The sequence below is a fragment of the Tachysurus fulvidraco genome, chromosome 12 (assembly GCF_022655615.1).
Source record: "Tachysurus fulvidraco isolate hzauxx_2018 chromosome 12, HZAU_PFXX_2.0, whole genome shotgun sequence".
Classification (NCBI taxonomy): domain Eukaryota; kingdom Metazoa; phylum Chordata; class Actinopteri; order Siluriformes; family Bagridae; genus Tachysurus; species Tachysurus fulvidraco.
The window spans coordinates 16,855,787-16,982,069 of NC_062529.1; the positions used below are offsets into that span (position 1 = coordinate 16,855,787).

Sequence of the window (126,283 nt, forward strand, 5' to 3'; positions counted from 1 at the left end):
AAAGATTTCAAATGTTTATTAGTCCTCAAAGCCTCATACTTACCATAGAATTGCTTTGTTACAGGCAGCTGCTATGCTATAAATATTCAGCCATCTCCTAAATGGTTAGAGAACTAAACATTTAGATCACATCCAATTCCATTTCTTTTATGGATTGCTTGAATTGGACAGAACCATGATTGGAGAATGTATTAACAGTAAGTCACAGTGGTCTTTTGACACAATGAACATTTCACTACGAAAATGCTTCAATGGAAATAAATGGCTGTGCTAAATTAATACATTGGAAAGAAGTATTTGATTATAGATTCATGCGGCTTCAGTGACAGCCGTGAAACTCCTCCCTTTTTAAATCAAGATTTGGTTCAGTATTTTCCAGTAAACTATGCTGACACATCAGAATTATGTCATAAACAGGAAGCACAGATGAGCTGTAAAGTATATGAGATGCATGAGATCATCTGGTTATTTTTCACCAAAACAATCTTTCATAATAGTATCTATGATATAATGGATGAAATAACATGATCTAATCCATGATACAACCCATGTTGTGAATCATAGGTTATTCTTTACATCAGCTCTCGCTAATATGTCAGACTTACCTAGAGATCTGGGTCTGGTTATCTTGTTTTAGAGATTGGTGTCTAAAACTGGGTGTCAGACTTTAATATACTTCTAAACAATATTTTGTAATTGCATGTATAATGTCTGTGTAATTTATTTTCTGTTTAGCACAGTTCATGTATTACTTTAAGAGGTATTTAATTACAAGAAAATTGAATCCTCCTTATGAGAAACCTGCAACTCTGAGTACAATGGAAAAAAAACAACAACTAAGCAATAGTTTGCCAAGTGTAAAGATATAATTTGTTCTAATATATTTGTAGCAAAAATTGATTCTGACATGTTTTCCTTCACTAGGTGAAACTAGGGTGAATTCTTGATTATTTCTAGAATTAAACGTGACATCTATGAACAATGATTAGTCTGTTGTGAAGATAGAGTTGTTGTGTGTATATTTTTTGAACAAGAGAAGACAGTTGTAGCCTACAGACCCCCAGGGCCCTATGTTGATTTTCTTAAAGAGTTTGTTCATTTTCTTTCAGACCTATTGGTTAATTTTGATAAAGTGTTGATTGTAGGAGAGTTTAACATGCACATAGAGGATGCAAATAATTCTTTAGGACTCATATTTATGGACCTACTAAACTCTTTTGGGTTTGAACGAAATATCACTAGACTAACTCATCGTTTTTATTATACATTAGATTTAGTTATATCACACGGAGCAGATGTCACTACCTGTAGAACTAATTGCCCGTGTCTCACTGTGTTATTGATTTGGTAGAACTATTATCCTGAAAACTAAAGAGTCACAAGTAACCTGCTAAAAATCATCTACACCATTGCACAATAGTCATACTCATGCTTTCACTCATGCGTCCAGCAGTACACCGAGCACCTGAGCAAACTCGTAGAAACTAACCAAAACAATCCCAGGTTCTTATTTCACACAGTGGCTAATTTCACTCAGTGGCTAAAACAGTATTTCATCACAGTTTAGTAGTGAGTTTTATGAAATACTTCACTGAAAAAATTTAAAGTATCAGGAAAAAACTGTGGAGGTTTGACTTTTTACAGCATTTCATGATCCAGTCTCACCTATAGTTCCTACAGCACAAATACAAGGATTTACAAGTATAGGACAGGAAGATCTATATAAACACATTACATCTAAATTAGCAACATGTTTTTTAGATCCCATAACGACCAAAATACTGAAAGTAGTCTTATATACAGCTGAAGAGCCTCTTCATCTCTTCATGTCCTTAAACCTTTCAAGTTGGAGGTTATTAAGCCTTTGATCTAGAAAACTAAACTAGACCCCAATGAATGATCAAATTATACACAATCCTTCTGTTGTCACAACCAGGGTAGGAAGGAGACGGACACGTACACAGGATAGCTTCAAATGAAAGGGGTTTAATAAATAATGAAGACAAGACAGTAAAAGACGAGAACTAAAGCAATACAGATGACGACACTTAACAACGACTGACAGTAACTAATGATTCCGTTGGCAACGCGGCTCACTTCTATACAAACGATAATGAGATACAATTAGGATCAGGTGTGGAGGCAGGGAGGAGCAGACGAAGGCAGGGCAGACACGTGACAACAACAATAACGGTAGAACATGGCCAAAAGTCTGGGCTGATCCCTGACATCTGTTGATTTATAAAATTTTAGAAAATGTTTTGTGTGCTAAATTATGCTCCTTTTTACAGGAGTACAATATCTTTGAAAAGTTTCAGTCAAGTTTCAGGTCCCATCATAACACGGAAACTGCACTAGTTAAAATAAAAAATGACTTGTTTTTAATGTTGGGCCAAGGATACACTCATTATTATTTGAATTTGATCTTACTGCTTTTTAGATCCTACCTGTATAGCGATACCATTTTTATTAGATTTAAATGGAGAACTATTCAGTTTAATATCAGTGAAATATGGGGTCCCTCAGGGATCAATTTTAGGACCTCTGCTTTTCTCAATATACATGCTTCCCCTGGGAAACAACATCAGAAGGCATGTGAGTAGTTTCCATTTTTATGCTGAAATACCCAGATATATCTAATCAAAACCAGATGAAATATCTAAATTGTCTAAGTTAACTGAATGTGTTAATGATATAAAATATTGGATGACCAATAACTTTATTTAACCAATTATTACATTTTGATAAGACAGAGATATTACTTATCGGTCCAAAAACCAGTACAGAGAATCTCTTGCAACTCAACTTGTATTTAGAAGAATGTACTGTTACTACTAACTCAACAGTGAAAGACTTGGGTGTTATCTTAGACAGCAATTTGTCTTTTCACCTATGTTACAAAAAAAGCCTTCCACCTTAGAAATATTGTATCTGATGCTGAGATGTTAGTTCATGTATTTATGACCTCCAGACTAGACTAGTTGTCCCACACACATGTAACCAGAGTTCCCAGTATATCAAAGTCTACTAAAGTTCATGTTATGGTATTTAGCTCCTAAACTTTGGAATAGCCTTCCTGACAGTGTTTGGGGCTAAGACAAAATCTCCCAGTTTAAATGTAGTTTAAAGAGATATCCTTGTGCTCCATTACAGCTGATCAAATCTATTTTATCATTTAGTGCTTGCTAATATTATGAATAGCAGCTACACTAATTCTTCTCCACTTGCTTCTCTTTTTCTGCCCATTCTGAGGCAAATAATGATTGTGCCAACTCCAGTGGTGTTCCACTTCATGAATATTTCAGACCTCAAACAGAAGAGGCCAACCCCATGAGGATCCCGAGGCATTTAGAGTTTTACCAGTTCTAGTTGTGTTCTGCTTTATAAAGATGTCAGACACATTCGAAGAGTAGTTGTCAACCCTATGAGGACTTTGAGGAGAACATCCTCTTTATCAATAAACAAAATAACATTCTACATATGCTGTGTCTCCATCATTGAGTATATGAAGGCTTTGGCACAGATAGAGTTGGTGTTGAATTTATAAGGAACTCAGATGATGATTTGTGAGTTGATCAGGAGCTCCTAGTTACACAACTTCAATTGACTGTATAGGACTGTAGCAAGGGCATTATTTATAATCACACTCTTCAGTGTTTATGGTTATTCACACTCTCCAGTGTTTATAATAATTTATATTAATACCCTCTGGTGTCACCCAAATGAGGATGGGTTCCCTTTTGAGTCTGGTTCCTCTTATGGGAGTTTTTCCTTGCCAGTCTCCTAAGGCTTGCTCATTAGGGTTAAATAGGGATAAATACAAATAAATGCAAATATAAGTCTAATATTAATCCAAAACTTTTTTCCCCCTATATTTCTTATGTTCTTCAACGCTGCTTTGAGTCAGTGTCCACTGTTAAAAGAATTATACAAATAAATTGAATTGAATTGAATACAGAATCCATCAGCATTAGGCAATTGATTCATTTTGTCAGTTATCTGTCAGTTAAGAACCATGCAGAAATGTTAGACATTTTGGTCGTTAAGTTTTACGGGTAACTAGACCTAACCTAGACTACTTACACCAACAAGTAACGTGCTAGTATACAAATCTAGCTATTTAGCTACCATTCCTGCTTAGCTAACAGAGAGATTTTATTAAAAGAATCTGTTTACAAGAGGATCTCATATAGAATAACAAATGTGGATGGGTTTTTGTTGTTGTTGTTGTTGTTGTTGTTGTTGTTGTTTTGACCGATTTAATCTTTTGGGGCAATTTTATCTGTTATTTCTATCATACACTTTAGGGTCCTCATGTTATGCAACATCCAATATCCTTGTTTATCTATTTCATTTTGTATAAAAAATATATATATAACAAAACATTTTTACTAATAACATTACTTTTCTGTTTAGAATAGGACATTTTGCTTTAAGCATTAACATTTTTTAAGTATCTGATTATAATAGACCTTTTGACTTTGCAAAATATGATTATGTTTATTAACTGAGCAAGCAATCTGTTATCTATCTGCCAGTAATATTCTGGGGTAATTTTGTTATTAGTTGTTATTATATTGGAATATGTTGCACCATGGCTGTACAGTCAGTCTAGACACAATGTTTAATACCGTGGATTACTCTAGCTGCCTTTTGTAAGTTTTGTGTACTTTCCATGGAATTTGATTTCTTTCATCACCACTTTGCTTTCCAGGTAGATTACTTTAGAGGTTAGATTCCATCATGGTGCAGTTCTTTTTCATTTTCCTACACAGATATGTAACAATATTAAGTGTGGTAGGTAAGAGTAATACCTATGTGTTTAATCAGTTCATCTAATTCTATATGACCTAATGGTGCATTGAGTATAAACATATGAGAATAAAGAATAGAATATGTGATTAATGTCCACTATTACAGTAATAATATATAGTTAATATCAGACAAAACAAATGAATTCCAGATGGCTAAATGTCGAATCTCCTGCAGTGTGATAAACATTATGCGAGTATATAAAGTGACGTGACATACGGCTAAGTTCGGTGACCCATACTCTGAATTCATTCTCTGCATTTTGACCCATCCAAAGTGCACACACACAGCAGTGAACACACACACAGCAGTGGGCAGCCATTTATGCTGCAGCACCCAGGGAGCAGTTGGGGGGTTCGGTGCCTTGCTCAAGGGCACCTCAGTCGTGGCCAGCCCGAGACTCTAACCCACAACCTTCGGATTACGAGTCAGACTCTCTAACCATTAGGCCACGACTTGCCCCAATGTAGATTCTGTTACAGTTTACTGAAGATGAATGTGCTTTTATACTGTGAATTCACTGCAGTAAAAATCTGTACATGTTATATGTTTGTTGTAGTTACTGTCTTACTGTTAATTGGAATTCATGAAGAGAAAATTGACTTAATGAGCAGGTATAAACCTAATCACAGTATCCTGGAGTCAGACCATCACAACTCCCCTATTCGACCCTGTAGGGAAGCTCATTCTTTAATGTTTACTTAATTGACGATACAGAAACGCACATGAACTCGAGAGCACAGTTAATTGAGCATGTGACCTTTAATAGGAAAAATGAACCACAGGCTGGATCAGCTAATCGGGAAAATCTGTGCCAAATATTGTCGATGCCTGAGAGTGCGGCTGATTTCCTGCATAAGCTGTAGAAATTAAAGTTTGTTGCTCTCTGCTCTTTACAGGGCAAAGACTGTTTCCAGATGCCCTATGGTGGTTAAATGGGAGCCATTATCTTAGTATCTGCATGAGGTCATAAAATCTGGCAAATAATGCTATTTGTGTGGTATTTGTAGTAGCATTTCTTACAACATGCTCATGTTTTTATTATTATACCCATATTTTAGTTTGTTTCTTTTCTTATTTCTATTATTAATGTGAAAGTACAGTAGAAGGATCTATACTGTATGCTTCATTGTAATACTGTACATTGTTGAAATCTTTTTCTCTGGGTAAATGATTTGTGTGGGATCAGTGGTTTTCTTTTTGGTGAACATCTGTCACTTTGTCCAGATTATCCACATCAGATTATTAGCAAATATGATTCTGAGATTCTGGGGTGAGTTAGATGAGGTGGGAGAGAGTATTCCCAGATGGGAGAGAGATTAGAGCAGACTTTAGTGAAAGGAACAGAAGTGATGAGGAGGTGATGGGCAGGTTTGATGTTAAGGAAAGGAACTTACAGGTCAGAATTCAGTGGAAGAGGCTGGCTAAAAAGAAGTGGGATGTAGAACGAACTAAAGAAAGTAGGAAGCAGAGGGACGTGGCCAATGCCAAATAGAAAGCATACAAGGAGTTGTATGCCAGGTTAGACTCAAGGGAAGGCGAGAAGGACTTGTACAGATTAGCAAGACAGAGAGATAGAGATGGGAAGGATGTGCAAAAGATAAGGGTGATCAAAGACTGAGAATGAAGGTGCTAACAGGCGAGGAGAGTGTTCAGAGAAGATGGAAGGAATATTTTGAGGAGCTGATGAATGAGGACAATGAGAGGGAAAGAGGGGGAGAAGGAGGTGAATATTGTAGAGCAGGAAATAGCAAAGATTAGAAAGGATGAGGTAAGGCTCTGAGGAGAATCAAGAGTGGAAAGGCTGTTGGTGCAGATGACATACCTCTGGAGGTGTAGAAGTGTCTTGGAGAGACAGCAGTGAAATTTCTATCTAGATTGTTCAATAGGATTTTAGAGCATAAGAAGATGCCTGAGGAATGAAGAGTAGTGTTCTAGTGGCAAACTTTAAGAACAAGGGTGATGTGCAGAATTGTAGCAACTACAGAGGTATAAAATTGATGAGCCACACAATGAAGCTATGGGAAAGAGTAGTGGAAGCTAGGCTAAGAAAGGAAGTGGATATTTGTAGGCAGCAGTATGGCTTCATGCCCAGAAAGAGCACGAATGATGTAATTCTTGCTCTGAGATTGTTAATGGAGAAGTACAGAGATGGTCAGAAGGAGCTGCACTACGTCTTTGTGGATTTAGAGAAAGCGTATGACAGGGTACCGAAAAAGGAACTATGGAACTGTATGAGGATGTCAGAAGTGGCAGAGAAGTACATCAGAGTAGTTCAGGGTATGTATGAGAGGAGTATGACAGCAGTGAGATGTGGTGTAGGTCAGACAGAGGAGTTCAAGGTGGAGATGCGGCTACATCAAGGATCGGCTTTGAGTCCCTTATTGTTTGCTATGGTGATGGACAGGTTGATCAATGAAGTCAGACAGGAATCTCTGTGGACAACGATGTTGGCAGATGACATTGTGATCTGTAGTGACAGTGGACAGAGTGGTCTGCTCTGGAAAGAACTGGAATGAAAGGAATATATAGTAAGACAGAATACATGTGTTTGAATGAGAAGTAGGGAAACAGAACAGTGAGGTTACAGGGGGATGAGGTCCAGAAGGTGCAGGAGTTTAAGTATTTGGGGTCAACCGACCAGTGCAATGGGGAGTGTGGAAAAGAGATAGAAAGAGATAGAAGAGAATCAAAAGAAAAGTGTACAAAGCGGTAGTGAGACCAGCTACTCTGTATGGGTTAGAGACTGTAGCAGTGAGGAAAAGACATGAGGCAGAGATGTAGGTAGTAGAGATGAGGATGTTGAGGTTATCTTTAGGAGTGATGAAGATGGACAGGATTAGAAACGAGCACATCAGAGGGACAGCTCAGGTTGGCTGTTTTGGGGACAAGGTCAGAGAGGATAGATTAAGATGATCTGGACATGTACAGAGGAGGGAGATGGTTATATTTTTAGAAGTATGTTGGAGATGGAGTTGGAGTTGTCAGGTAAGAAGTCAAGAGGAAGGCCAAAGAGGAGCTATATGGATGTATTGAAAGAGGACATGAAGTTAATTGGTGTGAGAACAGAGGATGAGGATAGAGTTAGTTGGAAACAGATGATTCGCTGTGGCGACTGCTAACTTCAAAAGCCTAAAAGTAGAAGAACAAGCAAAAGTTTTAAGGTGGATTATTATGGTCTGTTATAAAATCAAGAAGAACAGGCACAATATATGGAATATATTTCCTATATGGAAAATACATAGAACAGTATGAGTAAGAAAGGCTGGGACTGATTTCTTTCTAACTCATACTTTTTCTAGCTCAGATTCAAGCAGTTTTATTAACGGCTTCATTTTCAGCCCACATTGCTGACACTTCTAACAAATCATCAGCAGTGATCGAGAAGCATTCATGTGATTCATGTACAGTTGTGTAAAAAAGTGAGCAAATTGGTTCATTTATTTCATCATAACCTGAAAAATAATATCTGTTTTGTAACTTTTTATAAATATTTCATCTGTTTTGAAGTTTGTCTAGCACCTTTCTTATCATAGTATCAATAAGTCCACATGATATAATGCATTGCTCAATTCTAACAATTTTGCGGTTGATAGATATTTTAAGATATTAGATATTTTAACCCTCCCACCTAATATCATGTCTGGCTATTACTGATTAAAGCCAGGACAAACATGTCTTGATTTGATGTCTTGATTGACATCCAGTGCTGTAACAGTTGCGGATTTATGGTAATGTCAGACAGGAACATTGACTATAAATGGCTAAATCAAACAACATCCAAGTAAACACATACATGATAGAGGCAGCACTTTTGTCATCACTGACAAATACTCTCATTTACAGTAACTGAATTCTAATGAGCCAATTTATTCTTTGACAGATTAAGTCTCCTGGTCATTAATATTACAAGTTACAAATAGTAACTAGATGATTAATGATTTAGCATTAAGTTCAGATTATCTGAATTGCAATTACTGTAGGGAATGTTCACTGCATGACATCACAACATACTTTTCTAAACCATAGTTTTTTTCTTTACTTTTTTTCTGTCTGTAAGGCAGTCCGACAGCAGAATTATGTGTTTGTTCAAGAATGACCCTAAATAACAGTTACAGGCCCAAATAAATATACAGGTCTGCCTTGTTCTCTTTGGGATGATTAAATCTGACACATCATTGTGCAAAAAATATTTGGAATTTTACATTTTTTTTGCTAAACAACAAGAGAAATTATGTATCAACAAGGGATGAATTGAAATGTAAATGTAAACGATTTCATGCCAAGACATGAAATGAGCTTGGATAGAGTTCAAGGTTCTGCTCTTCTGACTTCTTCCAGTTAGGTGAAGAGAAATCGGGTCTCTTAGGCACTGATGATTGTTTAGTGAACAAGTTCTTTAACAGTTTCCCAGTCTTTAAACGTTATAATTTTAGCATCATGGATATTTCACAAGTTCATTCTCACTAATGTCTCCTAATGCAAGATTCACTCCGAGCCCTGATTATTATTAATATGAATTTGGTCTCTATGGCATATATACTAACTTTCCATCAGAATCTCAAAGCTTCTGTGTCACATGTACCGCTATTAACAAGGTTCAAATTACAAATGTCTATTTCTATCCTCTCAGGCAGTAAAGTGGCTAATATGGAAAATGTTGGACCTTAATTTTCCATGCAGTGTTGGTGGAGCCACTGTGGAGCAGAGCCGAATGCCGGGCATGGCCAAAGTTCATCTGTATCAGGAAGAGGAGTGTTGAAACATGAGTGGTAAGTGGAAGCAGAAGTTCAGATAGGCCGAGGGCGAGCAGCTGGGGGAAATGCAAAATCTGTCTCAAGGGTCCCACAGAATGCCATGAAGAATAGGAAGTTTCCTTCATATAGCCATAAACTGTATACAATACTGTCAATTTTATAAAGTTTTATGCTGAGTGTGCTGATCAGTCTACACATTCTGGTTTGTATACATTTAGTATTAAAATTTGCATTATTCGTTCAGTAGAGGTGTATTTATCTATTTTAGTGTGTTCAATATACATTCTGTATTTGTATTTAAACCTAAAGTGGGTGTAGACTAAACCAGAAAGTTTTTATTTGGTAGTTCAAGTTCTTACTGTGACAGTTCCTCAATCTCAGCTATATCACTCAAGTCTATTTGTCTCAACTAGATACAGTATATGCAGTCAAATGTTTTTTTAATCCCACACAGGCATGTAATCAGTTTGGTCTGCACCTGGCTGCAATATGTTCTAATAAATTTAGTTGGTTTCACAAAATACTGCATAGCATTTAGTACTAAAAAACATGACCTTGTCCAATCAGTTACTAAGGATGACCGGACGAATACTGTATGTTATATACAGTAGTAAATATTGTCCTTCTTTGAGATTTATATCTGGATGCTCTCTCACACCTGCAAGAAAGACAAAAATACACAAAAAATGTTGCTCACATTTGACTTTTTTGTCTTGTCTCATGGGATCCTGGGTCTGATTCACACATCTGTCCTTAACAAGATGTCCTGGTGACCCTTTCTAAAAAAAAAAAAGGGTGTACATCCTATTCTTATTTGTATTTGTGTCTGTTTAGAACACATAAACTGTTCAGTCTAAATAATTGTATTCGTATTTGGTTACTTTCATTCATTCAGCATAATTTAATACCTTTCATACAGGCTACAATCTGTGCGGATAACAAATACATGCCCTGATTCCCCTACTCCGTCTTTAATGTGAATTAAGAAGCATGCTTTTCATAGCCTCATTATTCACCAATTTGGGTAAACACTGTTTAAACCCAAAGCAGTGAGTTGCAAAGCCTCTCATGTTAGCAATATGAGTGCTTACTGGAAACTCATGGCAGCCTTCCCCTTATTGGCAGTCTGCATTTTTTGCCCTTTGATGCTGGCCAAGTAGTAAGGCCTGACATCATGCAGTGCATTTTCCACAAAGACTACTTCCTAATCATAGTGGCTGGGAAGTCAGCGCATGGACAAAATTTGGGTGGCGACTTAGGAAATAGCGATAAAGTTACATGAATGAGGTTTCTGTCTTGAAGCCAGATGCAAACACAAGACAGCGGGTTGCTGAGCAGTACTGACTTGGTACAAACTCTGTTGCAGTGATTACGAATTCTGTGTTAGAAGCTATAAACTTGATTAAAGCGGTTTTCTAATGGATAGCAAAAGACCTAAATGAGAAAAATTTATAGACAAAGAGAAAGATGAGGAGGGCAAGGACTCCAATTAAATCCTAGGCACCTTATCATTGTGATTTATGCTAATGCAAGGCAGCTGGGTAACTCATGCTCTATGTCATTAGATGCTTTCTATTGATTGTTAATGTGAAAGTGAAATTTAATCATGCTATAATACAACACCTGTTTCTATACAGTACATTAAATCTAGTTGTTTTGTGCTTGTTAAAGGTTTGAGATCAATGTTTGTATATTAAATATCAGGAACGATAAGAGAAGGAGTCAGGGAGCAACAGGGAGCGCTGTTGATACCACGGCCTTAGAATTCCAGAGCATTTCCTTCTCAGCAGGTTTCCCCTGGAGGACGCTTTCATTCCCTTGTGATCTACATTCACCCCGTCCAATAAGAAACACCTTTTTTCTGTCCTCCAAACAGACATGCCAACAACAGCAAACTTAAGAAGGAGAACCATGTGATAGAATAATATAGCAATATTCAATATTTATCTCAAGAATGTACTATTTATAAAGGAAAAGGACCATAAGAGACACATAAAAGCTATCAGGCTTCGACTAAACAACCTCGAACTGTGTGGAGCAGCTCAGAGCAGCAAGTCCAAGGAGAAAAAAGTTAATATAATAAACACACACACAGATAGAAACCTCCAATGTCTAAACTGTGGACTTCCATCACCACACAACTCACTGTGTATATGCACATGAGTCTGAGCATGTCTTAGATAATTAATGTCCTAAAACAAGACAAATAAAGGTCATTGGAAACTGGTTTGATCAGAAAAGCTCTTTTGTGTGGATGTGCATCCATGCAAAATATGTTAAACAGGACATGTCTAAGATAAAAACCACACATGCATGAAACACTGGTATTTTATGTACATCCAAAAAAACAGGCAGAAAAGAAAACATTTTTCAATGTTAAAAGACACGACCCACCACGATGCAATTTTCACATTCAGGTTGAAAGATCTACACATTGGCGTTACATAACGCAGATAAAGCTATTATATCATAATGGTGAATCATGGAAAGATTGTTTTAGTGCCAGAGAATAAACATCAGATAACATGAGTCCCTAAAGGCTGTGGAATGTTTCCCTTATTTGACCTCTGCCAGTTCAAAAAGCTCATTTTGCTGGTTAATAGTCAACATAATAGTATTCAGTAAATTTAGCTTACACGTCTGCTAGAAAATCTGCTGAAAAGTCAGCTAAAAACAAGCTTGGTCAAACAGAATTTTGACTTTGACACTCCTGTGGCAAACCATGTTTGCCAGCTGGTAATTTATTTTCCAGCTTCCTTATTGCTTGTCTAAACTAACTAATAAATGTTTGAGATTTTCTGGAAACTGTTTTCCTTTCTACCAGCACTTACCAACTGGCAAACATTGCGTATCTCAGGAGCGTCAGAGAGCCTATTAACATTTTTGTGTGCCCATAATGGCTCATAATCCAGAATATAACTATTTTATTTAATATATCATCATATTATTATTTTATCAATAATCAGCACTATTTTAGGCTTTAAAATATAATAGAATTTTTCCAGGAAAACAACAGGCTGACAGAAACGTTTTAACTGTATGACTAACTGATGTACAGTTGTTTTAGATATAATCACTATTATTTTAAGAATGAGATTCATTAGGAACTCACAAACGGTTTTCCATTTATGACACATTTTTGGTCTATATATGATTGGGACATGGTGACTTTTGCCTCACACCCAAGGGTTGGGGTTTGATTCGTGGAGCTTCCCTGTGTGTGGAGTTTGCATGTTCTACCAGTGTGTTAGGAGTTTCTTCCAGGTACTATGGTTGTCTCACCAAATCCAAAGACAGAGTTGTAGACTGATTGACATCTCTAAATTTTTCATAGTGCGTGATGAATATGTGAGTTTGTGCACAGCTGTGTGCCCTGAAATTGGGCTGGCACCTCATCCACCATGTGCCCTGTGTCCCTTATGAAAGGTTCCCTGTGACCTTATGTAGGATGAGCAATTAAGAAAATGAATGAATGAATGAATGAATGAATGAATACTGATTACAGCAATATTTTGTATTTTGTATGTTGTCCAGTATTATTCTGTGTTGTCTGTTTGCACTGTCTTTTGTCTCGCACCAGGTTGCACATATGCACTTTATGTGGCTAGGACAACCTCTTTTAGGTCATTAGCTCTGTGCTGTTTAATGTAGCTTTATGTCATTTTATGGTCTTGGATAAGCGTTGTTTCATTTCACCATGTACTGCATCAGCTATACATGCTTGAAATGACAATAAAAGCTTCTTGACTTGACTTGCATCATGTTAAGATTTTAACCAGAGTTTCAGTCCTGTGAGATGATTGTTGTAGATTTGTGCTGGCACTTGATATACTACAGCTCTGCTGTGAATTGTAGAAAATGCGTGTAATGTTGTAATACTCCAGGATATTTCAATACTATTCTTCGCAACCATGTGCAAGCCAGAAGAAATGAGGCAGCATGCCATGTTTGTCCCACTGGTCTTGAGTGTGATACCTGTATGCTACCACCTTGACCAGCGACCTTGGTTTTGGCAAGATTGTCTGATTGAGCTGGATTTTTCAGCAGGGGATAAATAAGACATTTGATATTTGTCTGAAGAATATATCTATCCTTACTCAAATCAATCATGGGAAATGAAGCTGTGTGTAGAAAGTAGTGGATGATAATCTGAATTATACCATACTGAAGACTTTTTTCATCACGTTCTTAAGGAATGATGAACAGAAATGTTAGAACCCTTCGTTAACCACAAACAAATCATGTGATTAAATGAATAAAGCAATCATTTAGCTAGACTGTAATGCAGTCCGTAAACACCGCCAATGCTTAATGATAAGTTCAACTAAGGAAAGAAAACACTTTTCAGTTTTTCATATTGCATGTATTTTTTTTACATTTTGTTTCTTAATTTCTACAGACAGAAGATTTCCACATAAATCACACGCAGACAAATCTTGTTAGCAATACTTGAAGTAAACGCATGTATTGCATCATTCCAAAGTGAGGATGAAGACTGTGAGAATGTGAAGGTATAATTAACAACATCCTATCGTAGTGAAAAGTTTCCGGCCTCCTCTGTTGACAGCTCTAGCTTACTGTATAATGAGCCAGCTTTCACAGGGTTAGTGCTAGTTTAGTCTCTAAAGTCTACAGTCTAGATCAGCTCAGTGCATGTCTGCTTTATGTACAACTGTCCTTTAATGCACATTGAGTACAATGGGACTCTTTCCTAATATCCTCCAGCAGTCATATCCAGAAAGAGAAAATATTAATAGAATAGAAAGAAAACATCCTCTGCTACCCAAGAGTGAATTTGAGTGATGGGTCTGAAGTCCCATTTCCTCTCAGCTAATATGTTTTATATTCCTTCCTATTCAGTCCCAGGTTGATAGCTGCTGCCTCAGCCGGTACAATATCCATATTATGCATGCTGTTGAACACAGGAAAGGAGAAGCAGCTAAGGATATAAATTAAAAAAAGGCAAAAGGTAAGAAAACATTTTAGTCAACTGATTCGACTTCAGCAGAAAAAAAGAGGGTTTGGTTCAATAGAACACTTAAGATTCTGTGGCCATTGCTTTCGTCTGTACCGCTGATACTTCATCTCAATGAAGGGCCTACATTCACAGTGCAATGATCCTGTTTGGGTTTCTAATGGGTACACATGAAGTTTGACCCCTCAGTCCACTCTCTTGTGGGGGCTGGGCATTCAATCATTGTACATGTGACGAAATGAATGCAAATGAGACCCTCCTGGGAAATGTAGCGTTGGCTACGCCATCCATTGATATTTGTAACCCAATTAAATCTGACTACAAAGTGACTGAAAAAGAGAATGTAGTGACTGAAGGCTGAACAATGCTGTCCATTTGCATGAATGTTGTTTAAATCGTTGGAAGGAAATCAGAAACAGGTCCTTTAACACACACACACACACACACACACACACACACACACACACACACACACACACACACACACACACACACACACACACACACACACACACACGCACACAAAATGAGCTGAGAAAATTCATAGTATCCATGGCAATGAATCAACATTTTTCCTACTTTACAAAATATGGTAATATATGTAAAATATCAATTTACATATATAAGAAAAAATGCAAATGTTATTCAAGGACTTTAATCAAAAACTGAATCTTTGGGAAAGGGTAAAGGGGTGAAATGGGAGACTAAGTACTGATGGAGTGATGAGGTGCAGTCTAGCATGTAGCATAGTTACTGTCACCACCCTAAAGTTAATTCCTTTCTATTAACAGTAAAAGTGTTTTAATCCTTTTATACTATAACAATGTGTAAATTATTATCAGACATATATTCAGTTTGGTTCCATTTAATGTATTGGACAGCCAAGAGTAAAGTTTATACCTTTATATCATTAACATTATAGCCATTAATTCCTCACCAGCATCACTTTTCCTCTGTTAAAATCACTTGAAATTGGAAAGTCCACTGTCTTGAAGACCATCCCAAGTCAGGACCGAACTGAAACAGGAGACTCCTAACACAAAGGTTCATATCAATGACTATGCTTGTTATTTGCTTGGTAACAAGATGCTTGTTAATCTGTTTATTATCAGAATGATATTATTCGCTCACCATCCAAGTCCCTGTGAATTAGCTGATACTATAGAAATGATAATATATTAGAATGAGGGCATTAATATAAATCTGTCTTGAATATTTTCACTCAAGACAGAACTACTTTTATCAAAAATGAATCGATATCTTCCGTATCAGATACCAGATACGGAAGATATCGATTAATATCCTATAAATATCTTCTAGCCAATCAGATCCAAGCATTCAACCACACTGTATTGTCGTTGTCGCTGTTTTGGTTTGCATACAAGAAAAAATTTGAACACAGTTTAACCCCTGCAAATTAATGATATCACTTTACTTTGATTTGTTCACAATATTAAAAAACAGTCCTTTTTAATGGCTTGTTAAGACATGGTCAGTCTTCAAACAATAATCTGAGTTTACTGTAAATGACACCAAAATTAAGTGACCAAAATGAAAGTGAGTCATTGACGTCAGAAAGCGAAGGGGACGACCCACCTTCACACATACATCAAAGGGGATGCTGTGGAGAAGGTCAGCTGCTTTACATTCCTGGATGTCACTCTTATTAATAAGCTCAAGTGGGAACCAGAAGGTTAGCCAGAAGGCTTTCTTTTTTCAGCTGACTGCTAGCTATAACCTACATGTCACTTTAACCTACAGTTAGGCTCCCTGATTGCAGTAAGAGGTGGGATGGTGGTTCAGAAGGTAGTGTTAGTGTCTCATAACTACAATGTTTGAGGTTTGACCTTAAGCTCTTGTTAATGTTTCACATCTTCTCCTATAGGGTCTGTCTTTGCCCAACCCCCAGAAACCTGTGGAAAGGAGATGTGTATATATGTGTGTGTATACATGGTGTCCTACAATCAACTCCCCACGAGGTTCAGATTTGACCTTGTACCATTATCTACTCCAGTGATTATACTGATATCCTTATGACCAACAATGAACTAATATTCCAAATATAAATATATGTTAGTTGTTTTGATATTAAAATAATCTTATGATTATATATATATACTCTCAAGGTTTCCTTTTACTTCAGCTTCTGAATTTTTGTTTGCTCAGTTATGTCTGTAAAACGGCTTGAAACAATTCTCTATTGTAAGAAATGATATAAATATAAAACTATAAAAAAAGGAAGGAAGAGAAGCTATGAACATCTCATCAGTTCCAACAAGTGGATTTTGTCCATCCTTACAGGATGTAGGGCACTGTGGGACTGCAGCTGTTCAACATAAGACCAAAAGAACACTGTAGAGAGTAAAACCGCTGGCTCAGAACATCATTTTATTTATATGCTAAACAGAAAACCACTGGCTTTCTACTGGTTTTAAATGAGTACCCTTTTCTGAAATGGACATACTGTATAGGGTTTGACATAGAACCACTAACCAAAGAGACATATCAAAGTTTTATACATATTAGCTTGTTTGTGGATAAGTTCAATAACTCAAAATCAGCAAGGAACTGCATAATAATTATGCATAATAATTGCAATAATACATTTGCATAATAACAGTTTAATAAATCTGTACTGAGGGTGTTCATGGATTTTTTGACATTTCTGGCTACACAATATTTGAGAACTCTCACACTAAAGGACAAAGTGAAGATTTGGATTACAATGCTTTCTACCTTCTTCTTTAAGTAAGTAACACAAGATTTCTGAGTTTTCTAATTCTACAATTCTATAAAAAGCCATCAATACAATACAGCAGTCTTTATTTTAAAATTCTTTTTTTTTTTCTTTCTTTTTTTTTTTACAAATGTACTGGTCCTGGTTTTGCATTTTGTTCTGTTACAGTGTTCATTTACTCAAAAACAAATGCTCTGGTATGAACATACAACACTATGTGATATACATATTTCACAGTTAATGATGGCAATCACTGCAACATGTGCTCCGTTTAATAAACTCTGGTAAAAGTAAAAGTGTTTTACAAATCTGGAGGAATAAACTGAGCATACAAGGAAACAAGTGAACAAGAGAAAGGAAGTGATTCATTTCTACGACCGCTGAACACTGAGAAAAATACATACCCCAGGGTCTACACATAGCTTACGAGTTAAAGTCCTAGTCAAATTCCCAGCATCTTGATCTCATTTTTAATGACTACAGAGGGACTACTGTCTACAGGATAGAGTATCCTGATCAGCTGTAAACCTCTGCGTTTGCAAAACTACCAGCGTTGTGCTCGACACCTCAACAGCTACATGCAGCCTCCCAGTGCTCATCTTGGTTAGTCAAACCTCTAACCCAGTACACCTCAGTGTAGTATATGCACTTTACAATACTACATTAGATACCTTCTAATTATAAAGAGCTTCTGCTACATTGCTGCCAACATTTCTGCTATATTCATTATTATTACACTACTCAGTAGTTTACATCCCATTGTTACAATAAATTTCCACACTAAACTGCTTTATTGTTACTGCATGTGTATCTGTGGTCTTGTGTATTGACTGTTCTGAGTATTCGTTGTTTCACACTTGTCTCACACTGTTGTGGATAATCACTTTATGTAGTCTTGTACTTCTATACTGTTATTTGTTAAACCATTGTTCTGGAGAAAGGACTTTTCTTTCCAGTATATACTACAGTAAGTATATAGAAGAATGACAATAAATCCCCACTTGACTTGATTTTACACATAAATCGTAGCAAGAGGAGTTCATTGCCAGCAACACAACGACACCCACCATAACCAAAATTACTATAACATATAGTATGCATGTTTGAGTGTTCCATGACACCCCTGATTGCTTAACACTAAGTATGTAATTTACAGTATTTCATTATTATACACTGTATCAGATCAACAAGCACCAAAATGCATGCAATCTGTCTGAAAAAAATGAGTTCTGATGCACCCCTAACACTAACTATACTTATGTCTGAATCCTGTATAATGATTATTGTTGTACAGTCTGTCTGTGGGAAATGAACAAGTATTTCATTCGATGCTGCACACAAGACTTGGCTTGAAAAATAAAGCTATCTTGGGAGTTATATTTCATCCTCCCGTAGACTTCCTGTTGTTTATCCACTTAAATGCTTTTGATTTTGTTGTCTGTGTGAATATGCAGGAGTGGCCTTGTTGTCAGGCGAGGGTATTCTAAGGACTCTTTGTGTGTAGTGTGTAGTGTCAGCCAAAACGATTCTCCTGATACTCAGTTTGTGTTGTTGCAGATGCTGCAATTTGTGCGAAACTAGACCAGAATAAAGCATTGTTGCCATAAATTATCATGCTGCTGCTAAAAAATATCTTCAACAGAAGTCTGCTGGTAGACAAAAGTACAGACATGTCCCTCAGCCTAATAAACAAACAACAATAAGCCATAACATACACACGAATACGGCTGCATAGACAACAGATAATACTGTTAGGAATGTACACTAATCTAGCATCAACACACTTTCCAGTTTTCAGCAGTGTGTTATAATGTGGCTCTAATTACCCCATCACATTTCACAATACAAATGACTTTTATGATGGCTGTGTCTAACTTTGTGTAATTCTGTTTCCCATGAGAGGGAAGGACTGATAATCAGTGTGAGCATGTCATATTTGTGTGTGTGTGTGTGTGTGTGTGTGTGTGTGTGTGTGTGTGTGTGTGTGTGTGTGTGTGTGTGTGTGTGTGTGTGTGTGTGTGTGTGTGTGTGTGGTACATACAGAATGCAGAAAAGGAAATCAAGTACAAGTGTACGCATTATAGAAAGGGAAATGTCAAACCTGTTATGGTAAGTATGCTAAGTCCATCACATGGTATTAGCTTGACGGATAGGTTTGTGGACTGTAATGAGTAAAGGCTTGTGCACTATAATGACATTAAATCTTTGCGGTGAATATGCACTGAAGTATTTTTACATTTATATGTGAAAGACAAGTTGTCTATTTAAAATGGATGTAGTTGACCGACTCTGTGTTTTAATTACAGTGAGCAATTTGGTGCAACGTAATGAATGTACGGTTAACTATAAAAACAAAAGCATGTCCTGTAAACTTTTTACCTCTGCATGGGTTGTATGTAACACAGGTCTACTCTCTGAAGACTCAGGACTCGTAAAAAATTGACTAGCTCAGACATCTCCTTTGAAAGAAAACACAGTTGAGAAGAGTATGTTGGACTTAGCCAGTCACTTCATTTCCAGAGATTCTGCACTTCTGAACTGAAGACATGCCGACTCTATGAACATACCTTTTTTCATTCTGTCTCCATTAGTGGTTTGGAACTGATAAACTGCCTGCAGTTCTGCTGGTTACTGTAATAAATACTCTGTTTAGCCCATGTGGATCTGAACTGTTAGTCCCGTCAAACATCTGATCAGCCTCCACTTTCCCTGAAGGTACAAAGATCTATTTCACTTCTAGTGATTATTAGCGGCTGGGACAATCTGCAGTTCAATGCAAAGGCAATTGTGTTGTGTGTTTGGAGAGAGTTTAATGGAACTGGACCCGAACTTCTGAACAGTACTAGAGAACCATGGGATAAGAAGTACAAATGTCTCATTGCGGCTAGAGAGGGATAAGGTTGCCAATTCTCTTTGGAGCGTTTAAACTCTTGAGGGAAAGTGGGAAAGGTTTTTCTTCCAGTCAGCGGAAGAAAACTGATGATATGGTAAAGAGGGATGAGGAAAGATGGATGTGATCTATTATATATATTGCATGTTTTCCCAGAACTATATTATGCTAAGCAAGAATGTGTTGTAATTTCTAAATCACATGCAACATTAACGAGCAGCTGATTTATTGTGTTTTGCCTTCAGTGTCTCAAGATAGTTGTTTTAGTGAGCACATTGCTGCAGTAGGTGTGCATGTGTAAGCTAGGGGGTTTTATGGGTTTGTAATAAATAGCTTCCACTAGTATCATCTTTCTTGCTCATGTCTCATACCCAGACATTTTGCAGTACCAATTCCAAGTGTTATGGGGCCAATATGTACAGTATAGTATGAGTAACATTTTCAGAATATCTCATTTGTCCAATGGTGCAAAATTAATGTCCATGAACAGGATAATGACATGACTATAATAGTTTTATCATCTTAATAGCTCTTATATCCTTTATAGTGACCTTGATTTGTTCAAAACGTACAACGCTTAATCATCATCAACAATGAATTAAATAACTGACCTCTGAATATTTTGATCAGAGTTTGTAGTTAAGATTCAAATTTGGGTGACAACTTCTATTGTAATAGTAACAGCTGAATATCGGTGCCACTTACATGCCCATGCTCTGATCTTCTGCAACATTTTAGGATGACCCCGGTATCACTGATGCCTCACAACTGCCCACGGTATCCAGTTTGATTGTGAGCATGTGTTGATGTCTGTGTGGTATTTTGCATGTTCTCCCTGTGTTCATGTGGGTTTTGCATTATTTCCTGACATGTACATGTTATCTTGCCATTTCTTGCAATGACATCCCATTTATAATGTACCTCTGGGATTGGCTCCAGATTCACACAATCCTGTCAAGGATAAACTAGGTACTAAAGATAAAAGATTGAATGAATGGATAAAATTCCAAGAGGATTAAAACAGAAATGTGCTTATAAGCGTGACTCAAGTGCCCTTATAACACACTTTAGTCCTGTGTAAGGACCTCTAAATGATCTTAATGACATGAAACGAGGGTTCTATTAGAAATCATTCACAAAGCAATTTAAATGGTTTAACCTGTGAGATAATTAAAAGAATCCCTAAAAAAAAAAAAAAAAAAAACTTCTGTTAACACAATACACTAGGCGTATATATTACATGCTCAGAAATGACAGGTTCCATTCAACATTTCAGTAAGTTTTTTTTTTATTTTATTCAATTCAGTTCAAATTTATTTGCATAGAGCTTTTTTCCCCAATGGACATTGTCTCAAAACAGCTTTACAGAAAATATACGCAGAACAAAAGGTTATTATATAGAATAATATACAGATTCATAGAATAAAAATTTTAACTAAATAAAAAATAAAATTAAAATACAAATTCAAGATTAATATCAGATATATTTAAATGTGTTTGTATTTATCCCCAATGGGAAAGTCTGAGGTGACTCAGGTGACTGTGGGGAGGAAAAACTCCCCTGAATGGTAAAGGAAGAAACCTTGAGAGGAACCAGACCCAAAGAAGAACCTCATCCTCACGTGGGTTGATTTACAGTATTTACTTCAAATTGCGTATAGACTTTTGCACTCAACTATGTATGTCAAGTCAGCATGATTATAAATGCACGTATTGTGCGTGCAGTGTTCAGAGTTGAGCACGCAGAGGAGGAGTTCCCCAGCCTCCTAAACCCTCCCGATAACTCGGAGCTGTGAAGGAGCAGGAGAAAGCAGAAGAGCGCCATTCAAACTCCACACCACAGCAAAGGGAGCAGCAGCGGCGCCTCCGCCACGCACATCAGCACCATGAGGGGTGAACGCGCGCGTGCACAAAGACAACCCGCTTCTCTGAGCGCGTATCATCAGCGTCACGCACGCGCGTAGTGGATGACTTTATGTCATTATTATTTAAAAAAAAAAATCTTTGTTCAGACGTATGAACTATGGCGCGCGGTATTTAGATCGGGGTGAAATACGTTTTTTTTTTTTTTTTTTTTACAGCGTTTAAGTGTTTTAAGCACCGAACTTCAAACTCTGGACAGCGACCGCGAACTTTTCCGCTTCATTTTATATTCCAATTGAAGTTTAAAAACATGGACCGCACGTGGATTTTGCTCGTTATGTCGATCGGCATCTCGCTCGGGCACATGTGTGACTGCTGGAAGGCTCGCGCAGGTGGCCGAGACCGGAGAGACGCAGCCGCCGCCTCCGCACGCGCCGTTTTCGAGCAGCTGCAAGGAGCAAGGAGCTTGAACCGAGCTCCTTTAGATCCGGGGCCCGTAAGATACCACCCACACGACTCTGACACCGGGCCGGTGGCTCGTGCTTCTTTACAGGATGAAGACACCGTAGAAGCACGGGAGAAATCCGGGAGAATCCCGAGACAAGCTGGAAACAGAGCGCGAAGCATCAGCACAGCCAACACACCTGAGCGCGCGGACAACAAACCTTCTCATCCAAAGCGCCTGGTTGGGTAAGATTGAGTCCCAGACCGCTTTACACACACAAGGGTAACTTCTGTAAGTTCTCTAACAGTGAGCATTTCTATCCAGAAAGCTCTCGTTAGACCCTACAACAGACTGTTTACTTTACTATTACTAATAAGTGGGATGTGGTAGCTCAGTGTTCTACTACTCATCAGAAGGTCATTGGTTCGAGGCCCTTGCTCAGGTGTATAAACTGAAATAAAAATGTAAGTCACTCTGGATAATGTTTCTGCTGTGAATGTGTTTTTGCTCAATCTTTCAGAGTCTTGGACCCTTTGGGTGATCATACTGAAAATAAGGACAGGGGAAAAGCTTCTCTCTTTCCATCCTAAAGCCCTGTAGAAAGCTAGAATTACTACTTATCTTTTTTAAAAAAATCCTGTATGACCATTTAACAACCTCGTAAAATGTTCTAGTTAATGAAACACTATGTGCATTAAGGTTAATAAGGTGTCATCTAGCAACATGATTTTTTTTTTTTTGAAGAGTCGACAGTTCTTAAAACCTACAATAAAGGATTTGCCTTTCAGAAAGCATTCCCAGTAAAACCCATTTGGAAAGTTAGAAATCATTTCCCATCCAAATTATTCTTACTTTTATTCTAAGGGTGTTGAAACTTTGGGATACTTTTTATTGATTTTTTTTTTTTTTTTTTTTTTAATTATGGCTCTTTTAGAACTCACTCGTGTTTCACAGATTGCTGGACGCATCTTTAAGGTTTCCACCACTTAAGACAGCTTAAAGACCCCCAAAAATGTTGTATGTCTGTTTAAGCATAGCTATTTTAACATACAGCACACTTAATTGTTGTATATAGACCCCTACAACAGAGGATTTCCCTGTCAGGGAAGGTTCCAAATTGAACCACTATAAGAAAGCTAGACGCATTCACCATCCGGAGAACCCTCGAAGAACCATTTTTGTAAGAGTGAATAGTCTACGAGCTGTTTTTAACACTGTTGGTGTTCATTCAAATGCTGTAGGTGCAAATTCAATGGTGTAGAGAATTCAAGATCATTTAGCACTTAGTTTACTGTTCGTTTAAACACTTAATTCAGTTCTCTAGGTGTTAAACTGCTCATGTGGGCTTTGCTGTTTAGATACAGAAGAACTTCCATCTATAAATGGCTATAAACTCTAAGAATGAATGGTATGAATGAAATTCTCATCAGAAGATTAGCAATAGCTATAATAATGCTTAAACCTATCAGTGCTGATAAACGTCTATAATTCCCTCTCACAGCAAATCCCTGTTGTTCGATTCAACAGCAAATCCTTATTGTCAACTTATTACAGTGCTCACAGTGTCCAACTTGACTTATATAAACACCATAAGCGTTAATTCAACACTGGGGATTATGCTGTGCTCAGAGGAGGAACGACAAGAATGTGATTCTCACCACAGCGGTAGTACAGAATGGCTCTGAATGAAGCCTGGTGTATTATGAAATTCCCAAACTTATCTTCCCTTGATGGATTTTGCTGGTCTTTTCAGTAAAACACAGGTGCTAGAAAATGTGTACCTAAAACTAATCTCTTGTTACTTACTGTAGGCTGTTTGCCATCTGCACATGACATTACATGCTAAGTGGACATTGGGTGATGAATGAGGAGTCTGATAAAGCAGCCATCTAATGAACCTCTGAAGAATAGAGTAGTGAGTAGTGGTGAAAAACATCTACACTGACATTAGATGACTCATTTTAGGTAGATGTTAGAGAGGTAAACGTGGTGGACCTGACTAATGTCTGAGTGGGTTCTGTTTGTGCTGATCACTTGATGTCCTTCTCCTGTCTCTATAAAAGACATCGCTTTCAGGGTAATTGCTGCAAAATGAGTATAGACATATTCTTCTTCTTTTCTAATTTTTATTATTATTATCATTGCTTTACAGGCTTTTTTCGTTTTTCAGAACTTAAGCTTGTTCTTGGACAAAATGAGAACACGCATACTCATTTGGGCTTGTTTCTGTTTTTCATTATTAAATCTGGTAATGAGTATAAAAATACATTTTTTTGTATGATACAAACATGATGGCAGCTACTGCTGGTGTCATTTGGTTTTAACCTTTTGGTATTTCATGTGTCTACTATTTTATTCACATTGAAGCCATTGTGCCTGGCTGTAGAGTACTGCTGGTGAAGCTTGTGCACATGTGGGAATAGGTGTGTGGTGTGTGTGTGTGTGTGTGTGTGTGTGTGTGTGTGTGTGTGTGTGTGTGTGTGTGTGTGTGTGTGTGTGTGTTGCAGTTGATGCACAGGTCGTACAGATGTCCTACATGTGGTTCTCCCTTAGAGCCCTGGCACCTTTTTGTAGCTGCGGCTTGTGATCAGAAACACCTGTTTCTCTGACGACCATCCCTCAGTGATGAAAAGATTTTTTTTTACGTTAAACAGACCTAGCATTAGATTGCATGAAAGTCCTATTTACATTTTTTTTTTTTAGCTAAGCCTCAGATTTTGACTCCATGTGCTTTGTTGCACAAATAAAGCATTGTACATTGGAGAAGTGACAGGAACTTGTGTTTATAAGAATTATGGTGTTCTTTATAAATACAGCTTTTGTACCAAAGTCAGATTCTTTGCGTGCCATATCAGGACTCGGCAAGAACGCTTAAGGGCATCATATATATTATATGTCTAATTTCTATGAGCCCGTTTATGAAAACTAGCGCTTGTACTGTATGTGTAATTGGGCCTCTGATGTATGTTTGAAGGTTGTGGTTAGAAAATAGACTTGTTCAACTTTCTAAGAGTTCTACTGATATTGTAATGTCACAAGCAAGGAATAAAACACAAAATGTTGTGCTGTTATGGGAAAATAATTGGTGTAATCTTGGTGTTGTGATTTAGCCCGATGTAATAGTTCCTGTTACCACAGTGAAGTTGATTGTTTTCCAATAACAGCATGTCCTGATGGGTTTTTTATCCATTATATGACAGCAATTTTCCAACATTTGTTTAAAGGACATGAAACATCCTATACAGTAATAGTTATATATACAGTCTCTCCCTCACCATTATCTTTTTTTTCTCTGAAAAAAAAAAAAAAAAGTAGCGTGTCATGTTACCCAGAAGCCGCAAAGCCGTCCTCCCTGGTATTACTGTTGGAACTTAAAGTTACAGCTATACCTCTAACTGTAAAAAAGAACTGACACAAGAGACTCCATTCAAAATGCTATCGAAATGACTCCCCAGAAAAACAAAAAAAAAAGCAAAAATTTTTTTTCTGGGATGTCTGTTTGAGCTAGTGAGCACAATCACTTAACAAACCAATGACAGGACATGAGACAGGTGGTGAGAATACTAGGACAAAAAACAAACAAACAAACACGTTGCGTATAAGATTACTATTGAATGTTTTACAGCAGTATCATTAGACGCAACCAGAACTGTTGCCAGAGCTGCTGTTAGACTACTGAACACTTTCAGACCAATCAGAATGGAGCTTTCAGCAGGGCTGAGGTGTGAAAGTCAACTGACATCGTAAAGAAAATCTGACACTTTATCTGTGATTGAGCTAAGAACTGATTTAATAAGCTCATGAACTCATATGTAAAACTGTGAATAGTTAGGGGTTGTGGTGATGGGTGTGGTCCAGGGATGTGGCTTTTCTCACACATCTTGCAAGAATCCATATGACTTTTGTGTGACATCATGTTGGTATACATCATGTTCACTTTCTCGTGTTCGATATCATGTTCATTGAAGCTTTATATTTGGTGTCAGCTAACTGCTGATCCCGACAACCCACACATCACTGAGTGTGATGAAAATGCCTCACACACTGATGTCATCTTTTCATTCATATCTTTATCTTTTTATGTCTCAGTTTTCATATGCACAAAAGACAAGACAGCTTTATACTTTTTTTAAAGCATGCCATTGATACTTTATCCAGAGACAAATTTGGTGTGTTTCTCCAAATAACACTAAAAGTCTGTTCAAAGATTTTTTCCCCAGAGCATTAAAGTTCCCTTTGTGTAATTCCAAGATTGAATTTCAGTCTGTGGTATGAAAAAAATAAAGAGGCCATAATGAAACCAGTGTCAAACATTATTGCTTAATTTTATTAACCCTTTGCCTTTGCTTATTCAATTATCTATCGTCGTATTATTCATCTTCAGTAACTAGTGTGAGTGTCTTGATGACACATTTACTGTAAGGCTATTCACTGTTTCTGACTCATTCTTGTTGGTTGGTACAGTATGTTACGTTATTGCTTAATTGGACATGATGTTATTTCTGTCTGTCTCCAGAACCATGTAAACCATTACCTATAGGTCAAATGTGTAAAATGATCTTGCATCGTCATATCAGGATCTATAGAAACTGACAGAACTGAAACACCAGCAATGAAAAAAAGAAGACGAAAATGAACAATTTGTAATCTGTGTCAGAAAAGTAAAAAAGTCGACAGTGGTCCAAAAAACAGAGTCAACATGAAAACAAGAAGATATACCAATACACAAATATGCAGAAAACATTAGAACTAAAAAGATTGATTAAAAGCACATACATAGACAAATGAATTGAGGAGTAACACAGAACTGGTGAGCACAATCACTTAACAAACCAATGACAGGACATGAGACAGGTGGTGAGAATACTAGGACAAAAAACAAACAAACAAACAGGAGTGTGTAAACGTAGAGACAGAAAGGGGGCATTCATAATATAACAAATTTCATGAAAAGTATGTTATTAATGAAAATACTGTCGAATCTTTGAAATATTGAAATGAATTTCAGAGTTCCTTTTTATTTGGTTCGTCTCATGTTTTGCTTTAACTACAGTCTGAAGTCGAGCTGGCATGGACTCCACAAGTTTGTGCGGAACCTTATGATAGTTTTAGATCAAATTTATCTGAGTGACATCTGAACGCGCTTCAGTGTTCACTGCAGGACATAGAAATATTGCAGAATCATGGATATTACAGTTATGGAATATGAACTTTTTTTTTGCAAATTAAAAAAATAAAATAAATAAATAATATCAATTCAATTCCGACACATTTAAAAAGATATTTTCCTAAAAGTTAACAGGTTGCTTTGTCTGTTAAATGTGAAAAACTCTTTTGTCTCACATTATAGCAGCGCACGTGTCTTTCTAACATTACGCCATGACTGGACTTAATATTGAATACTCTATGTTTGAGAAGAAAGCTAACATTGTAGTGAAAACTTCACAGTATCTCTATAAGCACTGGGTGATTTTCAGACCCTGTGGTTGTTATCTTCTGCCAAAATTTTAGATACCCTCAGTATTTATTTTCACACTGATCCCAGTATATAACAGGCAGTGTGGAACCACAGTGTTGGCTAGAGTTACAGAACCAGCTTGAACTTGTTACTGAATCACTCACAATTTAAGTGTAATTATTTGACATATTTCTGTAGGGGTTTTTGCCACATTAGAGCATGATGAAATGATAGTGGCTTGCTTAATGAAAATCTCTGGAAATTGAAAGTCTTTGCATGGGTCTTGAAGGAGCATTAAAGGAATGGCAAGAGCTATGAGTACTTTTTTCTATCTGAAGTGGAGCATACTGCTAACACACTGCATGGTGCTAATAGAGATGATGTTTTTGCTCCTGCAGGCCACATGTGTGTGGGGGTCAGCAGTGCTGTTCAGGATGGGCTGTTGCACCTGGAACAAACCGCTGCATCAAACGTAAGTCAAACACTTTTTTTCATGTTCTGCCCTGTAGCAGCAATCAGCAAAGCACATGACAACATGTGAGATACTCACGGTCCTTCATGGCCTTCACTGTAAACAACAGTAAAAACCAAGCCAACGTGGTGCGAGTGTTTCGGTGAATCTCTCTGTCTTGTGCGGAATCTTTTCAGGCTCCATATCCAGCAAGCAATGAGCAAACATGTTTGTGGATAATTATAAATACACAAAGGGGCAGATAAAGCAGCAACGCATGGAGAAAATTCACTTGGAAGAAAAGGCAGTTCACTGAAGGGGAAAGGACATCAGATCAGAAAGATGTATATTTGGTAGTGGATACTAGTACTTTGTTTTGTGTTGTCATTATCTATGAATACTTTGACTTGTGATTTCACAATTGTTGGTCAGAAATACAAAACAAGAAGGCAGGAATTTTGGTGCCCACCATAACCACCAACAGCCCCCCCCACCCACCCCCAACACAGCAAACACAGACACACCCCAAAGAAAAACTAAATAAAACAACTTCTTGTTTACTCACATATGTTAGGGTTTATTCTGTCTTCTCTGAATATTTTAGCTAGCAATCCTGCTACTTTTAAATATAGATGAATGTTATATATGTTATATAAGGTTAAACATGTTTCTCATAAATGTTATGAGGTAACCACACATCACTTCATGAGAACCCACATATCTGTTGGTCTGTCTAACGTCCTGTAAGTTCCACCCTATAGGTCAGATTCATGTAAATCAGGTTTAAGAGAGACACTCGGCAGAACAACCAACAATCCAGCCTTCATGATGATAGATCATTATGTTTATAGCTATAGTGCTGATGGTGTTGTGGAATGCCATACAATTGCATATGTGATCTTGTAAACCGTGGTCTTGCCACTGCAGACTGGTGAGCATGCAAACATCCTGCTGGATTATGGTACAAAAGAAGTATTTTTTTTCCCCCACTTCCATAATGTTCGTCTTAGGGCACAAATTTCCAGCTCTCAGCATCTGGTTCACACAGTACTCCTGACAGAGGTGCTTAATTATGGGTGTAACTCCACTTTTATTTGGCCACAGTGATACTGGATACTGAAATTGCCACATAATTAAAAACAAAATGGCAAATAATGCAGCAGGACTAAAAAATAGTGGTGCGCTTTGAAAAAAGAGATGCAGCTGCAACTCCATTATTGCATTCTTTTTGTTTGTTGCTTAAAAAAAAAAAACCCTTTCCAGGAAGATGATCCACGTACATTAGAACATCTGCTTCAGGTTCTTTTCAGAATTACTGTATCTGATACTCAACAATACTTTATTGTGACTACGTTATAAAGCAGGACATGTCAAATCTAAGACAGATTGTTGTATAGTAATTACTGTTAAAAACTAGATGAAATTCTGGGTGTGGCATAATCGCAATGAATCTTTTGAGCTATTAGATTTCTCAATGACATTTTTATGTTTCTCCAGATCTGAACCCCAAAATGAAAGGTTTCAGAAAACTTTTGCTAGGGTTATCTTTAAGTTTTACAAGCACAGACATTGAGGAAAGCCTCAATTATAACTGCCCCGTGTGCAGGGCTGGTGTGGTAGAGAAGGTGTTTTTTTCATTTTGCTGTGACTTAACTTTAGCTTTTTACACACATACAGGGTTCTACATTAACATTTTAATTTGTAGTATAAATCATGTTTCATTTAATTCTAAACTCTGATTGTTAAACAGTAGAAATGGTTTCATTTCATAAAGCTTGAGCCTATAGCTATAGCTATAGAGAGAGAGAGAGAGAGAGAGAGAGAGAGAGAGAGAGAGAGAGAGAGAGAGAGAGAGAGAATAGGAGATAAGGAGATAATATATAGATAAATATCATATATCTTTCAGTTATTATTGGACAGGCATAACATCTGTTATATAAATGCATAACAGTTATAAAGCATTGTGATTCTGGTGTTATGATTGAAGGGTTTGTATTTTGTTAAGATGCAAATAAAATGCCTATACAAAATACACATGCTTTTAGGAAGCATATAAACTTCTAATCGGACTCACAGAGATGGTAGCGTGGCCGCAATGACTATCAGGATTGGCCTGCAAGCTCATTCTTCTCTCTACATGTGGCCTCTCTTTAGTACCTGGCTTTGACCCAGGTGGGAGCATAACACACCATGACTGACTAAATCAGTAAAACAAGTGCCACTGTGCCTGGCCTCAAACATGTCGGAGACCCTAATTCAGAGTGACATACACACACCACAGATTGGCAGTGAGGACAACTCTGGGGGGTTCGATTTGGAAGTAAATCTACTAAAGAAAATATTCACAGTGGGGGATGCATATTTTGTGTGTTACACATTTATGTGTTGCTCCAAAACTATACCGATGTATGCTATAGATGTATGCAGGATCAAGCATTTCATATGTTTATATGCACGCACACTACAGGACGTGGGGGAGAGAAAACACACTCACAGTGGGGGAAAGAAAAAGAACAGGCTGACATTTGTAAAAACATTTAATACAACCTGCCTCCCAGAACCCTCTATTCCTCTATGACGGAGTTGTGATTTTAAAGCTGTCAGTGGCAAGCTTTTCTCATTAGGGAGGAACTGATGCCTAGGGCTATGGTTGAGTAACAGTGTCATACCTCAGTGATTCATGTTGTGACTAAGCTCAGATTAATCACACACACACACACACACACACACACACACACACACACACACACACACACACACACACACACACACACACACACACACACACACACACACACACACACACACAGGTATGTAATAGTTTTACAACAGGAAGAATTTACATGCAGATGTTATGGGGCTCGACTTTGGATGGGATCACTGAAAGTTTTTTAGAGATCAGGTTCAAGAACCGATGCATGACAGGCACAATCATTCAGGAAAACATAATACATCCCTCGATTCAATGTTGGATTTGTCCCAGATGAACGCAGGTGTGAGAATGATCATAATTACCCTACTTTTCCAACCCCCCCTCCATGTGTACAGAGAACATTCTCTTAAACTGTTTTTCTTTCAGTAAGGATTGCTTCTTCTTTGTAATAGTGAGAAATTCCTTTTCATTTTACACTCTACCATAAACAGAAAACTTCAATACAATTGCATACAAGAACCTCCTGATTTGATTTATTTGTTTGTTTACTTCTAGCCTGGTTTAATCCAATCTGGTATTTATATCGAACGTCTCTCTCTTACGTCTCATGTGAAGCACTTCCTTATAGTTGTTTCTGTCCAATTAAAAACAGACCACACTCTTGGCTTTACTTATGCTCAATAAACTGTTTATCTTCATGCTTAATTTTAAGGAACACTGAATGGTGTTGGATTAATTTGGAAAATTCAGGCCTTTTCGTGATCATGAGAGAGAAGCTGCAAGGTTTTCTCGTTCTGCTGTATACACTGAGATTGGCGCCCGTGTGTCTCAGAAGTTTGTGATGACACACAGTCAGATAATAGCAAAACATTTCTGCCCTTAGCAGGTTCCCCACGCTGGTAATAGATTACAGAGCAATGATCAGTACCTTCTGCTGCTCTGCATTGTCCCACATGCATACCACAAAGATTTGCACTTCCTAAAACACAGTTCTTTAAAACAGCCTTGTGTCAGTCTGTATTTTTGAAATAAATACTGTAGATTTGTACCTAAGGAATGCTGCTCTAATCCTAAACACTGTCCGGTGCTTGTTGCAAGAATCACATTCACATCTCTGAACATGCTTTCAGCATACTTCATCATGATCTTTTTGCCTTTACTCTTCTATATTTGCATTCTGTAATGAATTATAATCCCATTAAGTCACCCAGAAGAGAATCAGTTCCCCTGTGTGTCTGTTTGCTCCCAAGGTAACTTTTTCATGTTGTCTGACATTCGTCTTTGTCTTATCCAGATCAGGAAATTTGGGACATTGTGTCATAAAAAGCATGCTTGACATCCAGAATTAGGGGTGGGCTTTATGTTGATATGATACTGATAATGAGGGAAATTATGTAACAATAATTATATCATGTCACTTGTTAGATAAACCTATATATATATCATGAAGTATATTGAGTTTTCAAGCATTGTGACAGGACTGCATATGATATGATGCACCGTGATGTTTTCCATATAATTCAATATTTGCATAGTGATTTTAACAATACATATGGTCTCATATCTGCTACAAGTCCACAAAGTTGACAGCCGATGCATAATTGCGTGGTACCAGTGGGGGCAGCGGACCAGTGCTTAAGGCTCTGACCTAGTTAGCAAGGCCCTTATGCATCATCTAACTGCATCATGTCTCAGACACGGATCACTTCTCCTCAATGAAAAGGCAAATGTAGGCCATATATTAAGTCTTATTTTGCCAGCTCCTGGTTAAATTGGATTAAAAGCTTATGATGTCACTCACAAATCGGATGTGGAATAGATGACGAATGAAGAATTGCTACAGTTAAGTTTTTTTATCTAGAATCTAACACATAAAGTTTTTATTTAGCCTCTTTCAATATATTTTATAATCACAGAATCTTAGAAGAAGCTCATAATATTAACCTCGTTGTTCTTTCATTTTAAACTTTTTTTAAGTCTCTCCGTCCGTCCGTCTGTCCATCTGTCTGTTTTTCCATCTGTCTGTTCGTCCATCTGTCCGTCCCCCGTCTATCTATCTATCTATCTATCTATCTATCTATCTATCTATCTATCTATCTATCTATCTATCTATCTATCTATCTATCTATCTATCTATCTATCTATCTGTCTGTCTGTCTGTCTGTCTGTCTATCTATCTATCTATCTATCTATCTATCTATCTATCTATCTATCTATCTATCTTTTCTGTGTCTGTATCTGTCTGCTCTTCTGAGCTATGTTTTTCTTTGACTTGTATCTCAACCAGAGTAAAAGTTCTATCAAGTGTTACACAGAAGAAAAGTGTATAAAAGCACTCAGAAATTAAACAGTAAAATATCATCTAAATTAATACATTTAAGCATGAAAACAATGTCTATATTTGTAATCCCTTGATTTATAATCTAGATACGTTTTAAGACGTTTGTTTAACTACCTAAAGTGATATCTTAGGAAAGATTTGGGAACGTGTCATCTCTGTGTTTTCTTTAAGCTGAAGTGTCAGACAGTATTAGACGGAGAAATAGAATTCGTCATTTATTATTTTGGCTGTTTGTCAGAATTAGGCTATAACGACATCCCGTGTGTTTTTGCAATACATCTCTGATTTGTCTTGTTAGTAATTACTCAACACCTAGCAGTTGTACAAACCTTACTAAAGCTATAAAATCACAGCATGACAGCAGCCATGTTTCTGTTTCATGACTTTCTTAAAGACAAGATATACAGTAGGTCAAAGAATTAGATAATACACAGTATATTAGTGCATATTTGTGCATGATTTAAAGAGGATGGGGGGTTAAGATATAAATAACACATAGAGTCAGGTTTCCTAAAATATTGGTTTGTGAGTGTTGCACCTAATGAAATGCTTTTGCTAAGTGTGTTCTGTATGATTTGACATGAAATACTGTGAAGAAAATTAAAGTTTCTGATCCCCAGCACAATGAAATTCCACTATGAAACAGCATTCAACTCTCAGTTGAAAAATGTTAAAGTTAGTGAGGTAAGGGTGCTTGGATCATGACCTCTAACTGTGGGTATGTATGCGAGAGAGCAGCAAAGTACAAATTTAACAACTTTTTCAGCTTCATCACCATGTGTTTACCAGCTGGTTGTGTGTCAGCGTGTTAGCACTTGGACGTCAAATCCATTAGCAGTACTGTTGGCTGTGATGCTTAACAGTTTTATGAAGATTTTTCAAGTGGAATCCAGAAACCTTTCATAGCCTGAATGCATTAAAAATGCTGAATATTAGAGATGGGAAAAATCTAGTGTGGTACAGTTCTTGCTGTGTTGTAGAACACACTTCCTGTGACCTGTGGAAAGTCATTAAAACAGGTCTGCCTCTGCTGTAAGGTTATTGAGTTGCCGTTGAGGTAATTTGCTACACCAACGGTCATTGAGACCTTTCAATTCTTTACTAGGCCTGGGTGGCTTAAGACCAGGGTTATGCAGTTCACAGTGCAGGGGCATAACTCTTCCTGACAGAGGAAGAGTTTTATGGGCCATCAGACACAGCCTGAAATTAATACACACCATAGCATGGGCTCAATGTTACCCTCACCAAGGCAGATTTCAGTTAGCAATACAACCAACATTGCCTCCAAACTGTACTAGGTCAGTTTAACATATAAATGCTTGATCATAGTTACAGTCATTTTGAGTTTAATACAATATAAAACTAAATTCTGGCTGACTAAACTGTGTAGCAGTTAACTGTCCTATGTCTGTCTGCAAAGAGCAGCAAATTTACAAATTTAAGAAAACCGGAACCCTAGATACAGTCTGGCACATTTTGAAACTTCAGGCATTTGTATATCAAATTTCTGTGATGACTAGACTGATATTAGCCTGTTGTGTTCTGTGTCATTCACTGTGGATAGTGGAAATGCTTATAAAATGAGTGAACAGCTCCGGTCAGCAATAATTAATCAAAGGCCTGAGCATGCAGTCTGCATACAGTACAGACTGAGTAGTAGTATCTTCCTAGTGTGCACACAGCAATAAATCGCAAACACAGTAATGCCTCGCTGCCATATGGAGATCATTCATACTGTTTGCTGCTCTCCTGAGATTGGCTGCTTCAGAGTGTTGGGTGTAACACAACAAAGAAGAACCTCTCCTTCAAAGCATTTTATCACGTAGTATGCTAGTTCTCAGTTAGATGGAATTAGAGGTGAAGGGTTGTACTGGTGACCCGATTCAGTGGTAGCCATGGTATTGACATGGGTTGCTGTAAGATTATATTCTCCATAAGCATTCAAGAAGACCTGAAGACAGAGCGTAAAATACAATACGAGATTTAAATGGTATGCTGAACAGTAAAAGTAAAAAGTGCTGTGGTGTATTTTTAGTAGTGTCTGATCTCTTCTTTAGTCCCTTCCTTCTATAGTACACCATTCACTTCCATCTTTCTGAATACTTTCTTATGATTTATTTCCATTTCCAGTTGATAATCAAGCTTTTTATTTATATTTCATGACTAATGCTTCTCTTTCTTCTTTATTATAAATTAATTGTCACATTCTTGATACCAATTTGCTTAAGAAGGCTCTGATTTTCTCCATTTGGCCTACTAACGGTTTCTGGCACACCCAAATCTCTTGTTGAAAGTGATTATTTTATATGATGACTTCCACTCAGTCATGGTCAGTGCTGAAGAGTCATTTCTGGGCTGCTTACAATATCTATAGACAGTTGACAAATTGAAGGAAACAAATCAACATTCAGTGTTTAAATTACTTTCACGCCAATGAGGTGTAAAGCCACTAGAACAGCGTCAGTGTGTCTTGGCATACATTCTCCGAGTCTTTGGGAGGGTACAGGAAGGATGAATACCATCCCAAAGATTTTTTCACTTGGTGTTGTGATGATGGTAGTGGAGTGTTGTTAAATAAGTCAGTCCAAAATCTCCCTTCTCACCAATTCTTCCTTTAATGCTTTACATGACGACACTTACATTTTTTCACTGTAGAAATATGTTTAGTGTACATGTTATATCTATCCATAATATATCTTATATTGGTAATAATATTTTTTTTCTGGGTTTTTCTGACACTTGTTTCATGAAATTCCTGCTTAAACTAGGTCAGATGAATTATTCCTGATTAAAAGCCTCAAATATAGGTCAATTGCGGTGTTAATTACAGCTTAGTGTAAGTACTGGCATAAAATGTCAGGGATTTTCTAGAAGGGGTTTTGTGCTATGATACACCGTGTATCCTGACTGGAATCAGCCCATGATTGTGCTTCCTGTAAAAAGGCTATTTAGCTGAAACATTACTGTACATTGCTGAATTTCCAGGGTTTTGCAATCTGAAGTAAGCAGATATGAAACATTTGTGGCCATCGGAAAGCTCACCACTTTTTCCATTTTTTAACTGACCTATTATGTTCTAAATGAAAAGAAATGGAGTGTGAGTGCATCATGCTCACTCTTTGGACCACTGCATCGCTTCTCCTCTCCAGCCATGAATAGACATCCTGCCTCCAATATAATTATTACGACAGTGGCTATGCTGAGAAAAAATGCATTTTTTTGTCTTTAAAGATGTTTTTTTTTTTAAAATTTTTTATTATACCCCACTGTCAAGGAGAGCACATTTTTTACCGAATGAAAGGTATGCGGAGCAATTAATTTTAATGATGTGCAGGACAAGTCAGCATGACAGCAATTATTGCAACATTATTGGGCCAAACTGCTTGTGGAAGCAGTGACAGTGCAGGAAACACTAACACACCCAACACACTACAATGAGAGCAGTGCATTCATGGTGTCAAAGGCCAACTGCTCCCATCTTTAGTCATATGATTTAAGGTAGTGACCACTTTAATGTAATGGAGGCATTCATTAGATCCATGCTGCTGTACCACTATTGGATACCAAGTTTACTTACACTTAAGATGCATTGTTTGGTTTTTATGTCATTTTTGACTGATATTTTTATAAACTGGCCCACGCAATGACATAACAAATGTATGATTTGATTGTAGACCTATAATTTATTTCTGGATATTTTGGACCTTATATTGGAAGTTCAAAGTATGATTATGATTCAACACAGCACAAGCTTAAATCGTTTTGACTAAAGTAAAAATAATCAAGGTCTTTGAATATTATAAGATTTCTGGACATATGATTTCTTCATGATGTACGCATTGAAAAAAATTGTTTTCGGTGTCAGTGCTCCCACTCCAGACTACAGAAAAGAGCGCTTCATGAAATAGCTATATACTGAAGCAAAAGTAAAAAATCTTTTTCCCCGCATGGAGTCTTTATCAACATGTCAATTTGATGACTTATACAGTATGTGCTACATGATATACGATGTCAATCCGATGATATATGCATTTCACTGCATTTCATTGGCCCTGTACATGTACCTTGCACAATGACAATAAAGTTACATCTAATCTAATCTAATCTAATATGATAAATATTATATGAGGTAATATCTTCTGGTCCTATTATAGAAGGTAAAAGTCGGTGTAAACTTTCCATGTAGATGCATGCACAGTCTGTAAGAAATTACTGACATGATAGATTTGGTTGGGATTGAAACAACATATAAAATCCAAAGACAGTTTAAGATTCCTGAAGAATGTAAGCTGAATGTAAAGTGAATGTGAAAAGTGTTGTAGATCAAGTATTGTCGGATTTAACACAACTTTTGTTATTTCATAAAAGTCATAACAATTCATAACGAAACTTTGTACGAGTAAAAATGTTGGATTAGCGGGACCGCTTGTCAAATAGAATGTTTTATTTCATCAGTGTTGATGCTTGTTGCTGTAAATGTATTTATTTATAGCAACTGCATGTATTGAGGCTTATACACCCAGTTTTTTTAAAGTTTGTAACAGTGATCTCACAATAAATTACAACAAGTGATATAGTTTTTTAATATTATTATTATTATTATTGTTATTTTTATGATTCTACAAAGCTGAATCGTATTTTCTGGTCTGCTTACTGCATCTACAGACAAATGAAAAGAAAAAAGAAACCACATTTAATTTTTTCGTATGTTTGGCTTATGCAAGGAAACAGAACAGCTTCAGTGCAACTTGGCATAGATTGTACACATATCTGCAACTGTACTGGAGGGATGCACATCCTTTTTAGTTTACTCCATCTGTTATTGTCTAACACATGGGAGCAAAATTTCCCACAGGTGTGCAGTTGGGTTCTGATATAACATTCTTCTATACAGGGTTGTGGAGAACATAGAGCCTTTCCCAAGGGATGCAGTGGCAAATCCATCACAGGGCAAAAATGCATACACCCAATTTGGAGATTCCAATTAGCTCACAGCAAATCTTTTTGGACTGTGGGGTGGTTGGAGGTTAGAGTTGTAAGAAGGAAAACCCCAAAGCAAAGGGACAACATTAAAAACTTTGAACTCAAGCATTACACCCACACCTGCAGAGGTGTAAGGTATACAGTATACAGTAAATGCTGAAATCTAAATTGCAGAAGTTGCATCTGATTTGATCATATTGAGAGTTGATTTTTGCTTTCTTAAAATCACAGGAGGAGAACAGGCTGACAGAATCAGGGAAGACCCAGCACTATCTTGCTGTCCCTACTAGGCCAACTTTGGACTGAAGTTCAAGGCCTGCATGACAATAACAGGAAAGCCAGCAGGCCATGCAGTCACTCTCCCAGAAGAGCTAGAGGAAGCTTTTGGGCTTGTAATCTGTCAGTGACTCCCAGCATCTGTGTCAATAGCATTCCTGTGCTGTTGACAGAGCGTCGCTGTTTGCTTTAGTCCCCAGAGAGCAGTGGCCTGATTTACTGTTTGAGGACAATGTAATAAATTCTGGGTTGCCATCCAGCACACACAGGCTCTTCACAAGCCAGAGAGCCTTGTTTAGATTGCATGGCATGCTACAGGCCCTTCTGGACCACGTTAAAGTAGCCAGGCTCGAAGGCTGCACGGATTGTTTTTCAGCCAGCCGTGACCACGGGGTTACCTCATGCTGACTATGTTCACTGGCAATCGATAAATAATGTTTGTGAATAAATCACTTGGACCTCTGGTGGGTGGGGAATGCTCACGTTTATTTAGAAAAATACAGACCTTCATGAAAACATAAAATATATGTGTGATACAGAATGAAATATTTATTGATGTAATTAAAGAAGTGCTTCGGGATGTAGGCATGCTCTCTGTAAAGCGATTGCTTGCTAATTTTTGCTGTGTCGCAGGGGTACATTTAAACCTGCTGTTTGGCTCTTGAACCATCTGACAATGAATAAATCACTACATGTTTAAACTCAAAGATTTAAGGAAAAAATATTGTATCAGTGTGTCCTGAAATTAGAAGAATGGGCTTTTAAATAACATGTAAGGAATCAAATATAATGGGATGTGCTGCTATAGGAAAATAATCAGTAATGGATTGTGTGCTGTGGTAAATGTAAAGACATAATATAACCATTTCAAGGTGGATAACACTTCATAGTGTTTTATTTCTCTTAACCCCTTAAACCACCCTAGCCTGTCAAGAATGACAGTTTATTTAATGAAAGTAAGACATGCTCTCTTTCAGTTTAGATATAGATAGGTTTGTGGGAAATTGTTGTGCATTTCCCCTAAATAATTTAGTTCCCGTTATTAATTATATACTTACGTGGTTGTTCCCTCACAGTGTTTTTTACTTCAAGATAATTAACAGACAAACTAAGCACACGTCGTCATGCTAATGATAACCATCAAATCCCTCCGTCTTTTAGATTTTTCTGTGTTGGAAAACTTAAATTTACTTACGGCAAAAATGTTATAAATCATTGACATTGATGACACTATTCCAGAGTGCTAAACAAACATCTCTATAGAAAAGCTCACTATATTAATGAGTACATCGATTTTTTTATTTTTTATATGAAACATTTTAGATGTTTTAGAGAGAGTGCATTAATGTTAACCTGTAATTTGTCATGCAGCTGGCATTACTGTCAGAACGGCAGTTATAGAAAATTAATAAACACCTTTGAGTTTAAAATTCACTGTTATGTTTGAGATTAACTTGTGACTAATCAGCTTTATGCAGGAATATCATAAACTGTAAACCATTATGTTTATTTAACATTTTTAACAGATTTTTTTTTACATTTATGCCAGCCATATCTAAATATGTATATATCTATTGATGGCTGATTGCATTGTTCATCTTTCATCTTCATAGCGGATTGCCAGCCCCCGTGTCAAAACCGCGGCTCATGTAGTCGCCCACACACCTGCGTGTGCCGCTCAGGCTATCAGGGACCACGCTGTGAAGAGGTTGCGCCTGAGCAGGTTTACATCCACACCGGCTCATCCAGAGTACTGATACCCATCCAGCCTGGAACAGACACCAAGCAGCATCAGTCTGCCCGCAGGAAACCCACTGAGAGACAAGCCAGTGAAAGCAATCCCAAAACTCAAACACCGAAGCCGCCAACTGGCAGAGTGGCCCATTCATCTGGGTAAGTCTCTCAACACCACACAAACACATAGATGGAAAATCACAGAATACATGAAAGCTGCCAGAGGAAAAGAAACCATGATGAACGGTTATTTGGCACGTTCGTTGTTGTTTTTTTCTTGTTATTTAGAATACCATGCTTGTACAGGGGTGTTGTTGGTACGTATGGGTTCACTCTGGTTACATTTTTTGCTGGTTAGTATTTTTTTATTTTGATTATGAAAGATAGTGCTTTGCATGTTTATCTAAAGAAATATTTATTTACTATGTAAATGTGCAAAATGCAGTTTAGTGTTGTAGCAAATTGGTTCATTTTGTACCCTCAATGTCATTCACTAATTCTTAAAGTCAAAACTGGAGCTACTGTACAGCTTCATGTAGCACTGAAAGCTTGCGGGCAGGTGTTATATATTTGGAGAAGTCTGATTCCACTAGAATGACAAAATCTTTCCATTTAATAATGGGAATGCTTATAAAAAAGGCAATAAAAAAGATGAAAGAATAATCATATAATATTCAAAATGATGACCTATTATAAAGATAGCAAAGTTTCATATTAGACATTAGCACATGTTCCCTTCTCTGCTGCTAACACAGCCTTTGACACATTACTAATTAACACTATGCACAATGATTTTTTAATTTACATTATTTCGAACATGTATTTCAGTGTGCTGCTGCTGTGTGTAGGCTTTTTTTAATTAATATCGAGCTGTCAGCTTTTGACAGACTGTTCTGCTCTGCTATCAGTGCTTTAAATATCTTTTGATTGACGAGCAGATTCTCTTTAAGAATCAGCCAACCTTTTATAAAAACCACATCACTTCGATATGCAGAGAGACTGAAAGCTGATTGTTCTCACTAAGACATAAATATACTAGATACTAGATAAACAGTATATACATAATACATTAAGCATTATTCATAGTCAGACATCACTGAAATTAAACATTATGAAAGTGTTTGTGTTGAAACTTGACATTTTAATTAGAAGAAACATGAAATAAGCCGACATCTTTTTGGCTGTATAATATTTTAATACTCCTGTTGTAGCGTTTCAGAGCAGAAGACGGGAATACAGATTTAATATGTTTTCCTAGGACAGTAGTGTAAGACATGGAAAAATTGACCCCCTGCTCACCCTTAATGAACATGCTATTCATTTTTATGTTGTTCTCTCAGGGGAATTTGAAAGCTCTGTAGTTGGGAATCACAAAACAAAACACATAAACCAAGGGAAACAAAGTAGCTATAATGTGCCAAACAGGAAAGATGTGGTAACTTTTGCCATTTGCAACAAGAAATAGTTCTGTTATTTTTTAACAAATATTTTTTATTTTTTTATGTAACACTGTCTTTGCTCTGTGAGTCATCGGGCTTCACTACCATTGAATACTAATACGCACTCAGGACTAAGACTCACCACTTAATTCTGCATATATACCTTATATATTCTGCAATAACGCATTCTGATATTCCTCTAACATAAAGGGTCTAAAGTTATTTTGAAAGTGGTCCTTAAAAGGTATCTGCCAGCAGTACAGTTCTGAACACTGATGCAAGGATTGGGCAGCTCTTGATCTGCGTGTTATTCCGGCTTGAACCCTGTTTTACAGTCAGTGCTGAAAGAAGCCACTTGTTCAGCTGTTTAAATATATCACTGTATGTCAACTATATACAAATAAGGCTTTAGCTTGTCATGATGTTCTCTACTTTGGAATCGATCCCAATGCTTTTCTAATCCTGTAAGTGCATATTAAGTTGTATTTCTGTATAAAAGCTGACTTCGGAACTCATGTTTATCCAGCTTGTCTGCTTGTAATATCTTAGCAAAGCTCTATAATATATTTTACGTCACTTGAAACTTTTACTATTAGCTACTTTACCTCGACTGTCTAGTGTTGCTCGAATATATACTGTACCATTGGCGACAATCCACTTTGTAAATATGTAAATGTGTGCTTTATCCGGATGTTTGCGCTCTCAAATCAGATCAAATCTGTGTTTTGTAATTAATTCAAGGTTCTGTCTAAAGCAAACAGTTGCCTTGAATATGTTTACTTTGACATGTTGTCAGAGGACATTTTTGTGCTCTGAATCATGAGCCTTTGTGTTTCTACTATACCACAGCCAGACACGAGACCCGAGTCCTAAATTCTGTGGACTATAAAGCTGTAAATGCATTTTTATTGTCGACAATTGTCACATACATCAAATGCTAAAACTAAATCAAACCTTAAATACAGACAAAACACATTTTTACATGCATACCTTTTGTACATCTAGACTGGATTACAATTGATTATGACTTTGCAACAGTCACAAGCTTTGACTCAAATCCTATACAATGACCATGCTTTATAAAGCTTTTACTGAACTAAGACATTAAGGAGATTAATAAATATTACAAAGTATACCTCTGGACTAAGATGCCTAAGATGAAAAGAAGCAGTAGAAGTCAACCTGCTACCCCCAGACATGAGTAAGTCAGGCTCTTTATCTCCATGATCAGACCATACTTCCAGCCTCATCAGCAGCATAGGAGCAATTCAAGGCCATTACCATAGACAAATGTGCCAAGACTGGATTAAAAAGTTCAGACGCTGTCTCCATGATTATTAGGAAGTCCTGCTGTTTTCATCCCATCATCTCTGTATCCTCTTCCTCAGCCCTGTCTGATAAGGTGGCACCTTAAACAACAAACTCAGAACTCAGCCAACCTGCTGAAATCTTTTTAGACAAGAACATTCCTGAAGTCAGTCCAAATTGCCTGGGTTAAACCTTCATGCCTTTTGCCACAGAGCAGACAGCATGTGCTATGTTGGCATGTCCTTTGAACCCTAAATTTTAAGGTATGTCCGCTGTCTGGCATGCAAGCAACACCTACTATCTGTCATAACCTGTGCTTCTTGACGCCCTGCTGTGCAAGGCAATGCCAAAAAAAAGATGCTGGGTAGGTCTCAAGGGTGTCTTGGCTAAAGGTCTGTGGAAGCTGACATAGTGAAGGGCTTAAGGGTTTGTCTGGCTGTGCTGTGTCTAGCTGCCTGGGTCCAGACGCCCACTCCACACTTCATGCCGCTGCCAGTTGGCCTCCTGCTGAAATTAAATCACTATTTGTAGACTGTCGGCAGGGCTGCTTAAGGTGAAAGTGCCTCTGTATTTTGTTTAAAGGAAGCTATTTGTCATCAGTGAACATCGGGTTCAGCTCCATTACACAACTGCAGTAGGCATTTCTCCTTAAAGCTTTCTGCAAATGGCAGGGCAATGTTCGTATAAAAAAGCTAGAAAAGAATTTTGTGGTTCAAAAGGGTTTGAGGAACATTAGGAACATCAGAATTTGGGTTTGATCTTGAAGCAACCAGCCAAACAGACTGATAGTGTGATAAATATAAGAAGTAGATGATAATGATAACTATACGTTTGATAAAAGTAAATGCAAAATGATTAACAAAACAAAGAAACAAAAACAAAACAAATATAAAAAAGGACTTCCTATGCACTTCAGATCTGTTCACTGGGATTAATCTATGTTTAATCTTTTGTCAACTATTTTTCGACCCATAGTCCGTACTTCCTGATAAATTCTTTGACTTTTCATTGATTTAGGCTCATGTTCATCATCATGCCTTCTGAAATCTAATCTGCTATCCGTATATGAATTAGGATCATTTTCAAATGCGAGCATGCAGCATTCACTATCAATAGGTCAGTATCATATGCCTTACTATTCCATCCCTTGTCTACATTGCTCCAGTAGTTATGAACAGCTGCAGAGGTGATAAGTTGAGCCAGACAGTCTGAGCATTGGGCCCTGTTTGGCCTCCCATCCTGTTCTCTGTGACATCAGGGCTTCACAGGATGATGAGTGGTGTGATCTGGGTTTGCGTGTGCAGCACACACTTTTGGTGCTCCCAGAGGTAATCTGTTTCACTGGCCAACTCTTAGATAATGCTAGGTGGAGAATGGTAAAACTGGCTTTGTGGGCTGTTTTGAAGGAAGCTCTGCCTTTCTAATCTGAGGTGAGTGCTTGGAACATCTTGAAAACAGTCCAAAACCTTACCTACTAAAGTTTAAATTATGGCCTGATGCTTTGTAAGCTGTTGCACCTTGATTTGAAATGGGACAAGTGGAATCCTCCGAATAGTCTACAAGACCACCACTGGAACTTGTACTGCATTAACAGTCCATAATATCGGGAGTGATACATATACTTTAAAAAACTGTTGGAAAATATCACTGAGAACCAGGGATAGCAATACACATTAAAAAATCGGTGTGTTAACACATTTGTAATTTAGAACATTTTTACTTTAGGGGCTACTCTAAGTTCACAGTGGGTGGCTCACAGATGTAGGCCATTCTCATTTTCACATTTGGTGGTTTTAGAAGTATCTGAAGCCTACTGAGGGATAAACTGGTTAAAGGAATGATTCCCTATTGCACAACTGCAGTAGGCATTTCTGCACTGCCTCTTAGTCACATCCTGCTCACTTGTTACTGTTGCTGTATGACTAAAACCAGCACTTAGTGACCAAAGATTTACTCAGACACCAGAATCTCTCCTCAGGGGAAATTTGAGGTTTCTGTGTGAGTTTTAAAATGATTAACTAAGACCAATCTTTCATTTTTACTGTAACCTCAAGACTAAATATAGTTCAACAGAACTGCTGCCAGTGCAGACCAGTTGTATTTATTCTAGAAGCAGACGTGTTGATATGAAAGGATATGCATCTACTTCTAACAGAATTGGTATCAGCATTTGTAGGAAATATTATGAGCAATACAACAACACCTATCAGCACTAGAATTTTGATATTTTTTTTACCTTTCAATACTTGCAGCCTTTGTTCTACTATAAATGGTAGAACTAAGGAGCAACATGACCTTTGGGAAGACACAGAATTCACTATTGAGCTATGTCATTGTGTTGGAAAAATGTGCAACCCACTTTGCATTGTCTACTCTTGTGTAAGATATAGTTTATAAACATGGTTTTATCACAGTGATCTCATATCTGCAGCATTTTGTGTACAGTTTTGCACAGTAGGATTCTGTCTGGTAAAGCTATCCCATAGAACCAGCTAGAAATCTGCTCTTCCAATCTAGCCAGATTTACACACTTCATCCCCCAAGCCAGACAGGAAGCAAGTCACCAGAGCTTTAAGATTCTTTAATGAAAGACTTCACATATAAAGTATCGGCCATTCCCTTTGGAAATTGACATACTCTTTATGTTAATCATTATTTCTTCTTATGTTGTGGCCTGTGAAAAACAGGACATGGTAATATTTAAAAGCAGTTGATCAAGTGAGACGTTCACTGTGCACAAATCTTTGTGGACATCTGATCATCATCCACATGTGGGCCTTTACCCAAACTGTAGCCACACAGTTGCATAGAATGTCTTTGTATGCTGTAACTTTACAATTTCCCTGCCTAATTGTTTGCAAACATGTTCCAGCATTACAATGCCCAATATGCACAAATCAAGATGCTTTCTTTTGAGGTTGGAGTGGAAGAATTTCAGTGTCCTGCACAGAGCCCCGAATTCAACCACATTGAACACCTTTTTTGATGAACTGGAACACTGACTGCACCCCAGACCTCCTCACTCAACCTCAGTGCCTGACCTCACTAATGCTCTTGTACTGTAGCTGAATGGGTAAAGTCCCACAAATTGAGAGGAAAGTCTTATTATACCACCCAAGGAGGACCTCAATCTGGAATGGGATGATCAAAAAGCTCATGTGAGAGTGAGGAAGGCTTCACCCAAATCCTAGTGCTTCTGGGTCACAAATTCACTTCCTGTCTATCAGCCATTAAAGCGGGTTTTCTACCACTATTACACAACGTATTGGAAGTTATACTGTATCTTTCCCTTAGTTTTAAGGTATGTTTCAAATTTTAAATAGTGTCATGTATATGACACAATATATGATACAATAGTGTTTATCCTCATATTTATTTTACAATTACTGCTTAATTTTTATTATTTCAGTCTGAATAATTTCTCCATAAAGGTCAGTAGTGTGACAGTAGATGGTGACGTAGTACTTCCTGCTGGTGGGTGTACTGGTGATGCAGGGTGGACCTTTGACCTTTGGCTTTCCTGTTGGGCAGTGTGACTCTGCAGTGTGGAGGGTGTGAGGGGTTAGGACTTTCCGGAGCCAAGGGGACATCCTCTTCGGTGATTTAGGGCAGCTATTCTGTAGGGTTTCTCTGAAAACACTGGCTTGTGTAACGTCAACACGACAAAAAATGCAGACTCAGCATTCCACATGAACCCATGACCTGCTATGCCAAATGCATTATTACACCTTTATAACATTACAACTGCTAGATTTTATTTATTTGTTCCATCCCTTTTTATGCATTGTTTACCAATACATAAACATTAAAAGCATCTGAAGCAGTCTACTTTGTTCCCCCCTTTTTATGCTTTGTTTTCCAATACATAAACTAGTCAGTTAAAGTAGACTACTTCAGATGCTTTTAAGAATAGTTAACAAAATGACTATTTATCGCAGAAAATCTGATAAGAAAAAATCATCAGCATTTAGTCCTTAACCTAATTGTGTTATTTAGCAATTTAGGCTGTATTGACTGCTGGAATAAATTAGAGAGAAACCATTTGTGAATGCAGTTCATGATAATTATGAAGAGAATATTTCAAAACATGTGGTAACACTTTCCCTAAAGATTTCCTTATTAGAATTTTGTATTCATGAAATTGCCTGCAGAGTATAAACTGCTATCACACATATATATATTTATTATGGTTTCCTTATAATTAATTACTGCTCAAATATACAGTATGAACTGCGTTTAGTAGTTATAGAATTATCGGATTTTAATTGTGGAGAGATTGTGAGGTCTTTACAGTACATGTCTGCTCCTAGTCCTAGTGTGTTCTGCACCTTTTTGGATAGAAGATTGTGTGTAGAAATGAACTCTTTATGTATTTGAAGTTGGTGTCATGCATTTCATCTGTGATTGTGTATGTCTTATTTGGCTAATTTACAATGCACGTGTGTATGTGGCCATTCACATTGCTCAGTTAATATCAGTTCTTATCGGTTCTAGATTGCTAAATTTAGCACATTGACTCCAGTCCTGTTGGATAGATGAGTTTCACCATTGAACCACAATCTTTCCTCTTTCCTTCCTTTCACTCCCTCTCTTTCTTTCTCTGGATCTGGCTGTCGTTTCCACCCTGAATTCTCACTCCTCACTTCAAGTGTTGGTGAAAATTGATGCACTTGAGCAATTGACATGTTATATGGGCCTCTAGTGGCAAACATGAGTTTCAGCTATTTTGCAGTTTAAAAAAAAAACAGCCAGAAAACATACTCAGGAAACAGCAACTACAGTACAAGTATGAGCATGTGCTCATTTACTGAAATATAGCTGTGTCGATAAAGAAACATAGTCCAGATTGAAATTGGAAAGGTTCCATGCAGTTTTATGTTTGGATTTTGAGCAAAAGCTCAAACGTTCTTCTGATATACAGTAGTGTAGTGTCTAACTGTGTAATCACAACCGAAATTACAGCTAAAATCTTTCCAGTACTCCTGTTCAAAAGTGACCTCATTTTATACAAAAAAGTACCACGTGCCTTGTTCTAGCATCTACTGATGATCCTTGAATTGAAAAGATAGAAACCATGAAGTAATGGAAAATGTTATACTTAAGTGAAAGAAGGTCTGTTGTGTCAAGTGCTAGTTAGAATGATATTTGACTGAAAGTTAAAATGTGTCCACCTGTTGCAGAATAATGTTATTGCCAACATACTCCTTGGTCAAAAGAACAATAGCAAAAAGTTTCCATCCAATTCTAGATTTGGGGAGCTAAACCTTTTTAAAATGACCCTTCCTTTTTTAATATTAAGGTTATTGGATATAATTCCTGCCTTGCAACCACATGACTGGGTTAAATGGATCCTAATATCACCATCAAAAAGAATAGAAATAGTTTGTCTTAAAACACTACCATGATTTTGTAATCACCTTCATAGTCATTTTGAACACCCAGTTTCCAAAATGAATTGACTGACCCATTATAGCTAAAGATGAGCCAGCATTGGTAAGTCTTCCTTCTGTTGCCCTTATGTACCGTTTAGACAGAGTGGCAAACATATACTGGTTGCTGGATGTCATCACCATCAACAGTAGGCAGGCTGGATACCCAGTCCCTACAGCTGCAATACAACAGATTGTATTATTTGTAGGCTTCCCAATATGTTGTGCTGATACATGGGCATTGCTGTTCAATTCAATTCAATTCAAGTTTATTTGTATAGAGCTTTTTACAATGGGCTTTGTCTCAAAGCAGCTTTACAGAACATAAACATAGAACAGAAGGTAAACATAAGGAGAAATATAGAGGATTAATATAGTAAAAAAATCAAGATACATAGTTCACAGTGTGTATGTATGTATGTATGTATGTATGTATGTATGTATGTATGTATGTATGTATGTATGTATGTATGTATATGTATTTATCCCCAGTGAGCAAGTCTGAGGTGACTCAGGCAGCAGTGGCAAGGAAAAACCCCCTTAAATTGGTAAGGAAAAAACCTTGAGAGGAACCAAACTCAAAGGGGAACCTCATCCTCATATGGGTGACATTAGAGGGTGTGTTTACAAATATACAGTCAAACAAATGTTGAATTGGTGTAAAGATAACATGGAGTATAGACCTCCTCTTGGTATCATAGAGTCCAACTGGAGCTGGTAGATCTGTAGATGTCTCAGACTGTGCACAACTTCTGGTTATATACGGTTAACCGCACTTCCCCCAGGGTCTTGAATTTGGTGTCCATCTGTGAGAACCTTTCCAGTTAATTCCTAAGATATTGTGTTTTTCATAACATTGAGGCCTACATTATCCAGATGGCTTGGCAGTTTAGAGTGGTAGTGACTTATGTAATTGTGATTCTTTGAACCTTAGATAACTGGAGCCACCACTGACCTGGCAAGAACATGTCAAGAAGGTTCCAAGGAAAGATGGCAGTATGACAGTTATATTTATAGTAAACACTGCATCATACATCACTTTGAGTCTTTGCTGGAAGGTCTCTGCATGCCTGTCTATGTACACAAGAATGTAAACAGGTGATACTTACTGCCATTGGTAGCTTTCCTGGATTCATAGAAGTTAGAATTAAGTTAGAATTGCTTTTTTTATATGAAACTGTAGATAATGAGCTAACTATTGAGTGCTATTCTGTCAGTGTGGACAGTTTCATTCAATCAAACTGTCTTATTAATGGTTCGGTTCTTTGTTTTTTTTTTTGTTTTTTTATTTGAGGTTTTGGTGGTTCAACTATTTATTTATTTATTTATTTATTTATTTATTTATTTATTTATTTATTTATTTACTTATTTACTTATTTACTTTACACCTAATTGCTTCTTTAGTTAGCCTTGTCTATTTCTCACCACCAGTCAGGTCTCCTCTACTACCAGCTACTAAACAATCCAGTCAACCACATTTTTAGAACTTCTGTGATGCTGCATTACAGGGTAACATGCATAACATACTCAGATGAAAGTGCTGTCCATCTCATTCTGCATACAAGAGCAGAGCATTCTGATGTGTCACTATGATCGACAGGGGAACACTATGGAATTAATGTATTAAAGAATGTATACATGTAGGTAAAATCCTCTGAAATGATATCTGTCATTTAGTCAGGGTATAGAACTACTTAAGTATTTTTAACATCAGGGAACATGAACAGACTGGGCCTTGTTAATTAAGACATCTGTCTTCTGGCATGTTTAATCCTTCTTTAAATGAAGCAGAATGTGCCATGATCAGCAGTATCTTCTCCAAAAGGACAGTGATTGGAGATGCTTTTAATACACAACAGTGCAGTCATTTGGGGTATAATTGTTCACTGATGTTTGGCCCCGTGCATTATGGATAATAGAGGAGACCGTAATCCAAGGCTTTATCTTAAATGCCAGGTGCAGGGCTGTGTTGCAAGCACATTAAATGAAAACAGACAACACATTTTTCTTAAGTCTAAGATTTAAATCTATTGATTATCTTGGATCCATTGGTCTTAAATGTCATGATGTAATAAAATATATAATAAATTTGATTTTGCTTGGCATGATGACATGTTGGAGTTATATATTTGAACAAGTTACATATTTGTCAAGTTGTATAATAAATATTTGGCAATTTAATCAAGGCATTTAGAAGCATTTTAAAGGCTAATTCTCTTAATATGGCAGGGGATCTACAGCCAGAAGAGTAAAAATGCTAATAAATATCTAAACAAGCTTCCTATGCTGTATGCCTACTGCCATAAAATAGAAAAGGATAGGAATTTGGAGAAGGTTGTAATGAGTAGAGTTAAGGCAATGTTCTCCTTCATTATTAAGTGTCTGATTGAATCCACATGCTTGTGGGTAAAATATTACAACATGGTAAATTGATAATGAAGGCATTTGCTCTTTACATACTATTAAGTCTTGGGAAAGACAGATGTTGATAAAAGTCAATTACATGAAAATTACTGAAATATAATTAGATAGTGCAATACCTTTTCCTGGATTTATAACGGAATTGTGGTAATAAGGTTAAAGTTCAGAAAGTCAGGATTAATTTCTGTTCAACTGAAAAAAGAACACAACATTGAGCTTGGTAATGATGCACTACCACACAGATCACAAAGAAGCAATATTAAATTAAATTAAAGCTGACATCCTGGATTATAACATTTAAATCCACCCTGTTGGTTTACAGAGCCAAAAGAAGCCATGTGTCCGTGTCCAATTGAATATAAGGTGCTCTAAATGTACTGGAAAGCAGAAAAGGCTAAACAGCGTTTTGTCTTACACCACAGTCTTGCAGACCTGCATATGAGAGTGACCACAAGAGGTTAAAGTCGTCCAAAGGGTTCCCGTTTAAGTTCGCGCTTCGACATGACAAAAACTTCTGGCTTATTTTTGTTTTATTCACTGACGACAAAGATCGTACCAACTTTCCGTGTGCTGTCATGAGTGATGTGCCAAACAACTTTTATTACAAACTTTGATATATATTTATGGGGAAAATATTGCCATTTATATATTTCAGAGTCATTGTAAATGTTAGGTGCAAGGGCCCTAATGAAAACAGTGAGACAGCAACCTTGTACATAATGCCTGGGAAAAGCTGATACATTAGGTATGGGTGGTTTACCGCTATGAGGGAAGCTGGGTGTTATTTCCGTGACTAATAGTGGATCGTAATGTAAAAACTGCATGGCTACCGCACCCCTACTGCCTCCCTCATAGCTCTATTTCCCACAGATTTCCGAATATAAGTCAACATTACATAGACTTAATTACGACCACACTGTTGGGAACATATTGTGTACTCTAACGTATTCCAGTGGATCTAAAATTTATAAAGGTCTAGTTACATAAAATGTGAACGACAGCCCTGGCTTAGAGTGGAGAAGCTAACAAGACTGAATGGTAGTTCGGTGACAACAGTCACCTTTAAAAGCGTTATGGACTATAAACAAAGGAAACAGTTTTATTTTGGATTTAATGCGGTGAGAATAAAAGCATATCTCCCTGTCTATTCATCTTTAGACATTCTGTATTTGTTGTGAGTTTGCTAAACAGAGCAGAGAGATAAATAAAAGGGAAAATTGGCTTAATTCTGCAATCACTATCATCTTTCTGAAGCAGTGTCTTTAGCCCTGTAGCTAGTCTCTGGTCTAATGAGCTGTTTTATGTTGTGTGTTTAAATGCATGTGATTTATCTGCCACAACACAGGAGCTGTTGGAGTCAGTGAACTACAGCATTTTCTTATATGCTTATCTTATATAACTTTATATAATTATATTGAGTATTTATATAAGTAAGTCACATTTTCTTATGTACAAAAAAATTATTTTTTTTAGAAATTTTGAAGACAATTAAAATTTGGTATAATTCTGTCATTCCTAAAGCACTTTTCATACTCCCAAAGTCTCTCCTCTTTTAGCTGTAAAGCTTACTAACAATTATGCCATTTGCCAGTGTGCTGTTGTTCCAAATTAGCCTGATGATATACATGTTCGGATTCTCAAACTCAAATTACGTACGATGTGGTTTGTGGATTTTACGAGAACTTGGGCAAATTTGGATTTCTAGTTGACCTCCACCAGACGCCACTTATCACCTCTTTGCCAACCAGCTTTCTGACTGGTGCTATTAATGCCAAGCTCTTATACAACAAATGGCATTTGGCTGACTCACCAGTTGGTTCAGATGGAAACATGAGAATTACTCATATTGTGTAAATATGAATAAATCATTTTTTTCCTCTTTATTGAAAGGTTATTTCTTGGCATGACGAAGTGTCTAAATTTACAAAGAACACTAGTGAATTGTTACCCTAACCAAAGATTTTTTTGCTATTGCTGTCCCCCTTTTCTTAATTTTTTTCCAGTCCATTGCTAAATATAGGGTCTTGGAATGGTGCCACTGTTTTACTGTTGCTCTGTTGCTGTCCATTTGCTCACAGTACTCGAAATACCAGACCAGGCAGCTGATGCCAGAGAGTCCTGTCTGATGTCAGAGAGATTTGTTTAGACAGAGTCAGTGCATAGCCAACTGACTATTTCCATCCCTCAAACACAGCCTTCATATCAGAAAATTTCTGCATTAACTGATCGATGCTAAATTCTTGGATGTTAGATGTGGGTTCGTTCTTTCCAAACAGTTCAGAAAGACAAATGGACTTTGCCATGGCTTCTCTGAACCTACTTCTACATGTTCAGACACAACTGCAAACTTACTGCATTTTTGGTGCTCTGTAGAAAATAGAGGCCTTACAGAACAAAATGTGAATGGGTTTGTTAAACAGTTCATTAGACAGAGGACTTTCTTCAGGATCATCTTTGAACGGTTAGAATGTTGTAATGTCAAATTTAAAGATAAGGGCTGCAATGTTGTATTATCATTTTAATTTTTAGTTTTGTGCTTTTTTTCTGGTAACTCAAAAGACATAAATAAAGACTTTTAAGTTTTTAGGACTTTTGTTATCAAATAGGGAAAACAGTGACAATTTATGCCTTAGATTTTTCTTTTGAATTATCATAGTTTGATAAACTACATCTGTTTAGCAGTCTGTGCCCTCAAGCCTTCTCTCCCATGGTAACATTTGTTCTACAAATGGACCTACAGGACTGCTGTTTCCACTAGCCACCTAAATGCAAACAATCATCAATTCAGCATTGCAGCGATTGGTGTTGAACAGTTTACCCACCTACCAATGTGCAGTGGTTGGCACACCCACAAAGCCCATGTACTGAATGTCCCAGCAGAAACTTGGCTTCTGTCTCTCAGCTCTCTCTGCATCCAATTTTACAGGAAAACATTCATGGAATCTGTTCTTGTCCTTAAAACATCTTCTAGTTTTCATCAAATTTAAATTTTATTTCCCTATGTTTACTTGATCTGTTGACTAAATGACAACAGTGGAAAGAACACGTTATTTTCCTCTCTAAGAAAGATGAAATGCTAATGACTGAATGTGGAGAGAATTCTATGAGAAAATGTCCGAGCCAAAAGAACTGCCATGAGTAGTAATACAGCATGATGGGCCAAAACTAAGAAGAGCTTTTTCTTCTTATAGAGTAAAACCTAGAGTAAATTTGCTAGGATGCAATATATCTAACTTAGTCTGAAAAATATGTTAAAAAACAAATAAATTTGCAGCAACAAATACTATGGATATGACCTGGTATTTGTTGAAATGTCTTATGAAATGAATTTCCCACTTAATATAATAAATTTTTGTTACTTAAGTATACAGCATCTTATGTATTTCATCTAGTTATGTGATTTAGCTGTATAACTTTATAAAAATTAATACAAATGAATGAGAAGCTACAAACTGCCCGAACATCAACAATAACAAAAATCAGTGCTGTGTTACCATGTAAGCAACAAAAAAAAACTGTTAAAACTGTTAACTATAAATGTTAAAACTGTATACTTAAAATTAGAAAACAATTAAATAAAGTGGTATTATTGTTATTTTAGTTGGAATCTAATTCCAGCTTTAATTCAGTTAAAAAGTATTAAACTACAAACAAGGTGGGTTATGCTTGAAATGATAAAATCAACACATTTATTTTTTATTTTTTTATTTTTATTTCACACTACATTTGGTTGAAATTGATTTCTAGGACAAATGTAAATAGTGAAGCCCATGTACGACTTTATTACTAAATAAAAATGTATTTTATAATAGGTAGAAAATAATTTATTTGGTTTGAGTTCAAGTTGAGTTTGTAAGGAGTTTGGCTTATTGTGGAATTTAAAGAAAAATAAATAAATAAGAAAAGCCTAATGGGTGAAGCTTTATCAGGAATATTATTAATTTAAATCTGAAAGTGTCTCATTCATTATTTAAACGATGTTTCTTATATTTTTTTTATTATTCTTATATTTTTTATATTCCTTTAAGGACCCAAAAGAAACCCACATTGGGGACATGGGGAGGACATGCAATGGTAGGGTATATACTGTATATCTTAATAAACTAATTTAGAGAAGTGGAGATGTGGGTGTGGTAATGTTATACTTTTATAGAAATTAGTTTTTCATAAGCTGCTGTTAAGAAGTTGTATGTTAAGGTTTTTCCATGAGGATTGGATGATATATCAAGTATGAAAGCCAAAGAATATCAGAGGGTTGTGAGTTCAAATCCCAGGGAAACCCAGATACCACTGATGTGCCTTTGAGCATCAAGTGTGTGTTAACCATCAAGTGCTCAGTTGTATCCTGCCACAGTTCTAAGCTGTTTTTGATCAACAGAACAGCCAAATGTATGGGTGTAACTTTATATCTTCCTGACTCATGAACTGTTCTCCATCAGGTGAATCCATCAACACTGTCTTCAGGTGGCTGAACACTAATTGTCTGGAGTGTAATATGTCCTCAGTGGCATGGCTGAGTTTTGATTTCTCAGAGAGGGGAAGTAGAACCAGTCCTCACCGGTTTATTCTTCTCACAGAAACTGTCAACTCCATCAAGATCACACACTGCTGAGCTTTTCCCATGTGTCTTTAGTGTCGATAGCACAACTCTCTGTTGTGGTATCACTGTGACCGGTCTGCTGGTGTGTGGAGAATTTGTGGGTAACATTAATGTGTCAGTAAAGACATAAATTTGAGTTAGCTTGTAAGAAAGGTGGGTTATTTGACATGAAAATATTTTTATATGGTACTATGTTGTATTTCTCAACCACGGGAATAAAGTATATGACTAAATCACTTATCCTGATTAAATTGACCAAACACAGCTCATATTTGGACTTTTACTGACCCCTGGAACATATTATTCTGAGCTGTTGGTTGAGATGAACAAGATTGAAAGTTCAGGAAGGTCAGAAGTTGTCACACTTACATGAAGGTCTTCTGTGCAGGGGAGTAGACAGACTGTCTACAATGGGGTGCACAGGTTAGACCCAATTATATTATTTGGATGGTAATCAAGGGTGGAGTCAAATAATATTTCATATCTATAGAAAGTGACATAATATTACTGGCTGTAGCTGTGTAAGGGTTTGTTTCTCATCTAGCAAGCTACAAACACATTGTTACTAACATACCATTAGGTTGCATTTAAGGATGCAAGAAATATGAATTCAATAATTGTAGCTAATAACAAAAAATTCAGTGTGAAATCCAGTGTTATCGTCAGACATTTTATTATGAAACATATAAACAAATCAGTGAAAACAAGAAACATTAATATGATCTACAGTATCAATACATATTTTGACATAAAGACATGCTGCATCCCAAGTTTCCTTTCGTTGCTACTATGAACTGGCGGTATACTCATTTTGTAAAGAAAAAGTGCATTTTAAAGTGTGTAGCCAAAGCGTATGCAAGACCCGGGACTAAATTGTCTAAAAAAGGAAGAAAACATTGTTCCCTAGTTACACACACTGTCCAGTAAACCAATCTTCTTGTTGCATTTCAGCATTTCTTCTCTCACTGTTCCTTATATCATTTATACTATGTCATTTAATTCAGCATTCCCTTGATTTATTTTCTCCACATTTCCACTATACTGTATTTGCAGGTTAGATTTAGCAAAGCAAACCATCAGAAAACTCCTCCCTCCTTGTGCAAGGTGTTATGGGCAATATTAGCTTATAAAGGGTCCACAATTCCAAGATAATTCTAATCCCCGATACTAACCACGGTCATCAGGGTTTATGTGGCACAGGGTTACACTAGCTAGTGTGAGATGTAGGGACTGATGGGTAGTGTAGTTCTGTGCCATTTCATACTGCCATAACAGTTATGCCTCTAGATCGTGAATATTTTTAAAAGAAACAAAAACACAACCCACAAATGTTTGACCAAAATTTGCTTATATGTTTGTTGTGGTCAGTAGACTTGGGGAATAATTTGTTACTGTCTTAGCTAGCTAAACATGTTAGCTCCTGTACTTGTTAACAGTCCTAGCCTTTGGACAATGATGAAAATAGCTTCCTATGTGTGAGTATTGTTTGGGGATATCTCATACATAATGACTTTTTCACACTTACCAGATAAAGTCCACGAACAAAACAGCAAAGTTCTAAAGAGAATGCTTTCATCAATTGTGTCCACATCTGTTGAAGCTTGTAGGCTTTGTCTCATTTAAATTTAATGACATAATGAACAACAGTTTGAAACAATATACTTACAAAGCACACTGACACGCTTTACAAAGCTCTTATGTAATTAGATTTGTCTGTTTCGATTACAAATAACATGCAATGGATATTACGTGGCTCTTATCATTCCCCAAGGGATTGATGATGTCTAGACTATAGTGATTCCCTTTAATAATGACCTTCTGCTTCTGGTCCTATCTTAAAGCAGTTACAATGTGTTATATAACCAACTCTTCTATGGTTACAATCCAATCTGCCGAAAGTATGAGTCAACAACCCATCATTTTATTTTAAGCAAATTACTGGACATTGCCCTTTTTTAAACCAATTTTTAACATCTCACTCGCCATCAGCCTCATATTATGACCACACACATTCTGTATATTCTTTCATAGTCAGATTTAATTAGGTGAATGGTATTATTTGAGGCTTTAAAAGGAGCTTTTCTACTCTCCAGCAGGTTTCATGCATTTAATCATGGCTACAAAGTTTGCAAATTTGTTCACCCAAAGCATAAGTGCAGTGAGCCTTGAGCTAATGATGATGACATCAAACAAAGAAAATGAGGCCTCTTTGTCCAAATATAGCGAAGGGCAGCAGTGACTTCATTCAGTGAGGAAATGAACTGAGATCGCAAGGCAAGACATCTGGTCTGAAGTGTGCATCTGTGCCAGCGTGAGAGTCAGCCAGGTGTCTCTCACGAATGCGGGTGGGAAAAGGTCATTATAACGCACTCAGCCACACAATTTTCAACAACACCTTACTGGAGGAATAGTACTGATGCATCTGCCTGCTGAGAAATGGCTCAACTGCTGTTTGTTACATGCTTTATATTATTATATTGTTAACTTTTAGCAGTGTTGAATTTAAACTTTCTTCAGTTGGCTTTTGAATATGTGTTTATGTGCTGATACTTACCTTAGGTTTTGTTTCATGACACATATTGTGCATTGAATTAATAAATCACAGTTATCTATGTGACTGATTTCTGGCAAACACCCACAAAAAAAACCTAGAAATTGTGTGTAGCCTAATTTTTTTTTCCTACTTGTAACATAATTTGACAAATAAACTTTAAGCAACTATGAACATATTTCACCAAGATGACATGGAAATTTGTTATTTACTTTTTAATCTTGCCACGGCTGTCATCCTGCAAAGATTATGCTGGGTAAAAAGCCAAGAACAAGTGGTGCTAAAACAGTCAGCTTGCCTAAAGATGTCTTTACTTCTACTTTATGTCTTTACTAGCCAAGTGAATGTCAGGCTTTGTCCAGGTGTTAGTTAGATGCTATAGTGAAACAGACATTAACCAAGTCAGCTTAGATTGTAAAATGTAGGCTGTCCAAATGTCCCATCGTGAAGTGCCTGAATCACGTTTGGGAGGAAACCAGTCCTTTAAATTTTATAGTTTTATTTGTGTTTGTAAAATGTACAAAAGATAAACATATTTGAGTGCAGGAAAGATTGTGGTTTTCAGAACTGTGTGTGTGTAGTGGGAAATGTCAGTCTTATACCATGTGAATGGTTTTCCTGTCCTGTGTATGTTCAGGAATTGTGCAACATTTTTATTTAAGCTTGTCATCAGACAGATAATTACAGAGTATTTTACTACTGTGTCTGATGTCCCAGAAATGAGGTAGTTGCAAGTGTTACAACCCAGTCTAGGGTTGATCTGCGGAGTTATAGCTCGGGATTCAGTGACCTGATACCATTATAAATTGGGGCAAAGACCAAAAAAAAAAACACAAACGAGAATTTCTAGAAAAAGGTGTTGGTGTAATATATATATATATTTACACACAGGCAAACCACTGTAAACTACAACAGCATTTCTTAAGGGTGGGCCCAAGCAAAAATAATAAACAAAAAGGGTCTAATAGTTAAGTTATTTCTTAGAAAAGAAAAATACAGCGGGACAGAGTGGAAAAAGAAACCTACTCCCAAAGAAAAAAGGGTAGCCACACCCCTACTGCCAATGAAAGAGAGAACAAAATTAAAGTGATAAACATATATGTATATGAGTGTGTATATACACAAAGAGTGAAACACAGCAACAAGTCCAAGGGAAAACCAAGCTCAGAATCAGAAACAGGCAGAAGTCAAAATCGGAACAGGAACAGATTAGTAAACACAACAATCACTATCTTAACACCACTGCTATAAACACACCACATCTAACACCTTTCTCCTTCGTCGGCTGCTTCCTCTTTAAATAGCTGACCAGTGATGAGGTCATCGAGTTGGGGGCAGAATCAGGGCAGGCTTGGGCAGGCCGGTAACTCTGGCCTGGAATCAAACCTGCACGTAGACATGTATAGAGCACACAATACAATCCACAGAATCACAAAATCATGGGTTGTAACACAAGTCTCTGACAAATTGGCTAAAATTCACATTTTCTTGCATTTACACTTAATTTATACACTACAGTTCTCTTTTGCTACTTTATACAATGTGCAAAATGCCTCTAATGGCTGTAGGCATTGTGCAATATATATATATATATATATATATATATATATATATATATATATATATATATATATATATATATATATATATATCAATGTGAAATATATGCATCTCAATATACATTTATTAATTAAGGCAATTGATTTATGTGTAATATGTATTACAATCTTTTTAAATATTTTAGAGTTTAATTGTCTGGAGATCAGCTTTCTAGATGAACAATTATTTTTTCAGTGGCATTTCTTGCACAATATTAGTATACACACTTTTAGACTTACTAATATACACATCCCCTACCTGTCACGAAAGAATAGCAACAGGGTCTTGAGAGTTTAGCTCACTCTTCCACTGACTGGGTGAAAATTATTAGTGTATTAGTGTGTTTCACATACTGTGGTCCAGTGGTCAGTGTCTTAGGTTCCACCATGCCTGTTTCAATCCAAGTCACACACAGATTTAGAGCTATAAATCCTGATAGATCATGGCTCAAAGTTGTCTTCTGCTTGGACATAAAGTACAAAAGTCAACATCTGAATTTGTTTAACAGCCTTATCATCTAAGTTACTTTTATCCAGGTGAATACATCTAGTAATACACAATGGTATATACTGTACAGTCATTTTAATATGTCATGTACTAAACCATGGTCTCTTATTTATCTGTTTGTGTGAGGAGAAAATTATTTCATTATTATTTAACATTGTAGTTTATTCCACTTACTAACAAAAGGCCCTGGAAATTATTAGGAGAAATTTGTTGCAGTTGATGAGCAGAGCTGTTTACAACAGATTTTTGAAAATCATGTAGCTAATGTCAAATATCAAAATTTGATTACAGTAATTAACTAATTGCGAAACACAAATACAAACACAATATCATGAGAGCATCCTGTTTTTCAAATTAGTCAAAATTATATTAAAATGATACCATCGGCTTGGTAGGGACTGTTAGCTAAATACATGATGTAATATTTTTCCATGTTTTTGCTCTCTCACATGCAGTGCTAATATTAGATAGTTACAATATCTTCTCTCATTTACTCTTATCAACATACTCTTTTTGTTTGTTTTTGTCAGAACCCAGGTTAGACGTGGTTCTCCTGAGGTCTCGCTGCAGCAGCCTGATGCAGGACAGTCTCATGTCTCCAGGACTGTCAAGCGTTATCCTTCATCAACAGAACCCATAACCTCAAATGCTCTGCCCAGTGCAAACGGACACAACCATGGACACACACGCACTCAACATGTTGCCTACTCTAATGGCCAGCCGCATGCTTCCAGCAACCAAGTGGCTACAGCAGGTTAACACACACACACATGCACACACACAAACAAACACACACATATACAGCAGTGATAACAACATAAGGCCATCATTTAATATATGTATAAAAATACATGCTTAAATGTATTCCAATTGGTCAACTGTCATAAAGTCATTTATGTAATCAGCATGTCAACCTAATGCTACAAAAAGTCTGTCATTTGACTTACAGTGAAATAAGAAAGCTTTCAATGAAATAGCAAATTTTGTTTTGTTTTTCATGCAATATGATTCATACTTACAATAGACATTTACATACACTGTATATACGCATGCCTTTTACACGGATAAGAGAATGTATCGAGCATTTTCTCTAAAAGAGTTGCAGGAAAACATGAAAACAGCAGCAGCAACAGTTACACAGAAATCAATAAACAATGAACTGAGCCTCAGTCATCTCCATTTCTACATTCCATACTTCACATTCTTGTTGAAAAAAGTCTAGAATAAATGTTTATAAATGTTTATGTAGGTTTATCACAGTTGTCATGAACGGTACTGACTTTGAGTAAAAGGCCTACATACACAAATAGACATACACAGACATACATACTTACACATGCACACACAGTGAGGTCTTCTCTATGGAGCTAAGTTTTGGATGCAATGGAAACTCTTGTTAACTGAGACTGTTAATATGTCCACAGGGACATTTGTGGCTAAACAAGCATATAAACACATAAACAGAGACATGAAAACACACATTCATCACTGTCATTTTAAAACAATTGCAAACACACGTCATCCATGCTCACACTCACTTCTCTTAAATTTACAAGTGTTACACTCAGGGAAAAAATTCCTCTCAGTGATTTTGGTCACACATACATAGACAAGGTGTTTGATGTCTTTCTCCTGTTGCCCTTGGGCCTTCTTTTTCTCAGCACACGTGCTCTACACAAAGCCAACAATCATTTTGAACCATGACTTGTACTTGAGCTTCAAAGCCTTTCCTTTGTCATCTACATTATCGCTATGAGACTTTTTAAAGCAGCATGTTCAATTAAAAGAAATAAATTCCTAATAAAATTAGTTCAAGAAAATTAGTTCATATAAGAATGAATAATGACATGTGCATTTGGACAGGATCTAACAACACCCTTGAATTATACTACAATGGCAATGTTTAACAAGTTCAATCCTCACAAACATTCCAAGAGATCCGTGTTTTCAGACGTCTGTTTTTCCATCATTTACAAGGCAACAGGAATTGAACAGGTTCCCACCATTACACAAGACTTCCCTTCCAACACATACACACGCACACACACAGACACACACACACACTTGTGCACGCTCACACACGCCTTATCCTCGTGATGCTCTCTCTCACACACACACACACACACACACACACACACACACACACACACACACACACACACACACACACACACACACACACACTCTATCCTGCTCTGGAGAGCTTTTGCAGTGACACATCCTTCCAGCTATCCAGACTCTGGTGTACACACACTCACACCCACACACACTGCCACTGACGCACTTACACTGTTATAAACCTCCTGTTCTACCAGTGTCCAGTCAGGGAGAGTGTGTCTTATGAAGATGCAGCACTTCTTGTATGTGTCTGTTCTGTGCTTTCAGCTCTTACTTTCTCATTGTCATTCTACATTGTTACCATTCTTAGGAGCAAACCTTACAGCAAACGTGGACCGAATCAAGATCGTCTTTACGCCCATGGTGTGTAGAAGGATCTGCCATGGGAGTCAATGCTATAATAACTGTGAGCGTGGAGATAAGACCACGGTGTACAGCGAGAACCAGGGCCCACCGTCTAAGACCCATGGCTTCAGACTCTGTAAGTCTCTCATCATCTCATTCATACATTTCTGAATTCTGAATTTCTCAAAAGAGGATGTTTTGTCTTTGCCAAAAAAGAAAAGTCTTTCTTGTCTTTGAGACTCACTGAAATGAAACATTTTGTAGAGATTTCTTTCAGCATGCTATTAAAGACTGAAAGAAAGGGAGAAAATCGTCTCTGTGATTGCGCACTGAGAACTAAGAGGTGTTTAGAAATGGGGAAAAACCACACACTCGTCTCACGCTCCCTCCTCTCTACCCCCTGCTCGTCTGTGGTTTACACCTCGCTTTGAACCTCACCTTAACTATTTCATATGGCCAACAGAAGAAAAAGAACGACAGGGGGAGGGAACGAGAAGGAGAAAGGGAGCGAGATTTAACAGGGATTACATTAAAGCCACTTTTATCCACCTGCTTTAGCCCCAAGCCAGCACGGAGGGCCTGAGGAGAGGTGACAATACTGAGCTGCCTCTTCTAACAACTCAATCCGCTTTATAGGGAAAGCTCCCACTATCCCACTAGATCTGCATGTGGTTAATGAAGCACATTTCATACACCAGAGCTCAGTTAACACCAGTGGACCGTTTAATGCCCGGCCAAGTCCTTTCATCACTGGTGAGAACATACTTGTCGTATAGACCAGTGAATCAATGCCGTTTGTAGCTGGTTCTTCCCTTCGTTCAATACCATTATACTGATGCAAACAAGATGCAGATCAGAAATGTATTCATATGATATGATGTAGAACTAACTATATTGGGAAGCACTGATGATATCACTAGAGTTTGAAATATTAAAATATCTGTGTATATTTGTTGGAACTTTTTGGATTTGTTGGACACTAATTGTTTTATTGCAGTTTACTGCTGAACTATTAGTTTAAAATACAGTTGTTCAATGTAGAATCTACTATTTGATAACTACTGTGAAAACTGTACACTCTTAGAAAAAGAGTTACTAAATTTTGAGTCTTAAAATTTCCAAAAGATTTAAAGGCACTACATGCACATTTTTACTTACTCAAAATAAGTAAAATCTGTCCTATATGACTGTTTGACTACCTGCCGATAGTGTTGCCACTGGGATTTATGAATGATTCAGCAGCACTTTAATCGATTATCCCGTGACACCGGCACTGCATACAGCTAACTTCACATGCAAATAAGGGAAATACAAACACATCTTACAAATTAGCTCCAGAACCTCCTGTCACATCACAGATATTTCAATATAAACACATTTAATGTGCTTCAGGGTGAAGGACTCCTTCAATAGTAGCTGTTTGGAACATGTCTGGGTGCTTTAAACACTTTAACAGCTTGGAAGCCTTGAGCATTGGAAAACACATTTCTGACACATGCCAACATCTGAAAGAAGGTCTGAGTTATATTTTAATTCTTTTTCTAAAACTTTAGTTTCTCAGATAAAGCATTTGATATTGCTAATGTAATATGTGTTTCTAAATGGGAATCAGATGTTCACATATCCTGATATTAATATTAAGACTTGTAAGACTTTTGCTGCTTTTCTTCAGAGATATGTTAGCTCAGTGTTAAAGGTGTTGGACTACCACTCAAAAGGTGAGTTTGAATCCCAGGGCTGCCATTTCTCGGCCCCTGAGCAAGGCCCCCTTAACCCTCAATAGCTCGGCTGTATGAATGTAATTCGCTCCGAATAAGGGTGTCTGCCAAATGCCATAAATGTAAATGTAGATGAAGCATGACTAGTGAAATATCACACTTACATGCAGGTATGTAAAACAAATTAAAAGGAATACAGAACCATCTATGACATAACAATGCTAACTATGCTGAGGGTGAGATTTTGTAACAGTGGCTACTTCCAGGATTGCCTTACCCTCATCCACAGGGCATCCTCAGGAAGAGTAGACTGAATGATTCACATGATGTGGCCTTGACAGTCACCAGATCTCTACTCACAATCTCAGCAGTTATTGGGGATTTTGGAGAGACAGTACTATCCATCATCATAATCAAACACCAACTGAGAGAAATGATTTGGAAGTATGCTGTTCATTTCTCCAGTACAGTTCCAGAGACTTGTAGAAAACCTTGTAGAAAAACCCTAAACACTATGTTGTCTTTCCATCAATATGGCTTATGATCTATCGCAGAGAAAATGAAGAAGAGACAGGACAGGTTGTTTCAATTCTTTGGCTTTTATCTCTGTTTTGCCTCACTACAACTATTATCTCAAAAATATGTTTAAACAGTATTGCTCAAACGAGGAGAACATATGCCTTCTTGAGGTCAGAACTGCTTTCACTGTTTGGTGACTACAAAGGCCCTTCCTTTTATTGCTGAAGCTTCCTAGGTATTTTTCATAGTGCCTCTTTGAAGTCTGACTGCAAATAGGTTCAGTTGGGGGGCTCGGATGCCCCGGTCACAGGTATATAGGGCACAGGCACTGCTGACAGAAGGTAAGGAGAATTAAAGATGCTCTGTGAAACCACAGCTGTTCATCTGTATCATTCCTTTCTGGCTCTCCATGACGGCAAAAATGAGTCTGGTTTGTAATGTTTTTGTCTGTTCAAAAGAAGATCTGGCATGTAATTTGAAATATTTTGATGTTTATACACTACACGAGGTCTTTTTGTTTATTCTGTCATTTGCTTATTTATAATTTTTTATTATTGTATTATTTGCTTATTTATTTCTGTTATTTATAAGAAATTATTATCAATTAATTATTCAATGAATCTGACCCAACGAACACAGAACATGTGGTTATTGCTCTGTGAGTTCTGTAATTGTTAACTGACTCTGCTTGGTTATTGGAATACAGGAAGTTATTAGCAATCCTCAGGAAAGTCTTGTGAGCTACAGGAAGCAAAGGTTAAGGCAGTACCTTCTTCACACAAATATGACTACTAGCTTCATGTGTTTTCCCTGAGGATGGATTTTAGGGTTCATAATCCTCTTAAGACAGAGTGTTCAAGAACAACTTAAAAGCTTTGCAAACCAAAACAAAAGATCATTACAATATTTGCAAGTATTTATTTTAAGGCAAAATCACATCAAACTTGAAGGACTAGAATAAAAAATGTTGCCTTCTTTTTTTTTTTTTTTTAGAATTTCTAAAATTTAAAATTGGGGGTTTATGAGTTTACTTACACTCTCTGTGTTTATCTTCTAGTTTTCTGTCAGATTCCATGCTTGAATGGAGGACGGTGTATTGGGCAAAATGAATGCTGGTGCCCATCAAACTCCACAGGAAAGTTCTGTCACCTTCCAGCTCAGAATCCCAGCAAACCCTCTAATGGCCGACAAGCCAATGGCAACGGAATGCAGGACGGCGCAGCTCACTCAGTCTACACCCTGCCCCTGTCCAACCAGCAAGGTGATCTCAAAACCCAATCATGGCCCCACTGTGACTGTGGCTTTCATATACTGATATATGTTCACACATTTCAGAAGAGCATTGTAGAGGAAAGAATACAGCATCTGCAAACATCTTGCTGATCATCATTTTAGACACATTCTTTGAAGTTTGCTCAGTATGCATTCCCAGGCAAGATTTGTAATTTCTTTTCATTTGCATAAATCAAAAATTGGGCAAATAGTCAAATGATAATGCTTACAGTATCTGGATCTAATTTTGCACACATGTTTAAGTGGCCCATATTGTTCAGAGTGTTTTTTTATTTCAGAAATCCCATTATAAATATTAAAAACAGAATATGTCTCACCAAAGCCAGTGTCACCCATGCTAACAAAGAACGCCTGTCATTTTCAATTCCAAGAAATTAACATATTCTTCTTCTGGCATGTCTCACTCTTACTTGCTCTCTTCTCTTTTCTTTTCTTTTCTTCTCTTTTCTTTTCTTTTCTTTTCTTTTCAGCATTAAACAGATGCAGAATCTCTCATGTGGCTTTCAACCCTCTGCATTCCATTCTTATTTGCTTGGTGAACATTGTGCTGTGTTTTAATAAGTCTAATTCAGTGGCAGGGATCACATCTGGCCCCTGTTACATCACTGTACAAGCATCTCAAGCTTTGTATAGCAAGTGAAACAGAACCATTTAAGAGCTGTTGTAGCAAGTAATTCAAGAAGTTGTTCATACACAGGTATAGCCATGTCAAAATTTTCTCGGGTGCTATCTACTGCTTACTGATCCAAGCAGTCATTTATGTTTTCACTTCATTCAGCATTTATAAAATATAATTATAGAGTTCAGAATTAAACATCAATAACCGTGTGTTCTACATTGTTTTTCATTAAAAGGGTTGTGTTTATAGCCCTCCTATATAATGTGTTATGACTGTTTTGTGTTTTTTTTAGCCTCTCTTTTACCCTCGCTGGTGAAGGTACATGTTCAGCACCCACCAGAAGCTGAGGTTCAGATCCACCAGGTTGCACGGGTCAAACAGGGCCAAACAGCTGAAACTGGTCACTCAGTACAACAACGCTCTCAGCCTGGCAATAATAATATCAATGGCTATGGGAATGGCAACCGGCAGAACAGCGTGCACAGCACTGGTCAGAACCATGGGCAGAACCACCACAGGCCAAATACCAGGCTTAATGGACATGTTGGAAGGTGTTTCCAAGAAACAGTTGATGGAAAGGTAAACAAATTGGATTGATTAAAAGTACACAATTGGGTTGACTAAAAGAACACAAAGTACAGATGTATTTGAATTGTGCTACTCTCAGCTTGTCATGGGCTCATGATAATTCCCATTTATTGTGTCAGCACGAATGAATGTTAGTGTGTCAGTATTTTGATACAACACAGTCTTTATAATTGCATAAGGTAACAATTTCCTTCAAGGTTCTCAATTGGCTTGAGTTTCTTGGTCTCGGCTCAGTTCTCGTTGACCCCTAATGAATCTTTTCCCTGTCTCCAAGTTCAACTCCTTTTGTCTCAGTTCTAATTAGGACTCAGAGTAAATGGTCCTGATTACAACACTCAGATACTTCTTGATGTTTGTATCACATAAGAGCCACAGGTGTTTGGATAGATACACAGACTATGTTTATAAGGCATTTCCGAAACTCGTGGTTATAATCCTAAGCAGACATCAGAGCACGGGAGGTCAGCTTAGACTTTTCTATAATCCAAATTAAGAAACAATGGTAAGCCAGTATGCAACTCAACACATGACAAACACAACAAGAAGTGATATACAAAGAGCAGAAAAATATTTCACTGTACAATTGGAAACAAAGATAAAGCAGTAAAAAAATAAATAACTCATAAATTACTTTTGATCACACACACACACACACACACACACACACACACACACACACACACACACACACACACACACACACACACACACACACACACACACACACACTTACTGTAAATACTAGATAAGTCAATCCACCTACTGGCAGGTCTCTGAGAGATGGGAGGAAACTTGAAAACCCAGAGGAATCTTGCACAGATAAGGAGAGAATAAGAGAAACTCAGACAGTAACAAGAGCTCAGTGTGGAACCAGAGACACTGGAGCCGTGAAACAGCAACACTTTCTGTTCTGCCACTGCAAGTTATCGTTATTTTAAATTGTATTTGGAGAAGAGAATGCAGTCTTCATTTACATTCAGCTGTTTTTCTTGAGATGCTCTATATAAATAACGCTGACCTAACTTGGCTCACAAACCTAGCCAGGGAACACAAGTGAGAAGATTCATGATTTAATGCAAAGCAAGTTCAGACCTTGTACACACGCAGTAAGCTTTAGTATTTTTCGGATATATTAATGAATGTAAAACACTAATGATGGTCTGTAGGATATAACATAGTCTACTATATTTTCTCATTGTTGATTTTATTTTGATCAGTTTCTTCTTATGTTTTATTGCTCTAAATCACAGCCTTGTTTTTATTTGAAAGTTCACTCAGACATTGTAGTGATACCAGTTTGTTTTATAAAACAGAGATATAGCATAACTTTCTGCCAGACAGGAATAAAGCTAGGATTCAGATTTACTCCACAGCTAGAATTTATGCACCCTGTGAAGTTTAGCCTTCTCATATTCCAGACACATTAGCAGAGGTGTAATGATTTGGGGCCAAAAGGGCAAGAACTTTTAGGCAGAGGATATGACTCTATACATCCATCTGGAATGTGGTAAAGAGACAAGCTGTAACTAATACGATCCTTCAACACAATATTATAACACATTACATCACACAAGGTTATATAAGGTTATATATTTAAGTTTAAATGGTCTCAATGTCTAAACCAAGGTCTTTTTTATTTATGGATGCCTTTTACTTTATATAGATAAACAGAGCTTGAAACATATTAAGTGTGTACTTTGAAAAGATCTGGCTGCAGAATGGTACATATTGTATTTGTCTTTTAATTGTCTCTGTCTGGCCTATTAGCAGTCTTGACAGGAACAGAACATACTGAAAGCTAAATGACTCAGCAGTTTTTCCATTTAACATAGCATGCTCATATTCAGATACAAGCTTGTGTACAGTATAGTGAATATAGAGATGTTGCCAATGCCCTAGTAGTATATCTAACATAACAGCAACTTGGCTTCCAAAATCCCATAAATTTAAAAGGAATTCAGATCCTAATCTCGCAGTTAGCTCAGATTCATGAGCAGTGTGCCAGGAGAGGAGAGTGGAAAAAAATAGGTTGCTTTTGTCCTTTCTAACCGGTCTCAGCTGCTTCTCAACTTTTTTTTTTTTAATGTGAAGAGGCACAATCTATCTGTAAGCTGTTATAAACACAGCATATAAATGACACATTCAGGTATCAAAAGGAAGGACGTATGCTTAAAGAAAAGGAGATACGTTTTGTAATACTGCATAGGTTTTGCGTAACTCCTCTGATTCTAGAACAGGCCTAAGTTTCATAATATGCTTCAAAAGCTTGTTCCAAACCCTTTCGTAACATTCAGCCCCTTGAAAAGACCCTTGTGTTTGTTCAGAAACATGAGTCGCTGGAATTTGTGCTATTGTGTGTTTGTGTGCTTATGTTGCAGTGTGGGAAGCCTCTGCCAGGTTTTACCAGGCAGGAAGATTGCTGTGGCAGTGTGGGAGCTTCATGGGGTTTGCACAAATGCACCGAGTGTCCCAGCAAACCAGGTGAGACACTCAAACAGAAGGAGCTAACACATAATGTATGTCTAGGAAAAACTATGGCTCAGTGTGTCACTATGGCTCAATTATAGCCAACAGACAAGAGAAGAAAATGTAGGTTTAAGCCAAGATGTATGTATATATATATATTTTTTTTCTGACATATTTTGACACCTTCACTTACTAAATTTCTCTACAATAAATTCCACTAAAATGACATAGAAATGTTATTTACTTTTTAATCATGTCTAGGTTTTCTTGCACGGATCATGCTGATAGCTGATTTAACACTGTGGGATTTCAACTGTCTTTTAAGATTATTGCTTGTCACACTATGCAAGATGATCATGATAAATCTTGGCCAAACTGTATAACAGACTGTGTGATAATGTGCTCTCCATGTCAGATTATATGATGAAATTATGTTCCGCTTAGGCATTGATCCCAATTGAAAGGAGATATTCAAGTAAAATTTTCTTGTATTCTCTTTTGACATCCAGAGCTTATAATGTTAGACTTTAACTTCTGGTTAAAATACAGGCAAAATGGTTAGATATTTAATTTCAGGAAGGTCTGTATTTTTCAGTACTATCTATGGTAACAAATTAAAGTCGATTAGAGACACTTAGAGTTTAGAATTTTTGGGCTGACATAAATATATACAAGAATCCTCTTCATCTGTGTTCACAATACTGACGGTGTACACTGTGCATATATAGTGCATTTCCTACCTTGTTCCCTTTATAAAAAGTTTGTGCTTTAGAAAGTCAGCAACCAAACAAATCCAACAAGGCATTATTTTGGATGAAGGCAGTTTGGCAAAAAAAAGGACTGATGAGATTGCTTCTCAAGACAAGCAAATGCCAACTTCAATCTGTGAGCCCTTTGAAAAACCACAGTTTACAGTCAGCCTGGTTTAGTTTGTGTATACAGAATGGAAGTTGACTGCTGGCAGTGTTCATGCTTTATGGTGTGTGGAATTAAATGGACAATGTGTAAGGCATACTGTGCTATGCTTTAGTAGATTTTTTTTTAATTAAAACAACATCGGCAGTCATATATATGTAGGGTTAAGGGTAGGGGTGGGTTTAAGCATAGACCTAACTCGTTTAGCTATAATGATAAACTGGTTAGTGGAAATACAGGAAAGAGATATGTAATTCAAAAAACCTTGCCATGATGTACTAGACATTGATTTGTGTATGTGAGAGAACAAAACTAAGGGTATTGACCATATTGCTGAATAATTTTCTAAATGACAATATAGAATATTACTAAATATGGTAGAAACCTCTTGTGTGGGATAATGGTTCACAGTAGCCCATGATCAATACTGTATGTTCTTAAATTTGTACTAATTTTAAGAATCACATTAATATTTTGAAAGCTGCTCAGAACACATTGTTCATCACCAATTTCCACCCATTAACACGTTATCCATTATTGCACAGGGTGAGGGATCATATCTGCTTCGTTTCAGACATGTTCAGCTGTTTTTGAACTGCTGCTCATGCCATGTCATTGTGTAGCCAAATTTTCCCTCCTTCACATACATTAGCACACAGATGCAATTAGGAATTGTTAGCTATTGTTATTGTAATTGACAGGAGACAATGTCATCCTCCAATTATGCTTTTTGAAACCCTGATGTGTAAGGGTGTAGAGGATAACGTAGGAATCAGGTGGAATATTAGCTGAGCTCTGGGCTTGTGTTTACCACTCTGTCCATGTTCTCTCTCTCTCTCTCTCTCTCTCTCTCTCTCTCTCTCTCTCTCTCTCTCTCTCTCAAATAATGGTGTAAATGAGACACAGGTGAGAATCATGTTCGACCCACCTCCTCTCTGTCTCTGTCCACAGACACACTCAACAATGCCCCTGCTGCCACAGCTTACTTTATCCTGCTCATGGATAGCTTTCAAATTGCAAAATTTTCTTATTTTCAAAAAAGCTTAAGCAAAACTTTTTTAAGCAAACCTGCTCCATTGCAGGTGCTGAATTAATGTAATAAGTCAAAGGCAGACCTTTAGAAAATTGGGGTCTTATATGTGTGTACGTGTATGTGTGTGGCATCACAGTCCTCATGATCTTCATTCTTTCCCTTCAGGAAGAGGCAACATGAGCATGCACTTGTGCGTCCTGACTTTTAGACATAAGACCGTCATATTTGTTTCCTTATTAAGCATAGCCGATAATCCGATGCAGACGTCAGCTCACTTGTGGGGAGCCTTTAGATCACTGACAGATATTTATTCTCTTTTTTCCCTGCCTGCCAGAATTTCTAGATCTCTTAACTTTCCAGATGTGTCTCTGCTCCCTGCTCTTTGAAGTCTGGATTTGCAGAAGTGTCCATCCATTCTCTCATTTTCAGTTTGTTTGAGAAGAATTCTGAACAGCTGGTTTTGGAACGTTCGAAATGACATCAGTGACTATTATGTTGTTGGATGTGTGCATTGATTAGGAACAGTAAATGTGGGAAAGCATTCAAAAAGTCGAATGCTTTCAAAAGTCGAAAGTCGAGGGAATTATGGAATATCCATTGCATTGATTAGAATCAAATCAATTCAAATTTTATTTGTCACATACAAATACATACATAGTACGACATGCAGTGAAACGCGTTTTGCATCTGTCCGGTATTCAAACATAAGGAATGCAATTTGGGATAGAAAATATAACCAAAAGGAGGTAGACAAATAAAAAAATATAAACTATATATAAAAAAAACTATAAGTGAAATATATAATATAAGTGAAAAATAATGTATAAACATATACCTAATTATGCATAAATGCATATGGTTTTAATTATTGTCCTTAAAGTGTCTATGAAATAATATAAGCTGTAATATTAGGGCTTCTTACTTGAGCTTTGATTTATGTCAACAGAAAGCTGAGCTGAGCTCCAGTACTATATTTTAATAGAAATGTTAATCATAATATGGAATAACGCTGAAAGAAGCAATGCAGCTGCTGAAACCAACTTATATCAGGATCGCATAATTAATTCAGATGTGCTGTTCTCACATTGCTGGTTACACTAAAATAAGGATCTTCATATAAAAATGCCAGTTTAACACCTTTGTAAGATATATTTTTAATTTAGCTAGTATTGTTATTAGTAAATCCCAGGTTAATTAAGGTGGTTCAGGTCTTGTGATTACCTTGTAACAGAAATACTCCCTACTACAATATACTAGCCAAGCCAGCATTTTCTTTGGAACGTGTTTTATTTTGACAATTTTTTCCTTTATTTTTTTTTCTGTGAGCAGAAGAAGCATTGTGGTTGGGTGAAGACGGGGTTATGAGGTACACAGCTTGTGGAGCAAGTCTAATGAAAGTGATGACAGTCAAGAGAGCTTGTCATTCCCATCTTGCAAGGGAGGCTACGTCCTTGACGGAAGTAATGCATTACCATCTCAGATGTTGCAAATTCCGGCCTGTAATGAACACCAGGCTGAAATATCAAGAGAGAGATAAAAAACTGGTAGAAAGAGAGAGTGAGCGGGGGAGAGAGAGAGAGAGAGAGAGAGAGAGAGAGAGAGAGAGAGAGAGAGAGAGAGAGAGAGACTGAGATACAGAGATCATATTCATGTCTTGGACCTAAGTCTTTGCTTTTTCTTGGATTCGCGCATCAGCAATGGACCGAAGGACTTATCAGTGCTCTTTATCTTCTCGGGTCTTGATGAGACTAAACGTATGCTCCTGTTTTGAATCTTAAGGTTCTTATCAAGGCATCACATTCTGTATATTGTTTAAAGGTTATCGGTTTCTAAGAGTTTTTAAATAAGGTCTTTGAGCTTGAGTAAGGCAAGTATATTTTGGAGTAGTTAAGATGGCGTCTTGGAGACTTAACGGGATAGCGTGAAAGACATGGCATTCTTATCCATGAGAATTGAGTCATTGTGCATTACTGTGATTCCAGTGGATTCAGTGTGCCACTGAGAGGATTGATTGGCATGGCCAGAGAGTTTCAGGTTAAAACTAATTGAATTGCTGGAGGATTGTTTGCATCTGTATCAGTGTCTTTGCCAATTGGACGCAGTTTTACAGTCCAGGTCACCGGTGCTACAGTAGATTTGATTCAATCTCTTGTGTCTACAGGGTCATTAAAGGTGACTGAGGCACTGAAAGCTTACTGGATGACATGTAAACCATTAGAGACAAGGGTCTTTAAAATGAAAAAAATGATCTGATGCAACACACTACAAATATTTCCACAGAATCTGTGAGCAAAGTATTTATTAGCGCAGGCATTGTAAATTTGTTTTACATTTTTTGGACTCTCAAGACATCTGTATTTTGACAATATAATATAATGACAATAGAATTTGAAATTGACATTGTTATGAGTCTCCTATAATTTTATAGGGACATCTTTATGTATGTTTCCATCAAATCCCATCCTACAGTATGAAAATAAAGGCCGATAAGTCTGCCACCAGGTGACACTGTGCTTTCTGGGTCATCACTTGGCTCAGACTATCCAAACATAAATGCTAAAGGCCATTTAAACCTCTCAAATAAATAGATAAATAAATAAAAACTTTCCACAGGAGACGATAAGCTATCACCAATTATAGGGTATGATGTGCCAGTCTGACTCCTGGGTCACTCCTCCAAATCAGAAACCTTTCCTCATCTATTTATTAAGCCTACATACCTTATGTGCTGTGATTTATTCAAGAATTTACAGTACAAGATTACACCCTAAATAACTGGCATTATCCAGGCATGATCTTGAGGCAGTATTCATCTGAATGGCTGAATGATTGGGATTTAATGGTCCTTGTTTATAGTACAACCAACCTTTTTTTTAAGAATGCTTTTTCTGGGCTAGAACATACTGTCTCTAAATGCTGAAGTGCTTTTTCTTTCTGCCATAATGGTCGCAATCTTATGGCTGAACCATCGAGGATTTATTAATTTATCTTTAGTACAGTAAGTGCTTTATACTGGACAGGGCTGGGGTGGATTAAGAGCCTGTCTCAGCAACACTAGGGGCAGGAATACACTCTGGATCGGATGACAGTCTATCACACGCTGTACCTTAGGTTTACCAATCCGACTATCAGCATATTTTACTTCATATTGAAAGAGGAAGCATGAATTTGGATTATATATAGTGATGTGAATGTAGTACCATATCTATCTCATTAAACATTCGCAAATCATCAATGATTTTGTCTGATACGGATTACACACTGGTGTGGAGTACAGGTTGAATGCATATGGTTCCACATAACACTCTTTTCTCAATCATTCACTCCTTAGTGGAGAAGAAGCTGTAGCAATCAGCTTAATGTACCATTAATCAATGACACGTCTGCAAGCTGAGGCATGATCAAGCATGACATACTTGTAAATGACCAACAAAATCAGGAACTTGACTTATGGGTCAAAATGTAAACAAACAAATAGTATGCTAATTTTATTTAAAGTATTGACAGAAATTGAGAGAAATATTTTGCCACAACATTTTCATTTGCCTGTGTTATTGGACTAGGAAATTTGATCTGTTATCTGGATTTTTTTCTTATTGTGGCTCAACATAATTAGCAGTAAAGTCTATTTTTCATTTGCAAGAGACTGTGACAGCATAGAAAAGACACAATAAATCACAATAAATGTTGAAGTGTGTTTCTAATGAGATCATAATTGTTACGTGTGCCTCGCATGTTACTTTTTAGCTTTCGATTACTTTTTAGCTGAAGTTTTTTTTTAGATCTTTGAATAATTAAGTTAAATGGCCTGTGTGGAGAATAAAACACCTCTCTTCTATCTCTTTATGTATTATTAATGTTAACGATGGAATCAGTGATGCAGTGATGTTGACAGGCATACACTAGAGCACGAGAAAACATCTTCTTCAGCCCTGCGAGTTGAAAGAACATTTGTTTTCAAATAGAGCTGAAGTATTATACTATAGTACAGCTGTTAAAAAGCAAACAAATCAGATGGATTCTTCATATTAAAGTTCCAGGGAACTTTCTTTTGATTCATTAGTGAGCAAACTTAAAACAGTTTATCATTTCCTAAAGTGCAGTTGTTTATGGCTAAAGCTTTAGTTTTGTGGAAAAAGTAAATGTTTCCTTTGAAAAAGTGACTTCTTCTAATCAGGCTTAGTCAGTGGAAAAACAGGGTGACTGCACAGGCTGTGAGATTAAATGGCGACGACTTTCTCATTTGCCTGATCGGGAAATGAAAACAACTGATTAAAGAGCTTTGCGCTCTCTTAGTTTTGGCACGTGCATGCTGTACTGTGTAAAGTTTCTAAATATAAAAAATGTTTTAGAACAAGCAGTAAAGAGTAAAAGGAAGTTAAATCAAAATATGGTCTCATCACTTTTTGACTTTAAGCATTAGATATTTACCAGACGGCTTTGGTGGGTTTTTTTTTCTATCTGGAAAGTGCTCTTTCATTATATAAGGAATAAAATACAGCAGCGTGTGTGAAAATAATCAACCCTTTGGTCGTTTTAAATAACAGCAAAGTCTTGAGGTGTTAATTTCCTCTTATACTACAGCAATTGCAGCAAATCCATTTTTTTCATTAATTAATCATCAAACCTCCAATGTTAGTTCCTGTTATTTCTTACTTTATAGCAAAAATAAGCTGTTTTCTCATTCCTTTCTTTCATTTTCTTTTTTTTTTCTTTGAGTTCCTTTCATCTTGAAGAATACCCCATGTCTAAAACTGCTGTACATTGAACTGACCATGGAGATGCCTTGTAATAAATAGACATCTTCGCATAGAAAACATCACCATATCTACAATTAACTCTTTTTTTTTTTTTTTTTTTTTTTTATAAATACACTGGTGTAACGGAAATCATCTTATCTGTCAATTTTAATCAGTATAAGCAAATTAATTTATTTGTCTTTGCAAGTCTGACATGAAATTCGTCAGGACATTGCTGGCTTCCAGTGTGAGTTGAAAACCTTAGACAGAATTCTAGTGGTTGAAGATAATATCTTCTAATTTTAGAGACTTATCAACAAACACTTGAGGCATCTCTGGGAGTAGAATTGGGTTTGACATCACCGTTTACTTTGAAAATATAAACATTTGTGTGGAGAAAAGGGGGGGGTCTATGAATATATAAATCACTAGCGATCAAGGTAAGCATAGAAATGATAACGGAAAAAAAAATCTCAGAAGTTTATTCTTCTTAATTTATAAAATTTTCAAGGCCCTTAATGTCTAGTTTCATATGAGATATAACGCTGAATGGGTGAAACACCATCTCGTGTGTCGTCTTTTGTCACGTCTTTGTCCTTGTTTTGTTATTTTAGTTATTAAACCTGTTTATTTTTACGCTACTCTGCATTCGGGTCTGTTTTTATCCCCGCATCCCTGACATTTTTGGACTTTGGTAAAGAGTTTTTTTTACATTTCATTTCTAAAATCCTTTATCTGCTATAGAAGTCCCTGTGTTATTATAGGTATTCTAATATTTTAATATATTACATAGAAAATATTATATATATTTGTATTATATTCAATTGCTATCAAGTATCAGATCAAGTACAGTAATATACTCTGTGTACTATCGGAGCCGCTTTTAAAGAAGAATAAACAGCAACTTATAAGCAGAATTCAGCATTTCTCAGCACTGTAGTATTATTAAGATCACCATGGAAATCTTCACTCATCATTGACCCTTTTCTTTCCCCATTTCCCAGAGCTCTCAGCTCAGCCTACATGTCTACAGATATAGAACACTTAAGGAAAGCTGTTGTCTGTCCTCCTACTCACACTCTACTCCCTCCTGATGCTTTTGGGTTGAATGAATGGCTCTTGTAAAGAACTCTAGGTCTTGAAGGGAAGCTCTCATGGCACCTGTAAGGTTATTTTTGAAGTAATGTAGCACTCTCCACTCTACAGGGTGATCCTCTTGGTGATAGCTTGAAACCATCAATCAGTTTTTATCAATGAATCCTCATATGCTTGAGATTGCATGCCTGCTTTCTAATCCTCTTTCACTTAAAGAGCCATCCATTAATCACCTAATATCATGCCTGCCTCCTGTGTGGTAATTCCATGATTGCACCACTTAAAAAACAGCATTTTATGGTTAATAGCATTGCTGTAAATAAGAATAGACAAAACCTAATGTGTGCAAATAACACAAAAGTGCTACGTAAACGTGTCTAAGGGTATTTGTAACTTTGGATTTTAACCTCCAAATATCTGTATTCAGATTTCCTTCATTTTCCTCCTCAATTTTCCCCACCCATTAGCTAGCGTGACCTTATCAAACAACAACCAGCCAGGGAGGGTGGAGCAAATCCATGCTTCCTCCAAGACCTCCACATCTTTTTGAACTACAGCTCAGGACCACAATATTCAGAATTTTTTTTTCTTTCCCACAACTATTTCTCTGGAGAAATATTGACACCAGGTCAGCATGGTCTCTAAATTCTGTCTCAGTTCCTCAACTTTAGTTATGTCACTAAAGTTTATATTTCTCAACTAAATTCAAGATTAAAATTAAAATTTTATGTCACGTACACATTGATACACAGTACGACATGCTTCTGATGCTAACATTACTGGAAAACGTTTTTTAAAAGAGAAAAAAATAAGAGTGTGTATTAATTTAGAGCACGTTATCTGTTCATTCTGAATAATATTTTCATGTTCTGTTACCTGTGTCATTCTGGATGCTCCTTACATGGCACATTAAAGGCGCTCATGGTTCTTGTTGTCAAGAGCATGATATACTGTAGTACACAACTGCATGCAGACACACCGATGGTGTCAGTAATTATAATCGTTGTGGAGTAATGTGGTGTCTGTCAACAAGCTTGATACATACAAATGCAGTGATCACTTATTTCTTCTTAAAAAACATAAAACTGAAACACACCTAATTTCCATGGTTATTTTTCAGATATGCTTTTCTCTTTTTTAAAGACAAGCTTCTCAGTCTCTCCCTAGCTCCTCTTTTTAACATTTATCTCCTAGAGTGTTTAGCTCTTTTTTCTCTGTTTTTGAGACCGTTTTTGAACTGCATTGGCCCAATGCAGCAATTATGGGGATCAGAGACTCCTCTGACACTAAAACTCCCCAATACCAGGGCGCAGGATGAGATTACTGGTGAAACAGGGTTTTAGCAGCTATTATTCACATAATCGGCTATGATTCCCGACCGCTATGCTACCTGATACGCTCTGCCCTATATCTGAACTGGAATATGAGTAGCAAAGTAAAGAGAACTGCCCCAGTTCAGCTAAGGGTCCCATTAAACTAAACGACAACTTGATTGACTTTTGGTTTTATGATTAAGAACATGAATCGATGATAAATCACTTCGCAAAACTTTAGCATCAGTATGAGACCGTTTTTAAACCTGTGGTCTGTTTGAACTCAGTTTAGTCTACTATGATTAACTTCAGTTGAATCTTATTGTAAGACATTCCTAACATTTTTCATTTGAGCTGTTGTTTTAGACTCACCTTGACCATAACTGCTTCCTCTGCAATGTCCTTCAGTTTATGCAAAAGGTCAGCATACTCCCAGAAGGACAGATCGTTGGCAGTGTAGCTTGAGTTGGAGTGAACAGTTGTCACTTGGGAGGAAAATGAAACAAATAGAGAAGCTTCCTCTATTATCACTAGCTCGAAGAGAGATTGGATTCCTCCTCTTACCCACTGCTGATGACATACAAACATGGGGTGGTGGACTTTATTATAGGACTGGTTTAATCCTCTAGTGTTTGTACTGTAGTCTCTAGTGTCCAGCTCTGGACATGCAAAGCACCACATTATCCTAGCTTCTTTTTTTACTCATTCACTTATGTTGGAAATTATACTGTAGGCATTTTATGATTAAAGTCCAATATTACTGATGTTCTTCATGGAAACCACTGGACCAATAGTCTAAATCACAGGAAAACTGTTTAACCCAGATCTGGTTCTAGCCCTGATCTTTTCTCAACCAGTGAAATTCTAAATAATTGTCAAAATACACTAGCTACCTTGCTATCAAAAACACTTCAGTGCTAAATTTATTTCGTTTTGCAATCGACTCCAAACCATTGGGAACCATTGGACCGGTTTTTAGTGTCTGGAATCAGGAAATTGATTTAACTCCCAGCAACTTCAATGCAAACAGAAAGCAGGTTGTTGACCTGATGACTTATTATGACTAGTGATTGATAACTAAATTAATTGTTAAAAAACTAAAAATATATTGTGCATTTTAAGAAAAATAAACAATATTGTTTTTATCAGTGGTACTACTGCAGGTTACAGCATAGTAACTACCTACCGTTAATTGTCGAGTCAATTCAAGTCAAGTCAAAAAGCTTTTATTGTCATTTCAACCATATATACTGTACAGTAGCTGACACAGTACATTGTGAAATGAAACAGCGTTTCTCCAGGACTATGGTGTTACATAAAATAGTTTATTACAAGTGATATGATTCAAATAGCTTAGCTGCTTGTGACAGGTATAAGCTGATCCATATGTACTGTAAGTGCATTATTAACACAGAAAATTAATTTTAAATGAAATACACTGAAGCCAAATAAAGGTACAGAGCTTAAACTAGCATGGCTTTGAGACATTAGTTGTTTTCTAAAATGAGAAAATGTTTGTCTTGTAGACTAAACAAACATAGATTTTAGTGATTAATTACTTTTCAGCTGTTTCAACATTTGAGTTGTTAGTTTACTCCATTGTAATGTAGCCATCTGTATTTTGAAGTAATATGTTCTGTAATAATATATTCCGTCATTTTTACATGCTATGGAATACCAATGGAATTGTCATCTCGACTGGTTAGTCAGCATTTCCTCCAGATCTTGTGTGTCCTTACTCAATTTTAATAAAGTAGTGTAAGAATGCAAATTAGTTTTAGCTAGCTTGTTAATTATTTATTTATTTATTTTTCTGTTTTTTAAAAGTTTGTATATCCTTAAGAGCCTTGTGTAGAAACATTACTGCTGTCTTTTCGGTGATATTGTGATATATAATGTGCTAGTTCTTCCTTGAATCTATCATATATTAAATGTTTGAAAGTGCAGGATTAATGGTCCACTTCCTGTCAAATCCAATGTGATTACAATTGCTTCTGTTTTTTAATTGTTGGTTGTTACGTCCAATTATTTAAACCTCTGTGTTTGTACCAGGGACATGCTATATCATGCTGCCTTTTTCTGTACAATAGTGGTTTTGTTGCTTTGTTTGGCACTTATTATGTTACATACTGAATATACATATTAAACAGATGACTTCAGTAGACTAGAATCTATTTTGTGCGGTAAGTTTTCCCGTGTGAATTTTAGCCCTTTTTTAAACTCGGGGCTTGACATGTGTATCTGGTTGTGCTCTATGTGGTGTAAAACTATAAATGAAAATCATGAGGACCAGTTACATATCTCTTACATCTCATGTGGCCAACTGATAGACCTCTTCTGCATTCTGCCAGGATGAGAACAATAATTTTTACTTCAGTTTCTTACATTCTCTCTTCTTTCTTTCTATACAGCGTATGCAGTGATTGCAAATGGCCTAGTGGAATGCCCTAAAGGCTATAAAAGAATGAATTCAACTCATTGTCAAGGTAAGTAATGCGAGATTGTTCAGTAGCGCTTGACCGGGGTTTTTTTTCTGACATACAGTATGCGTATGACTGTGCAATTTCATACGTCCAGGTGGACTTTTAAGAATCCTAATGAAAGCGTCATGTTTTCAAGGACTGACGGGAAAGAGGTTTTTAGTCCAAGTTTTTGGGTTAGATTACGCCATAAAGGTTCCATGCGCATCCTCAAACATTCATAAATATCCCATCAGACCTTTATAAAATAATTGTGAATTATGTGAAAAGATACCATTGGGAACACAATGGCTGGTTCAGAGAGGTTGAGCTAAGGTTAGCACACACACAATCATCTATCTACTGCAAGTAAAAATAAATGTTTGCCAACAAAGCTAGTATACACATGGACTTCTTCTGTAAGCCACTTGTCTTACTGAGAGTTTACACTTACATTAGTAGGAAAAAATGGTCATAATGGTGATTTCAGTTTGTTCCTGTACAGGAAAGGTATAATTTGGCATAATGAGGAATTTATTAATATGTTTTAACTCATTAGTGAAGTTATCTATTTTTCTGTGTTCTAGACATGCAATACAGTAATTAGCATGAGGTAATCTCCTAGCGTCATATACATAACGGGTTCAAAAATGCAGATGCAAACAGCTTTAATGGCACATGGATCAATTAATCCAACACAGGCAACAGTTAGACGAGGAGCAAACAGACTAGTAAGTATCCACAGGGAATAAACACAAGTGAAGAAATGCAGGTCAAATCAGAAAATCCAGCAATAACAGCAGGTTTGATATAGTCAGATGTACACAGACAAAACTGTATGCATACTTCACTATTTGGTTGTGAATGAGAGTCTCTTGTATGAGTATGTGTGTGATTGAGAACACATGTGCTCAAGCAGAATTTCAGTGACTGTGAGCAAGGCAGTGTGTGTTTGTGTAAATTTATACACATGTTAATATAAAAACAACTGACAATGATAAAAGAAAATAAAAGTTTTCATGAATAAAAACACCTTTCTTTCCATACTTTATGGCACCCAATATCATTTTGACAGCATATCATATGAAGTCATGGTGTCATTTTAACAAAACCCCTTATTTTAGACTCAACAACCTTCTTATGATTAATATTTGATAACAGCAACAATATTTTCCAGTACATTATGACAAGGACAGAGAATCTAGTAAAGGAGTCTTTGAAGTTTTCCTTTCAAAATATTTCTCCGGTTTGCACATGTTGACTGCCCCGTTTGATTCAGACTACAGATTCAAATCCAGAAACTAAGTTGGCCTTTGGAAAAAACTGACTGTGCTCCTTAAAGCATTTTGTATTGATTTGGGATGAATTTGGCCATTCATTCTTATGCTGTTTCCATTTCCATGGAAGGACCCACATTTAAACTTGCAGTGCAGTGTTGCGGAGACAGACACATGCCATCTGAACTGGTGTCAAAAATTGCCTGAGTCATTTATCCTGCTTTGACTCAGTTCCCTTCATTCTGATCACTTCAAGATGTTTCTCCTTACAGCGTTTGCATTTTCAGGATGCTCCAAAACTAAGCTGACAGTTATTCACAATGTTTTTTAGCTGGCTTCAAAGTCTTGTTCATGTGCATCTCTCTTATCCAAAAAAAAGGATCATTTCGCCCCGTCAGATGGCCTGCCAGAGCACAGAGAGCTGTTAGTTGTGGGTTTCTGTCATTGTCAGGTTGATGACTTTTCAGCCAAGCTGTGTGTGTGTGTGTGTGTGTGTGTGTGTGTGTGTGTGTGTATGCCACACACACACACACACACACACACACACACACACACACACACACACACACACACACACACACACACACACACACACACACACACACACACAAATTCATACATACATTTACACACACATACACACAAACACACACACATTGCATTCGAATGTCACATCAGTCTTGGACATGTGTCATATCCTGCAGTTCATATTATAGCCATGATTCACTGCTCCCTGTTCCACTCGTACAGGCTCGGCGATACACAGTGTGCATAAGAGTCACTTCAAAAGCTTGCCAGCTCTACAGACCCCTCAAACCTTTTTCTTCATCTCCATCAAGGGCAGCTGGATTTCCCATCAGTCTCTCTATCTCCTTCCTGCCTGATGGAAAATGGCAGAGAGTTATCACTACTGAGAAGAGCAGCTTCCAGCTCTGCTAAATAGTTGTTATGTCTCCAGAGAATATGGCATGCGAGCAACTTAACACCATGCCTTTCTTCACAGAAGCAGACCACATCATTAAAGAGTAGTGAAATAATAACCCACCAAAGCCATGGATGTGAGCTTGATGCTGTTTTGTTATTACTAATACACAAATGTTCTAAATGTGCAACTAATGGTTCATAATTTTTTAACACTCATAAATGTTAAACCTCAACAATGGTGTCAATGCAGGTGAGGTTGGTCTGCTTTGCTTTTTCCCTATTGTACAAGGCAGAAGAAACTCTGTCTTAGAGAACAATACAATTAATGACAAATGTGTACATTTGTATTTGTGATAGATATGTAAAACATTGAATAAGATTATCAAACAAAAAACAGACTAATATTATTCTATATATTACAGGATGTGCTGTTGTAGGAAAAGAATCAACTACGCAATGGCATAATGAGTCCTGGCAAGAAGTGGAGAAGTTGATCCTTTTCTTATAACAGCATTTTATTATCCTTATACCACAGCAATTCACCAGCAATGAATGTTATTTACTAAAGGATGAAACATTATTAATTTTATCCATATATAATTATGGATGTTTAGGAACATCTGTGAAACGTATCACTTATGTCAGAGCAGCTGCAAATAATCAGTCCTTTAGCCGCTGCTCTTTTTTCTCTCTGACTTGAAGGTAATTCAGCTTGTTATGTCACAGAGAAACCACAAAGCTCTCCATCCATCAGTCATAGTGTTGACCATTACAAATAGCCAATGGCACGTACTTCACCTTCACCGCATTCTCTTATAGAAACGATAATATATTAGAAGGAGCGCATAAATATACAGTATAGCAATCGGATCATTAATACTTACGTGATTAAGTTGTATTTATAATCAGGCTAAGAGACTTTTGTTTAGTTCAATACGACGTTAAAGTTAAAGTTAAAGTCATCCACATGTGCACAGAAAAAAGAACAAATCCATTTTCCATTCATACTTGAGTTTAATAGATTTTTGTATTTTTATTGGCACTGGGTTAACATCAGTTTAAAGCAATGTGTTTATATACGAGTGCCAGGTTCGATTCTTCTCACCTATTGCATGTTGTTCACAAATAAATGTGAGCGTGTGCATGTAAGAGAGTGAACTCATGTCAACTCCTCATCGGTATCATATTCCTTACTCCACTCCAGCGCGCTCTCACGTCTTTGATCAAAACTGTCTCGCCAGTGTAGAGCTTGGACACTTATCAAGGCATAATGATAACAAAGAAATCGCTCTCGAATACACGTTCTCAGAAACATTCTCATGTATCGTTCATCATTCAGATTTCCTAATCCAAATTGTCAATACGATGGCAAGACAAAAAAAAAAAATAAAACGTTGAGAGATGTGTTTGATTTTATACTCCTGGTTGTTATAATAACCGGTATCAGGTACCTGTATAATACAGGATAAGATTCCCAATCTTGAACTGTTTCATTCTTACGTTCTGTTCCTGTAATGTCAGATATCAACGAGTGTCTGTTTCCTGGAGTGTGCAAACATGCTGAGTGTCTGAACACCAAAGGCAGCTACAGGTGCACTTGTAAGCCTGGATACATGCTGGACGCTGCGCGCAGTCAGTGTGTCTGTGAGTTACACCACACACACACATACACACACCACACACTCAGCATACAGCAAACTAAATAAAGGACAGGAAAAGTATGAAAATTTAAAGGCAGATATTTCCACAGCTGAAAAAATGATGTATAATCTGTTATCAAAATAAGACCCTGACACTAAAGTTCTACATCTTTTTCACAAATAAGAGAGGATAAAAATCAAGCAGCTGAGTTTTAAAGCCTAGCGGTGGTTACTTGAAAAGGCTGAGATTTCAACTCACAACCTTCAGTCCTGAATTTCCAAAAACAACCAGTGTGTGATTTTTTTCTGCACTCTACTCATATCATATTTCATCATGTTTTCTCTTCTGATCATACATTTAGAGTCCTTTAAAAAATTGGATAGAATGTTTTGAAATTAAGTGTGACAGCGATTCACTGACTCTTATTGCATTTAATCTTAGACACTGTTCGCCCTTTGTTATTTTATAAACCCTTACACAAAAAATGTAAATGCATTTGTAAACAATACATTTGTAATAAATTTTTAACTTTGAATTTATAAAGCTGATTTGCATATTCACGGGCAATGCATTCAGTCTGACCAATCAAAAATGTTCTTGGCTATAAATGTAAATAAATGTGGTTAAAATCTAGATACACGATGCATTATGCTTTAATTGTCAGTTGTGTATTGTGTACTAGGTGGTTCTCATGTTTACATTTATCAACCTACATGCTTGCAGTGACGTAGAATGCAATTTTGTGCTTGTGATGTTTACAGCCGATAAAGCGGTGTCAGTGGAGCAAGCCTCGTGCTACCGTTCCATATTACCAGGCTCATGTAGCCATCCACTGGCCCAGAAAATCACCAAGCAAATCTGCTGTTGCAGCCGTGTGGGAAAGGCCTGGGGCTCGGCCTGTGAGAGGTGCCCATTACCTGACACAGGTATGTGACTTAAGCAAATTGTTCATGACCAAGCAAAAAATAAGCAAACATATTCAGGTCATAATACTATAACGCTGCAACTTAAACACTATTAATAGTCCAAGTGAGTTTAGCACAAAAAGGAAATCTATTCTCCACAAAACCTGAACTTAAACATTCTAACTAAACATCCCTTTTCCTGCTCCTGATTTTATCTTCAAAGTGAATATAAGAATTATGCGCGTCGTGTGTGTGCTAATGAAGTGATTCATGGACTGCGTCACAGATCTGTTACCATGGGAGTGCGGGAGAATGAACTATGGACAGTATAAATAAAAAGGGAAGTCTGTGATCACATAGATTTACACTCAGTCCATTATGTTAGACCTCCCTTCACATTCCATCTGTTCCTTTGAGGCGGTGTGAATCAATATAACACATAGGAATGAAGATCTGGGATACTTTGAGTTAGCTTCTCTACTTTTAAAGCACTATTGGAGGAGGGGAGACAATTTGGACTTGATGAAAGGATAAAAACCTGCATGAAATCTACTGTGTACAGTACCACTGTGTTTCTGGTACCAGCTGCTGTCTTTTATGTGAAATTAAATTCTCCTAATTTATACTGCGTGTGCTAGTGTCTGACCTTCGTGAGCCAAAAGAGATTTCTAAAATTTCTATTCACAGTTCATATAACAAATACAATGTGACTGAGGGTAGTGCACGATGTGTCTGGCTTAGGCTGCAAGCACGCAAAATATTTTTTGCCCTTTAATGTAATAGATGTTAGTTGCTCAGATGGACTGAGTGTTAGAATTCAAACCAGCATCCAGTTACATCAAGGTCTCATCACTGTTAGTCTGGAGTAGGGGTTGCCGACTTGCAGACCGCGCTCCAGATGCCCATTAATGTGTGTCAGGAGATCCAACAACATAAAAAATACTGTAGCTGAAACAATCAACATATGGAAAAAACTGCCTGTGGTTCAGTGACTCTAATTTACTAGACTTGAACCATTGTGGCTTCTGCAGCAGATCCTCCAATCACATGCATTTATGTAAATTTCCCTCTCTGGAAAGAGAAGAAGGAACGAGTTTTCACAGCCTTCACAGATTTCTTTTTTTATTATTATTATTATTATTTCATTTACCATCTGTGGTCTTATTCGTGGAGTGAGAAACAGAATATTTACAGATGATTAGATAGAACCAGAAGTTCGAAGTGTGTTTTTTTTTTCTGCTCAAAACTGCCGTCATCTGTTCAGTGTCCATGGTGCTAGAGGAAAGTTTAATCAAGAAGCAACCAGCAACCAACAATTTACATGGTCTCATTAATAGCTTTAAACTAATCAATAAAGGTATAATAATCATTCATTTCTGTGATCTATTATTATGTTACATAATTGGGGCACAATGGCTTAGTGGTTAACACTTTTGCCTCGCACCCACAGGGTTGGGGGTTCGATTCTCATTTCTTCTCTGTGTGTGGAATTTGCGTGTTCTTCCTGTACTTTGTGGACTTTCCCAGGGTACTCCAGTGTCCTCCCCCTGTCCAAAGATATTTGTTGTAGACTTGCCCCACCTTGGGCCCAGAGTCTCTGGTATAGGTTCTCTGCAACCTTGTGTAGATAGACAGAATAGATTGGATAAATGGATGGATAAAAATCTTTCAGCCATAACTGTTTGAATGTTATTATCTAGGCTGTGTGTTGTATATAAGAATATTGTGTAATAGTGTGACAATACGAGCGTATATCTTACATTTTTAATTCATATTCACAGATCACTTTAAGGAGATCTGTCCAGCAGGCCATGGCTACACCTATTCTCGGTCAGACGTCCAGATCACACTCCGTGAGCTAGAGGGAGACGAGCTCACAGAAGTCGACTCTTTCCTTTCTCAGAACCCCACATACCCCGAGCCTCCTCGGACCATGCCAGAGACACCTCATCACCAACCACGTCCACCTGTTTACCCAGAGAGCCCGTATCACGAGCCCTCAGTGCCATCTTACCCTCAAACACCCGCTAGGCCTCAGCCACCCTGGACTGGAAACACGCCTCTTCAGCCTCCTCCTGTCTCCTTACCTGAAGGTGAGTAAAAAGAATATATGTACAGTGGCGAGTATCACATTCCTATGTGATATGCACATTTACTCATATTCTAGATGGTGCTTGAGAGAGATTTAGTGGATGCAGTTAGTCTGGTTTCAGAATTTTCTCTTCAATATCACCATATGAGAAGTGAAAATTGATTTGTGTTTGAATATGATTCATGGGTCCATGATCATTTCCTTTGGCTTTTGGGAATACTCTTACTCCAGGGAGGTTAAATATCTGTGGGATTTCTCCGAAACCTTTTTATTTACAGTTAATGAGATAATTCACTGGCATCACTCGGGCCATTATAAACATTTACAAATTGTGTCTTTATTAGTGAAGTCATTTTTTCTGTCTACTTCTGTATATGCATGTTTTCAGCTCCTCCCTTCTGTGCTAAGCCGAAGGGTTTGATGCAAACTAAAAGCTAGATAAGCTCCATTTTATTAGAAATAAATATTGTAAAATGTGTTCCTGATGGAGGAAATATACCAGCTGAGCTTGCTGTGGGAATTGTAAAAAACACTGCTGTTGATTAACCTTCATCCTCCCTCCCCTCTTCTTCCTCTCTTCTAGGTGGCGAAACAGCGAATGAGGTAAGAACGTAGTTAAGGAAATAACAATATATACAATATTCCATAAATTGAAAATATAGAATCTTATTTATTTTTAACAGAATTACTCTGTTTTATCCTAACAGCCAATTAATACACCTCCTTTATACCCAGGTAATATTTTCTTTCTTATAGTTACTTTATTGTGGAAAGGATTCTGGATAATTTAACTACAAATGAACAGGAAACATTGCTTCTAACTAATGTCCACACTTTTTTTCTGTTTAACTCAGCAATCGTAGAGCCATGTAAAACAGAGATTAGTCATCTCTTGGGGAGCTGGAGTCTGGCTTTATTTTTCTATAAATTGTTCTTATGAACCCAAGACAACCAATAATTGGTTCCTACTGCCAGTGTAAATATGAACAAATCTAACGTACATCATGCAAAGCTTTTTGGCCCTCTTAGAGATTTATGAATGTTTTTCTATTGGTTTTAGTTTGTGGAAAAACATTTTGTTTTCATGTCAGTATTGCTTCTGTAGATTAATTACATGAGTGTCCACTTGAGATTAATAGACTGATGGCCTGTACATTGTAAATCATGTGTAATGTATTGCATAATTGATTTCTGTAATTGTTTGCGTGTTGGTTTTGGCTGGCTCTGGCTGTAGGTGTAGTAGAGGTCACCTCTAAATCTCCCACCTATGTGATGCCAGACTTGGGGGATCGCGACACAGCACCGATTAACGTTGCCACTCAGGTTACAGGTCAGTGGCTACAGACATTCCTTTATCCTATCAAACCATCACAAATAATTCTCACTTGCATTTATCAATCATGTCTACTGGACGCAGTGGAAGCTTTGGATCTACAGAATATAAAGCAGTGTTGTTTTAAATAAATATGAATACACTATTCAGAATGAACAGAATTGGATTTCTATATAAACACAAAAAGGAATAAAAGATACACTAGATTTATTTATCTATCTATCTATCTATTTATCTATCTATCTATCTATCTATCTATCTATCTATCTATCTATCTATCTATCTATCTATCTATCTATCTATCTATCTATCTATCTATCTATTTATTTTGAATGCTTGCCAGGAATCTTTCTTTACTTAGATCCTACAGGTTGCAGATATGTAGCATGCAGGACAAAGAATGATGTGCCGCACAATGCGTTTCAATTAGGCTACCAGTTATTTAATATTTAGATATTTTAGAAATAGGACCTACTAGTTTTCTTTAGGAAATGCCACATGCAGTGCAGACAAAACTATGTGAGTGGAATTTAAATAGCAGTAATGTTCCAATCTCTAGTTGAGACCAATTGTGAACTTGAGTGTTGTTGTTGAGGTTCAAGGACGTTTAGAACCAGAATTCACAGATCAAGGCCTGGCATTGTTGGCATTTCTATCTGTAGGGGTTTTTCAGTGGTTTCCAGTGTTACTGTCAGCATGGTTGAAGTGTGAGTGTGTGAGTGAGTGAGTGAGTGAGTGAGTGAGTGAGTGAGTGAGTGAGTGAGTGAGTGAGTGAGTGAGTGAGTGAGTGAGTGAGCGAGCTAGTGAGGGAGGGAGGGAGTGAACAAGTGAGCGAATGAGTGAAGGCTTAGGGCATGCTTGCTTTAGGTTTAATTTGCTAATTTTGTATTTGTAACAGGAACATTTTTGGGGCATTAAACTGATACAGATACAAACACTAGCATTGTTTTCGAATTCTTTAAAGCAGAATGATTTTCATTGTTCAAGTAAGATTTCACTGCTTCATGATTACTCAGAAGCCAAAAATACGTAGTTTGTATAAGTAGTTTAAACAAATATGTGAATTTAATAAAGATGTATAAATACTAGAGTATATACAGTACAAATTAAAGTGTGTACAAGATGCATTATATACAGATCAACAGCACAAACAGACAAAACACACACTGTTGTAAAAATTGTGCTGTGTCTAGATGTACAAATTTAGTATGTGTGGAGTTACTGATACTACATCACACAGTACATCAGTAGTTTTTGCCTTTCTGTTAATGGAGTTTTATTGAGCTGCATAAGGACATCCAAGAAGAGGCAACTGTCTCTATGTTTAGACGTTTTTGCATTTATAGTCCAGGTGAGTTTATAGGGGAGAATTATCCATTTTTCTTCTCTTCTGGTGTAGAGGTTGGTGATTTTTTTGGAGATTATTCTCTCATTAACGTTTTGTAAGCAAGTAATCAGACTCTTAAAAGAGCTTGATCTTTTTCAGAAGGCAAAAGTGGCTTTAAGTGTTTTCACTCTCCTTTAAATGTTAAAATTAAAAGGCAATTCTTGACTTTCTAGTAATTAAGACAGACGTGAATAATCTGTAGCCAACTCATAACCTCAGTAGGTCTTCTTCTGGAAGTTTGTGGCTTCGTTTGAGTTTGTGTTCCACAGGTTTAGTTTCCTAAGAACAAAGTAAGCTTTGTGTAGGTTGTTTTCCCCCCATTTAAGCCAGCCAGGCTCCATCTATTGAACCCTACTCAGTGGGTGATGAGGCAAACAGTCAAAGCAAATGTGCTGTTTGGAATCAGTATAACACAATTAAAGTAAAGAATAAACTCCAGGTTGGACAATCAGTATCAGATTGGATGCAGAATTGCTGAGAAAATGTGCTTCCAAGACCGTGTTTCGAAAAAGAATGGAGGAGGGAAAAAAGTGGGAAGTCAAAAGCCTTGAGTCAAAGCCTCATCACTGCAGATGGATCTGTCAGACCACTCTGGCCTGGCAGGAATTAAATGCTAAATGAGTAAAGGAAAAGCCCTCAGTTTTATAGAAGCAGATGGCCACCTTTAGTGTGCTACACCATAGTAAAAGGTGATCCCATACCTAAGCCTGCACTGTAAAACCTGCTCCTGTGTCCTGTGCACTGAGCTACATTTTCCAGAGCTGTGTATGCGTCTGCTGAATTAGAGACTGATAGTATTACATTATTTATTTGAGTATTTTTCAATTTTTGGCTCTAGAAATGGTATTATTCATGCCCTGTTTTCATAAGATTTTATTGTGTATTCATTAAGTTGACACAAAAAATATGACATTATGTGACAGAATTCTGTGAGCAATCTACTTTCAGGGATTTGGATGTAATATCCAGTGATTCATTTGTATTTGACAATTTACAGATATTTCTTCTCTTGTATTCGAACGTGTTGCCGAATCAGTTACTCGTTATCCTGTTCAATCTCTTCTTTTAGACATCGACAAGTGTTCGTTGACTCCGGCAATCTGTGGTCCAGGCCAGTGTGTGTCAGTGCAGACAGGTTACACCTGCTACTGTGACCCAGGCTACACTCTTAACGCTCTACAGACCACCTGCATTGGTAAGACTGGTAATGACCACCAGATGAGTGATAGACTCCATTCCTATTAGATGGCCAGTCATTTCATATGAGTCCTTAACTTAGATATGTTTATGCTAAGTGTAGTATATATAGATATACAGTACAAAGCTTCAGATGCTACACAGTAGTATACAAAATAGTGGGTAGTGCTTGTACACTTTTCTGCCCACACGCTTCAGAACTGAATTCTGATTGTCTCTCAGCTCATATACTATTCCATGGAAAAAGACAGAGTGACCAGACTGAAAACAATTCACAAAATTGCATTTTTAAAAGTTAGATGTTGTTGGAAGCAGTTAGCAGTGAGGTAATGATAAAAAAAAAAAAATGAGTCACCTGCAATGTGCTGTTTCTTTGCTCCATTTATTGACAAATTGCAAAATGTGATAGACAAAATAGACAAAATGTGATAGAAAGTTGTCTGTCTTATAGACTAATTTAGATGTGACAACTTGAAGAAACAATGGTAATCTTTTGGTCTAACAAATTTTAGTCTGGCAAATGTAGAAAAAAGATGAAATGGCATAGATTAAAACATGAAGGAATGAATAGATGAAGAATTCCTCTAGAAGAAATGAATTCCAGGACCACCAAGCAGCAATGCTGGGCCCGTGAGAAAACCCTTAACCCTCACTTGTTTAGTTGTTTAAATGAGATCAATTTAAGTCACTCTGGATAAGGGCATATGTTGTACTGTAAATGTGAACATTTTGGTTGCTACCATTTCTTTTAGAACCTAGACTCTACCGACCTGTAACCATAATTCCCACAGCTGATGCATGGTCTCAAGAGAAAAACTTGGTGCAACAACAGCAAGTTGCTGCCTCGTAATATGAAAGAGGCTTTTTAACGGCCATTGAGAGCACTTTCCAGATGTATTTTTTCATCTGTGAACAGAATATCCTTGCCATACTGCACCTCTCGAAACTACAGAGCAAAAGGAAATAAATGATTTCTGTTGAGGTGTCGCATGATGTCTAGCAGTGGAGTAGGAGACAACCAGATCAGTGCCAGACTGCTGTCAAATGTAACTTCATCCACATCTTAGTGTCCAAGTTAAGCTGCAATTTGGATGATCTTTCTGGATGATCCCCAGGCAGAGCTTAACTTTCATGTTTACTCAAGCTGTATCATACTGTACATATGCAGTTCAGACTGGTGGAATGGTGGATAAATAGTGCTACTCTGGAGGAACACTACCCATCTCAGCACGAGTGAGACGCTGCACCAATAATTATTTGATGTAAATAATGTCTTCTTCAGATGTAAATGAATGTGAGAATGACCCATGCAGAGGAAAGGGCCACTGTGTGAACACTTTTGGCTCCTACACCTGCCAGTGCTTCCCGGGCTTCAGCCTGCTCATGACGCAAAACAGAAAACTGTGTCAAGGTGAGCAAGCTGTGCTTCTTCTGGGTGATTAGGATCTTTGGAATGAATTATTATAAAAAATTATTCTGCGAAACTAATGTCATAAGGGATCGTAAGACTGAATATGTTACTGCGTTGGGAGATTAATGGCTCGAATTTACTCGTTGTTCCTCTGTGTTCCTCATGACAGATATAAATGAGTGTACAATGCCTAACAAATGTCCCAATGGCCGCTGTATCAACACTGAAGGATCCTTTATGTGCGAATGCAGAAGTGGCTTCACCAAAAACCAGAGAGGAGAGTGTGAAGGTATGATGATCAGCTTAATAACTGACTCAAATTTGTGCCTTTTAAAAATGTTATTTCATTAATATTGCTAATATCCTGTTGAAACTGGGGCTGTCACTAGTCATCAAGAAAATTGAAAGTGAAAATTGAAATTGTTCAATGTTAAAAGTTTAACTTGAAAACCAGGTTTACAGAGATGCTTTGGCTCTTATGTGCCATCTAGTGGATGTGGCTTTTAATCCTCCAGATGTATATAAAGTAAGATAAGCAACAGAGAATGTGAACAATGCTGCTCACATATCTGTTGTTCCCACTCGTGTACCTGTTGTGAAAGTAAAATGTCCGGTACCTGTGCATTAAGAGCCACCAATCCACCTACCAGCATGCTTTTGGGAGGTGTGAATAAACCGGAGAACCCTGGGGAGAATAGATAAAACTTCACACAGACTGTAAATCAAACCCTGATTTGAACAAGACAACTGCAGGCATGAGCTTTGTCCCAAATGGAGTACTATACACTATGCACTATGCACTGTATTGTTTAGTGTATGAATTTTAGAAGGCTAGTATTATCTCAAATGGAACTCCAACAGTTTTTAACTAACCATTTGTATGGTTGAGTGAATATAATGTCCATCTTTCCACACACAGTTTTTCCAGTTAAAAAAGTACATCATCCAGGTACTTGAAGCACTTCTTCTTAAAATGACGTAGAATATTGCAAATGTCATTTGGGATTCACTTGGGAGTTTCCAATTTACAATCTTTATTGAAAACCTACTAGCATTGTAGCTTATTAGCTACTAAACCATTTGGAAAGTATGTCTCTAGTTAGGGGAATAACAGTTTTACTAGCTTGTCCTCAGAATTAAGGAAATTATAAATAAATATAGATACAACAAAAAGGTTCTTTGACTCATAAAAATTATTATTTTGGATTTGCAAAGTTCAAAACAGTTAATGGATCCTAAAAAGGCTAGTGAACATATCAATTTGTTCAGGACATAAACTTTAAATGCAATGTTTTCTATTACATAAATTGAACTTTTTTTGGAGTTGGGGTAGGAATGATGCAAAGGATTGATTTGGCAAAGTAAAGCTAGTGAACTCTCATACTTTGGATTTCTAGCACTCCAGAGGAATTCACTTTCATAGCAATGTTTTGGTTGTCCTGTTGATCCTGATGCTTGTGCTGGATTTGCGTTGTGACCCAAGTACACTGAAAGCAAGGAGTGATGCTCTGTGCGCTAGGGGTTAGTGCTGTAGTAAAATCGCTGTTCATTAATGATTTTCTTCCTTGCTCAGCACAGAAAGTGAGTGAGTGTTAGTATGCTCTGGATCGTACATGTTTGCTCTGAAGACACAGATTTCGTTTTTCTAATTCTAGGATTTAGAACTCAAGCAGCACTGGCTTGGTCTGACTGAAGGAGAAGTTTGTCACATTTTTTACTCTTCTCACAAACAGATGAAGTGCATGGAAGACACATTGCTGTGCTTTATTCAAACATTTCTCTCACTCACAAAGCACTCTCAAAGCTTCAGAACCACTGAGGTGACCTTGTGGTTATTTTTTTAATAAGGCTTGGCTTCAAATTAGTATATAGAGGCCAGAGAGTACTTAACCCCTGGCAACTATGGCATTTTAAAATGACTCAGCTGCAGAGAAATCAGTTCAATTATATCATTATTGCCACAGGATCCTGAGAATAAAGAAGATAAAATTAAACTTTGCTTTAGTCTTGGAATAACATACCAACATTCTGGATACCATTAGCCTGCGTCACCTTATGCGAATTCTCAAAATTATTAAAATTCCCCCTAAAAATGATTCAATTGGGGCTTTGTATTAAGAATGACATTCCATAACATATTAAACTGCAGAATCAAGTTACACAATTTGTGGCCATGCCTTTGGTATCTCATGGACACAACATAATCATTTGTGGCCACAAGATACTTTGTTTTTGGCTTCAAAAATATTATCTCATGGCCTCAGTATATTAATTCGAGCCCACGCCTTAACCACCATGTCACCACATCAGCTCTGTGTGAGAGAGTAATGGCTTGGTATCAGTTTTTGAAATAGAAACCACAACATTATTAACTATGTCTACGTTTGCAGAAGTACATGCACTATAGAACAGATGATAGAACTATCTAATTCTGTTTCACTTTATTGCAGAGGCTCTGAGTTTTATCCTGTAATCACACTGGCCTGAAATGTGTTAAGTGGTTTATTAGAGGAGAGGTTTTTTTTTCATTATGAATTAAAAGATGAGTGCAGCTTGTATTTGGAAAATATACAGCCAAGTGTAAGGATCCATAGCCAATATCTAAAAGCCAAATGATTCCAGTCGGAGTATTCCATTAGTCAGTGCGTTTATCCAGATGATGCTTATCTTGTAGCATCCAGAACATCAAGCAAACCTTTATTCAACCATCTTTAATAAACACATCATCCTTGTCAGGATCACAGTGGGTCCTTGGAGTGAGGTGGGAATACAGTCTAGATGGGATGACAGATTACACACATTCACACCAATCCAAGAGGCAATATGGTTTGAGGCACAATAAAGATTTTTGTTCACATTGGTGTGTTTGTTGTGCACTTTCCAAAAATAGTATACAGACTCACCTTTGCTTAAGTGACTAATCTCACCTGTATATTACAGATTAAGAATTGCTGCTGTGATCATAAACAATGTACTGTGCTCATCCAAGGTCTCATTTTTATTCACAAAATATTCATCCTAAACACACCCAGTACTGTACTGGGTACTTTTATTTTTCTACACATGTACACTGTTGTGATTTATAAAGCCACTATCCAGTGTCACTCAGCACAGGATGAGTTCCTTTCCTGGTCTGGTTTCTCTCAAGGTTTTTTCCCCTCATGTTGTCTCAGATAGGTTTTCCTCACCACTGTTGCCTCTGGCTTGCACATTCGGTATCTCAACCTAGATCTGTGAAGCTTTCTTATAATAACAATATCTATCTAAAGTGACATGCTCCAAAATAGCTCACACTTTGAGCTCTTTTTTTTTGCCCTGCCCATGGTTATGTCACTTTAAATCCATTCAAGCTTTTGAGTTATTTCATTAAACCGGGTGATCGTGGCAGCCCTAGTTGAAACTATGGGATTCTGAAATGATAAGATGACATTTGAATGGAAATTGTGATCTACTCTTTAAACGAACAACGTCGTATTTCCAGACTTTCAAATTGAGCAATATGATTACAAGTCTGAATTGCATTAGCTGCCTGGGATTCCCCAGTAATCTAACAACAAAACAATGATTGTATTTTCCCTCAGCCCTAAGCCAAAGGAAAAATAAGGTATTTGGAGGATTATAAATTGTTTACATATTTGGTGTGTTTGTATTATAATATTTTTGTGAGTAAGCAATGTTTGTGGTTGATTTTATTTTTTATTTTTTTGCAATGCATGTATATCTTCATATTACATATTAATGCTGGATAGTTTCTGTTTGTTTCTTCGTTAACTCATTCTTTGTAACAGCTAAGCATAAGCCCTGCGCAGATGGTTAGTTTACCTAATCTAATCGAGTTGTGTAAATGCATTTGTTGATATGAAATGCCTCCTTCTCCCTCTGTATTTCAGATATAGATGAGTGCAGGAGCCCCGGTGTCTGCCCCAGTGGTAAATGTGTGAACACACACGGCTCGTTCAAGTGCCAAGCATGTGGCCCTGGATTCAGGCCTGACTCTGGGAGATGTCTGGGTAAGAGGCTCCATCTGGGTTTTCCGTATTTCATTTTATGATTGTGTAATAATAATATTATTCCCTCAGTCTGGCATGGCCTGGAAGCATAGACTTGGCTTTGGCAGTGTTCCACATGAATAAAGGAGGCATGGCGGCAGCATGTGCCCCTTTTTTAAGTGTTGACACTCTATTTTTTTTTTTTTCAGAATTGCCATGAGGTGATTGATTTCATATGCCTGATGTCATGTACCTTTCATGTGCCTTAAATGCTAAATATTATTTTATCTTGAAACTGGTGATTTCATGTGCCTTTAATTCTAAATATTATTTTATCTCAAAACAGTTGAGGAAATTAGCATTGACAAGTTAATTAAACTTAATTTAACTCAGTAACCCTTTGAAATCTTTGCCATTTCTAGACATGACCTTATATGTACTCGTTACATACAATAAAGGTTAAATTAAAGTCAGCATATAGCAACTTGTGGCAGCCTAAAACCTTATTATGTGGGAGTTTTTATAGCTTTTGAATGTTGGGCGTCTCCTCACAGAGGCACTTCTAGCTCCTTTGCTTAACTTTCATCCCTCTGTTTTATTTTGCAGTGCCTCACATATTTTTATCTAATATCCATCCCCTCTCTTGCCACCAATTTCAACCCAAAGAGTTCCACCCACACTCTTTAAACACTTGTGTCTTATTATTATGGATCTGTTGCTGCCGTAAAAGATTGTTTGCAATACTTCAGTTTGGGAGAGTCAAAATATTTCTGCATTGGCCACAGCCTTAAACAAACAGAATATTATTTTTGGACAGCTCTGGAGGCTGCAGCAAATCCCAGTGTGGAAAGGCTCATTTTCAGAAAGTTTAGGATGGGAGGACAGAGATAGACCACTGGGGCATGAGGTCATCAGACTGTATATTACTCCCTGAGCTCTGTCTATAGTACAGCACACGATGTAGCTTAAAAAATGACATAGTATTCTTAAGGTATTTCAGTGAAAGATTGGACACTAGAGAGAATCTTAGTAATAACAGAATTATGAGGAAATAACACAGATTTGCATGCTAGTAGTTAAGCCAGGTGAAGGTATGTGTGGTTATACAATGTATTAAACCATGCCATTTACTATATAGCAGTTTTACTTTTACTCAGGAAAGCACCTTTTGAAGTACAATCATTGGGTTTAAGGTTTTAATTATCAACCCTAAATGGGTTCGTAGGATATAATAGTTATTTTCTTCAGGGAAAAATACATAAATACTTATTAAAGGCTCTGTAGACTGGTCTTACTCCAGTGACAAGCAGCTTTCTATTGAAGTCATTTTATCTGAAATGTTATTGATGAGAACGAACCACACATGAATTTGCCTTCACAAGCAACATTAAAATGTCATTTTATTCATCGTTCCTTATATTTTACACGTTCATGTGAAAACTTGCAGAAACAGATGTAACTGCAGGTAAGCAGTTCATTAATATAAACCAGGCAGATGAGCCAAAAACAGTAGGCAAAAACAGTTTGTCAGAAAATGAGGCAAAAACCAGATACAGTACATGGTTCAGATACAACTGTAATCTGGGCAAATTCTTTGAGATGTGTACAAAGAACGAGAGCCTTTTTGAACTGCGTGTGATTGTAGGGCTGATTGAATACAGCTGTGTAGCTGGGTGACAGTAAGCATGTGAATTTATTCATTTATACATTACATTTAATATTGGAGAATGTTAGCCAGTAAGCTGAAAACCTTCAGTTCGCTACAATCCTCATTTTTTTTCTGCTGAAGCTAAAAACAAAACTGCACCTTATAACATTACTGAGAAATTAAAAAGCCCTCTTACTGTTAAAAATGTATGGTTATGATGTCACCATAAATTTCACTGTATCAATGATGTGGTAAACTAGTAGTCAAGGTTTTGGACTACTGATTAGAATGTCCGGAGTTCAAATCCCAGTTCCAATTGCTTAGTTGAATAAATTTATATAAAATGTAAATCACTCTGGATAAGGGTGTCTGCTAAAAGCTGTAAATCAATGAATGTGCACGTTTTTAATAAGTTTATGTCAAAAGTCCACCATAAATGTCCTTCTTGCTACTTTAGAAACCATGTCATATTAGAATAAATGCATTAATATAAACCTGTGATTTGAATTACTGTCAGTATAAAAGTAATCAATACTTCTGACCAAACAGAATCAAGAACTAAACTGCGATATAAAGCATATTAACATATCACTATAGTATAGGCATATATTAATGTATAGTTCTAAGAAGGAAGAATGTGAGTACGGACGTTAAGACGTTGAAGTAGATAATGCAATATACATATGCCAATATGTCCAAAAAATGCTTATGGGATTAGCATTGAGTTTTTTTTTTGTTGTTTTGCAAATCACTAAACTAAAACAGCGAGCTTATGGTGGGAGCCAAAATGTAAAAGATTTTGTAAGCAGGTTTTTAAAATGTATGAAATGTAATCAGTTCCACTGTTTAAAAAGAGAGATGGAGCACTGTTACTAAACATATGTGATTCATTGGGTTCTAAGTAAACAGTACACATTTGAGAGATCTCACTGATGCTCCAGTCTAATATATTGCAAGGTTGCTTAAGAGTAAATTCACTAAAATTGATGCTTACTGATAACTGTAGTGAATCTGTACTCACACACATATACACACAAACACAGAACTGTACAATCTCCACATTATTTGGGAAAGACGTTCTGTGAAGAGAGGTGATATACCGCACTTTCAGATTCAAATTCAGTGCTTTACCAAAATAAATACGCAAATCAATCATTTCAACTTCATTGGGCATTCAGTAAGCATTTGGCAGTAGAAAGCTCACAGGATGTGTTACTTCATAAAATCTGCTTACTGTTGACCTTTGCTAGAAAGAGAGCCTTTATTGTCTTAGCACTTTACAGTATTTCCTTACCTAAAGTCCTCAAGGTATTATATCATATATATAAGCACATTATATATATATATATATATATATATATATATATATATATATATATATATATATATATATATATATATATATATATATATAGTAACATCCATTGTACATTTTTGCATTTTTGCAGGCATGTACCTGTACCTTCCATATTGTTTATTAAGTTTAATTAAAATGAAGTCTAGCAGTGCCTCTTGCTAAATAAATACAAGCTTGTATTTCCAGCAATTGTAATCAGTGCCTTTCCTTCAAAGATGAAGTATCGGGGTTCAAACAGTCACTAGTGTAAATGGCTTATTTGAGGGATAATTGGGGGTTGAGTTAGAAGCAGGTTGTACAGGGTTCACCTCAGCTTCTGGGCCTGTTTGGCGCTCCACTGTACCACAATAAGGCTGGGTTTATTATTTTGACTGCCTACAGAGAGTATGTAAATAACGTCTCGTTCCCCAGCCATTTCCTTATTCGATTGATAGTAGAGCAGAAGTTAGTGGCCATTTGGTTGGCTGGTGGAAAAGACTATTTGCTGGTGTGATAGGAAAAACAGCACAGCTTTCTTTCAAACCCTTATCAGGGAAGACTTTGAGAAATACCTGGAGATTGCAGGAACAAAGCTGCGGGAGACACTGACAGAAAACTGGCAGATGTAATGGCAGTGAACACAAAGCTCTGCTTGTGTCTTTTCACCTCAGTGGTCCTCTGTGTCTACTTTCTGTCCCATCCTATTTGAAACCATCAGCTGTATGTTTTACCACTGCAAAGCTGATTCTTTTTCAATGTTGAAGTGTTCTATTCCTTTTGTATTGCAGTCATTTCCACTGATGACATTTTTCACTCATTTCATGAAAACATTTTAAACTTACATAGTTATGCTAATATCTCAAGAACTGGATAGCTTTTCATTGTATCAGCTAAAAACATTCAATACCTCACAAGTCTTTTTTATTATTTCTCTAGTAGTTACTAAGACACAAAAAGGCAGCTTGTCAAGAAATCCTGAAGAGTAATTTCCTGTGTCTAAAAACTTACGGCTAATTAGAGACTCCTTCCAAAATCTTAAGTAAAGAAAGCGTCACTATATCAACAGCTACGCTTTTTAAATATCTGTTTATATGGACTGTCCACATAGATGCAATAATACCATTATTATGATTCCAATTTATAAGAAATTGCTATAATCACAAAAATTATTATAATAATGTTATTTTTCTGTATTATTATACATTTTTTTCAACTTTCCACCATCTTCCATTTGCTTTTTGTGCATTTTGTATATTACTAATTCATTTTTGTGCTATATTTTCAGACATTAATGAGTGTCAGATGGCAGCTGTGTGTACTAATGGTCAGTGTGTGAACACAGAGGGCTCCTTCACTTGTACATGCAACCATGGATACCAAACAACTCCTGACAATAAAAGCTGCCAAGGTACATATATCAAACACATACTGCCATTCGCACTAACACACAGTTAGCGTTCAGGGTCGCCAACCATGCTGTCTCCATTCCAGATGTGGACGAGTGTCTGCTCCGAGACGTCTGTGCTCATGGAACATGCTTTAATGTTCCGGGTTCACACAGGTGCAGCTGTAACACAGGTTACCAGAGCAGCCCTGATGGCAAAGCTTGTGTGGGTATGTAGATTACACTGGATAAATAGTCTGATTTTACTCTACCTGGCTAAATCAAGAGATATTGATTGTTGTAACAGGTTTATTACAGCTATGTGAATTAGTGGCCTTTGATTTTCAGTCATAATACTGTTAAGATAGCAAATGAAGTGCAAGGTCTGCCTTACAGATGTTGATGAATGCTCTGAGCCCAGCCTGTGTATGCGAGGTGTGTGTGTTAACACTGTTGGCTCCTTCACCTGTACCCAATGTGAGGTTGGATACGCTCTCTCCGAGGACAGACAGAGGTGTGAGGGTGAGTCACACTCCAGTCAACACTTAAACCTACATTTGCACTCACATTAGCAACGTTGTGATGGTGACTCTGAATTGCATTGTATGTTATCTGTGTTTAAGTGTGCAGTTTAAGTCTTTTGATGCTTAAACTGGACACATGCTGTTACTCTTTTAAGTATTTTATTATTTAAGATATACTGTAGAAGAACCCAGTGTTTACAGTTTCCACCAATTTAAGCATATCGCAAATATTAGGAAAAACCCGCAAGATCAAAAAATAATTTTCAAAAAACTCCTGGCAGATGAAATATAATGGCATGATTTGTTATGCTGTTTAAAAATTGTGTTAAAAATTCTAGGTTTTTAAATTTGTGTTTCATGTGACTCTTTTTTGATTTGAGAATTTATCTATACCTTATATCTATATTATGTCTTCTAGTATAACATTGCTTTAGTTGTGTGTTATAGGGAGTCTTCCCTATTTTAAGCAACTTTACTCTTTCTAGTTGTATGGAAAGTTAGAAGTAACTATATTATTATTATTATTATTATTATTATTATTATTATTATTATTATTATTATTATTATTATTTCTCACAGATATAGATGAGTGTCTCTCCTTGACGTGCCCGAACGGCATCTGTCTAAACTCAGAGGGCTCCTACTCCTGTGAAAATTGTCCCACTGGTTTCACTGTTTCACCAAATGGAGAGCTGTGTAAAGGTGTGTGATATATTGTTTGTGATGTAATATATTGATATATATTAGGCATATATACTAACTAGATATATACTAACTCACATTAGTCACCAAATTAGTAAGTATGGTTGGAGTAGATTTAATCCCAGTGGCCTCTAACAGACAGCTGACCAATCAGAATCCTGCTATGACAGTGAGAAATATTTCAGATAAACTAGTATTTTGTGACAGCCAAGAAGCACAATTACTCTTTCTGTGTGGCAGAACTGTGTAGCTTCAAAAGTTATCAATATGTTTTTGACAAACTGTACATTACAGTACTGTAGTGTCTTCCAAACTAATATGGATAGTTTGAGGTCCATTAGGAATATGTGGACACCCAAATAAATGCAGATTTATGATAGCTAAATGTGAGTTTAACACATGGACTCTAGCTGTTTGTATCCTAATTTATCACTGGACCTAAGCGTGGACAATGCAGGATTTGTCAGAGCCGTGCTCTTTTCGGGAATCACATCAATTGCGTCTGTTCTGTTGCAAGGGTGCAAGGGATTTATGTAACAAAAAATTTAATTGACCTTGAAAATGATGGCCAACTCTGACTGTGAAACCATATATCCAGCTCAAATGAGATTACAACTGAACGAAAAATAATGTGATCCTGATCTCACACAAAAACAGGACTGAAACTGTACTCTTCCCTGCTGCTGGGGTTGTGCCCTTAAAGGCAACTCTTTTGTGCCTAAAGTATATGCGTTTTTAATTTATAAAATAATTCAAATTTTACTTATAAATAAATAATTTAACGTATTATGTGAACTGTTGTTAGATTTAGGGAAAACCTTAGATTTAAGACAACAAGGAAACGTACAAGTTTTTTAAGTAACATTTTTGGTAAAGTGTAATATATTTAATATACCGTGTGTCATACAGACATGCTAACTTCAGAATATCTTTCAATTATTCTACAGAATTAGTCTTTAACTACATTTTTTGTATTTTTGAATAGCAAGTATTCAGATGTGAACTGAAACGCTCTCAGCTGAGTGTTTTCCATAATTGCCTTTGGTTTATGTTGCCTTTTGTTGTAGAAATTTTGAATTCTGTTCTATCAATAATTTAATAATCATTCCGTTCAATTTAATCATTAAATCTCTGTTTACACAGTTGCACAACAAAGAATAATCTTCAGCGTTTCATGGTTATTTTATAACGATTATAAATTGTGTGTGGTATGTTATGATTAGAGTTATTTAGTTACATTATGCAACTCCATGCACATGGGCTGATTTGCCAGGCCAGATACTATATGCTTTATTTTCTTTTTTAGACGGCTGCGGTTATTGATTATAATCTGACAGATTGTATTTGGTATGATTGAGCTGCTTGTACTATTTTATCAATAAATCTGTAGATTAATTTATCTGGCTCTTCTAAAGAAAGACAGATAGATGTACATAGATATACAGACAGAGGGACCAGGCACTTGCTTCTTGCTTGTGTGTGTGTGTCAAAAACAGACTAAGGCGAGTGATTAGTGCCAGGGAAAAGAATTTCCAGCTCTAATATAGCACCAGTCCTCCAAGCGTTTGTTGATAGAGCCATTATGAAGTGCCTGTAATAGCTTGCCATTTTGGATTGAGCTCTCCACCCTGCATACCTTATCTCTCGCCTCCTTCTCATCAGCTGCTCTGTCAGTGCAGTTTAATAATGCAGGAGCTCTATGTGCAGACTAAAAGACTTGCGCTAATTCGCTGTGGTATGCAGTCTGTTTTGTTGGGATATCAGCACATCAGTAGACCCTTTTTTGCCCGCCTCTGAAACCGAATGGTTTGGAAACAGCTTGTGTTTTGATTGGAAAGTGAAGAGGTATTGATGGTATCTAAATAAATCCTTGAATCCTTGAAGTGAATCCAGTAGAAAGTGGAGAATAAAGACCACCAAGGTTTCATTTTTTAGTTTATCGCCAATTTTAGACTTTTTTTTTTCTCCTCCACTCTAATAGATTTGATGGCTTTATGTTTCAGATATTGATGAATGCGAGTCTCCAGACATTTGCCCACTGTCTGCTTGTACAAACTCAGAGGGTTCGTATTCCTGCAGGACCTGTGAGTCCGGATACAAGGTCTCCTCAGCCCGCACATGTGAAGGTAGTGACCTACAGTACAGTATATCAATCTGTGTTCAAATTAAGAGCTGCATAAGCAACCATCTGAAATCTTTTGGTGTATAAATGTACAATGAGCAAATATATAGTCTAAGCCAACTTCCCTGGCCATAAAATAAGCATTTAATGCATTATCAGACGTACTGTTTCAGTGTCATTGTAATCTCTTCCGAACATCCTCACACATTTCGTCATCATCACTCTCTAATCGTCTTCAGAATTTATGGAAATTATTGAAATTATTATTTTTATTCATAAAAAACAGTAAAAATAATTATATATGCTTACATAATTTATATTACATACAAAAAGCGACACAAAGTTTTCTAAAATAGTGCATTTTGTTCTTCAAAACAGTCTCAAAATTATTAGCTTATAATTTATATTTAGTGAAGACTTAAAACACTGGCCATCTTTCTATATGGTAGGAGATCCTTTAGAGGGATATTTAGTGTTGGTTTGGATAAGCATTTTTTTTATTACCTTGTTAAAACACCTATGGGCAAGACAGATCCTCCTGACAGAGTCAACCAGAATAAAGGAGCTCTTCAGTTTTCACACATGACAACATCCTGGACCACTAGATAAAAAGCCTTAATGTTCCAGCATATTATATTACAATGTGTGTGGGGGGCTTTTTCTTGTAGGCCAAACATGCTATGATAAAACATTTTGATCACAGTTAAGGGTCAGGGCTATTGATAAGACATGAGAGTTCATATATTGGCAGTCTGATCTGAACCTAAACTGTTCAAAATTATCTTTTAAGAATTTAAGGGCTTCTTCTGGAGTCATAAAGGTTATTTTGTGATTATGTGGGCAACCTTTTATTTGTTCTCAAGGATAACATGGATGATCAAAGGCACCAGTAAATTTCTCATAAAATTAGAGCCATTTAAAGAAACAAAAGAATGAAAATTTGATTGTGTTGTCATTTTCTCTTGTTCGTTTGATGGTTGAATCAATTAAATCTGCTCAATGTGTAATGTGATGTGTTGCAGATATCGACGAATGTGAAGACATGGCAGCGTGTCTGAATGGACGGTGTACAAACACAGATGGCTCCTACCACTGTGATTGTACTCCAGGCTATGAGCTGCTTAACTCTGTCTGCAAAGGTGCTCTTTCAACAATACATACAACATTTCAGTTCATCAGTAGGCCATTTTGTGTGTCTGTGGGTATTTACCAGTCTTAGTGTCTCTCTATATAGTGAAAGTGTACATTGTTACATTATAATTAAAAACAGAATGGTGTTAGCTAATAAGACACACAAACACACACACACACACACACACACACACACACACACACACACACACACACACACACACACATATACACACACACACACACACACACACACACACACACACACACATTGCACATAATAACCTCTACAGATGAATTTATTACACTAAAGTGACTATGTCTATTATTTTCTGGTCCCTTTCTTTTCGCTTTCTGGAAAGTGCATTTGACATTTAACTGTTCAGTTTCATCACATGACATGCTTAATACAAAAAGTAAAGGCATGACACAAAGCATGTTAAATGCATTCATGATAAAGTTGTCAAACTGCTAAAGTATGCCGAGACATTGCCATCTGCTCCACTTGACCCCTTTTCACACAAAAACATGTTGAGTACAACAGATCCAGTTGAGCTTGTATGGTGCAAGTGAAGGTAATGAGTGCTTGCAGAGAGATTAGGGTGAAGTTAAGGCCAGTACTCTCACTGAAGGCTGCCGAGTTTGTATGTAGACCGCACCCTACTTACTGAAATATCGGTACTGTGGAGACAAGCCAAGCATAAGCACGATGCTGACGTGGACCAACAAACTTCACAATAGTCTTTTTCATTTCTGAAATCACTGCATAATCAAGATAAGCAATGACATGGAATCGAAAAGGAGAGGGAAGGACAAGTAGTGAGAATGTGAGTCGGAGGAAATTGTCTAGAGGATGATGAAGGATGAGAAATTACAGAATGCTTTTTGATCAGAGAACAAAAGTCTAACCCACTTATTATTTATAATAGACCATAGCGAGATGTCAAATCCCTGAAGAAAGTCTATACAGAGTACCTCACCTTGTATGCACTTTGTCTACACTTTCGACTCAGTTTCTCTGTGAAAAATCCCAGACACCCTGCTGGAAACATCAGTATGAATATAAATAGTATAACATTCATTGTGTCCTGAATGTCTGTAGAACTTCTGTAAGCTTCTGTAAAATGGTTTGAAAGACCAGTATGTTGCAAGAATAATGATCGTATTTCAATATAAAACACAGGACATCGACTGATTAAATCAGCAAATCTCTCGCTCGGTCTGTCTCATATATTTACCTAATTAATTACTATAAGTCAGCTCATGTACTCTTTCTGGTCTGAGTAATAAAACGACACCATGACCTGCTTAAAAAAAATTTCTCTCATCTGTTCATGGCACTGGACAAAAGCCATAACCTGAAGCTCCATTGTGAAAGAAAAAAACTTCAAACTGACGTCTCACGTTGTTGCTTATCTGTACCTTTTGTAAGCAAAAGATTTTATGGACTTGGACCTTCACCTTGGTTGAACACTCATGGTATTATATATAATGTTGACATATATGCTAATATACTAAGCAGAACTATTTGACCCTTTAAATGTGGTATGATGGCTTCCACATAAAAGAAGCTCTTGCCTTCTATTCATGCATGCCTAAATGCTCCCAAGCCATTTCTGACACATGGCAAGCTGCATCAAATACTCTCAATCGTGTGCAATGCCATTTAACCTACACAGAGGCATACACACCCTTCTGGCCTGTGGCCACTGAAAATATTGGCCTTAATTATGCTATAAATCAGGCTAAGCACTTTTTCCTCAGTCTGCGTGTGTGTCCGTCTGCATGCAGGCAGTGACGCCAGGTCACCAGCATGGGATTTAAAGCATAGAGTGATGTATGAGCATATCTGTGGCTGCCAGTACATGTGCATGTGTGCATTTGTGAAGCCCAAAACAGGTATCCCAACAGCTCTGTATTTCTTTTTCACTAGATTACAATATTGGAACTCAGTTAAATACGAGATGCATGACCATTCTTAGAAAACTATAAATGCTATAAATACACTAAAGCATATGTCTTTAGTATTATATTTTTTAACTTGCTTGGTCTCCATATATTATACAAGTGGCACACAAACAGTCCTTAATTAAAATGTTCTTATTTGTTCTCATTATTGACTCTTGGAACACTTCGGTATGTAATATGTTCCATAGTTGGCGTCCCGAATCTAAGTTATGTAGTAATGCAACAATTATCCTTCAATCCTTGTTTAATCATGCATGTAGCCATCATTATTAATTTTATACTAGCTGTGTTTCGGAATTTTCCCAGATTTTTTCCATTGAATCTTGGTGAATGCAGTAAATTGGCATTTGTTTCAGTGGCGTTATTGGCAGATGTGGCTGTGCTTTTTTTGTTTCTTATTGTTTTTTCCGTCTTTTACTAAACAATTTCAAACCTAATTCATTCACTGAGATTGTAAAAGTGGTCTACATTATGTGATTGTCTGATTCGTGTGGAACAAGGTTACTGTGTTGAGTTATTACAGCTGTAAATACGTTTCTTAACTTTAAGGTGTTTATTATTAACTTTTTACTTATTAACTTTTCACCCAATTGTCAAAAGATTTCGATCTCAGCCATCTTACAACTATCCATATCCAGCATTCCAAAGAGCATCACTGGCTCAGCTTTCAGTATTATTCTATTCCCTGTCAGTCAAAGTGAAAGACACTAGAGTTATAGGCATGTATACAGAGTAATGCATACAGGAATCTCTTCTTATCATATCTTATTGCATATTATTATTCTTTCCCTTTTTTATTTTAATATCACAGCGCAACAGTTCAAAAAGTTGAAGCTGTTGACATTGAGCGGTCATGTGAATTGGGTTGAAATTTAGAAGTGACAGAGTTGAGAAAACCCTGTGTAAGAATAACAGTTTTGAAAACAAGGACATCCTGTCATGATTAGTACTTAAGCATTATTGAGGTAAAAGGGTTGTTTTTCCAGTAGATATAACACTGTTTACAATTTTTTTTAAAAAAACTTATAGATTATTGTTTCCAATATCCTCTAACCATCATCTTGACTACATGATGAGAGTAACACTTCTCTGGCACAGACACACACTAAGCCCCAAGTGTATAAAACTGTATGAAGTACACGTGTTTCTCTCAGACCACTTTTCTGGTCATCTTGAGTCCAAATAGTGCACTCAGGACTGAATGTAGGGGTAGACACACAGTGAAATATGTGTCCACTGTGTGGATAGGTCTTAGCCAAAACCCTTGTGTTCTTTCTGTCAGAGATGTGGTGTATGTGGTCTGTAGACTCTCCAAATTCACCATCCTCAAAGCACTACACTGGTTACATGGTTAACGGGTCAACATTGTGGCACAGATCACACCCAGAATATTTAGGGAACATGAGGAAAATGTATGTTTTCTTGTCACGTGACAGTGTTGTGTAGCTTTCCAGTGGCATTTATGGATTATGGAATATGTGAAATAGTGTTAGGTCAAAAATATCAGTATTGATACAGTATGCATTAAGGCATAGAACATATTACTTTTATGACATTTTTATGTGTTTATTCTACATTATTCAAAAAATTATAAGCTTCGTTGCACTGCATTTAGCCCATGCACACCACATTTGGTGTTTGTAAGGCTGAGCCTGAATGCCTGAAAATAAGCACATAAGATTTTTCCAGTGTTTTGAAAACGGCCTTTTTCTCCCATGTGATTTGACTTTGAGAGTTTGATTCCCCCTCTCAGTGTATCTTAGCGGTTTTCCTTAACTTTGAACCAAGTGTACTGTGGCTTTCACATGGTTTCTCCTAAATTGCTGCTTTTAACGAGGGCCAAGTTCTTGCCTCGAATGATGACGTATTAATATTATGAAATATTAAGGCATTTATTACTCTACTGCTATTACACATTAGTCAAATTATCATCAAAACGCATATATTCCCTGTACAGAAAATTTAACTCTAAATATGCTCCAGTGAGAATGAGCCTGAGTGCTTGAATATCAGCACATAACATTTTTCTTGTTTTCAAAAACCTGGTTTTGTAATTTGACTTTAAAGATTTGATTCTTTTTCAGTGAATATTAGTAGTTTTCAGACGTTTCTTCCTCCCTAAGCTTTATTTTCAATGAAATCGTATTGTTTGTACTGATCCATAAAGGCAGCACCTGAAAATATAAGGCAGTAATGATACCAATACACCGAGCACTTCAACGCTTGCACCAAAACCTGTGCATTGGCTGTATTATGTTGGGAGTCAAGACAGCTAGATCCTGATTAATGACCAAGTCTTTCCGGATGTGTTCCTCCCAGACACATACCACAACTTTGGTGGGATTTTGTAACTGCTCATTAGTCATTTTTGACAGTGCATATTCTGAAGACTGAGCATTAAAAGCTCCATCTAAGCATCAGCATTAGATTCTGGATTGCTCTCCAGCACTACTGGGTATTTGTGGTTGTCAGAGAGGTCGTAATTGGCAGACAGCTCTTACCTTGGCCAGCCTATGAAAGCCACATTAAATAACAGCTCAGGCATTTACCCATAGGCCACCTTGTGCTCTGAGCTGTGGAGGCCAAACTCAGCTCTCAAGCACAGACCTCTAGACAAAGCCCACTTGTTTCCACTTCATCTTGGAAATGCCTGAAGGGTGGTTCCATCATCCTAATAAAGCAATGGATGAGCGGCTTCCAGACGTTCCAGTTACTTAGTAAACTTTTTTATCCACTTACAAAAAAATTCATCACCTATGTATAATGACCAGGCTGCATAATTTGATTGTTTCTTTAAGAATTTGGAAGACAGGAGAAGTTGGGAGACAGACATTATCTTTGGCCATGTTTGACAATAAAAGACGTCAGAGTCCAAACCACACTGGGTTTTAAATTCATATCTACTTCTAAGAAGGAAGCCATCTTGCTTCAAGTAAAAGAATGTTTATATGTTCATATGTTTATTGCATTACAAGAAAGGACAGCTAGGACTGCTTGAACTCATTCCCATTAGTGTTAGTGCACTAATTTTGTCAGCCCTGTTTCATTGCCTCCTTAATAAATTTGATAATGGAAAAACAGCCCTCCAAATTTCCCAGTCAAGAACTTTCATGGAGTCATTGCACAAAATCTTGCCTGCAATCAATGAGATCTTGTTCTCTTGCTATATTCGGTCTTAACGTCAGTGAGTAACCAGTCATTTTGGCACTTTTTACAGTCTTGACATGATATCTGATAGTTTGGCTCTTCTCTCTAGCTTAAAGGAGGGGAAGTCCTGCTTTTGTCATCTCTAAAAAGAGATGAAAAAATGTCTTAAATAAATATGATGTAGCAAGTGAGCTCTTCTGTTACCTTCTCCTGGGGTTTCACAGCTGGTCAGACCGCTAGCAGTGTTGTTCAAAATCCCACTTAAGCCTTTAACACAAAAGGAAATGTATTACAGAGAGACATAAAAGTCATTTCCTCACTTATGGGCTAGAGTTTTTCTCAACCCATGCTGAAGATTTGGGCAAACTGTGTTTATTATGGCACTGTTGTGTGAATATACAGTATATGTGTTTGAGTGAGTTTGCACAGTGGATCAGAACTTGCATGTGCAACTTCAGATAAAATAACAAGAACACCAAGATATCACATTCACTCTTTATTGTAGCCTTATTAAGGCTGGAGTAGTTTTGGCTGTGGTGGAGTATTCCCTGTCCACTTCAGTGTCTGATTGTTTTCCGGCTGTCCCTTCAATCCAACAGCAGGATAGTGCTGCTTGGTGGGAGTCAGTCTCTCGTGACCGTCTCAGATTGCCTGTGTTTTTTAGGAAACATTTGCTTTAATCCTTTACTTAGATCTAGTTTTGATTAAAAATATCTAAACAGAGTGTCCATGCATAACGTTTTCTTTCATTAAGCTATGGCTGAGGTTTAACCCTCTACCAGTTCCATGTTAGATAGTATGATGAAAAAATATACACAAAGAACAAGGTGTTTCCTCTATGTTCATACAGCATGGTTATGATGTATGACTATATTGATCATATTGTACAGCTGCTTAATCTGTGTGCCAATATTGTGGTGCTTTTTTGGCAAAAGGCATCCAGTACTCTTGCATGAGTGAAATAGTAATGGATGAAATACGGTCAGTGTTATCCCACGGCTGATTTTTCAAAGGCCACAGAGATGACTATAAAGGTTTTGTAAAGACAAAAGCACCACACAGGCTTGCATAGTCTTTCGTGTTAGCCGTATTGCATGAGTGCTCCAGTGTTGCAGGTGGTATTATTAAAAGTTCATGCCAAATGCCACAACTACTAGAAAAGGATTGCTTGCAGGACACACACACTGTGTGTAATGACCAGTTACAGGCTATTGTGTATATATATATATATATATATATATATATATCTAAAAGGATTTCACCCAGCTGCCGTGTGCACGACACGGCATGCAAAGCTTTTGTTACGACTCAAATTTGTTCTGCAATTACATCATGTTGCTTGTAGAAGCCAGATGAACATCATCTCCACACGAACAAACTCAAGCCTGTTAATGGTTGATATGAAAACCAGCTCTGGTGTAGATGACTTATTAGTTTTCAATATTTTTTCCTTTTAAACTATTAGGAAAAATTCCAAAGCAAAAGATAAAAGATTTACACTGTTGAATAACAGTTACATAATCTGACCCCCCTGGCTCTGTTGCGTGATCATCACTCCACAGGTTTCATGCTCCAGGCTGAAGCTTCCCAGACTCACAATAAACTGCTGCACCCACTGAACATACAAGACTAAAACATGAGCATCGCAGTTCATCTACTTTATGACTCATCCTTTGCTCCTACTCGTACAGTCTTAGTTTTAGTCTGATGAACAATGGCACAACATCATAAACTGTTAACAGACTGGTTTATAGCAGGTTTAACCATAATTGGCATAGTGATTTTTTTACAATTTTACTACCATACATGACTTTAAATATTTATATTATAGGTATAAACACTGATATTATTGCATTTAGTAGAAAATCAGAGGTGTTAGAGAAGTATTGGAATATGAAATCTGAGTAGAATTAAAAACAACAATAACAACAAAACATCCAAAACAAGAAAGTAAGATTTTAATAATAAGATTTATTGTCATTGTTGTTTTATGTGTCTGACTATTATATATACTTATATATACTTATATTGAGTGTCTGAAAAAAAATCTGGAATTTATTTCACATATTTTAAAACGTTGTGTCTAATTATCCTGTTTAGATATTGACGAGTGTGACGACGAGATGATCTGCGGCAAGCATGGCTACTGTGACAACACAGACGGCTCCTATTATTGTCAGTGTGACCAAGGATATATCAGTACACCTGAGGGCACAGATTGCGTTGGTATGGAAGCAGAAAATACTTTATTAATCGTTAACACGAGAAAGGGTTTAACTAACTGGACTGTGTTACAGATACAAATCTGTGTTGGGTTTTGTGTGTGTGTGTGCATGTATGTACAGATGCAGATGAATGTGAACTAAGTAGTGAGTTGTGTGGTGAGGCTCACTGTGAGAATGTAGAAGGAAGCTTTCTGTGCCTGTGCCCTACTGATGATGAGGAATTTGACCCCAGTACCACACAGTGCAAACCCCGCCATGATCACGAACACATGATCATACCAGGTACAGAATCATAAAAACACATGCAAGCATGCATACAAACCTTTTTTACGTTGTGTGTAAGATAATGTGTAAGACATTGCTCAATTTCACAAACAGGTGAAAACAATTTGTAATTTCAATATTCCTATAAATCTCAGTTACACACAGAACACATTGTGTAAGAGTGTCCAGGTTCTTTTACTTGATTCGATATTCCATACTGTGCATGCTGCAGAGGTGCAGCCTAAAGCCAAGTTTCAGTCAAGTTAATTCTGCTTTAGGGTGAGCTGTTGGCACTTCATATGTGGAAACTAACAGCCTTGAGCAGAAGCAGACTACTGACCAGCAATGCACTTTGGAAAAGATTTTAGCAGTAACTTTACCTTGTGGTGTGAAATTTGCATGTGATAAAGATAACAGAAGAGTGTATGATTTAAAAAAACTCAAAATGTTCTAAATCTCTTGATATTCCAATCAACTGATTAAAAAACAAGATTGTTGGCTCTGTCAGTTGTTCAATCTGTTGTGTAAATATGGCGAGATGCCATAGAACATTGATCGGGTCATTCAGGCTGTGTTTGAAATATTCAGTAAATATTACAGCATTGAGTGAGCAATGATTCCAGTTTCCTGTGACACTGTTGAATTCATCAGGCCTAGAGAGCAACTGCATTTTCATATTTCAAGGACTTCAGTTTAATCCCAAGATTAGTGCATGGATTTACAGCATACAAACTGCTTTAAAGTGCCTCTCTGTCTTGTAGCTTTCTGACTGGTGTTCTTTATATGTCAATGTAATGTCCTGCTCCTCCCCATGATGCCGTAGATGACGAACAGAGGAAGGATTGCTACTACAACCTAAACGGTGCCAACTTCTGTGAAAATGTGCTCTCCAGAAATGTCACCAAGCCGGAATGCTGCTGCACCGTGGGAGCAGGTTGGGGAGACAACTGCAATATACACCCATGCCCACAAAGTGGTCAAGGTAGAGTACCACCATTAATTTTGGTGTGTTTTTATTGTCCACAACTTTTCGCTTTAAATATACCAATCGGTGAATGTGAATTTGTCTTCTGGAAGTTATTTTGAATGTTTATCTTCTCAGTGGAATATTCTGAGCTGTGTCCTCATGGTGCTGGCATTCTTCCCATCATCACTTCAGTCCAAGGCATCAGTCAGCTCCTGACTAGAGGTATTTTTGCATCTGCAGTGCTTTCTATTTAACTTAAGTGTTATCAGATTATCAATATCCTGGCATGACCAGAATAAGTCTTTTAATATTGTAGCAAAGATTAGAGTTCAGAAGATGATACTTACATGTTCAAGTACAGGAACTCATGGCATTTTCTGGATTTATATATATATACACACAATTATTGTCATATTTCCAGTTGTCTGTCTGTCTATGCATTCAGTACAGTATATGAGATCTTCCTTGTTTGAGGTATTTTAAGGTTATTTTAGGCATCTGTATCAAGCAGGACTAGATTGTCTACATTAGATGTATCCCCGTTGGTGATGTTGGACATTAAGGTTTATTTGTTTGGTTCCAATGGAAAACTCTAAATATTGTACAAATCCAGACAAAGACATTGCTGCAAGGATCAGAAGAAGCTAAAGAGAAGCTTGTTATTTTAAGATAACATTTTGTTTGAGACTTACGACTCAAGACCAAGACAATATTGAGACAAAACTGAGTCAAGACTAGACCATGGTAATGATCAGGATGATCAGGATTGATAAGTAATACAATGAAAGTACCTAAACTACCTGTTTGTTATCATAAGTTATTTCTTTTTCACATTTTGGACTTGGCCATGTATTTAACCAAATTTATCACAAAATATGCATCGATAGAAGTGTTGACACCACTGTGGTTCTGGCATTGAGTGCCAAAAGTTTAATTTTATTAATTAATAGTGTGACTATTACAGCCATCTTGAAAGTCCTCAAATAAACACCGTCATTTCTAATAGCAGGGAACGTTCAACTATTTTCTCTAGAATAAATCCCTCATGTTCTCATGGTTAAACTCTACATATTTGATCATATGTGTATATAGATTTGATCAATTAGATTGAAGAGATATTTATAGTATGTTTTGAATGACATCATTTCGACAATGTGCTTTTGTCCACAGATGCAGATGAGTGTGAAATGTTTGGTCCAGAAATTTGTAAAAACGGTTATTGTGAAAACGCCTACGCCTCGTACAACTGCTACTGCCATAGCGGATATTACTATGACAACTTCCGTATGGAGTGTGTTGGTAAGTCATTTTAATCCATTCTGTTAAAAAACAAGCAAACAGATAAAACTAGGTGTTTTAATATGTTAAGGTGCTACATAGTACTTTCATTTTAGGAAGCATTTCAATGCACATACACTGCTTTAGAGTCTAACCAAAAAAAAAGATGAAGGACATACACTGCCCCACTAACTCATGCCATGTTTTTCATATAAAAAGTAAATGATTCTGTTGTTCTGGTAGTGCATTGTAGATTGTCCTTGTAGACAGTCACAGCACGTCACATCACATCAAGGAAATGCATTCGGTATAAGCTTGTACTCTGCACATGTGCCTTAGATGACGATGAATGTAAGGAGGTGAATCTGTGTGAACATGGAGAGTGTGTGAACACTCCTGGCTCCTTTAACTGCTTCTGCACTCCTCCACTAATCCTGGATGACACACAGCGTCGCTGCATCTCTGCCAACAGCACTGAGGGTAATACAAATCCATTATACAAATTCAAATATATAAAAAAATAAACATACACACTCATCAGCCATAACATTGTATCCATGAAACATGACTGATGAGTAGTGAATAACTTACGTTATAATAATCCGTTATATGATCCTTTCATTGCAAGTGATATTTTGTGAGGTAATCTTACATAATGTAATAATTTCATTTGACCCGTCCATGAGTTTAATGTAAATGCTGATACCTGCTGTACAGTATGTATATATATACATTATACTCTTGTATCTCTTTCTGCCTATAGGTTCTTTCCTTGATGAGGACTTTATTCACACAGACATCTGCTGGCGGGACCTTAAACCTGATACCACATGCATTAATCCAATGCTTGGTATTTCAACTACCTACACTGAGTGTTGCTGTCTCTATGGTGTTGCCTGGGGACCACAGTGTGCATTTTGCCCTGAAAAATCTTCCGGTGATTTTTTTAAATACTTATTTCTAGCTATGCACAAGTTTATGGAAATGTTAAGCTTACTCTATAGAACCCAGACAGTCTAACATAAGCTTACACAACTAATACAAAATGTGATGTGTCTCCATACAGATGCTTTTGCTATTTTGTGTAACCTGGGTAATAGAGACAGCCTACGGGAGCAACCAGGCTTTGAATATGGACCTGAATCGCCACATGAGGGACCCAATGGTTCACCGTACTGGGGTAACTATGGCGTTTTGGGAGGTGAGACCTTCTATGGAGCTGAAGGTCCTTTGAGTGGTTCCATTGCAGGTCACTCAAATGACTACAGCTCTAGAGAGGAAGGACCAGTACCTATGCCCAGACTCAGAGAGCACCAGCCACCCCGCCGAATTGACCCTTACAGAGGTAGCTTCATTTTTCCTTAGGAAAAACATACTGGTGCATGAACATTTAATCATATTTAAGTACTACTGTAGTAGTGATGGATTTTTTTTTAATCAAGCACAAGCTCTTCATAATCACAGTGTGAAAGTGTCAGTGATTCCATCCAGTCTGCTATTTTTCTTTCAGACCATAGTGCAGGATTTGAGGGTTTACAGGCAGAAGAATGCGGCATCTTGAATGGCTGTGAAAATGGCCGATGTGTCCGTGTACGAGAGGGCTACACATGTGACTGCTTTGATGGCTATGAACTAAACTTAAGCAAGATGGCGTGTATTGGTAAAGCTATATATTCTCTCATTTATTTCTCTATCATTCATATATTTTATACTTACTTTATACTTGCTTTTATATAGTGTATATGTATTTTTGGGAAGGGAAACGAGTAAAGAACGAGGGATAGAACTAATCCACAATGATAGAATTTAGATTTGTTATACTGTATATTATATTTACAATATAAGTGATTTTTATATGAAATACATAACTCTCAAATCTCAACTCTGAAGCGCTCTAATCAAAAGAAAGTTAATTATTTTTGAAACACAACCAGGTTGTTAACAACCAGGTTGACAAAGTGAAAGGAAATACTCACACTTAGCTAGGAAGGTTTAGACTTTAGTAATACTGACTTTTTATAGTAAAATATTTTCATGCTGTTTTGCTGAAACATACTGTAGTTATTTTTGCTTAAAGTAAAGATGTCTTGCCTTTACTTTAGTCACTTCAGAGATCAGTCACAGTGAGTTTTCCCAGGCCACCTTGCATAATGTTTTATAGTCATTTCATTAATGATTGTAGATTATATCAAAATTTTACTTTGTTTGACCTTTTATATTTACAGCAGTCTAGACTCAAACTAAAAAGTGCTATAAAAATAAAGATTATTATCTTTCTCCATCACACTTCAGCACCAGAATTCTTGAAGGTTAAATGTTATGTATACAGTATACACCCTGAAACAAAGCAAAAGATTAAGGCAAACCTAATGCTTGATGTGAAATTAGTTATGCAGTACATTGAAGCATTGCTATATTCCCACATACCTGACACACAAATGCTGGTATTCTATTTAAAAAAAAGCTGAGGGTTTAGAGGATTAGGATATTGGCACAGACAGCAACATAAAAACATGACATTTAACTTTAATGGCAAAACTCCCTTATTAGAAACGCTATGAAGAAGGTTATTGTCTATAACTTCTATCCATGAATAGAGAAAAAAAGAGTAAGAATTGGATCATGTGAAATCTTGTGTTTTAAGAGGATGTGACTGAGGCAAAGGTTGCGTGTATTTCAGGCCACTCACCCTCAATCACTTTTCCAGAATTCGTCCATGATACACACTCCTGGATGTCTCTCAAGAATGCTTCTCGTTATGTGTTCAGCCAATCACGGGTGCTGACAGTAATGCTCTTACATTAGTTCCTGTGAATTGCAATTGGGAATAAATGATCAAAGTGTTCTCTGCTCCATGTCTAAGCTCAAGCAGCATGCCATCGAGCCAAAATCCTTGATTTACAGTCACCTTGTGTAGTATGTCGATATCTCACAGTTGAAATGTGTTGTGTTTGATTTGTAGTGGAAATTCAGAATGTGCTACATACCTCATCATTTAAGAAGCTGCTTCTTAAATAACAAGCGCACTGCAATTATGAATCTGAACCAGTTAGATGTGACACTAGCTTTATTAACAAAAGTATTGCATAGTTTTAAATCTTTAATATAAACAGGATTCCACGTCTTTTTCCTTTTGAGTGTTTCTGAAAATTATGAAATAATGAGAGATTTCTCAATGTCTGAGTACTGACTCAGTAAATTTGGTTTCAAATTTACTGCATATTCATACCTCAGTTGGCAATTATGTTTTGATTAAGTTTTACTCTTCCGTCATCTGTGGGCTGCTTCAGAATCTATTCAGACTGGTTTTAGTCAGTTTTTGGTAGTGTGTTTTATTCAAACTCATCCAAGACTCACCCGATATAAGCTGCAAATCATAATCCTTTTCCAGCCCTTTTACTATCCATATCCAGTTTTGCTTCAGCTGAGTAATTTTTTTATCTACATACCTCTTACATTCAGCTTGATTCTCTTTTGTCACCTCTTCCTCTTTCAGATATAAATGAATGTGAGGATATCAGTGACAAAGTGGAGCTGTGTAAGAACGGAGTGTGTTCCAATACAGAGGGATCATACAAATGCACTTGCCTGCCAGGATTTTTGGCTTCTTCTAAACCCCACGAGTGTATCCCAGAAGACAATGACTCTGTTGCCCAGACTGTGGGATATTGATGCTCTCTCTCACTCATTCACTCTCTCTCTCTTTCTCTCTCTATCTGTCTCTCTCTCTCTCTCTCTCTCTCTCTCTCTCTCTCTCTCTCTCTCTCTCTCTCTCTCTCTCTCTCTCTCTCTCTCTCTCTCTCTTCCCTACATCATTTCTCTAAATGACTGACACTAAACCTGCATCAGTGAAGCCGAGCCAGCTGAGCTCCAAACATACACACACACTGACATTTACACACAAATACAAGCCCTTTCCATCTTGTACATAATGATTGCTTTTTAAAGAAAACAAGTTGAAGTGTGTCTCGGTTTTTGATTGGTTCTCGAGCATAAAGTGATATGCACAGCTTTCTGAATGTTACTCAAATGGTGATTACATGTACTTCATTTAGAATTTATACACATACAGTAACTTGTTATCGGAGGTCATTCCAGCTCAGGATTGTGGGTCGAGGCTTCATTGACAGGGTTTGGGATTGTTGTACAGATCTAGTACTATGTATTTAATTTGGTTTGTTATATATTCTAATAAACTCATTCAGTACACTCAATATTTTGTTTGATCAAAAAAAAAATACAAAAAAGATACAAAAAAATATGATTAACCCTGTAGATTTATAGATCTCTGTACAAATGTTTTGTAGCACTATCTTTTATGTATGGAAAAAAAAGGTTTACACTGTATCAGATAAAGTGTATGTATCCTGCCCTGTGGAGCAGACTATGAAATGTTATTTTATGGAATGAGTGCACTTTTTAACTAACGTTATGTGGTGCCTTCAATCCAGTGAACACCTAGTTCAGCAACACATTAATGTGTGTCACATTTGCTTGATAATTACATAGTCTACTTTGAACTGAAATACTTGCATCCATTATTGCTGGCTAGACATTCAACAGATTTAAAGTTGCCTTAAAGACAATGCAAACCACTTTTAAACGAAATATTATTTCCTGCCGTTGAGCAATATGACATGTATACTATAACACATTAAACATTTTACTACTTGGATTATAGCAGCCTGAATATTACAGAACAGCAGATAGACAAATTATTATTGAAATACATTTGTAATAAATAGTAGTGTTAAGCTACAGTGAGCCACCAGAACAGCTTCAATGAACCATGGCACAGATTCTACAAGTTAACTAGAACTGTGATGAACACCATTTCTCTGAAAGGTGTTTCTTTCGTTTGTTGTTTTGAAGATGGTGGGATAGAGCACTGTTTAACATCAGCCTCTAATCAGGATAGAGATGTTTCAGCATAGAATAAAGGTGATCTGTCAGAATCATGTGGTATTGATGTGCAACGTGATGTTCACTCTAACCGAATAGCTGGATCCAAACCATGCTCGCAAACTACCGCACACAGCATAACTCTTTTTTTCCCTTTAATATGGCACCTGTCTATATATACCAACATCACTTGATAGAAACTGATGATCATTTCTCCATATAGAAAAAGACAAATTATATGTGTCTGTACTCGCTACCATTTTCAGTGGAGTCTCAATGGACACTGTGCAACCCGTGCTCGGTTTATGTATTGAAAAGAAGTCTCCATCACCTTTAATTTTTGGTATTTTGGAAGGCAATTTTAAACTTATGAAGATGGTTACGAGTAGGCTGTAGGAATGAGCCCTTATTTTGGTGGTCCACCCTGTTTTGTTCATTCCATTTGATTACCTCTGACTGTAGTTGTTTCCGGACAATAAAGTCTGAAAAATGACGTTGTGTCTTTTGTGATTTTTGTATGAATACCTTCTAAATATGCTTAAAATCCAAGATCAGGCTAACTAACACAAACAATCTATGATCATACAAATTAGATGTCCTGTATATTTACTGTTGCTGGCTGTAGCACATGCTTTTCTGATGCACATTCTTATTCTTATGACCCCCAGCAACTGGTACCCACAGGAAATGGAGAACACCATTGATAACTTCGGCATTTTCTACTATGCTTGTTCAATATGCTACTTAATTAAGTAATATCATATAATTCGCACCGGACATGTATCTGAAGCTTTTTCTTCACATGAATAAGAGTTGACATTTATGTTTCACATGAATAAGAGTTGACATTTATGTTTCCATTTTAAACAGGATTTAAATCCAAAACCACAACATTTACTGACAACTCATGAACAAATAGAAACACAAAATATTAAGTAAGAGTGTTGGTGGACTTGATAGAAATTCACAGAAATTACACAGTCACACTTTGTGTGAATTTATTTTTAAATCATAATCTACAAGTATATCAGACAAGATGCCACTGTTGGGCCTTTGAGCAAGGTCCATATCTCTATCTGCTCCAGGGTTAACCGTATCATCACTGACCCTATGCTCTGATGTCAGCTTTCTAAAAAGCTGTGATATGCAATAAAACAGTGTATCACTGTGCTATAATGTATATATGATGAATAAATGCCTCTTCTTCCCCATGTTTTACTGATGCTAAAATCTTTAAGCTTTTTTTTTAAGGGAACAGCAGGTATGAATATGACTTGGAATAAGTATGTATTCTGCACACGTGCCTAGGGTGATGAATGTAAGGAGGAGAATCTGTGAACATGGACTGTGTGAGCTTTAACTGCTCCTTTAACTGCTTCTGCACACATTCATTTTCACAGCATCTCTGCCAACAGCACAAAGGGTGAACCTCTGAGCTCTCATTCACTCATATGTGATATGATGCTAATTGTCTTGTAAAAAACAATACATTCATATAACAGCATTGATGTTTTGTGTAAATGTCTTTTCTCATACTTTATATTGATACAGACATCTGCTGGCATACATCTCGGGAATAATTCTCAGGAATTAATCCCCTGTTTGGTATATGGAATTAACTAAAAGCAGTGCTACAGTCGCTGTGGTGTCACAGTGTGCCTTATGCTCTAAAGATTCATCTGGTGTGATGTGTCTCCATACATTTACAGCATTTGGCAAACACACATATCCAGAGTGACTTACATTATCTCATTCTTATACAACAACTGAGGGTTAAGGGCCTTGCTCAGGGGCCCAACAGTGGCAGCTCAGTGAGCCTGGGATTGAACTCACATCCTTCTGACTAGTAGCCCAACACCTATACCACTAGGCTATCAAATGCTCATACAGAGAATCTGTAGCCTGTCTAACAGAGGCTTAGACAGTTTACAGAATATAGACTCAATGGTCTATAGAGCTTCCTGACATTTGCTGATTGACAAGTATTGTCTGTGGCTCAGAGGAAACAGATGAGGCATGGCCAAGCATAACAAATGCCATGTACTTTTACATACAAGTACATACAAAGCAAAAGAGTAAGCAAAACTAATGCTTGTTCTGCTATGTTCTCACATGCCTAACTCACATTTGTTGAATTTCTGTTAAAAAAGCTATGAGGGTTTGGAGGATTAGAAGTCTGGCACAGGCAACAGTGCAAAACAACTTGAAATTTAACTTCATGTAAAATCTTAAACACCTAAGATCAAAAACACTAGTGTTCAAATTTTATAGGGCTCTAATAGGATGTGCCTGAGGCAAAGGTTGCGTGTATTTCAGGCCACTCACACTCAATCACTTTTCCAGAATTCGTCCATGATACACACTCCTGGATGTCTCTCAAGAATGCTTCTCATTATGTGTTCAGCCAATCACGGGTGCTGACAGTAATGCTCTTACATTAGTTCCTGTGAATCCGAATTGGGAATAAATGATCAAAGTGTTCTCTGCTCCATGTCTAAGCTCAAGCAGCATGCCATCGAGCCAAACTCCATGATTTACAGTCACCTTGTGTAGTATGTCGATATTTCACAGTTGAAATGTGTTGTGTTTGATTTGTAGTGGAAATTCAGAATGTGCTACATACCTCATCATTTAAGAAGCTGAATGTTTACTGGAAATGCATTGCTATTATGAATCTGAACAAGTTAATTTAAGGTCCTTTAATAATATTGGAAATAAAGTCATAAAAATCATATGAAAGAGATGCCATGTCTTCTTCATTTTGGATGTTTCTGATAATTAGGTCTCCCTCTAATGACTTTTGGGTGGTCGTATTAGTTATCTTGAATTATAGAATTAAAATTGACCCTTGACCTTGAGATGATTCATGAAATCTTATAATATTCACAGCGATATCAATAATCATCAGTAGATTCTAGTAAATGTAAAAGTTTATGCCTGCCTTTTTAGAACCTGTAAAAAGGTCAAAGTAATATTATTCCCTGCATCTTTCTTGTTTGGTAGCCATAGCAACAATCATGCCAAGCACCGCTAGTGACGACTAATAAAGATTGTTTACTTATTTTGAACTCACACACTGCAAATTCAGAATTCATATTTTAATGTATTATTTCAGCTAAATTACACATATTTAAAGTAACCGTGTGATAACACCTTAACACGGACATGTACCCATCCTCCTGATGTTCCTATTTCTCATTTTACTTTTAATAAATATATGTGCAAATGTTTCTATGAGACAAATGAAAATAAATTTCCCCTGGATGTACGATCACCTGTAAATGATCAGATGTGTGGATGGCACAACTGATTTGCATTCGGTGACACCCACAAAATTCTATAAAAGGTTCTGAGCATTAAATGATGAGTAAACAGTAAAATAAAAGAACATTCCAAGAGATACTGGTGTAAATTTACTTGACTCACATATAACCTAGAGCTTAATAAGAGAAAGGTGAATTAGATATGAATTAACTGATGGAGGGGAAAATAATATGAAATGTTGTGACATGAAAACAGAGAAAAAAGTATTGACTATACCCTGGTGATCGTGAATGCAAAGTACATCATGCAGGAAAAACTGCTGTCTGTTCACTTGTAAAGTGTATCAGTGACTCTTGGCTAGAGATTTCCCACACACCAATGCATGCTCCCTAACCCAGTATTGGAATAGGAACGAGGAATGAGAGTGTTAAAGGACATTGACTGTCACAAAGCACACTGGGGAGTAAACAGCACATTGTGGTTTGAGACTTTGGTCACTTAGTGAAAGACAGTTTCTCGACAGTGAAAGACCTCGGTGTTATACTAGACAGTAACTTGTCTTTTAAAAATCATATCGCCCATACTACCAAAACAGCCTTCTTCCACCTTAGAAACATTGCCAAGCTGAGAAACATCCTGTCTGTATCTGATGCTGAGAAGCTAGTTCATGCGTTCATGACCTCTAGACTGGACTATTGTAATGCATTACTAGGTGGTTGTCCTGCATCTTTAATAAATAGGTTACAGTTAGTCCAAAATGCAGCTGCCAGAGTTCTCACTAGGACAAGAAAGTATGACCATATAACCCCAATTTTATCATCTCTACACTGGCTACCTGTTAGGTATAGAATTGACTACAAACTGCTGCTACTTACGTACAAGGCTCTTAATGGTTTAGCTCCCATGTATCTAACTAGTCTGCTAACACGTTACAATCCTTCACGCTCTCTGAGATCACAAAACTCAGGGCTTTTGGTAGTTCCCAGAATATCTAAGTCTACTAAAGGTGGTAGAGCATTTTCTTATTTAGCTCCCAAACTTTGGAATAGTCTTCCTGATAGTGTTCGGGGCTCAGACACACTTTCCCAGTTTAAATGTAGATTAAAAACTCATCTCTTCAGTCAGGCGTACACATAATACATCCCATAATATCATGCACCAGTACATCAGACCAGCACATTTTTATGAACGGCAGATATGTTAATCCCTTTCCACTGCTTTTCTCTTTGTACCCATCCCGAGGCATCCAGACACTGTACCAGCTCCCATCGTCCTCTGTGGGACGAAGCCTTTGGACATCCACTGAGCCGAGGCCGACTCTAAGAATCCTGAGACATCTCCAGTTAGACTCTGTGGTACTCAGAAGATCAGAGGTCCTTAAACCTCACACCAATACACCATTTGTTTGACTGTATATTACAATCACACCCCCAGTGTCACCCATATGAGGATGGGTTCCCCCTTGAGTCCGGTTCCTCTCAAGGTTTCTTCCTTTACCAATTTAAGGGAGTTTTTCCTTGCCACTGCTGCCTGAGTCATCTCAGACTTGCTCATAGGGGAATAAATACATACACACTGTGAACTATATACATCTAATAATAATCTAGAATTTTTATTCTGTTAATTCTTATTTCTTTTATTATTCGTTATTTCCTTTATCATTAATTATGTCTACCTTCTGCTTTATGTTTATGTTCTGTAAAGCTGCTTTGAGACAATGTCTATTGTAAAAAGCGCTATACAAATAAACTTGAATTGAATTGAATTGAATAGTGCTAAATATTATTTAGTGTTACACAAACATTAAAAGATACAA

The 126,283-nt window shown here is 37.0% G+C and overlaps 1 protein-coding gene across 1 annotated transcript; it reads left to right on the forward strand.

Moving 5' to 3' along the window:
- The first annotated feature begins 21,985 nt into the window (after nt 1-21,985).
- LOC113659518 (latent-transforming growth factor beta-binding protein 2) lies at nt 21,986-121,696 on the forward strand. Its single transcript, XM_027172341.2, has 35 exons — nt 21,986-22,724; nt 28,336-28,409; nt 40,255-40,534; nt 60,760-60,983; nt 62,658-62,828; nt 65,987-66,190; nt 67,134-67,420; nt 69,808-69,910; nt 81,402-81,476; nt 85,172-85,294; nt 86,053-86,217; nt 87,978-88,289; nt 88,872-88,891; nt 88,996-89,023; nt 89,523-89,618; nt 92,078-92,203; nt 93,488-93,616; nt 93,786-93,905; nt 97,507-97,626; nt 101,875-101,997; nt 102,081-102,203; nt 102,370-102,495; nt 103,077-103,199; nt 105,203-105,325; nt 106,344-106,460; nt 113,668-113,793; nt 113,913-114,074; nt 114,880-115,038; nt 115,159-115,245; nt 116,194-116,322; nt 116,641-116,781; nt 117,065-117,238; nt 117,368-117,646; nt 117,812-117,961; nt 119,798-121,696. The coding sequence occupies exons 1-35, from the start codon at nt 22,345-22,347 to the stop codon at nt 119,971-119,973; spliced, it is 5,355 nt and encodes a 1,784-aa protein (XP_027028142.1). The 5' UTR covers nt 21,986-22,344; the 3' UTR covers nt 119,974-121,696.
- The last annotated feature ends 4,587 nt before the right edge of the window (nt 121,697-126,283 follow it).

Coding starts and splice junctions, on each gene's coding strand:
- LOC113659518 (XM_027172341.2), top strand. CDS start 22,345: ATGGACCGCACGTGGATTTTGCTCGTTATGTCGATCGGCATCTCGCTC. Junction 86,218..87,977: donor GTGCCCATTACCTGACACAG/GTATGTGACTTA, acceptor TCATATTCACAG/ATCACTTTAAGGAGATCTGT. Junction 115,246..116,193: donor CAGTCAGCTCCTGACTAGAG/GTATTTTTGCAT, acceptor TTTTGTCCACAG/ATGCAGATGAGTGTGAAATG.